This window comes from Pinus tabuliformis, chromosome 3_2 (genome assembly GCF_031772625.1).
Source record: "Pinus tabuliformis cultivar Carrire ecotype Pingquan chromosome 3_2, CPIR1, whole genome shotgun sequence".
Lineage (NCBI taxonomy): Eukaryota > Viridiplantae > Streptophyta > Pinopsida > Pinales > Pinaceae > Pinus > Pinus tabuliformis.
Window position 1 is genome coordinate 232,324,166 of NC_142302.1, and position 144,179 is coordinate 232,468,344.

At 38.4% G+C, this 144,179-nt stretch overlaps 2 pseudogenes; one reads left to right on the plus strand and one right to left on the minus strand.

Moving 5' to 3' along the window:
- Positions 1-21,598: 21,598 nt before the first annotated feature.
- On the plus strand, positions 21,599-113,434 carry LOC149180558 (protein CLMP1-like; annotated as a pseudogene).
- A 1,481-nt stretch (positions 113,435-114,915) lies between these two features.
- On the minus strand, positions 114,916-117,628 carry LOC149180559 (lysine histidine transporter-like 8; annotated as a pseudogene).
- Positions 117,629-144,179: the final 26,551 nt, after the last annotated feature.

Consider the following 144,179-nt stretch of genomic DNA (forward strand, 5'->3'; position numbering starts at 1 on the left):
TTCTCTGCCTTGTTGATATCTGTGTGAAAATGTCAGAAGAAGGAAGACCATCCACTTGATCTGTAGATTTAATGGGATTCAAAGCCCAGATGGAGTTTTCATGGGAAACGCCTTAGGAGAACATCAATGATTAGATGGATGAAGGGCAAGGTCATTGGGCCTGGAGATTTTTTCCATTTGTACATGGGCATGAATTTGGACTTTGGAGAGTTCTTCCTTTTAACTAAAGATGATTTTTGTTCTTATCAGTAAATAATTTTGAGGGTCTTCGTTTTTACTAAAGATGATTTTTTTTCTCATGGGTAAATAATTTCGAGGGTTTATATGATCAAATCATAAATTTCCATCTAGAGTTGAGGGTTTAATGATCAAGATAATGCATATCTTGATTCCCTTTTACTAAAGTTGATTTTTGTTCTTATGGGTAAATAATTTTGAGGGTTTATATGATCAAATCATAAATTTCATCTAGAGTTGAGGGTTTAATGATCAGAATAATGCAGATCTTATTGCATCCAATCATTCATCAAAAGACAATGCACAAGTAAGCATTTTGCATGTTTTTATTGTACAAAGGGTTTATGATCTTCATTGCAGCCAAAAATTCATCAAAAGACAATGGACAAGTAAGAATTTTTCATGTCCTTATTGTAGAAATAAGTTCGCTCCTCCCTAACTTTTCTAGGGTTGGAATGCATGAAATTTTATTTCTTCTTTTCATGTTTTTTTTAGTGGTTGATTGTTTGTGTAATGGAATCTTCCATGCCCAAATTATTCAAAGGGCTCGAGTGATGCAAGAAAATTTAAGGATGCAAATACTAGACCTTCCTCAAACTTTGTTACATGAAATTAAAATTTCTTGTAATCATTAACGTAAAATCTTTTATGTATCTTCCTTATATTCTGATCTCAATGCCTATAGTTTTAAACCATGTTACTACATTTTAAGTAGAATATACTTAGATCCATTAAACCTTAAAAATCTCCAAATCTTAGGTTAATTTCACCTAGAAAGAAGGAACTTGAAATTATTTTACAATGTAGACTCAATGCTTATAGAAAATGATTAAAACTGGAAGAACCCAAATGGTTTGAAAACTTTTACCCACCCATCAATTTCCAAGACCTTTGCTATTATTCTGAACCTAAACAGAGAGAGTAGAAGAAGAAGAGAAGCTTGGATGAGGTGGACCTTGACCTGCTTGATACTTTTCAGAAGTTGGGCATGCCCTTGACTAGAAGAAGAGATTGACCAACGTTGTTGTAGATGTTGTTTTTACAATGTTTTCATTGCTACCATGCATAACTAGACTCTATAGGAAGTTGAGTTTATCTTTTGTTCGTTATAAGAGGTAATTTGGGAGCATCTTGATCTAGTTAGGAAGTAGCTTGGTAGGTTTTTTGCTCCCACTGCTAACTATTATGCTACATTGTAATTTTTTTTAGTGATAGATCCTTCAATTAAATCCCCAAGCACAGTTTGTAACCCATGGAAATATCCACTTATTTCAAGATGAATGAGATGGAGACCAAGCAGTTTGAGAGGACTCTTATTGTTGTATATGAGAGGAGTTATTTGAGGTGAGAGGAGTTATGTGAAATATATTGAAGGATGCACTACACCATTTTATGACACTAATCATCTCCATGCCACAATAGTGGATCTCTATTGCACCGAGGGAGCAATGATAAAGTATTACACTGTAAAGAATTGGTGTGTCGGGGATGAGGAATGCAGACGTGGGATTTATAATTTTATTACGAAAAGTGGTTTGTGCGATGCAGACAAATAAAGGATTTCGTGGACCTGAGTAGAGACAGATTTAACAATCACCTAGAAATACTCAAGCATTGTTTTGAAAGGTGGTGATGCAGTTGGAGAGTTCTATTCTGTTGCCTTGAAAAATAACTATCAATAGGGGGGTAAAGGTGATCCATATAGGGAAGAATTGTAGGAGTAGGATTATTTCTAAAATTATATCTATAGGCGAGTCAAGGAGATACTACATAGTATTAGTACATGTGAAACCAAATTCTCATAATGCAAGGAATTTGTCACAATGTGATTCAATGCTTATCGATGACCAGGTAGCTACAAATACTTATCGTTACATTCAGGTACAATTTGAGTTGCATTCTAAAGTCTCTAATTTCATTTATTGATAGTCATTCGTGTGTCCTTGTCTCTCTAAATTTCATTGTGGTAGGATTGGAATGGGTTAAAAAATCAAGCATATCATTGAGTAAAATAGATGCCCACATGTCACTACATGTAATTGTGCATACTGTTCCTTTTTTATACAATTAGAAGTGAGAAATATGTTGTGTGCACAACTAAAAATCCTAACAGGCATAATGAATCTAGTATTAGCATGGAAATCAAAACCAAGAATCATAAAATATCAATAAATTTGTGACCCGAAGTAATAAAGACAATAAAAGATTCTATGCCAACATTGTTTATTTAGGGAAAGATACTACTAATATTTCATAATTTTCAGAGATGGTGGATGTCATGAAGATTCCCTCAAGCAAAGTTACTGACATGAAGATAAGATGGTAAATGCAACTATTTACTTTAAATAAGATAAATTCAGGCAATCAAAACAAGTTTGAAAATCACTAGAAACACCACCCTTATTTTAAATAGGCTAAATTTAAGATATTAAAACAAGTTTGAAAACCACTAGAAACACCACCCCAACATCATTTTATTTCCAGTTGTACAAGATAATATTAAATAAAATTATGAGAAATTCCATTTAAATTCACCGTACATAAAATAAAAAACAAGATCGATGCTTTTAAAAGGTATATCCATAATTAAATATAAGATATGACAATGATGGCTCATAATTTTAAAGGCTATATCCATCACCAACTATAAGATAAGAGTTAATGAGATGAGAAAAAGTTTTTCTTGATATAACATTTAAACGTCATATTACTTATAACTCATGCACCCACTAAATTGCTTCATTTTCCTCCTAGTTAATTCCATTTCTACTATCCCAACACTTCTAGAAGTCCTTCAACAAAGTGATCTCTTAACTATATAAGAGGGAAATGATTACTTGATTGGAACCCATGGATTATAATTTGATTAGGAGCAAGGGATGAGAAAGATTCATATTCCTCAAGTTAAAAGCACGTCGAATGATTTCCTTTCTGTTTAATTGATACGACAATCATTGAGCATTTGTTAGTGTTTGAGACCCTTTTCAATGATTTTTTTTTCTAAAAGTTATGTTCTCAATTAAAGAAATTAAAGAAAAGGTGAAAATGATGCAATGGAAGGATTTTTTGTTTTAGTGCCTAAGAATGCCTTGCTAATGTGAAGGGCTTGGTATTTTCTTGACTCAAGATTAGTCGCATTTGACTTCCTTGCATTTCTTTTAATTTCATTTTTGTTATGTTTATATTGCTATGCTTGAAGTTAGTGATCTATTGTGTGTGTAATAGGAAGTATTAACTACTAAGCACTCTCAAAAGTGATATTGATGGATGACTAAATTTAAATGTCCCCACTTGACACTTTAGTATTACATGATCATGCAAATAAATTATTAATCAATATTAAAGGGAAGATGATTAGCGTGCAGTGTTTCTTGGCTTGTCATACAATTACCACATTTTGACCCCCAATAATATATTTGAGGCTACTTTTTGGTTGTTACTTGTGGAGCTTCCCTTTGGCTCAGAAAAACATGGAGGATAAATGTCCATTGCATTGGCAGTGGACATCATCAAAGAGGAATTCACCAAAAACAGTAGAGGACGTGGGAGAAATTGATACAATGAACAGATTCAAGAGGATGTAGGTTGGGAATGAGAGGGAGAACTGGAGAAGCTAGGGTTGGAGTTGAAGACAGGATTTTAGATTCAAGGTATTATGGCGGGGAGCGCAGGGGGGAGTGCTGCTCCTTGCTACAGTCGAGCAGTCATAAAAGGAAGTAAGGAAGCAGGAAAGAAACATTTTTAAAAACCTCTGGAGAAGATTTCAGAAGCACGAAGTCAGGGGACATCTGGGAGAAGTGGAGATCAGGATCAGGAAGGGAATCAACAAGAAACTAGCAAGGAAAAGGAGAATGGAGGCAGCAGTGAAAGACCAACTTCCATAAATACAACTGGGGTCTGCAAGCCCAAGTCAAGCATTATTCCCCGAGCGTATTGAGTGACCCAGCGATACGGGCACATAGGGATCATATGATGGAGCATCCAATCATATGCAAGTTCATGGGGCTATGGCGAATGGAGAGAGCATTACATGTCTAGATAAGGAGACATTGGAAGCAAAAGGGAGAAATACATTTACATCTGGGTTCTAAGGGCTTTTTCACAGTATTGTTCACAAGCCTATAGGACAAAGATAGAGTGTTTGAAGGGGGGGCCTATTTCTATGCTATGGCAGGACTCTACATGTGGCCGTGGATGATGAAATTTGTCCCGGAACGTGAAACATTCACATCAGTACCAGTTTGGATCAGACTATATTCCCTTTCTCTGGATTATTGGCTACCAAAATCTTTAAAAGCCATAGGAAACAAGTTGGGGCATTTTCTAAAGATCTCAAAGGCAACTCTGAAAGGAAGGTATACCTCCTTTTCTCGAATATGCGTGGAAATGGATCTATCTGGATCCCTTCCAGAAGCGATAATTTTAGAAGTATACGATGAAGAATGGGTGCAGAATGTGGGCTATGAGCACATACCATTTAGATGCCACAAATGCCATGAACATGGGCATCTATATAGAGACTTCCCCACAATCAATAGGGAAGGCAACCAGAAAACAACTGTGGAGAGAGATCATGAGGGTTTCACCAAGGTCGGGAGCAAAGGGAAAGGGGGAAAGCATCCACACAAGAAGGAAAATGAGGACAAGACACAACAACTTCAAGATCCTAGAGGAAGAAGAGGAGAACAAGGAGACAAATCAGGACATGGAGAATGTAACAAAGGAGCAAGATAAGGTAGCTGACATGGAGGATATCACAGTAAACAACGTAAAAAAGTATGATCTACCAAGCTTGATGGAGATCAACAAGGACCAGGAGATGACTCCAAGTGAAGCAGGAACAGAGGACCATGAGCTACAAGAGATTCTAGAGAGGGAGAATCTAGATCTAGAGAAATTTCTGGAACAAGGAAAAAACATAGGAGTGGACTCCCTACCAAAAGAGGACTATGACAGACTACAACAACTCTTTCTTTGGAGGTCACAAGTGAAGGGAGATGGAATCAAAATAAATTATGAAATCTAGGAGCCAAGTGGGGTCAAGATGATGGATAATTCTCAAGCACAATCTCCAAAGAACTCAAGTAGGAAAAGAAGAAGAAAGAGATAGAATGAATTGTTGAACGAATGTGGAAAACTATTGATCAAATCAAGTAAGATGAAATATCTTACCAGCTATTCCTTTACTAACCTTTCTTAATGAAGCTCACAACATGGAACATTAGAGGCATAGGGAATAGGGGGGAACAAAGAAATCTTAGTAACATAATGAAAGAAGAAAAACCATGCATGGTTTTCATTCAGGAGACAAAATGTTCGATGGAAAAGATAAGAGATATTCATAATAAGTGGTTATTCAAATAGGAGTATTTAGAGGTTAAGGTAAACAACTCAGTGGGGGGGGATTCTCACCTTGTGGGACCCACAGAAATTTGGAATTTTGGACGCTGAAGCATCCAGAAACTATCTCTCCCTAATATATCAACCTGTAGGGGACAAGGAGATATACATGATTACAAATGTTTATGGACCTCAAAATCAAGTAGACAAACTAAAGTTTCTCACCTCCCTGGAGGATCTAAGAGCAAAACATCCCATTTTTCCTTGGATCATTGCAGGATATTTCAATATGATAAGATCTCTTTCAAAAAAAAAAAAAGGAGGCACTAGACAGCTAGGCAGAGACTCCATGGCCTTCTAGAACTTCATCATGAACATGGGTCTAGTGGATATTGAAACAATTAATGGAACCTTCACTTGGAGCAACAAAAGGGGAGGGGCTAATCAAGTTGCTTCCAAACTTGATAGATTCATCATTTTAGAGGAACTCCTTCTCACATGACCCTCCATAATAGCCTCCATTCTACCCTTTGGAGGATCAGATCATTGGCCTATAGAGTTGGAAGCCACCTTTATGGGCACACTGAGAAACATACCTTTCAGGTTTGAAAATGCCTAGCTCTCACACCCTAATTTCACTAATAACATTGATAAATGGTGGAGAGAGGAGTTGAATATTCAGGGCACAAAAATGTACATGCTCTAGCAGAAACTTAAACATATCAAATCCCATCTTAAAGCTTGGAACAAAAAGGAATTTGGAGATATATTCAAAGCCAAAAGAGAAGTTGAGAAGAAGCTCCAGGAGATCAATTAGATCAACATCACAGAGGGCTTCACTAGAGAGCGGCAAAAACTAACTGAATCTCTGTAGGAAGAATGGGAGGATTGATGCTTACAAGAAGAAATTTTCTAGAGGCAGAAATCAAGAATGCAATGGATTAGAGAGGGAGAAAGAAACACAAAATTCTTCCATAAATCCACTATGGCTCACAGGGCACACAACAGAATCACAAAGATCAAAAATTCTCAAGGTATTGAGCTTGTTTCTCATAATGATATGGAATTGGTCTTTGTACAACACTTCTGCAATATTGCAAAGGAACCACTGGAGGAAAGATCTTGGTTCATTGACCATTTCACTCAGTATATCCTTCAGCTAGTTACCAGAGAGGACAACCACAATCTCAACAGGCCAGTATTGGAAGAGGAGGTCAGTGAAGTGATTAATGAAATGTAGAATAGAAAAGCACCAGGCCCGAATGAATTCAATGTAGACTTCTTCAAAGCCTGTTGGGAAACTGTCAAACATGATATCCTCAAGGTTGTGGAAGACTCCAGAAGTTCCAAAAAGATACTAAAGGCTCTGAATTCATCCTTCATAGCTCTGATTCCAAAGCAGGAAAATGCCATGACTCCGGATGGCTTTCGGCCCATAGCCTTATGTAAGGTGGTGTATAAAATTATCTCCAAAGTAATAGCCAATCGACTCAAACCAATTCTACCCTCTCTCATCTCAGAGGAGAAAATAGGCTATGTGGAAGGAAGATAAATCCTCAACAATATCATCCAAGCTCATGAGGTGGTACACTCTCTCAAAAGCAACAAACAAGCTGGTATGATCATTCAATTGGACCTTGCGAAAGCCTATGAAAAATTGAGCTGGTATTACATAAGAGAAATTCTAAAAGCCTATGGTTTTGATCAGAATTGGATAAGGTGGGTCATGGCATCAGTTACCTCAACCAGTTTTTCCATACTGCTTAATGGAGCTCCATTAAGGACCTTCACACCCTCCAGAGGGCTCAGACAAGGAGATCCGCTCTCACTGTTCCTCTTCATCCTCATGATGGAAGGGCTAGGCAAAGTGATTAAGAGGGAAAATGCTGAAGGACAAATTCAAGGTATCAAACTTACTGAGGATGCAGAGGCAAACACTCATCAACAATTTGTGGATGATACAATGTTGCAGGGCATACCCACAGTCAGGGAAGCCAGAGCAATCAAAAACATCTTTAATGACTTTTCTATGGTAGCAGGCACAGAGGTAAGCCTTAACAAGTCTAAAGTTTTTTCTTTAACACTAATATTGCTATTCAAAGAAACATTACCAGAATTCTTGGATTTTAAAGGGAACAGCTACCTTCCAAATATCTTGGCATTCCTCTTACTGACAAACCTCTAAGCAAGAAAGTGTGGGAGACAATATTAAATAAACTTCAGGACAAGGTCAGAAAATGGACATGTAGGTCATTAAATTTGGTAGGATGCCTTGTACTCACACAGGCGGTCTTGCAAACCATTCCCATTTTTATGTTTTCAGCTCTTCCTCCTCAAGATATTAAGTAGCAGATAAGAAGCATACAAAGGGACTTTTTGTGGGGCAGAGGGGAAGATAAAAAGAAGTGGGCTTTAATAGCCTAGGACAAGCTTTGCAAACTCAAGATCCATGGTGGATTGGGGCTTCACAATCCTAAAACCCTCAGCAAAGTTTTAGGAGCCAAGCTTTGGTGGAGATGGATTAAGGAACCGAATGCCCCCTGGGCTAAACTTTGGAAACAGAAGTATGCCAAGTACTGGTAGGAGAAGGGTCATATTAGAATGTCAGGGCAACTCAGGGGCTCCCATATTTGGAACCTTGCCTAGGATAATAAAAATATTGTTCAGCAACATTGGTTTTGGGAAATTTGAGTAGGGGACCTTGCTTGATTTTGGGAGGATAACTAGCAACAGGAACCCAACCTTTATAGGGATGAACCTGCAACTCTCAAAAGTGACACAGACAACAAAGGTATGGTTTTGGTAAAAGACTTCTGGGATCAGGGAAGGAATAATGAAAAATGGAGGAAGTGGAAGGATCTAAGATACAATGATGAAAACCCGCTGAAGACCAAGGCAGAAGCTCTCACCCAGGAGCTAGAGCATAGAAGGATTCTAGTTTCTTCCTCAACAGATCAATTGAGATGGAGAAGGACACTGAAGGTAACTTTAACCTCAAAGAGGCTAAACATGAAGTCACGGGATTTAACTTTGTCAATCCTAATCAAGTCTAGAAGAAACTTTGGCAAAGTCCACATTGGATGAAAATAAAGTTATTCATCTAGCTAGTGCATCAAAGGAAGATCTTAACTTGGGAGAATCTCCTTAAGAAAGGCTTCATTGGTCTTTCCAAGTGTTACCTATGTGTCTCTCATGAGGAGACGATTGAACACCTTCTCAACCTCTTTCCTTTCATTTCAATGGTGTGGAACTGGGTGGCCTCTATTTTTAGATACACTGATAGGGATAGTCTTAGCATATCCAACACTCTAAAGAACTGGAGGAAAAACTTCTCAGGGAATGAGATAGTTAATATAGCCTAGATTTTGATTCCATGTTTTGTCATCTAGAATGTGTGGAAAGATCGTAACAGTCGGATCTTCAAAAAAAAAACAAACAATCCACGACACATAATTGAGCAAGTTCTAAGGTAGCTCAAAGACACAGTAAGAAGCTTGCTGAGGACCCTTCCTAAAGATCCTCCTCTGCCCCAAGAGGAGAGAATTATATTTCACTTGGGTCTCTAGTCTATCAGTCCTCTCGGAATAACAAAGGCAGTGAGCCTTATAAACAAGTGTGTTAACATTTGGAAGCCCCCTCCTTATGGTTTCTTAAAGGTTAATATTGATGGAGCAGCTAAGGGAAACGCAGGACTAGCAGGCTTTGGGGGTGCCATAAGAGATGATCAAGAAAAAATACAGGAAATATTCCATGGCCACTTGGGGAAGGCCACTAATAACATGGTTGAGATCATGGCATTAGAGCAATGTTTGGAAATCCTGGTGAATTCAAGTTCACACAATGTTATAATTGAAGCGGATTCAGAATTAATTATTAGAACGGCTAAGAAAATTAGCAATGGAATCTATCCAGATAAAGTGTCGAAACACTGGAAGCTTTTGCAGGTTTTTCACCACGTCTATTCTCACCTGTGAACCCTTAAAATTGTCAGATTTTCTCATGTGAAAAGGAAAGCTAATATGTTAGCGGATCGATTGGTGAATGAAGGAGTCACAATTAGGGACAAGGATTCTACGTATGCAAGGGATTCGCTACCCCCAGGCAAATTTCGACAGGAATTTCTCTGTCAGGAAACACAGGATATGGAACCATGGACTAACAGGATGGATCAAAGGGACCCAGAAGACCGGCGGGAGGTTGGAGAACCCCACATAGTCTAACCTGCCTTGGTTCGGTTACTTTCCAAAGTCTAGAATCGTTTTGATTGAGTGAAGAAAGGCTTGACTCAGATAGCTCCACAGGATGAGGTGTCCCTCTTCATATGGCTTAGGTGGTGTTTGACAGAGAATCCAGGTGGATGGGATTGGCTCAAGAACTAGTCGTTGGATGGAATTCAAGGACAATACGTGGCGAAAGGACATGTTTGTTTTTTCCACAAGTCAACCTTTCCAATACCACAAGCAGTATATCGGGCGGGGTCCGAATGGTTTCTGGTTTTTTTTAGTTTAGCTCTGATTCCACTCTCTGAGTGACACGTAGTATATCGAGGAGAGATAAAACCGCCCTCATCGGGCGGTTATCTCTCACGCTTCTCGTCCTTTCGATATTCACGAAGACCGTTGGATCTTAGTCAGTTGATCAGGGGTGGTGATTTGTTTGTGCTAGTTGGTCGGACCCGAAAAAAGATTAGAGTGTTATACTTTTAATTTCGGTCGAGTCTGTTTGATAGTTTTAAGCTTGGCTTGTGGTGGGACCTTTGGTGGACCCACATAAAGTCATTGGTGGCCTTTTATGACCCCCAGTTCGATGAACTAGGCCTCCAAGGAATTCTAGGCTCATTTGAAGCATGGAAGAACTACCAAATGACCTTGTGCCTTAATTGTTTGGCGATTCTCCCCAGCTTTACTATCTAAGTTTCTCTTGGTTTTGGATAATTGGTTTAGTTCGGCCTACCCGGATGACTGTTAAACTCTCGCAGAGTGGGTCCAACTTCTTGTAAATTATGTATATTTGGTTAAGTTTAATAGAATATCCTACACTTAGTTGATAAAAAAAAAATTGATACAATGAGCGGATAACCACTAGAGAAACACAAGGCACCATAATTTCTTGTTTATTTAGATTCACTCGAAATTAACTAGTCATAAAAAGTACCTTTTTTTCTCAATATTTTCATGTATACATAAATACTAAAAACGTAATTTCATACTAATTATTCAAACTAAAAATTATCTAGTAGTCATAATTCATAATTAAATAGTATAATATGATTAATATTATAGGACACAACTATAGGGTCTGACTGTGAGGGGCATTGTGACAATATATGTACACTTCTCATTGTATTAGACAATCATCTTTGAGAGTGTGATATCCATCCAACGAAATGTACTCCCAAAGGCCATTGTTGGATTGGAATCATTTCTTTCAGTTGACAGGTGGTGATATATTTCCTTATGCCTTAGTGTTCTGCTTCCCCAAGGTTTTGACACTACTCACAGCTAGCAGCTTCATTCAACCAAGTGAGGTACTCATCTTGGAAAGATGAATCATTTTGTCTCCACAATCCAATATGATGTTGGATCAATCTCATTATCCTAAAAACATAGGTCATAATAGCGAGGAACTCTTACTGTTTACAAAAGAATATCCAAATTTAAGGAACATGACTCTTTTAGAACAAGCAATAAGGATATTTTTTACACTGATATTTTTTTTTTCCATTTGTTTTCACAAGTTATCAATTGCATGATATTTTTAACATGTAACTTAGTTGGTATGATTGCGCCAAAGGTTTTTTTGAAGGTTGCATACTAAGTTTCTAAGGTGTTATTTTCTATGGTGACGTTTTATTTTCTTTGTTTAGAAAGGTCATCTAGTCGCATAGTGGCCACTATCGAATTTTGAGGTTTATGTCATATAAATATTTTATAGTCTACTTTATTTTATATTTAAGTATTCATCTTCTTTCATGTCTTATACTCTGCATTGTATCTTATTTCATTTTCAGGAGAGGAACTCAATATTGATGGTAATAAGCAACAATTGAAGAAACAAGAGAACAAGATCATTGGAGTGACAAATGAAAAATGAGAGAGAGAAGAGAATATTCCTAGTGATACACTTAGATCCAATATCTTGCATAAGACACACTCATAGAGACTTATGGTCAAGCCTTTAGAGTTGGTGAATTCACTTGCAATGCTTTGGAAACACAATGAGAATGTTTTGAAATGATGAAAAAGTATTTCGTGCGTAAATTGTAGTCCAACCGATATTAAGTTGGAAATTCATATTGTAATACTTGATAGTTCAAATTTTTTAATTTGCACTTTGTTAGGACTCCAAATTGACCATTTTTGACCTTGTATTTTTGCTATAATATTACCCTTTTTCAGTCCATAAGTTGAAAGCTTTGATTACATAATGACCTAATCATCCCAAGGTACGAAGTAACTCTCCGCATGACTATATGTTTAATTTTTCATTACATATTCATGTTATCTTTATAATTATCTTTGGAAAAGTTAACCAAGTTGCTAAGTAACCATTGAACTGTCTAAAGTCTGCAGAAACAGCAACTACGCAGTTGCTGCAACACCAGCAACAGCAACTATCTAAAGCAGGGAAAACGTTATTTTGCAACAACTGGAATGCCGGAAATGACAAACAACAACTATCAAAAGATCGGCAGAGTTCCATGCTGACACAACATGATCAACAACTGTCCAGAAAGGGTAAAACACGGTTACAGTTGCTAAAACACCAGGAACAACATGAGTTTACTAATTTAGCAACAATGAGGAAGCGGCAAAGGATAGTACGAGGATTCCAAGAAGACAGTTGAAGTTTGGTTACCAGCTGTGTAACAGTAAGAGAACCAAGAAAGAATACACCGTCACACTGTTGTAACAGCATCCTGTAACAAGGATGGATTTCTTATTTTTGACAAAAAGGTTTAACTAAATGAACGATGATAGTCTATTGTAATAGATGTCTCCTCTATAAAGAGGAGACATCTACATTAGAAGGGGGAGAGTGTAAGGAAAATTTTGAAAAACAAAAGCAAGTTTGAATCTTTATTGTAACTGGACATTTTGGCAGATGAATAAAAAGTTGTTCTGAGCATTTAATCCAGCATTTGCGTTCTGGGGAATCTTGTGAGAGGGACAGGGCCCACCTTCTTCACAAGATTCACCCATTTATTTTCTGTTAGTGTGTGAGTGTGTTTGGCAATTTCCTTTTTGCTGGTACTCTGTTTGGATTCTGTAGCATTACCTCTGATAATTTCCTTTTGCTGATACTCTGTTTTGTTAATTGCTTGATGTTGTAAAAGAATACTTCACCGGTGAATTAGAATTGGAGTGTGTATTAGCAATCTGGTTACAGGGGCAGGTGCTGAACATCCTTACCTTGAGGATAGGGTCTTGATCCTCTGCTAACAGAGCAACCATCACTTTTCTTTTCAGATTTTTATTCTTAGTTAACTGCTTTCATTTTATCTTTGTAATATATTGTAACTGTTATAACATAGAGTAAGGAGTTTGACAGAAACAGAATCGTGTATACTACAGCTTTTAATGCTTTTAGAATTAAGTACATACAGTACGAGGTCACCTTTGAAATAAAAGGACTTTCCCAGGTTGACAAATTAATGTGGTACTTGACTGTTTAATCAATAAACAATTCAAGTAGCCAACATTTTGGCGCCGTTGTCAGGGAAGGCGACTAGAGATTTTAAAAGCATTAATGATTTCTTTTTAAGAATAACAGGTGCATGAGAGGATGTAGGAAACCTAATTTCACAGGCGGCAAAGGCAGAGGAGGAAGAAAAACCTTTATTGACGAAATTATCTCAAAGGCTGAGACATCACAGAGGACAAGTTCCCTGAGACCTCAGATCCAGTATTCCTCACAAACAGATCGACAGACGGAGGAAGTACTAGGACCTGAAAGGAAGCTGGAAGTACAAGAATACACTGAGGAACCGGTAGAAGAACCTGAAGAGACAAAAGACACAGAAGATAAAGCAAGCGATTCAGGAAAAAGACCAATGGAGGATAACAGAGCAGAAGGAAGGGGGGAAACTCACTATCTACCTTGGAGTTCCTTATTGGGGAGCTCTCGAGAGGAGCGACCCCTATGAAGAACATTCCACTTTCAGCATTACCCAAATTTCATGGGTTATCCTCTGAAGACCCGGATGAATTCCTCTTTGAATTCGATATACTATGTAGGAGTTATGATTATGTGAGCCCTAATCAGAAACTAAAACTGTTTCCAGCAACACTGAAAGGGAATGCGTTAAGGTGGTTTATGAGCTTAGGAGCTCAGGCAATCACTACCTGGGATCAGATGAAAGAAAGCTTTCTGGCCAAATATCAGGATTACTGCCGAACAAGAGAAAGGAAGGAAGAGTTGTTTAAAATGGTTCAGAAGGAGGACGAGAGTCTGGAAGACTTTGTGGAAAGACTGCAGTATAATCTGCAGCGGTCTGACCACCCTAACATGAGTAAAGACATTCTGAAAACAATATTGCTGAAAGGGGTACAAGATGACTGCTTGGACATGTTGAATATGCTGGGAAAAGGGGACATTTCCAAGGAACCATTTGATGAAATTATCAACCTCTGCATGAGATGTTCAAGAGGAGCAGTAAGCAGATCAAAAAGCAGGGACAATGTATATTCAAGAGTCCAGAAGTCAGCAAGTGGAGGAGCAACAAGGGTTGAAATAGGTAATTTGTTGGAAGAATTTAAAACTAAGATGTTAAGCTCTTTTGCTTCACAAATTGATGCTCTACAGGTAAAGAAGAAACAGGCAGAAGCAGAAGCTACCCTAGCTATTTTTTGTTCCAAATGCAGAGAAAAACACCCACTCAGGGAATGCCCACTAGATAAGGTACCAATCTGCACGATCTGTGAAAAGGACCATGAGACCCAGCAATGCCCCTCTCTGCCTAGAATAAAAGCAGCATTGCAGTCAACTGAAGAAGAGGCTGAAGCAGTGTACCTGATGACACAGAGGAAGCAATGGCCACAAAGACAAGGTATGAATTCTAACACAGCATTTAGTCGTTGGAATAATCATTCTCCTTTTCAAAAAAATTACCCACCCATGAACCAAATGCAGTACCCACCCTTTAACACAATGAATTTTCTATCCATGCAGCAACCAAGTCTTCCTTTTCCTGTTCCTACCATATGGAATCCTTGGGCCCCCCAGCAACCGTATTTTAATCAATGGAATCCGAACTGGGCAGCCCAACAGATGCCATTTCCTCAGCATCAACAGTCTCTTTCCTTACCATCCAATACTCCTCCGAATAACCAAGCAATTAGACCACTGCTGCCTGTGCAACCCAACCCCAACCCAAATAACAATAAAGCCCTGCAAGTAATTGATATTCAAAATTAGCCTATCTCCCCCATGCAATGTAACGATATCCATCTTCGCTCAGGGAGAATTGTTGAACCCATCATTGATGACATTACTGACTCTGATAAAGAGGAAGTTAGAAAAGAAAAACCAGCTAACAATAATGCTGAAACAGTTGAATCAGCATCTAACAACAATGATCAAACCGCAGATCCGCCACTCCTTGAACGTCTGGCTCTCACTAAAACACTTGAGCAACCTGCTTTTAACCTTTTAGGCGAACTACAGAATTTATATGTTAAAATTCCATTGTTACAAGCGCTAAGAGATGTTCCCATTTATGCTAGGACTGTTAGAGATATCTGCATAAAAAAACCTGGAAGAAAAACTAAGGAGCCCCTCACAGTTCATGTGATGGGAGAGCTAACTGCTTTAATGACAGAAAAAGATCCTCCTGTGAAATATGGTGACCATGGTCACCCTACAGTAACAATTCAGGTTGGAAAAACCTTTGTCTCTAAAGTTCTAGTAGATTTAGGTGCTGCAATAAATATTATGACACTTGAAACAACACAATTTCTTCAGTTAAAAAATTTTATTAGGGAAACTCCAACCATCCTAGAGTTGGCTGATCGCTCTACAATTAAACCTGAAGGGGTCATTGAAGATCTAATAATTTCTGTAGAATCCTGGAATTACCCAGCTAACTTTGTGGTGTTACAAACTAAAACAAATTTGGGGGGTCATCCGCTGATTCTAGGAAGACCTTGGCTGGCTACAGCGGACGCTTTCATCAGCTGTAGATCAGGATCAATGACCATCTCTAATGGGCAAGAAACCAAACAGCTTACCCTTTATCCTCATGCTACAACCATGATTAATAATGACAATTCTGTATGGGTAGATTATGAGGATGAAGAAACCCAACCTATCTTGACTATCGGACAAGCTTTAACTTTCAAAGACTCTATTGAAGATGAATTAATCAGCACCTTCATTTTTGAACCTTCTTCGGTCAGACCAGAAATGTATAATCTCTTCACTACAATCTTGGAATCTGAATCTCAGCAGAACCTGAAAGATAAAAATTTATCTCAGACAACAGTAGGCAGCCCCTCCAAAAGTACAACAATAGCAATTGAGCCTGGCAAAACATTAAATATAAATCCTAACTTAAATGATAATAAAAAACAACAGTTAATAAAGTTACTCCGGGAAAATAAAGAAGCATTTGCATGGGATTATACGGACATGAAGGGGATCTCTCCTGAGCTATGCACTCACCGCATTTATATTAAAGAAGGATCCCGCCCAGTATGTCAACCACAGCGGCGGATGAATCCCAATCTAAGGGAAATTATGAAGGAGGAACTTCAAAAACTCTTGAATGCAGGATTTATATACCCTATATCTGATAGTGAGTGGGTTTCCCCACTTGTAATTGTACCCAAGAAAAATGGCAAATGGAGAGTATGTGTGGATTACAGAGCTCTGAATAAAGCCACCCAGAAAGACCATTTCCCTTTACCATTCATTGATCAGGTATTAGATAATTTGGCAGGTAAGAAATTCTTTTCATTTTTGGATGGATTTAGTGGATACAATCAGATAAAGATTGCACCCCAAGACTAGGACAAGACCACGTTTACTAGCCCATGGGGGACCTTTGCTTACAGGGTTCTTCCATTTAGGCTATGTAATGCTCCAGCAACATTTCAAAGAGCAGTGATAGGGATTTTTTCTGATATGCTAAATGATTCCTTAGAAATATTTATGGATGACTTTACTCCTTATGGAGTGACTTTTGAAGATGCACTGCAAAATCTTGAAAAAGTACTTAAGCGATGTGTAGAAGCACACCTTGCCTTAAGCACTGAAAAATGTCATATGATGATGAATCAAGGTATTTTATTGGGTCACTTCATCTCATTCCTAGGAATTCAAGTCGATCCAGCCAAAATATAGGTAATTCAGACCCTCCCTATCCCCAAAACACAAACTGATGTAAGAAGCTTTTTAGGACATGCTGGATACTATAGAAGATTTATCAAGAATTTTTCCAAAATAGCTTCTCCTCTATTTGTGTTATTAACAAAAAATGTTGAATTTAAGTGGACTGATGATTGTGAAAAAGCATTTAATGAACTTAAACATCAGTTTTCTACAACTCCCATTTTGAGAGGACCTGATTGGACACTACCCTTTCATATATCCTCTGACGCCTCAGATAATGCAATTGGAGCTGTCTTGGGTCAAGAAGAAAATAGTCTTCCCCATGCCATTTATTTTATCAGTAAGAATATGACACCAGCTGAACTGAATTACACAGTCACTGAGAAGGAATTCCTAGCAGTCATTTATGCCATCAATAAGTTTCGACATTATTTTACTGGCTACACTACTTTTGTGCATACTGATCACTCAGCCATTAAATATCTAATGAATAAATCAGTTACAAATTCCCGAGTTACCAGATGGTTATTATTATTACAAGAATTTGATATCACAATTGTAGATAGGCCAGGAAAAGAAAATGTAGTTGCTGATTTCCTTTCTCGATTAAAAACTGATGAAAATATTCCAGTAGATGATTCTTTTCCTGATGAATATTTATTTGCAGTATCTGCTGACTCACCTTGGTATGCAGACATTGCCAACTATTTAGTTGCAGGGAAATTGCCATCGCACCTATCACACAGGGAAAAAAGAAAGATCATCCAGCAAAGTGCTAGGTACAGCTGGATAAGCGGGTGTCTTTTCCACACAGGAATTGATCAGGAAATCCGGAGATGCATTGGTGAAGATGAAATTTATGATGTATTAAAATCTTGTCACGATGGCCCTTGTGGAGGGCATTTTGCAGACAAAAGAACAACACACAAGGTACTCAGAATGGGTTATTATTGGCCCTCACTCTTCAAAGATGCAAGGAAATATGTGAAGGTCTGTGATAGCTGTCAAAGAATGGGCCAGCCTAATCACAAGGATGAAATGCCACTCAATCCCTAGGTAATTCTTGAACCTTTTGAGAGATGGACATTAGATTTCATAGGTCCCATCAATCAAACAGTATACATATTAGTATGCACAATTTATATGACTAAATGGGTAGAAGCTAAGGCACTCCTTAAAGCTAATGAAGAAGCGGTACTAACATTTTTATTTGAAGAGATCTTTGTTAGATTTGGAGTGCCTAGAGAACTACTCACGGATGGAGGACCTCCTTTCAACTCTCATGGCTTCAAGGATACACTTCAGAAATATCATATTAAGCACAAAATGACTACACCTTATCACCCCCAAGCAAATGGGCAGGTAGAAAGCACCAATAAAGTCATAGAAGCCATTTTGACAAAAACAATAAAGGAGAATAGAAGGGACCGGTTTCAAAGGTTTCCTGAGGCATTATGGGCCTATAGAACTACTTGGAGGAATACTACGGGCTTTTCACCTTATGAATTAGTTTTTGGAAAAAACGTTGTTTTCCCTGTAGAGTTTGAAATCAAAACTTTAAGAACTGCTTTAGCTGTTAACCTTGACTTGACTGATGCACAGACAACCAGGTTGCAGTAGCTTCAGGAATTGGACGAGAAGAGACTGGATGCCATCCATCAAACAACCATGATACAGCAACAAAGAAGCAGGTGGCATGACAGAACCATCAAACAAAAGTAGTTCCAGAAAGGTAACTGGGCTCTACTCTATGACTCCCATTTCGAGAATTTCCAAGGTAAGTTAAGAACAAGGTGGTTAGGGCCTTATGAAGTGGATGTTGTTTTTCCAAATGGGACAGTCAGACTTTTAACAATTGATGGAAGCAGAACACCACTACTAGTGAATGGGTATCGACTCCGTTTATATCAGCGACCTATTTCTAAAGATGATTTTAAAGCTACTTGCATGGCAAATAAACACTATGCTTCCCTAGGGGAACTTGCTGTCCCTCAAGGCACTTAAATTTCTATTTATTTATGCATTTTTTTACATTAGATATTCTTTTTAACTAATAATCCCTGCCAAGGGTTGCCATATTACAATTCATTATTTTACAGATCTTAGCTTTGGAAAAGGGCTGAGAACAAAAGCTTCAAAGAGATCACTTTGCGGACTTGGGAACCTCATTGCTGCAACACCATTTCCCGTTGCTGCAACACCACTCTCGTTGCTGCAACACCATTTCCCGTTGCTGCAACACCACTCTCGTTGCTGCAACACCATTTTCCGTTGCTGCAACACCACTCTCGTTGCTGCAACACCATTTCCCATTGCTGCAACACCATTTCCCGTTGCTGCAACACCACTCTCGTTGCTGCAACACCATTTCCCGTTGCTACAACACCACTCTCGTTGCTGCAACACCATTTCCCGTTGCTGCAAAACCACTCCTGTTGCTGCAACACCAACTCCCGATCGCTGCAACATCACTCCCGTTGCTACAACACCAACCCCAGTTGCTGCAACACCAACTCCCGTTGTTGTAACACCACTTCCTGATGCCGTAATGCCTTTTTCAGTATTTCTCTCATTTATAAAAGCACCAGTTTCTCCACTTCAGCTTCCAAGAAATGAATTATTATTTGCATTTCCTACCAAAAGAACCAGCCATACACTATGATGATTACAATCCTCCCGTCAGTATTAAAAATCGCCGGTATTCTCATACTGTTAGATCCTCTTTAATCATTGTGAATCCAGCAAAAGACAAGAAAATACTTTTCGACGCAGCAACTAAAAAGGTAAAACATAAAGGTACGCATGATTATGTATGGACATTAAATAATAGTTAAATGTGGAGACGTTGATAGGACTACCGAATAATTGTACTTCCAATCATATCACTTACTCGTAGCTTTTTGGGGGGGATTACCAAAGCGCCATCATAATTGTATAGCATGCCAACTGTCGTCGCCCTTAACTCTCTCGGTAATATGTAAAAGTCATCTGATCATGGCATGTTACCATTTGCAACGATTTACTCTGGACTGAACTCGGAAGCTCGGCTCTGAACTGAGAATTTTCACTGAAACAGCAACTATGGGAGGAAATCTCATCACATACGAACCTGGCTCAACAACACTTCTTGAGCTCTACCCCGAGGCTTATCAAATCTTCCTGCAAGCGGGATGGCTAGAGTATTTTAGGAGACTTCCAGACTTCGACGCACAGCAAGTCCTCGAGTTTGCATTCAATTTAACAGAGGGGTTTTCCGTTGTTCAGGGGGTTCAAATTCCAGTCGCAGAGGAAGTCATAGCCCATGTTACCGGGCTACCAGCTAATGGCATGCGATCGTTCAGTAGGAAGCACCTGATCCTCAATGCGCAGCAGGATTTTCTTCAACCAGGCGAGCAGGTGGAACCCAAGGGCAGAGGCGTAGCACTTCAATCACTGCCTCAACCATGGCCGAAAGTCACTGAGTTTGTAAAGAAATACTTGACGTGCGAAGGCCGGTACCAGGTAATTTACCAGCACGATTTCGTCTTGTTGAATCATTTGAGGCATGATCAGTAGATAAATATGCCATATTATCTATTGGGATGTCTTAAAAATATGTCACGTTACATTGTCAACGCAAAGCATCCGCTCCATTCCTTGAAACACCATCGTCTAGCTCAATTGTTGATAAATAGAGGCCTTGCCTTAAATAACCCCCCTCCCCTCATAAATCCCCATCAAGAAGCAGAAATCCCTCAGCCAGAGCAGGAAATTCCTCATCAGGAAGAGGGAATTTTTCACCAAGCTGAGGACATACCTCAGCAGGATGAAGAAATCCCTCAGCAAACAGAGGACATTCCAGAACAAATACCCGAAGAAATCCCTCCAGCAAACGCCCCCACAGGTTGCTGAAAATGTACAATCAGCAGTAGAAATACCCACGGAAACAACCCCATCCCCTAATAAAACCGACCCATCTGTTCCTATATTTGGTATTTCTACCGATGACTCTGATGATAACATCCCTATTACCCTTCTCAAATGAAAGATACAGTAGAAAAATGAAACCTCACCGAAAAGAAGAAGAACTAGGGCTTCGGCTAAAGCAGCTGCTATTTCCGCCATTGCCCCTATTTTAAAGAAAGGTGGCCTGAAAAGAAAAATTTCTGAATTCCCTGCTTCTCTACCCAAGCAAAGGACTCGGTCATCTGTAATAGCTGAATCCCCTAGCCACACCCTCCCCAGCTCCCCACCCATCATGTTTCAAACCCGTACTCCCACCAGCCCTGGAAACTCCTCTCCCTCACCCTCGGGGGCTGAGATGCAGAGTGTTCACAGTGCCGTGACATTATCTTTTGAGGCAGCTGTCACACAAGAACTAACTGCCGACACCCAAGGTAATATTGGCCAAGTGGCTGCAACACAAGAAACAGCCACTACCCCACCAGGTGACACACAAGAACCACCTATTGGGGGTATAAGTGATCAAATGAATGCTGAAACACAACCTCTACCTCCACTAGAACCTGCCGCTCCACAAGCTCAGCCTACCATATCTGCCCTGCAGGAAGAAATTGAATTTCTGAAATCCCAAATTTAGGATTACCAGGAGGAAATAATAAGGGTCAAGGAAGCCTATCAAAATGAACGTAGCCTACACATTTTAGCACGGGTAGCATCTGCAACAGAGAAGAGTAAAGAGAGTGAATACATGTGCGCCAACTATGGTGAGATATACACTCAAGCAAGATACAAGATAGTTGCAGAACCAATGACTGAAGTCATTCCAGAATCTTTTGCTGTGGGGGTTGAAACGAAAGAACCTGCTGTTACACAAACTGCAGAAGCAAAAACAGAACCACCACAACCCTCCGCTGAAACAGAAGAACCTGATGTAAAACAAGAACCAGCAGGCTCTCCAGAAACTGTGCAGGAGCAAACAGAAGAACTTGTTGTAACACAAGAACCAGTAGGTTCTCCAGAAACTGTGCAGGAGCAAACAAAAGAACTTGTTGTAACACAAGAACCAGTAGGTTCTTCAGAAATTGTGCAGGAGCAAACAGAAGAACTTGTTGTAACACAAGAACCAGTAGGTTCTCCAGAAACTGTGCAGGAGCAAACAGAAGAACTTGCTGTAACACAAACTGTGCAGGAGCAAATAGAGCAACCTGCTGCAACACAAGAACCAGCAGGTTTGCCAAAAACTATACAAGTGGAAACAGAGCAACCTGCTATAACACAAGAACCAGCAGGATCTCCAAAAAGTGTAAAAGAATTAGAAGGGCTTGTTGTAACACAGGAATCAGCAGGGAATGAAGAAGAAGACATAAAGTCACCCTGGCCTACCCAAATTGCTATGGAACGAGAAGAAGAAGCAGTTACACAGGAATCAGCAGGGAATGAAGAAGAAGACATAAAGTCACCCTGGCCTACCCAAACTGTTATAGAACAAGAAGAAGAAACATTAGCTGGAAATGGAAAAGAAGACATCGAATCACCCCGGCCTACTCTAATTATCACAGAGCAAAAAATTCTTGTTGATGCTTTTACACAAATAGAATCTCCCTCTGTCAGTGATGCATGCATAGAGACCGCTAGTTTTCAAGAATTAAAAGGAAAATGGTGGAGAGAATATGAGTTGTCACAAGGCAAAGCATTCCAACAGCAAAAGGGAATCTGGTTCAACTATGCATATAAGAACTGGGAATCACTTGAGCAGTCTAGAGCTCAGTACAAAGAAATTAAGGAACTAAAAGCTAGACTGTCCCAGATGTTTGAGTTGGTTCAAAGAATACTTGCCACAAGGAAACCCTCTTTCAACTATGCAACATTTTTAAGGGAACGACTAACATTCTTACAGATAAAGGCAGTTAGAGATGGTAGACCTCATCGGGTGATTACATCAGAACAATTTATTGAAACCTTTGCAGAGGCACCCAAAAATGATCAGAATTTGTTGTGTGAGCTTTATCTCCACAACGAAGCCATGTCTGAAGACAAAAGAATGAATATACTCCCTCTTTGTGGTGACATACAACTCAGAGCTTTCATTTCCTTTCTAGCCAACCAACTCACTTGGCAAAACGCCTTCATCTCAGCACAACATAATGAACAGAACTGCCTCCTTTGGATTAGGGCTGAACCTCAAAATGCAGCCACTTTCATTGCACAACACCAAAGAATGTTAAGTGAACCTGGAATGACTGATCACATTAGGCAACTACAAGCAGTGGTCCTGCGAGATTGCCAACACTATGTGAGAACGAAGGCACCTTTGGCTATTAAAGCCAACAACCTATTCTGGGAAAACTGTCCCAAGGAAAGGCAAGAGTATCATCCCTACAATCCACCTAATTTACAAGCAGCAATTTCAATGGTACCTTACTATGTTAGATATACGGAACAATGTGCTGAAAATTGGATTGGCTACAGATTTAAATTTCCACTTTTATGGTTATCTAGTCAGCAATACAAGGGTCAGTTTGGATTATCCAAAAAGGAAGAGGCAGCAGCATGGAGGCAACTACAGACTGTCTGTGGGTTCAGAGACAAGTTTGATAACACTTTCTATAGCTACTGTCTCAGTAATTTACACTGTTCATCCCAGTACTCCGACTCAGATTCAGAGTAAGCATTGCATGAGGAAATGCAATCCCTTCTGTTGGGGGGGATGTTAGGACTCCAAATTGACCATTTTTGACCTTGTATTTTTGCTATAATATTACCCTTTTTTCAGTCCATAAGTTGAAAGCTTTGATTACATAATGACCTAATCATCCCAAGGTACGAAGTAACTCTCCGCATGACTATATGTTTAATTATTCATTACATATTCATGTTATCTTTATAATTATCTTTGGAAAAGTTAACCAAGTTACTAAGTAACCGTTGAACTGTCTAAAGTCTGCAGAAATTATAATTCATAGTTGCTGTAACACCAGAAACAGCAACTACGCAGTTGCTGCAACACCAGAAACAGCAACTACGCAGTTGCTGCAACACCAGCAACAACAACTATCTAAAGCAGGGAAAACGTTATTTTGCAACAACTGGAATGCCGGAAATGACAAACAGCAACTATCAGAAGATCGGCAGAGTTCCATGCTGACACAGCACGATCAGCAACTGTCCAGAAAGGGTAAAACACAGTTACAGTTGCTAAAACACCAGGAACAACATGAGTTTACTAATTCAGCAACAATGAGGAAGCGGCAAAGGATAGTACGAGGATTCCAAGAAGACGGTTGAAGTTCGGTTACCAGCTGTGTAACAGTAAGAGACCTAAGAAAGAATACACCGTCACACTGTTGTAATAGCATCCTGTAACAAGGATTGATTTCTTATTTTTGACAAAAAGGTTTAACTGAATGAATGATGATAGTCTATTGTAATAGATGTCTCCTCTATAAAGAGGAGACATCTACATTAGAAGGGGGAGAGTGTAAGGAAAATTTTGAAAAACAAAAGCAAGTCTGAATCTTTATTGTAACTGGACATTTTGGCAGATGAATAAAAAGTTGTTCTGAGCATTTAATCAGCATTTGCGTTCTGGGGAATCTTGTGAGAGGGACAGGGCCCACCTTCTTCACAAGATTCACCCATTTATTTTCTATTAGTGTGTGAGTGTGTTTGGAAATTTCCTTTCTGCTAGTACTCTGTTTGGATTCTGTAGCATTACCTCTGATAATTTCCTTTTGCTGATACTCTGTTTTGTTAATTGCTTGATGTTGTAAAAAAAAATACTTCACCAGTGAATTAGAATTGCAGTGTGTATTAGCAATCTGGTTACAGGGGCAGGTGCTGAACATCCTTACCTTGAGGATAGGGTCCTGATCCTCTGCTAACAGAGCAACCATCACTTTTCTTTTCAGATTTGTATTCTTAGTTAACTGCTTTCATTTTATCTTTGTAATATACTGTAACTATTATAACATAGAGTAAGGAGTTTGACAGAAACAGAATCGTGTATACTACAGCTTTTAATGCTTTTAGAATTAAGTACATACAGTACGAGGTCACCTTTGAAATAAAAGGACTTTCCCAGGTTGACAAATTAATGTGGTACTTAACTGTTTAATCAATAAACAATTCAAGTAGCCAACACACATGACATTATTTAGTCTTGTAATTAACATATGTAACTTTGTGTTATCATATTAGATAAACATGCACATTGTATGATATCTTTTTAAAATTTAGTCGCAAAATCATACTAATTAATATATGTTGCTTAATAATGAACACATAAAATCAATATAAAACTACTAAATTAGTAGTTTATATTAATTAATGATGAACACAAATAAAATGAATATATGACTAAATTATTCATTTATATAATGAATATGAAAATACCAAAAACAGATAAATGACTACTGCAAATGATAAAATTTTTATTAAAATGATGACTAAATTTTGCATATATATGACTATTAGTAGCTAATTTACAGTATCTTATAACATGACTAAAATATCCACCCTACCCACCCCCCCGACAAGTGTTAATGTTTCGAGCAGAATTAGGGATAACACTAGTACAAAATGGCTAATTAGTTACTAAAACAACGACTAAAATTTGCATATAAACGATCATTTTTCAGTCAGTGACCAATAGTAGCTAATTTACATTTTCTTATAATGCGACCAACTTTTAGTCGTTTTAGCTTAGTCATTAATTGGTTATCTCAATTTTATCGTCTAGTAGTATATTTATTCATTAATTTGGTTATTACTTTAGTCGTTAATTTGGTCATTAATTTAGTCATTAATTGCCACAATTAATGACCAAATATAGAACAAAATATATTACTATATGACTACCCGAGAAAACAAATTAATGATGAAATAAATATGACCAAAATGTTAGTCGTGTTATAAGATACTATAAAATATCTATTAACAGTCATATATATGCAAATTTTAGTCATCATTTGAAACCAATTAATGACCAAAGAAATATGACTAAATTTCGATCGTGTTATAAGATATTGTAAATTAACTACTAGTAGTCGTATATATGCAAAATTTAGTCGTTATTTGTAATCACAAATTTATCATTTGCAGTGCTCGTTTATCTTTTTTTGGTAGTTTCATATTCATTATATAAATGACTAATTTAATAGTTTCTATTCATTTCATTTAATTTCATTAATAATCATTATAAGCGACTAATTCAGTCATATATTCATTTTATTAGTGTTCATCATTAATCAATATAAACTACTAATTTATTAGTTTTATATTGATTTTATGTGTTCATTATTAATCAACATAAATTAATTAGTATGATTTTGTGACTAAATTAAAAAAAAATGTCATACAATGTGCATGTTCATCTAATATGAAAACGCAAAATTACATATGTTAATTACAATACTAAATAATATCAAGTGCAAATAGAAATAATTTCAACCACATAAAATTTATTATATAAAATGTCAAATATTACAATATGAATTTCCAACTTAATATTGGTTGGATTACAATTTACACATGAAATATTGTTTTATCACTTCAAAACCTTATCACTCTCTTTCCAATGCATCACAAGTGAATTGACCAACTATGAAGACTTGACCATTAGTCTCTATGTGTGTCTTATTCAGGATATCGGCTCTAAGGGTATCACTAGAGTGGTTCTCTTCTCTCCCTCTTTTTGCATTTGTCTCTCCAGTGCCATTGTTCTTCTCTTTCTTCAATTCAAGCTTCTTACCATCAATACTGCGTTGCTCTCCTGAAAACAAAAGAAGATACAATGCAAATTATCACTAGTAGAAAATGAGAAATTAGTGACTAGGTGACTAAAAAACTTAGTCACCATAGCTTTTTCAAGTGAAATACTACAAAAAATGACCAATCTTAAGTGACCGAACTAAAAAATACTAATATCAATCATTAATTTAGTTGCGGGTTAAAATATGTGACTAACTAATAAGTAATACAACTAAAAATGACCAACATGAATGACTAATTTAGTCTAAGAACAAAAATACAACTACCTAACAAGTACTACAATAATATGAATCAGTTTTTTATGTTAGCGATCTTAGTTGTGTCAAGCAATCTAAACTTACAAGTGATAGGGGATTGAAAGGTCGTTAAATATTGATTGACATTTTATCCTTCCTTAAACACTTCTTCATACTCATTGGTGTATAGGTGAGCCAACTTTGCATTATTTATCTCTAATAAATTGTAATTTTAAAAATATAGTTTTTAATAAAAAAAAAAAATTATGTATTTTTTAAAAAATCTATTCATTGAATCTAATTAGATCTAGTTCCAATTTGAAGAGAAATTTTAATTTTTAAGACTATAATATCAAATTAAAACTACTTTAATTTCATATTAACCGACCTAGATCCATCTAACCCCGGATCTATCAAGATCTAAGAAGGATCAAATCTCTCGAGGTGCAAACATTTTTTTCTAGTGCAAAACTTGAGGAAATGTTTGCACCTCGAGAGATTGGATCCCTCTCAACGCTTGATAGTTATAGGGTTAATAAGGATCTAGGTTGGTTATATAATACTATATAATATCTATATTTGTATTTTTGTCTCTTTGTTATTCCCTCTCTCTATCTCAACCCCCAAACATACACGCACTCTCTCTCCCTCTCTTCATCTTCCATGTTCATCTCTCTCTTCCTCTTCTCTCCTTCTCTATATATATCCTTCTCTCTATTCCCTCCCGCTCTCCTCTCTCCCTAACTCTCTCTTTACTTGACTCCCTTGTCTCCCCCTCTCTCTCTCCAACATTCTCCCTCTATGTTTTTCTTGTTCCCTCCCCCTCCTGCCCCCTCCAATTCCATCTCTCTCTCCTCATCTATCTTCCTTCCTCACTATCCCTTTCTCCCACCTCCCTCTAACTCTTCCCCCTCTCTCTCTCTCTCTTCCATCCAACTCTATCACTATCTCCCTCCCTTCCTGTCCTTCTCCATCTCTATGTCTCCATCTCTCTCCCTTCCCCTTCTCTCCCTATCTCTATCCTCTCCTCTTCTTTCTCTTCCCTCCTCTCCTCTCTCCCTCACTCTCTCTCCATCTCTCCCTTCTCACTCCTCTCTCTCTCCACCTATATCTCTCTATGTCTTTGTTCTTTCCTCCCTCTCTCTCCCACTCCAACTCCATATCTCTCTTTCTCTCTCTCTCTCTCTCTCTCTCTCTCTATCTCTGCCTCTTTTCCTTCCTCTTTCTCCCTCTCTCCCACCTCACTCTCTCTCCCCCCATAACTCTCTTTGCCCTCCAACCTTTTCACTATCTCCCTTTGTTTTTGGAATTTTTAGTGTCTACGGATAAATGCTTAAACCGATAGACTAGTAGCTAAGTCTAGAATAATAGTGCAAACCATTCTCTACTTTTCTATGACCAATAGATTAAATAAGAGGTAAAGAAGCCTACCTATAGATTTCACTTACTCCTTACCTCCCTTGACCAATTCTGTCACTTCTTTTTGTACTTAATCCGCTTGAAAAGTACCTGCACACAAACAGAACACAAAAACCGATCAAAGAATATGATAATGATCTATTGATTAAACATAGAATGGAATCAAGTTCATTGTACACATATGAAAGCATCAATGGAAATACAAACATATGGAAAAAGCTTTGAACACTTTATTAGTAAAAGGAAGAGTTACAACCTAATTTTCTTGAATCAGTATCACTCCTCCAATTCAATCCCATCCTCTCCTCATAACAAGCAAGACATTTTGACATCATTACAATACTTGAAATCAACTCAAGTATCATACTAATAGCATCTCCCTATAATTCACTGATTTCCAGCCAAGCCAGCCCCTAATCACTTAGATGAGTGGTCTTTGTATAGGTGAATGAAGGAAGTTATGCAATAAATGGTGATAATGAATCCCCTCCCAAACCTAAAATTTAGTTCCATGGAGGAAGGGATAAAGGGATTGATGTTCCTTAACTCCATTCCTCATCAAAATTCAAGCCCAAAGGAGTAGATAAACTTGGGAAACTTCTAGATGCATCTAATGGATAAGAATATTCCCAAACCCCAATGCAATTTCGCTCAAATTCGCCCAGCCCAGGCCAAAGAGGGCTTAAGTGCGTTGCATCGCACCCTAGTAGTGTACTAGACTACACTACAGGGCACCCTAATGAAGGCCTTCCTGCACAGATCTTCTTAGAGGCAGTTTTTGGATTATTTCAGTCATGGAACTTCTTGGAAAGCTAGGCATTCTGATGTTTGACTTCTTTAGGGCATGTAACAACTGAATTAGGGTTTGATGGGCCCTAATAGTATTGATCTGTAGGTTGGGGTTGATGTGCCAAAATGGATCTATAACACCCTCCCTCTCTCTGGCCCCTCCCTAACTCTCTCTTAAATTTGATCACATTTTATTGTGTTTAAGACATTATCTAAATTAAAAAAACATAATTGGTTGTAAAATACTAAACCTATATTTTAGATCAATCATGTCAAAGAAATAAAATAATGAAAAACTTTTAAAAAATCATGCACTATATTTAATCTATTATAATTAGTCAATTTTCTTGCTCTCATCCCTTGGATCCTTAACTAAGATGGATATATGCGAGTTCTACATATATATATATATATATATATATATATATATATAGAACCGACATAGATCCATTTTAACTTAATTTTATTAAAACCTTAATTTAATTTATATAGAAATATTTTTAGTAGTGGTGGGGATAGAGGGTTTAGATATATCTCAAATTGTAACATTTTCCCTTTTAGATTCAATTAAATTAAAATAAAATATTTTTGCTATGAAATAGGTTATGGTTTTTTGTCATGTGGTATTGATAAGCCATGGTATCAACCCATGGTATTGTAACAAAGACGATTTACAAGTTAATATCCATGATAAAGTGAGGGTGAATATCCATGGTTAACAATCTTTTCATATTGTTATAAAATATTTTGATTGTGAAATAATTTAGGTTTTTGGGCATGTGGTATTGATAATCCATGGTATCAACCCATGGTATTGTAACAAAGTCTATTTTTACAAGTTAATAATATCTACCATAATGTGGGGGTGAATATCCACAGTTAAGGATCTTGGCATATTGTTATAAAATATTTTGGTTGTGAAATGAGTTATGGTTTTTGGGCTTGTAGTATTGATAAGCCATGGTATGGGCCCATGGTATTGTAACAAAACCTATTCACAAGTTAATAACATAATCAAAATATAATAAATTGAATTTTAATATTTTTATTAATTTAACTTTTCATTATTAATTGAGGCCGTATTTAAATTTTTACACTCATCCAAATATCAATTTTAACTTCTTCTTTTTAATTTAGCGTCCTAGGCAAAAATAGCAAACTATTATTAAAAATAAATCATTTAACCCAATTGCAATTTATATATTTTATTTTATATTATAAATATCTATTTTCTTTTTCATTTCCAGTTTAGTGTTGAGTTCAAATAAAATATTCATAGATTACAACATCACATTGTAGCACAACATTTTTCTCTACCTTGTTGATATATGCGTGAAAATTTTAGAAGAAGGAAGACCATCAACTTGATATGTGGATTTCAAGGGATTCAAACCCTAGATGGAGTTTTCATGGGAGGCAAAAATACCAAATCCTTATTAAAAATAAATCATTTAACCCAATTGCAATTTATATATTTTATTTTATATTATAAATATTTCTTTCTTTTTCATTTCCAGTTTAGTGTTGGTTTCAAATAAAATATTCATAGATTACAACATCACATTGTAGCACTGCATTTTTCTCTACCTTGTTGATATATGTGTGAAAATGTTAGAAGAAGGAAGACCATCAATGTGATATGTGGATTTCATGGGATTCAAACCCCAGATGGAGTTTTCATGGGAAACGCCTTAGGAGAACATCAATGATTAGATGGAGGAAGGGCAAGGTCATTGGGCCTGGAGATTTTTTCCATTTATACATGGTTATGAATTTGGACTCTGGAGAATTCTTCCTTTTTACTAAAGATGATTTTTGTTCTTATCGGTAAATAATTTCGACGGTCTTACTTTTTACTAAAGATGATTTTTTTTCTTATGGGTAAATAATTTCAAGGGTTTATATGATCAAATCATAAATTTCATCTAGAGTTGAGGGTTTAATAATCATGATAATGCAGATCTTCATTCGTTTTTACTAAAGCCGATTTTTGTTCTTACGAATAAATAATTTTGAGGGTTTATATGATCAAATCATAAATTTCATCTAGAGTTGAGGGTTTAATGATCAGAATAATGCAGATCTTATTGCAACCAATAGTTCATCAAAAGACAATGCACAAGAATTTTGAATTTCATTATTGTACAAAGGGTTTAATGACCTTGATTGTGGCCAACAATTCATCAAAATGCAATGGACAAGTAAGAATTTTTCATGTCCTTATTGTAGAGATAAGTTTGCTCCTCCCTAACTTTTCTAGGGTCGCAATGCATGAAATTTTATTTTTTCTTTTCACCTTTTTCTTAGTGGTTGATTGTTTGTGTAATGGAATCTTCCATGCCCAAATTATTCAAAGGGCTCGAGTGATGCAAGAAAATTTAAAGATGCAAATACTAGACCTTCCTCAAACTTTGTTACATGAAATTAAAATTTCTTGTAATCATGAACATAGAATCTTTTATGTTTCATCCTTATATTCTGATCTCAATGCCTACAGTAAACCATGTTACTACATTTTAAGTAGAATAAACTTACATCCATTATGTTGGAAATAATACTGAGAGGGGAGGGGGGGGGTGGCAGTGAATCAGTATTATTAGGTCAATTATATTTCATTTCTAAATTAGATTTGTATACGCTACTTTAGTTAGTAAATACCACGTATGTACGCAACTTCAATTAAGGAAAAAAGCGTATATAAGAAGACTTGTAATTTAAATTATTCTTCAGATGTTGTTCATTAATCTATGCATCAAACCATATGAACAGTAACCAGGAACAGTAAAACAGAACATGCAATCACACATAAGAACACAAGATATAAGGTGGAAACCCAATGTGGGTGAAAACCACCTACTGCAATTCATATCTATCTTCTTTTAATTAGAAACTTCTTTTTACCATGTTTCTATACTGGTGCATTCTTATACCAGTACGCAGGCTGATACTTGCAGAAGGCTACAACCTTCTCTCATTCTCTAGCTTCTCCTAGAAGGGAGCTACAACCCCCTTAGCTCTTCTACTAGCTGAGGTACTAGTACATAGGTGCTGACCTACAGAAGGCTACAACCTTCTCTTTTCTTCCAGGGACCACGTTTCATAAATTTTCAGACTAGATCCATGAATGGCATCAATCAAACGTCATGTATATCTGCATCAACCAATCTCCTTTGCACCAAACAAACTGAATCAAATAATCACTTCTCTGAATGTTGTACCCAGAAAATAGTAACAGTAACGAGACACCAATTCTGAACCCAGAACACTATAGCAATAAATAGAAGTAGCTAAAACATATATTCAAGAGACGTACGCTACTTCAATGTGTACCACCTACATGCATATGCTTCTGAATCAAAGCCAACCTGCGTATACGCTATTTTCATTCACAGAACCAACGTGTATACACGCGTTTCCTTCACTTAACATACGTACAGATCTATAAAAGATAATTCATCCTTTTCACTTATTCAGACATTAGTTATATCCATATTATCAGATTTATAGATCAAGTCATGCACCAAAATAATAGATCAAAATCACACAAAGATACTACTATTCAAGCCTTAAGATCTTGACCCATCAATAGCACTTATCCATCTTCTTGTGCTCAGGTTCCTCCTCCTTGATTTAGATTCAGCTATGCACCATAAACCAATCACCAGTATTCCATATTTTGCTCTTCATAAGATATTCAATCCTTCCTTTCAAAAATTTTCCATGCCTAATGATCTCCTTCCCCTTTTATAGTCTTAGGCCTTACAATACCATGGTCCAAAACCATAAAGAATCTATACTAGGGACCCAAAACCTGGGTTCAATACTTCATACGCAATACCAAGGTCCAAAACCATAGGTCCAAATACCATGGTCCTACAAATAATCTTTCCCACATGTATGCGCTTTTCCGTGCATGAAAGTGTGTGCATACGCATACGCGACTTTTGATCGACAATACCGCGTGTATACGCGTCTTCGTCAAAGGAAACAAGTGTATACCTCTTTTCTTTCATTCTGAGAGCCTGAACAGTGATCTGCCATCTGAGTGAGTTGCCATCAAGGACAACACCTATGCCATAGTGCCAAACCTGAGTCATAATGCCAACAATCTCCCCCTTTGGACTTGATGGCAACCCCAAATCATTCAAAGTCATTCTCCCCCTTTGACATCAAGGGCAAAGGGTTATGCTCCCTCTAAGTACATGCTGAAATCTCTGCTCTGTTGTGTTTTCCATGCTCCCCCTGACTGTAGGCAAGGTGAATCAGTATTATCAGGTCAATTACTTTTCATTTCACAATTAGATTTGTATACGCCACTTCAGTTAGTAAATACCGCGTATGTACGCAACTTCAGTTAAGGAAACAAGTGTATATAAGCAGACTTGTAATTTAAATTATTCTTTAGATTTAAATCATTAATCTGTGCATCAAACCATATGAATAGTAACCAGGAACACTAAAATAGAATAGGCAATCACACATGAGAACACAACATATAAGGTGGAAACCCAATGTGGGTGAAAACCACCTGCTGCAATTCCTCTCTATCTTCTTTTAATTAGAAACTTGTTTTTACAATGTTTCTATACTGGTGCAATCTTATACCAGTACACAGGCTGCTACCTGCAGAAGGCTACAACCTTCTCTCATTCTCCAGCTTCTCCTAGAAGGGAGCTACAACCCCCTTAGCTCTTGTACTAGCTGAGGTACTAGTACGTACGTGCTGACCTACAGAAGGCTACAACCTTCTCTTTTCTTCCAGGGACCACGTTTCATAAATTTTCAGACTGGATCCATGAATAGCATCAATCAAACGTCATGTATATCTGCATCAACCAATCTCCTTTGCACCAAACAAACTGAATCAAATAATCATTTCTCTGAATGTTATACCCAGAAAATAGTAACAATAACCAGACACCATTCTGAACCCAGAACACTGCAGAAATAAACAGAAGTAGCTAAAACATATATTTAAGAGACATACGCTACTTCAATGTGTACCACCTACATGCATATGCTTCTGAATCAAATCCAACCTACGTATACGTTATTTTCATTCACAGAACCAACATGTATACGCGCCTTTGCTTCGCTTAACTTGCGTATAGATCTATAAAAGATAATTCATCCTTTTCACTTATTTAGACATTAGTTATATCCATATTATTAGATTTATAGATCAAGTCATTCGCCAAAATAATAGATCAAAAACACACAAAGATACTACTATTCAAGCCTTAAGATATTGACCCATCAATAGCACTTATCCATCTTCTTGCGCTCAGGTTCCTCCTCCTTGATTTAGATTCAGCTATGCACCATAAACCAATCACCAGTATTCCATATTTTTCTCTTCATAAGATATTCAATCCTTCCTTTCAAAAATTTTCCATGCCTAATGATCTCCTTCCCCTTTTATAGTCTTATGCCTTACAATACCATGGTCCAAAACCATAAAGAATCTATACTAGGGACCCAAAATCTGGGTTCAATACTTCATACGCAATACCAAGGTCCAAAACCATAGGTCCAAATACCATGGTCCTACAAATAAGCTTTCCCACATGTACGCACTTTTCCGTGCATGAAAGTGCGTGCATACGCATATGCGACTTTTGATCGGAAATACCGCGTTTATACGCATCTTCGTCAAAGGAAACAAGCGTATACCTCTTTTCTTTCATTTTGAGAGCCTGAACAGTGATCTGCCATCTGAGTGAGTTGTCATCAAGGACAACACCTCTTCCATAGTGCCAAACCTGACTCATAATGCCAATAATCTCCCCCTTTGGACTTGATGGCAACCCCAAATCATTCAAAGTCATTCTCCCCCTTTGACATCAAGGGAAAAGGGTTATGCTCCCCCTAAGTACATGCTGAAATCTCGGCTCTGCTGTGCTGTCCATGCTCCCCCTGACTGTAGGCAAGGTGAATCAGTATTATCAGGTCAATTATTTTTCATTTCACAATTAGATTTGCATACGCTACTTCAGTTAGTAAATACCGCGTATGTACGCAACTTCAGTTAAGGAAACAAGCGTATATAAGCAGACTTGTAATTTAAATTATTCTTCAGATGTTGATCATTAATTTGTGCATCAAACCATATGAACAGTATCTAGGAATAGTAAAACAGAACAGGCAATCACACATGAGAACACAAGATACAAGGTGGAAACCTAATGTGGGTGAAAACCACCTGCTGCAATTCGTCTCTATCTTCTTTTAATTAGAAACTTCTTTTTTACAATGTTTCTATACTGGTGCAGTCTTATACTAGTATGCAGGCTGCTACCTGCAGAAGGCTACAACCTTCTCTCATTCTCCAGCTTCTCCTGGAAGGGAGCTACAACCCCCTTAGCTCTTGTACTAGATGAGGTACTAGTACGTAGGTGCTCACTTACAGAAGGCTACAACCTTCTCTTTTCTTCTAGGGACCACATTTCATAAATTTTCAGACTGGATCCATGAATAGCATCAATCAAACATCATGTATATCTGCATCAACCAATCTCCTTTGCACCAAACAAACTGAATCAAATAATCATTTCTTTGAATCTTGTACCCAGAAAATAGTAACAGTTACCAGACACCAATTCTGAACCCAGAACACTGCAGCAATAAACAGAAGTAGCGAAAACATATATTCAAGAGATGTACGCTACTTCAATGTGTACCACCTACATGCATATGCTTCTGAATCAAAGCCAACCTACGTATACGCTATTTTCATTCAGAGAACCAACGTGTATACGCACCTTTGCTTCGCTTAACCTGCGTACAGATCTATAAAAGATAATTCATCCTTTTCACTTATTCAGACATTATTTATATCCAGATTATCAGATTTATAGATCAAGTCATGCGCCAAAATAATAGATCAAAATCACACAAAGATACTATTATTCAAGCCTAAAGATCTTGACCCATAAATAGTACTTATCCATCTTCTTGTGCTTAGGTTCCTCCTCCTTGATTCAGATTTGGCTATGCACCATAAACCAATCACCAGTATTCCATATTTTGCTCTTCATAAGATAATCAATTCTTCCTTTCAAAAATTGTCCATGCCTAATGATCTCCTTCCCCTTTTATAGTATTAGGCCTTACAATACCATGGTCCAAAACCATAAAGAATCTATACTAGGGACCCAAAACCTGGGTTTAATACTTCATACGCAATACCAAGGTCCAAAATCCATAGGTGCAAATACCATGGTCCTACAAATAAGATTTCGCACATGTATGCGCTTTTCCATGCATGAAAGTGCGTGCATACCCATATGTGACTTTTGATCGAAAATACCGCGTGTATATGCGTCTTCGTCAAAGTAAACAAGTGTATACCTCTTTTCTTTCATTCTGAGAGCCTGAACAGTGATCTGACATCTAAGTGAGTTGCCATCAAGGACAACACCTATGCCATAGTGCCAAACCTGAGTCATAATGCCAACAATCTCCCCCTTTGGACTTGATGGCAACACCAAATCATTCAAAGTCATTCTCCTCCTTTTACATCAAGGGAAAAGGGGTATGCTCCCCCTAAGTACATGCTGAAATCTCTGCTCTGTTATGTTGTGCATGCTCCCCCTAACTGTAGGCAAGGTCTGCAGAAAAATGATCTATAAGAAAGACCATGACTTTATACATCATAAGAAACCTTCCTATCACCAAAGACTCATACAAACATACATTTCCCAACCAAGTGGGGATATACCAATATTGACTCATCCACCCAACCAAGTGGGGATACACCAAAATTTTACACAAGATAAAATAAGAACATTACATCAACCATCCAAGGCATAGTGGGGAAATCAAAGAAGGTCGTTACATGACCTTGATAAGAAAAGAAATACATGACATAGAGACAAAATATCTATAACCAGACTATGATAGTTATCAACAACTATCATCAACAACATTTTTCAATCATCATTCAAACCAACAACCATGTTCTCCTTCTGCACTTGTTCCCCCTGAAACCAAAACACTGTGATATTGAACCAAAATCTTCTTGGATAATGCCAATAATGCATTATTAGAAGAATATATATACTCCCCCTAAACCTGTGCCAGATGGTCTCTGTCAGACCCATATCAGACTCCTTTCATCCTGAGCTTGGCCCTTAGTTTGTCTTCAAACCATCATATACACGACTGTACCCACATAAACTGATGTATGTACGCGGATCCTCCTCATGAAACTCGCGTACACCCACTTTTCTCTGAAACAAACAAATTTCAACAGCAAGATGATGCATCGACTACTCCCAGCTTCTGTCTGAGGTATTCAAATGTTTCCCTGGGCAGTGGTTTGCTGAGTATATCAGCAACTTGTTCCTTGGAGGGAACATACTCTAATTTGACCTTTTGTTCAAGCACTTGTTCCCAGAGAAAATGATATTTGATAAGTATCTGCTTGGTCTTTGAATGCATGACAGGATTCTTTGAAATACTGATTGCACTTGTATTATCACAAAAAATGGGGATAGGTGGATTACAAGTGATTTTCATGTCTGACAATGTTTGCATCATCCAAAGGAGTTGTGTGCAGCAAGATGCAGCAGCTACATATTCTGCTTCAGTGGTAGATAATGCAATTGAACTCTGTTTCTTGCTGAACCAAGATACTAATCTAGGACCCATGAAGAATGCACCACCACTAGTGCATTTTCTGTCATCCACACTTCCTGCCCAATCTGCATCTGTATATGCATGAAGTGTGATATTTGTACTTCTATGATACCATAAGCCATAGTTTTGAGTTCCTTGAAGATACTTGAAAATTCTCTTAACTGCCTGAAGATGAGTTTCCTTTGGATTTGCCTGAAACCTTCCAACTATTCCCACTGCATGCATAATGTCTGGTCAGGTACCTATTAGATAGAGCAGACTACCAATCATGGATCTATAGTTTGGTTGATGCACTGCTGCTGATTCGTCATTTGCGCTGAGGCTGCATCCTATTACCATAGGGGTACATACTTGTTTTGAGTCTTCCATGCCATATTTCTTCAAAATCTCCTTGAGGTACTTGGTTTGTGACAAAAAGATACCGTCTTTGTTTTGTTGGACTTGTAAACCAAGAAAATATGTCAACTCACCAAGCAATGACATTTCAAACTCTTTCTGCATCAGCAAAGCAAAATTTTGACTCATGACTTCTTCGTTGCTACCAAATATGATATCATCAACATATAGAACAAGTATTAGCAACTTATCATTGTCAATTTTTATATATAGATTGTTGTCTGTTGATCCTTTTGTAAAACCTTGTTCATGAATATACTTATCCAAATGATAATACCAAGCCCTTGGATCCTGTTTAAGGCCATAGAGAGCCTTTTTGAGTTTACATACAAGTTTTGGATCATTTCCAAGGATAAACCCATCTGGTTGCTCAATATACACTTCTTCATCCAAGTCTCCATTTAGAAAAGCAGACTTCACATCCATTTGAAATAATTTGAACCTCTGAAAGCTAGAAAGAGCAAGGAACATTCTTATGGCCTCAAGTCTGGAAACTGGTGCAAAAGTTTCTTCAAAGTCTATGCCTTCTTGTTGCATACCCTTTACAAACCAGTCTTGCCTTGTTTCTAATAACATCTCCATTTTCATTCAGTTTGTTTTTGAATGTCCATTTTGTGCCTATTACATTTTTATTGTTTGGTCTAAGAACCAACTTCCAAGTGTTATTCTTTTCAATCTGCTCCAGTTCTTCATTCATGGCCTTGACCCAGCATTCATCTTTGCATGCTTCACTTACATTTTGTGTTTCAGTGGAGGAGAGCAATGCTAGGTAGCTTGAAGCTTCTAAAATAGTTCTTCTTGTTTGTACACCTACCTCTTTCTGCCCCAAAATTTGAGTTTTTGGATGATTCTTCTGAACATACCTGGATGGAGTCTTTTCTTCTATCCTTATCTGTTCTTCTCGTGCCTCATGGATTTCTTCTTCATTATGTGTCTAATTTGTTGTTGAAGGATAGTCCTCATCTTCTTCGAAATCTTCAGATTTTACTTGCCTTGGAATGTTTCCTTCTTCATCAACCACTAAATCAATACTTTCAACAATTTTTCCAAGTCTTTTATTGTAACACTTATATGCTTTGTTGTGGGGAGAGTAACCAAGAAGAATGCCTTCATCAGTCTTTTTGATGTAGCATTTGCTTCCAAAAATTTTGAAGTATTTTACCGTGGGAGTCTTACCATACCAAAGTTCATGAGGAGTCTGAGTGTTGTTTACCTAGACACTTGTCTTGTTGAGAATAGTAACTACAACAAATGCAGCTTCACCCCAGAAGGTTGCGGGAGTTCCAGACTCATCAAGCATAGCACGAGCCATTTGTTGAACCGTTCTTTTCATCCTTTCCACTACTCCATTTTGCTGAGGAGTCCTTGCAGTAGAGAATTCCCTTCTTATTCCATGTTCTTCACAAAAATTGAAAAATTCATCCGAGGTAAATTCCTTACCTCTATCAAACCTAAGGAATTTGATTCTGCGATTTGATTCATTTTCAACCAAGGCTTTGAATGCTTTGAACTTTTCAAAAGCTTCGTCTTTATGCTTCATAAGTCATAAACAACACATCCTGGAAAATTCGTCAATGAACAATATAAAGTATTCTTCTCCTCGAGGTGACCTTTTCCTAGATGGACCACATACATCAGTATGGACAAGTTCAAGTGGCCTGCTAACTGATCCTTCCTTCTCAGGGAAATTATTTGTGGTTTTCTTACCAAACTGACATGATTTGCATATTGTATTGTCTGGAATTCTAATGTCAGGAACATCACAAACTGCCTGATATTTACATGCTTTCCTTATCTGAGAGAAGCTTAGATGCCCCAATCTTCTGTGCCATAGTCAGTGTTCATCAATCTTGTTAAGATAGCATTGTTGTTGTCCTCCCTTGAGTATGTATAAATTATTTGGAGTTCTTATGCCTTTGATCATTGTTTCTCCTGTATCAAGCTCACGAACAATACATCCATTTGATCGAAATATTACCTCATTTCCTTGATCACACATTTGACTGACACTTAATAGATTATGTGTTAAGCCATCAACATACATAACATTCCCAAATTTGACCTCTTCTTTCAAAAGAACATAACCTTTACCTTTTATGAATTCAGGGGTTTCATTTCCAAATGAGACCTTCTTTTCCTTTTCTAAGGAATTATATGATTGAAGTTTTTCTTTATCACCTGTCATACGTTTCGAGCATCCACTGTCGATGTACCACTGAGTTTCCTGCTCTTCCGCATATAAGGCTATGCCACATATTTCTGGTTGCAATTCTTTCTTCCTCCATGTTTTGTGGCTCAATGAAGCTTGCTCCTTCTGAGTTGTTTGCCGAAACCTACTCCTGCATTCAGAATCTTCATGACCAAAGTTGTTACAGATAGAACATTATATTTCATTTTCAAGAGCAGAAAAGTTATTGTAGGTTCTTTTCATGATTCCAGTCACACTCCTTTGATTTCGTGCTTCTCTGGTCATGATGGTCTTGTAGGCAACGCATTGAGATGCTTTATGTCCAAATTTATGACAGGAGAAACATTGGCCATTGAAGAAATTCCTGCAATCATCAAACCTTCCATTGTAATAGCCATTTATTCTTGAGGTAAATTGAGAATTATTTACATGTGGTTGGTTTTAGCTTTTGTTCATCCTTGAAGTAGATTGCCCTCGATTTACTTGGTGATTTCTGTTCATTCTTGAAGTAAATCGTCCCTAATTTACCTGGTGATCTTCATTGTGCCTTTTCTGTCGATTGTCAACCTGTTCACTTCTCCTTGCAGCTTCAAGATAACTTTTGGAGGTAGATGGCTTCTGTGCTTGAGATGTTTCTTTAGTATACCCAAGAATGTCTTGATTAGAGGAGAACGCTACACTTTGATAATCATCTAAAGTTTCAGATCCTTTAGCAAATCTAAGATTAAGAGCTTTCATTTTCTCAATGTCCTTTCTAAGCCCCACAATTTCACATTCTAACTTTTCATTGTGTTTCTCCATTTCAGCAAGTTGGAATGTCAAAGTATCTATGATCATATTTTTTTCTTCTAAGCAAATTTTGAGTTTAGAAATTTCTTCATAAAGACCTTCTTCATCTATAGCATCCAAGAAATCATCATCTTCAAAAGCCATCAAAAGTCTATAATCATTACCTTGTTCATCTTCATCACTAGTTGAAAGTTCATTACTGTCTTCATGTGTGTAATAGCTCTTCTTACTTACATTCTATTTTGTGTTCCATCTAATTGGTTCTTTACCTTTGTCAAGCTTATCTTTATGAGGACACTTGGCAGCATAGTGACCGACTCTTCCACAAGCAAAACATTTGAAATGTAGCTTACCTTTGAATCTTCCAAAACCCTGTTGAAGGTTCTTGACAAAATTTGATTCTTCCTCTTCTTCCGACATATGTCCTAATTCATTGTAATCTCCTTTTCCTGAGGCTTTGAATGCGGCTTCTCTCTTGTCTGATGGCCCCCCTTTTCTCATTTCGTAAGCGGTTAGGATTCCGTGTAGCTGTGACATGGTAAGGCTCTGTAGATTCTGTTTTTCTTCTATGGCAAAAACTTTTGATTCAAACTTAGAAGACAAAGATCTTAGAACCTTTTCAACCAAAACAACTTCTTTTATTTCTTCACCCAAATTTTTCATACAATTAACAATCTCATCTATATGTAGGAAATAGTTAGCCACACTTTCATCATTATACATTCTGAGATTTTCATATTGAATTCTGAGAGTTTGTAGTTTTGCTCATTTTACCTGATCATCTCCTTCATAGCTCAGAACGATCTTGTCCCATATTTCTTTTGCGGTTTTGAGCTGCATAACCTTGACGAATTTTGATTGAGATAGACTCCCTAATAGAGTATTGACAGCCTTTGCATTTGTTTCATACTGCTTCTTACCAGCCGTATCTATATGGGTTGCTGATGGAAATATGTATCCTGTTTCCACGATATCCCAGACTTCTGTACCAAGAGATTGAAGATATGCTGTGATTCTTACCTTCCAATAGACAAAATTTCTCCCATCAAAAATTGGTGGCCTGATCGATGCTTTTTTCTCATAATTGCTCATGATGATGGATCTTCCTTCAAGCGATCAAGCTTCTTCTAAACGACCTGCTCTGATACCAATTATTGGAAATAGTACTAAGAGGGGGGTGAATCATTATTATCAGGTCAATTATTTTTCATTTCACAATTAGATTTGTATACGCTACTTCAGTTAGTAAATACCGCGTATGTACGCAACTTCAATTAAGGAAACAAGCGTATATAAGCAGACTTGTAATTTAAATTATTCTTCAGATGTTGATCATTAATCTGTGCATCAAACCATATGAACAGTATCCAGGAACAGTAAAATAGAACAGGAAATCACACATAACAACACAAGATATAAGGTGGAAACCCAATGCGGGTGAAAACCACCTGCTGCAATTCCTCTCTATCTTCTTTTAATTAAAAACTTCTTTTTACAATGTTTCTGTATTAGTGCAGTCTTATACCAGTATGCAGGTTGCTTCCTGCAGAAGGCTACAACCTTCTCTCATTCTCCAGCTTCTCCTGGAAGGGAGCTACAACCCCCTTAGCTCTTGTACTAGCTGAGGTACTAGTATGTAGGTGCTGACCTACAGAAGGCTACAACCTTCTCTTTTCTTCCAGGGACCACATTTCATAAATTTTCAGATTGGATCCATGAATAGCATCAATCAAACTTCATGTATATGTGCATCAACCAATCTCCTTTGCACCAAATAAAATGAATAAAATAATCACTTCTCTGAATGCTATACCCAGAAAACAGTAATAGTAACCAGACACCAAGTCTGAACCTAGAACACTACAACAATAAACAGAAGTAGCTAAAACATATATTCAAGAGACGTACGCTACTACAATGTGTACCACCTGCGTTCATACGCTTCTGAATCAAAGCCAACCTGCGTATATGCTATTTTCATTCATAGAACCAGTGTGTATACGCACCTTTGCTTCGCTTAACCTGTGTATAGATCTATAAAAGATAATTAATCCTTTTCACTTATTCAGACATCAGTTATATCTAGATTATCAGATTTATAGATCAAGTCATGTGCCAAAATAACATATCAAAATCACACAAAGATACTACTATTCAAGCCTTAAGATCTTCACCCATCAATAGTACTTATCCATCTTCTTGCACTCAGGTTCCTCCTCCTTGATTCAGATTCAGCTATGCACCATAAACCAATCACCAGTATTCTAGATTTTTCTCTTCATAAGATATTCAATCCTTCCTTTCAAAAATTGTCCATGCCTAGTGATCTCCTTCCCCTTTTATAGTCTTAGGCCTTACAATACCATGGTCCAAAACCATAAAGAATCTATACTAGGGACCCAAAACCAGGGTTCAATACTTCGGACGCAATACCAAGGTCCAAAACCATAGGTCCAAATACCATGGTCCTACAAATAAGCTTTCCCACATGTACGCACTTTTCCGTGCATGAAAGTGCCTGCATATGCATACGCAACTTTTGATTGGCAATACCGCGTGTATACGCTTCTTCATCAAAGGAAACAAACGTATACCTCTTTCCTTTCATTCTGAGAGCCTGAACAGCGATCTGCCATCTGAGTGAGTTGCCATCAAGGACAACACCTATGCCATAGTGCCAAACCTGAGTCATAATTCCAACACATTAAACCTCACAACTATCCAAATCTTAGGTTAATTTCACCTAAAAATAAGGAACTTGAATGGATTTTGGAATTTAGAATAAATTCTTATAGACAATGATTAAAAATGGAAGAACCCAAATAGTCTGAAAACTTTTACCCACTCATCAATTTCCAAGACCTTTGTTATTATTCTGAACCTAAACAGAGAGAGTAGAAGAAGAAGAGAAGCTTGGATGAGGTGGACCTTGACCTGCTTGATACTTTTCAAAAGACGGGCATGCCCTTGACTAGAAGAAGAGATTGACCAACATTGTTGTAGATGTTGTTTTTGACAATGTTTTCATTGCTACCATGCATAGCTAGACTCTATAGGCAGTTGAGGTTATCTTTTGTTCATTATAAGAGGTAATTTGGGAGCATCTTGATCTAGTTAGGAAGTAGCTTAGCAGGTTTTTTCCTCCCACTGCTAGATATTATGCTGCATTGTATTTTTTTTTAGTGATAGATTCTTCTATTAAATCCCCAAGCATAGTTTGTAACCCATGGAAATATCCACTTATTTCAAGATGAATGAGATGGAAACCAAGCAGTTTGAGAGGACTCTTATTGTTGTATATGAGAGGAGTTCTTTGAGGTGAGAGGAGTTTTGTGACATATATTGAAGGATGCACTGCACCATTTTACAACACCAATCATATCCATGCCATAGTAGTGGATCTCTATTGCACCGAGGGAGCAAAAATAAAGTATTACACTGTAAAGAATTGGTATGTCGGGGAAGAGGAATGCAGACATGGGATTTATAATTTTATTACGAAAATACGTTTGTGAGATGCAGACAAATCAAGGATTTCATGGACCTGAGTAGAGACTGGTTTGACAATCACCTAGAAATACTCAAGCATTGTTTTGAAAGGTGATGATGGAACTGGGGAGTTTTATTCTGTTTCCTTGAAAAATAACTATCAATAGGGGGGGACAAAGGTGATCCATATAGGGAATAATTACAGGAGTAGGATTGTTTCTAAAATTATATCTATAGGCAAGTCAAGGAGATACTACATAGGATTAGTACAAGTGAAACCAAATTCTCATAATGCAAGGAATTTGTCACGGTGTGATTCAATGCTCATCGATGACTAGGTAGCTGCAAATACTTATCGTTACATTTAGGTACAATTTGAGTTGCATTCTAAAGTTTCTAATTTCATTGATTGATATTCCTTATGTCCTTACTTCTCTTAATTTCACTGTGGTAGGATTGGAATGGGTTAGAAAATCAAGCATATCATTGAGTAAAATAGATGCCCACATGTCACTACATGTAATTGTGCATACTCTTTGTTTTTGATACAATTAGAAGTGAGCAATATGTTGTGTGCACAACTAAAAATCCTAGCAGGCATGATGAATCCAATATTAGCATGGAAATAAAAACCAAGAATCATAAAATATCAATAAATTTGTGACCCAAAGTAAAAAACACAATAAAAGATTATATGCCAACATTGTTTATTTAGTGCAAGATACTACTAATATTTCATGACTTTCAGAGATGGTGGATGTCATGAAGATTCCCTTAAGCAAAGTTACTGACATGAAGATAAGATGGTCAATGCAACTATTTAATTTAAATAGGATAAATTTAGGCAATTAAAACAAGTTTGAAAATCACTAGAAACATCACCCCTGTTTATTTTAAATAGGCTAAATTTAGGTTATTAAAACAAGTTTGAAAACCACTAGAAACACCACCCCAACATCATTTTATTTCAAATGGTACAAGATAATATTCAATAAAATGATGAGAAATTCCATTTAAATTGACCGTATATAAAATAAAAAACAAGATCGATGCTTTTAAAAGGTTTATCCATAATTAAATATAAGATATGACAGGGATGGCACATCATTTTAAAGGATATATCCATCACCAACTATAAGATAAGAGTTTATGAGATGAGAAAAAGTTTTTCTTGATATAACATGTAAACGTAATACTACTTATAACTCATGCACACACTAAATTCTTCATTTTCCTCCTAGTTAATTCCAATTCTACTATCCCAACACTCTAGAAGTCCTTCAACAAAGTGATCTCTTAACTATCTAAGAGGGAGAATGATTACTTGATTGGAACCCATGGATTATAATTTTATTAGGAGCAAGGGATGAGAAAACTTCACATTCCTCAAGTTAAAAGCACATCGAACGATTTCCTTTATGTTTAATTGATGCGACAATCACTGAGCATTTGTCAGGATTTTGAGACCTTTTTTTTTCTGAAAGTTATGTTCTCAATTAAAAGGTGAAAATGATGCAATGGAAGGATTTTTGTTTCAGTGCCTAAGAATGCCTTTCTAATGTGAAGGGCTTGGTATTTCCTTGACTCAAGATTAGTCGCATTTCACTTCTTGCATTTATTTTAATTTCATTTTTGTTGTATTTATGTTTCTATGCTTGAAGTTGGTGTTCTACTATGTGTGTAATAGGAAGTATTAATTACTAAGCACTCTCAAAGGTGATATTGATGCATGACTAAATTTAAATGTCCCTACTTGACACTTTAGTATTACATGATCATGAAAATAAATTATTAATCAATATTAAAGGGAAGATGATTAACGTGTAGTGTTTCTTGGCTTATCATATAATTACTGCATTTTTTCCCCAATAATATATTTGAGGCTACTTTTTGGTTGTTACTTATGGAGCTCCCCTTTGGCTCAAAAAAACATGGAGGATAAATGTCCATTGCATTGGCAGTGGACATCATCAAAGAGGAATTCACCAAAACCAGCAGAGGACATAGGAGCAATTGGTACAATGAGTGGATAACCGCTAGAGAAATACAAGGCACCATAATTTCTTGTTTATTTCGATTCACTCAAAATTAACTAGTCACAAAAAGTACCTTTTTTTGTAAATATTTTCATGTATACAAAAATACTAAAAATGAAATTTCAGACTAATTATTCAAACTAAAAATTATCTAATAGTCATAATTTATAATTAAATAGTATAATATGATTAATATTATAGGACACAACTATAGGGTCTGACTGTGAGGGGAATTGCGACAATATATGTACACTTCTCATTATATTAGACAATTATCTCTCAGAGTGTGATATCCATCCAACGAAATATACTCCCAGAGGCCATTGTTGGATTGGAATCGTTTCTTTTAGTGGAAAAGTGGTGACATATTTTCTTAGGCCTTAGTGTTCTGCTTCCATAAGGTTTTGACACTACTCACAGCTAGCACCTTCATTCAACCAAGTGAGGTACTCATCTTGGAAAGATGAATCATTTTGTCTCCAAAATCCAATATGATGTTGGATCAATCTCATTATGCTAAAAACATAGGTCATAATAGTGAGGGAATTTTACTGTGGGCAAAAGAATATCCAAATTTAAGGAACATGACTCTTTTAGAACACGCAATAAGGCTATTTTTTACACTGATCTTTTTTTTTTCCATTTGTTTTCACAAGTTATCAATTGCATGATATTTTTAACATGTAACTTAGTTGGTATGATTGTGCCAAATGTTTTGTTGAAGGTTACATACTAAGTTCCTAAGGTGTTATTTTCTATGGTGACGTTTTATTTTCTCTGTTTATAACGGTCATCTAGTCGCATAGTGGCCACTATCGAATGTTGAGGTTTATGTTGTATAAATATTTGATAGTCTACTTTATTTTATATTTAAGTATTCATCTCCTTCCATGTCTTATACTCTGCACTGTATCTTTTTTCATTTTCAGGAGAGGAACTCAATATTGATGGTAAGAAGCAACAATTGAAGAAATAGGAGAATAATAACACTGCAAAGACAAATGAAAAATGAGAGAGAGAAGAGAATATGTTTAGTGATACACTTAGAGACAATATCTTGCATAAGACACACTCATAGAGACTTATGGTCAAGCCTTTAGAGCTAGTGAATGCACTTACAATGCTTTGGAAACACAATGATAATGTTTTGAAATGATGAAAAAATATTTCATGTGTAACTTGTAGTCCAACCGATATTAAGTTGGAAACCCTTATTGTAATACTTGATATTTTATATAAGAAAATTTATATGGTTCAAATTATTTTTATTTTCACTTGATATTATTTAGTCTTATAATTAACATATGTAACTTAGCGTTATCATATTAGATAAACATGCACATTATATGACATCTTTTTAAAATTTAGTCGCAAAATCATACTAATTAATATATGTTGATTAATAATGAACACATAAAATCAATCTAAAACTACTAAATTAGTAGTTAATATTAATCAATGATGAACACGAATACAATGAATATATGACTAAATTAGTCGTTTATAATGATTATGAATGAAATTAAATGAAATGCATAGAAGCTATTGAATTAGTCATTTATATAATGAATATAAAAATACCAAACAAAAAAAAATGACTATTGCAAATGATAGATTTTTTATTAAAACGATGACTAAATTTTACATATATACGACTATTAGTAGCTAATTTATAGTATCTTATAACATGACTAAAATATCCACCCTTCCCACCCCCCCGACAAGTGTTAATGTTTCGAGCAGAGTTATGGATAACACTATTACAAAACGACTAATTAGTTACTAAAGAAGTGACTAAAATTTGCATATAAACGACCATTTTTCATTCAGTGACCAACAGTAGCTAATTTACATTGTCTTATAACGCGACCAACTTTTAGTCATTTTATCTTAGTCACTAATTGGTTATCTCAATTTTATCGTCTAGTAGTATATTTATTCATTAATTTGGTCATTAATTTAGTCACTAATTTCCACAATTAATGACCAAATATACAACAAAATATATTACTATATGACTACCCGAGAAAACCAATGAATGACCCAAGAAATATGACCAAAATTCTAGTTGTGTTATAAGATACTATAAAATAGTTATTAATAGTCATCTATATGCAATTTTTAGTCATCGTTTGAAACCAATTAATGAACAAAGAAATATGACTAAATTCCGGTCCTGTTATAAGATATTGTAAATTAACTACTAATAGTCGTATATATGCAAAATTTAGTCGTCATTTGTAATCACAAATTTGTCATTTGCAGTGCTCGTTTATCTTTTTTTGGTAGTTTCATATTCATTATATAAATGACTAATTTAGTAGTTTCTATTCATTTCATTTAATTTCATTAATAATCATTATAAGCGAGTAATTTAGTCATATGTTCATTTTATTTTTGTCTATCAATGATCAATATAAACTACTAATCTAGTAGTTTTATATTGATTTTATGTGTTCATTATTAATCAACATAAATTACTTATTATGATTTTATGACTAAATTAAAAAAATGTCATACAATGTGCATGTTCATCTAATATGAAAACGCAAAATTACACATGTTAATTACAATACTAAATAATATTAAGTGCAAAGATAAATAATTTCAACCACATAAAGTTTATTATATAAAATGTCAAGTGATACAATATGAATTTCCAACTTAATATTGATTGGACTACAATTTACACATGAAATATTATTTTATCACTTCAAAAAATTATGACTCTCTTTCCAATGCATCACAAGTGAATTGGCCAACTCTGAAGACTTGACCTTTAGTCTCTATGTGTGTGTCTTATTCAGGATATTAGCTCTAAGGGTATCACTAGACTGGTTCTCTTCTCTCCCTCTTTTTGCATTTTTCTCTCTAGTGTATTGTTCTTCTCTTTCTTCAATTCCTGCTTCTTACCATCAATACTATGTTGCTCTCCTCAAAACAAAGGAAGATACAATGCAAATTATCACGAGTAGAAAACGAGAAATTAGTTACTAGGTGACTAAAAACGTTAGTCACCATAGTGTGGAGTACTAAAAAGGTATGTTTTTTATGATCATTTCAGTAGCTTTTCAGTGGAACTTGTGAACCTTTTTGCATCATGAACATGGAAAACAATAAACAATTATAACAAAACATGTGGGATTAGCATGCAAGACTTAACCGCTGATAGTTGTCATTATCCTGTGCAGGAAGGAGAGCAAACAAGGAGCTGATGTTCCAAAGAAAAAGACAAGAACAAGGTAACTATTGTCCCTCTGACAGAGGACCGAGTGCAAACAAGGCTAAGCAGATTGAAGCAAACCGGTTTGGAAAAGGAGGAGAAGACACCAGCTCGGTGAAGGAGAAAAGAAGTGATTAAGGATTAAAAGTTTGGCGAATCCCTTGGGATCTTTAATCCTGAGGGATCGCTGCTTTATTTATCTTGTTACTTAGACATCTCCACCATCACCCTTATATAAAGGGACGACACTGTTAGCTTTGGGGGATTATGCTTTTATGTAACTTTCTGTTAAATATTGAACTTTGATCATCGAGTCTCGTTGAAACTGGTTCATTGTACTTTGTTTTATGCATTAATATAAACTTGGTGATTATCTTATCTCTGCGTCTGGATTAACTTAAAGCAGTGTACCCTTGGAGGCTAAGGGCCTGACCCCAGAGGACACTTGCTTCTGTATCACTACGATTTGATTTCTGCGTGGTTTGCTTATCATCGTTATTTGGTAATCTGATATGCTTTATAAGTTTACATCACATGCTCTGTTAAGATTCATTCATTAAGGTTTTTATAGATAGAATTGTTGTATTGAATCTGCATTATATTAATGATCCTTTCAGAGTTGATTGAATATTATTAGTCTTGACCGAATATTGTTACTATTTTGTTACAAAGCTCTTATGCTGTACATTCATGTTATAGAATTTATCTGAAAGTTGTGTTCTTTACAATTCAGGGGTAAAACTGTTCCATTTTGAAACGCAGTTGTATTCCTGTTAATGAAGATTGATGCTAGATCAGATTACTCTTCAAGCGTGTTGTGCGTGTATATGATTTCCAAACGCTGTTCCATAACTTATTAGTAATTAATGTTGTTCCATTAGTGTGCGCTGCTTGATTTGCCTTGAGAATGAAAGATTGTTGTTTGATTACAATGAGTGCATTTGAGTTAGTAGATTAAGTTTTATTACTGCTCGCGAGACTTAGTTGTTTGATTGCTGTTCCATTTCAGAATTGTTGTTCCATTTTAGCATTTTTGTTCCATTCCAGATTTGCTGTTCGATTTCTTATTTGTTGTTCCATTTTTCTACCCGTCGTTTCATTTACTCGCATTTATTGTTTTTGTGTGAGAGACGATCTGTGGCTATAGTGAGCCTCGGAATTTACTGTCTATCTCCCAGACCCGTGGTCCATGCTCTAATTTCCTTTCCATCAGTTTCCAAAGGGATGGGTTATCGCTGTCGAACCCTTGACTGATAAGTTGCCTAGTTTTCTGAGTGTGTGATGTATTCCTTTGAAGTAACTTAGACATAGACAAGCATCCGTTTACCCTTGTATTTTTGAACGATGTAATAGTAGCATTACTCTGACAAATGATAGCCTCAGAATGAGTCACTCTTTGAAATAACAAAACGCTCCCAGATTAACATATTAATGTGAGGTAATTAGAGGTGAAAGAGACCCTTTTTATAGCTCTACATTTTGGCGCCGTTGCCGGGGAAAGAGTGTAGCCATTTGTATTTTTCAAAGTAGTGTACGAACCTGCTAGGGAAGAGTTGGATCTTAAAAACGGAAGGTAAGAACCTGCATGCGGAGCATGTAAAAGCCCTGCTCCACTGTCCTCTTTCTTAACAGATTTGTTGTTGCTTTGTTTGAATAGAATTTAGTAGTTCATTTGAGTGCGTGAATAAGCAGAAAAACCAGAAAAGAATATTAAACCTCCATCCAAACTTGAAAAAGCTAAGAGGCCGGTGACCCTTGGCCAAACAACCTTCATAGACGAAATCTATAAGAAAACAGAATCTCAACCATCAGTAGGCCCCAGGAAAATCATTTCTAAATAGCCTACTAGTTCCCTTCAGGCCACAGGATCACCATCTGTAGCCTTTGCTGAGGTGCATAATCAAACTGAAGAGCAGGACTTTCAAGAAATTGAAAATTCTACTCCATAACCATTGCAAGAAGGGAATTTCAGAAACTTTTGTGAAGGAGAAGGAGAAACAGGGGAAACCGAGGAACCAAAATCTCCTATTGGAACAAATCAGCCATTAAATAGCCCAGATAAGGGGAGCGCTGCAAAAATCATTGTTGAAGGAATCTAATCTCCTCAGACATCAGGTATTCCCATTATCCCAGATAAAGGAAGTGCTATTAAAACTATCCCTGTCAAAATTGTTCCCTCTCAACCTAGGAATACCCTCCTAGATATCCCAGAAGGTTATTGGCATATATTCAATCCTATGGCTCAGAACCAGCCAAATACTCAAACCTCTACATTGCAATATCCTATAGTGGATTCTGCAGAAAATGCACCCATGAAAGCTATCCCTCTTCAGCATATCCCTACATTTCACGGTCTCACATCAAAAGATCTAGATGCATTTTTATTCGAATTTGATGTGTTGTGCAGGGGATATGATTACACCACTAATCCCCAGAAATTAAAATTATTCCCCTCTACATTAAAAGGGGCTGCTTTGAGATGGTTTATGGGACTAGGTGGTGGGGTCATCAACAATTGGGATCAAATGAAAGAACCTTTCTTAAAAAAATATCAGGACTACTGTAGGTCTAGAGAATTAAAGGACAAAATATTCCAAATGATATCCAAACCGAATGAAACATTAGAGGAGTATGTGGAGCGTTTTCAGTACAATATACAAGGATCTCCTTATGCATCACTACCTTTACCTGATAATGTGTTAAAAACTGCATTGATAAGGGGCATGAAGGAACAATGGATTGAAACATTAAACATCATGGGAAAATGGGATATTTATCAAGAGAATTTTGCTGACATCATTGATTTATGTATCAGGAGTTCGAGAGGCAGCACAAGAGTAAAACCGGCAGAATATGATCGGTTTACAAGAGACAACAAAATATCAACAGAAGGAGTAACACGTGTAGAGATTGGAAATTTATTAGAAAATTTTAAAACTGATATTCTGGGGACACTAACTACACAACTTGATATTATGCAGGCTAAACAGAAGCAGATGGAGGCAGAATAGAATTTGGCGATCTTCTGTCCCCGATGCAGGAAAAAGCATAGTCACAAGGAGTGTCCACTGGATACAGTCCAAACATGTGCCATCTGTACAAAATATCACCTTACGGAAAGCTGCCCCTCACTTCCTGGATTAAAGGCAGTATATAAGGAAGCGGAAGAAGAACCAGAATCGGTGTACTTGATCAACCACCGCCACCAGTGGCAGCCGAGACAATCTGGTATGTTTCCAGACCCAACTTCTTCTTTTCAGCCTCCACAGTATAATGCTCAACAATATAGTATGTGGCAAAGTCAGTCCTAACCCCCATTTTCAAACTGGTCACCACTATCGTTTCCTTCTTCAAACCCGTGGTTGAATCAAGCAAGCCAATCTGGTTGGCCGAATTTCCCCTACACTCCACCATATTGGAAAAATAGCCCATATTCTCCACAATGGACTCCCCCGACTTCACAAAGTCCACCCTGGCAGACAAACTGGCAAAGACCGATGCACCAGCCAGTAGGAACTATTCCGCTCCCTCAACCTACTCTGCCAGCCTTACAACAAAATCCCTAGTCTAATCTGAGACCGCAACTCCCAGCCCAACCCAACCCCAATCCAAGTAACAAACCGGTCCAATCTCTCCAAATTATAGAATCACCAGAAATAGGACCCGACCTGAGGGAGTGTAATGATCTTCAGTTACGATATGGACGTATTATTGAAACTGAGGGAGGTAAAACAATTCATATTGAAGATCAGTTACCAAGAGAACATCAGTTGCAACAAGAGGATGTAAATACGCAGCAGACTCATAACCAAGCAACCACATCCTCTCCTCCGTTCCCAGAACGATTAGTCATACCTCGACCTTTACAGTATCCTGACTTCGACATTCTGGGAGAATTACAAAATCTGTACATAAAAATCCCATTCCTCCAAGCCATTCAAGACATTCCTATATACGCAAAAACTATCAAAGAATTGTGCATAAAGAAACCAAGGAGGAATATAACAACTAATCCAAGAGTCCAAGTAGTCGGCACTTTATCTGATTTACTATCCGGGAAAGAAACACCCATTAAATATGAAGACCCAGGAAATCCCATTGTAACTGTTCAAATTTATGGTCAGACCCTGTCTAATGCCTTAGTTGATCTAGGAGCTGCAATTAATATTTTAACAACCACTACTTGCCAAAAGCTCGGCATTACATCTATAGAACCCACCTCTACTTTGTTAGAATTGGTTGACCGATCTTTGGTTAGACCAGAGGGTACTCTACATGATGTCATGGTCTCTGTAGATTCCTGGGAATATCCAACCGATTTCTTGATAATTAATCCAAAAACCCGACTTGATGGACACCCGCTAATCCTAGGTAGACCTTGGCTTGCCACTGCCGATGCTTACATTGGTTTCCGTCAAGGAAATATGACCATAACCAAAGGACCAGATATCAAGAATGTAGTTCTATACCCTCCAGCGCAGCCAAGTGTCATAATAATTAAAACTAACAAGCACCCTGTATCATACCTTACTGATAACATTAGATCTCCATTGACTATACAAGAGGCACTTGATTTTAAAGATCAAACAAAAGATGATGCCATTAACAACTTCATTAGTCAAACTGAATCCGGATCCTAAACACACTGCCACATGATAGAAGCAGCATTTGATAATGAATTAGAAGAAGATCCTCTAAAAGATACACATGATCAAACAATACCTGTTACTTTTGTTGCAAATAATAAAATTGTGGAAATTCAACCGGGAAAAACTTTAAATATCAATTCCAACCTCACACCTGAACAAGAAACGAAGCTCATCCATATGTTAAGGAAATATCAAGAAGCATTTGCATGGGATTACCCTGATATGAAAGGAATCAATCCCCAAGTGTGTACACACCACATTTATATAGAAAAAGATGCTAGACCTGTTCGTCAACCGCAAAGAAGACTTAATCCTCATCTAAAGGATGTGGTAAAAGCTGAACTTCAGAAACTTTTAGATGTCAATTTTATCTATCCTATTTCTGATAGTAAATGGGTCTCTCTACTTGTGGTGGTACCAAAAAAGAATGGGAAATGGAGAATTTGTGTGGAATACAGGGAACTCAATAAAGCAACACAAAAAGACCACTTTCCCCTCCCATTCATAGACCAAGTACTAGATACTTTAGCAGGAAAGAAATTCTTTTCTTTCCTGGATGGCTTCAGTGGATACAATCAGATTCAGATTGCCCTGAAGACCAGGACAAAACTACTTTTACTTGTCCTTGGGGAACATTTGCCTATCGAGTTCTACCTTTTGGCCTATGTAATGCTCCTACCACATTCCAAAGGGCTATTGTTGGGTCCCTATAATACTAGTGATTACCCCATTACTATTGTAGCTATACCCCTTATTTATATTGTTGTGCCCCTATTACCCCCATATTTTTATTTATGTGCCCCATAGAATCCCTCTATTGTTATTTTTGTGGCTTTATATTATTATTGTTAAGTCGGCTGGATTATATTGTGACTCCATATACTCCTATATATATAAAGGAGGTTTTGTCATTTGAATCATCCAAGAATTGTTCATTTATGTAATGTAAAGGAGGTTGCCCCCTCGAAGAGGCTGAATTCTAAGGCATTGATCTATCTTTTCTATCTTTTCTTGAGCTGGTTTCATAACATTTGGTATCAGAGCTTTGGATTCTAGGGTTTCGCTGCTCCAAACAGGTCATCGTGGCATTTGCGCTATAACTTTTTTTCTGTGACATTTCAGAAGTCTAAAAAAAAACCCATTTGAGAAGAAATCGCTGAACCTTGGGTCCGAATTTCAGAGCTTTTCACGCGATATTTGCGGAGATATGATCTGAGGAAATTGGTATTTTTGCAGACTCCTGAATTACATTCAAAACAGGTGACCTGGGGAAAATCGTCATAACTTTCTTTCTGGGGATCGGATTGAAATTTCAGAAAGAGGACAGACTGTAGTTTCTTGTATGCGAGTTTCAGATCCAAAGGTTGAAATAGTGACTCGTGGCACGTCATACAAGTTCGCTCTACTGAACTAGTCTAAAAGCAAGTCATTGTGGGAGATTTCACATAACTCTTCCTTAGAGAATCCAATTTGGGTCAGACTTGTGGCATTGGAAAGAGGACACAGAGGGCTACTACAGATCACAAATTTAGAACTAGATGATTGGAAAGTACAAAGATACATCAGAGACAATATCGAGCTCCTACAAAGTGAAAAAAGGTGTGTAGATTTTCTTAAATTTTTGCTTAAGCTTGGTTTGAAAATTTATTTTGAAGGAATTCAAAGGGCATAGTAGAGCATTATTATCGGTAACTGATGCCCCAAGGAAAGAAAATGCAAACACCTAGTAACTAACCTGAAAGCTCTAGCATGACTCATGAAGAAGAGGAAGAAATGCAACATGATATATCAAAATTACAAGACCAAGTGCAACAACTGTCCCTTGCACAAAAAGAAACAGAATCTAAGATGGATGGTTTAAAGAAAGATGTAGAAGCTAAGATGGATGGTTTAAAGAAAGGTGTAGAAGCTAAGATGGATTGTTTAAAGAAAGGCGTAGAAGCTAAGATGATTGACGTGGAAGCTAAGATGGATGATTTGAAGATAGATTTGAAGACAGACATGGACAAATTGAAGATAAATATGAATAAGTTGCTACAAGAAATGGTCCCTAAGGGTGAAAGGGTACTAAAGGAAACTCATGATGAGAACAAAAGAAATGTTAATCATGATTCCATAGACGCTAATGTTGGATTGAAGAATCATCAGATATGAGGAAGTTTGATGGCAAGGATCCCGCCACATGGATATTACAGATGGAGCAATTCTTCGATCTCAATAATGTGCAAAATGCACAAAAGGTACGTATGGCATCTGTATATTTGGAACCAAATCAGTTTGTATGGTATCAATGGCTTTGTTCTCGTAAACAATTTATCACTTGGGCAATTTTTATGGAAGAATTGATAGCACATTATGAGGATACAAAAAGCAACACTTTTTTTAGCTAATTGATAAGTCTCAAACAAAAGGGTTCAATAATGGAGCACATAGAGGAGTTCCAAAAATTGAACATAAGGGTAAAAGATATTCCAGAGGAGCATAGGATTGATGTGTTCATAGGGTATTTAAAGGATAATATCCAACATGATGTCCGCCTTTGGGAACCTGATTCATTAGAGAAGGCATTCAGGTTAGCAAGAAAAATGGAAAGCAAAATTATGGCAACTAGGAAGCATACCACTCACAACTATAAAGACGGAAGTGTTGTTGCCCCTAGTCTTCCGCAACCTACAAGGTTGACACCACAACAATTGGAAGAAAAAAGAGCAAAAGGGCTTTGTTACAATTGTGATAACCAATACACAAAAGGTCATAAGTGTGTTGAGAAGAAATTATTCTACATAGATTGTGAAGAGGAAGAAGAAAAGGAGCAAGAATGGTCAAAAGAAGAGAATATACTCCAAGAACAAACCCTAGATGAAGAACAAATAAATCCGACCATATCTTGTAATGCATTGGTGGGAATTACCACTCCTCAAACCATCAAGATAGAAGGACAAATCAGGAAGAAAAAGGTAATAGTGTTGATTGATTCAGGAAGCACCCACAATTTTATTCATTGTAGGGTAGCAAAAGAATTGAATTGCTTCCTATATCCAGCACCAGAGTGTCAAGTGATGATTGCAAATGGAGGAACAATAAATTGCTCTGGAAGGTGCCATAATATCAAGCTATCCATGGGAGAATATGTATTGAATAGCCCAATGCTTTCCATTCCAATGGGAGGTGCTGATGTTGTACTAGGAGTCCAATGGCTACAATCCTTGGGTACAATAGCTTTTAATTTTCAAGAACTTTTCATCAAATTTTCTACGAAAGGAAAGGAAGTTGAATTAAGGGGTATTGCGGGGAAACCAGGAAAGATAATCAGCTCTAATGGCATGACTAAGCTTCTTAAAAAGGAGCAAAGAGGTGTAATTGCACAATTATGTTCGCTAGATGTTTCCACATTGGAATCATCTATTTCTCCAGATCTCCAAAAAGTCCTGGACAATCATTCCAAGGTATTTGAGACTCCCAAAGGTCTCCCACCTATGTGTGATCATGATCATGCTATTCATCTAATTCCAGGAAGTGTTCCTCCAAACATAAGGCCGTACAGATATCCCTATGCCCAAAAAAGTGAAATTGAACATATGGTTACAGAAATGCTAGAGGCTGGTATAATTCAACCGAATCAAAGTTCTTTCTCAGCTCCAGTAGTATTGGTGCACAAGAAGGATGGATCATGGCGCATGTGTCTGGATTATAGGGAGCTCAACAAGCTCACTATTAAAGATAAGTTCCCCATTCCTGTCATTGATGAATTACTGGATGAATTGCATGGATCAATTTACTTCACCAAGTTGGATCTTCATTCGGGATATCATCAAATCAGAATGAAGATTGAAGACATTCTAAAAACAACATTTAGAACTCATGAGGGTCATTATGAATTTTTGGTCATGCCTTTTGGCCTTACCAATGCACCTTCAACATTTCAAGGTTTGATGAATTCAATTTTCAAACCATTCCTTAGAAAATTTGTGTTAGTATTTTTCGATGATATACTAATCTACAACAAGTCTTGGAAGGATCATGTTGAACATGTTGACAGGGTGCTACAACTATTACAGGAGAAACAATTACATGCAAAAATATCCAAATGTTTCTTTGGAGTCCAGGAGGTGGAATATTTGGGTCATATTGTTTCTCATGAAGGAGTTAAGGTAGACCCTAGCAAAATTAAAGCCATTAAGGAATGGAAAATCCCCACATCCATAAAGCATCTGCGAGGATTTCTTGGGTTGACAGGGTATTATCGCAAGTTTGTTAAGAATTATGGGAGAATAGCAGCACCTCTAACAACATTATTGAAGAAAGATTCATTTTCATGGACTCCGGAAGCAACAAAGGCCTTTGAACATCTTAAAGAGGCAATGTGCCAAGCACTGGTCTTAGCTACACCGGACTTCACAAAAACCTTTATTGTGGAATGTGATGCTTCAGGAAATGGAATTGGTGCTGTTCTAATGCAAGTTGAAAGACCCATTGCTTTTGAAAGTCGTCCAATCAAGGGAAAGTTTTTAAGCAAAGCTATTTATGAAAAGGAAATGTTGGCAATACTCCATGCACTTAAGAAATGGCGACCCTACCTAATGGGAAGACACTTCAAGGTAAAAACGGGTCATGATAGCCTTAAATACTTTTTAGAACAAAGATTATCCTCTGAAGAGCAACAAAAGTGGGTCACAAAGATGTTGGGTTATGACTTTGAAATCATCTACAGAAAAGGGAAGCAAAATGTGGTGGCAGATGCACTCTCAAGAAAGAATGAGGATGTGGAAGCATTGTTGTGTGCCATTTCTATTATCCAACCAGATTGGATAAACGAAGCAAGGAAGGAATGGAAGAATGACGAAGAAGTGTGGGCACTTATTCGAAAGCTACAACAAGATTCCAGTACTTTTTATACATTTAGCTGGCAAAATGATTCGTTATGGTACAACGATCGCTTATACCTCTGTAAGAATTCCCAGCTAAAACAAAAGATTCTTATGGAATTGCACACTTCTCCCTTAGGAGGGCACTCAGGATTTTTAAAAACTTACCACAGGGTTAAGAAGGAATTTTTTTGGGATGGCCTTAAATCAGATATTCAAAAGTTTGTGGCGGAATGTTTGGTTTGCCAACAAAATAAAGTTGAAACAGTTAAGACACCGGGTCTATTACAACCTTTATCCATTCCAAGCCAACGTTGGGAGGAGGTTTCAATGGATTTTATCACAGGTTTACCCAAGTCTGAGGGAAAGAGTGTCATCATGGTGGTAGTTGACAGACTTACCAAGTACGCACACTTTTGTGCATTATCACATCCATTTAAAGCCAGTACAGTTTCTACTGCATTTATGGAAATAGTTCAAAAGCTACATGGAAACCCAAAGATTATTGTAAGTGACAGAGATCCCATTTTCACTAGAAATTTTTGGACATAATTATTTGCTTGTCTTGGTACTCAGTTAGATCATAGCTCATCTTATCATCCTCAATCTGATGGGCAAACTGAGATAGTAAACAAATGTTTGGAAGGATATCTTCGTTGCTTTGTATCTGATAAACAGACACAATGGGTCAAATGGTTGCCTCTCGCTGAATGGTGGTATAACACTTCCTTCCATACAGCAACAAAAATGACCCCATTTATGGCACTTTACGGGTATCAACCACCATCCATCACATCATATTTAAGAGGAAATTCTAAGGTTCAGGCAGTGGAACATCACATCGAACATCAACAACAAGTCCTCCAACTCTTAAAGGATAACCTCGTGTTGGCACAAAATAGAATGAAACAACAAGCAGATCAACATCGCAGTGAAAGAAGTTTTGATGTAAGTGATTGGGTATTCCTACGGCTACAACCATATAAGAAAATGTCCCTAAAGCAAGCTAAGAAGGATAATAAATTATCACCAAAGTATTATGGTCCGTACAAGGTGTTGCAAAAGATTGGTACTATGGCATACAAATTGGAGCTTCCTGCAGCTTCTCGATTGCACCCAGTTTTCCATGTTTCATGTTTAAAGAAGGTTATAGGCGACAAGCTCCCAATTCAAACAATATTGCCAGAACTTGACGAGGAAGGAAAAATTATATTGGAACCGGAAGCAGTCACAGAAACAAGAACTCGACAGCTACGAAATCAATCAATTTCAGAGTATCTTATCAAGTGGAAAAACTTATCCGCTGAAGATTCCACATGGGAGGATGAGAATTTTATGCAGAAGTATCCAGAACTACTCAAGCATTGAGGACAACACTTTTTTGAAGGAGAGGGGCATGTTGGGTCCCTATAATACTAGTGATTACCCCATTACTATTGTAGTTATACCCCTTATTTATATTGTTGTGCCCCTATTACCCCCATATTGTTATTTATGTGCCCCATAGAATCCCTCTATTGTTATTTTTGTGGATTTATATTATTATTGTTAGGTCGACTGGATTATATTGTGACTCCATAGACTCCTATATATAGAAAGGAGGTTTTGTCATTTGAATCATCCAAGAATTGTTCATTTATGTAATGTAAAGGAGGTTGCCCCCTCGAAGAGGCTGAATTCTAAGGCGTTGATCTATCTTTTCTATCTTTTCTTGAGCTGGTTTCATAACAGCTATCCTTAGCATTTTTGCAGATTTAATAAATGATGGAATTGAAGTATATATGGATGACTTTACACCATATGGAGATGATTTTGATCCAGTACTAGACACCCTAGAGAAAGTCCTACAACGCTGCATAGCTACCAGGCTTTGCTTAAGTCACGAAAAATGTTACATGATGATGACTGAAGGACTTATCCTAGGGCACTATGTTTCAACAACCACATTCAGGTAGACCCGGCCAAAATCCAAATACTTTTGCTTATTCCCACTCCTACTACCCAAACAGAGGTATGCAGCTTTCTTGGATTTTCTGGTTATTATAGACGATTTATAGAACATTATTCGCACATTGCTGCACCTTTATATGCACTAACTGGTAATGTTGATTTTCTTTGGACAGAAAAATGTGAGCGTGCTTTCAAGGATTTAAAGAAGCTCGTATCCACAGCTCCAGTCCTTCGAGGACCAAACTGGGATTTTCCATTTCAGATATCATCTGATGCCTCAGATACAACCATTGGCGCAGTCCTTGGGCAGGAAGAAGATCAAAAACCATATGCTATCTATTACATCAGCAAAAATTTATCCCCTGCTGAATTAAATTACACTGTTACTGAAAAATAATTCCTAGCTGTAATAAATTCTGTCAATAAGTTTAGACATTATATTACAGGCTATCCTGTTATCTTATATAAAAATCATTCTGCTATAAAATATTTAGCAAATAAGCCTGTCACAAATGCCAGAATAACTAGATGGTTGATTTTACTGCAGGAATTCGATATCACAATCAAGGATCGACCTGGCAAAGAAAACCCTATAGCCGATTTTCTCTCAAGAATGCCAAAGCCAATCGATGCAGCAGCAGTTGAAGATCAATTTCCCGACGAACATCTGTTTACTGTTGCCGTTCAAACACCCTGGTATGCTGATGTTGCCAACTACCTTGCAGTAGGTAAACTACCAAAACACCTAACCCCTAATGAGCACAAACAGATTGTTCAGAAGAGTACTCGATTCTCCTGGATTGGGGGCTACTTGTTTCACACAGGGGCAGACATGCATATCAGGAGATGTGTTCGAGAAGATGAAATCTTTGACATCCTAAAAGCCTGTCATGATGGACCATGTGGTGGAAACTTCACTGAGCGTAGAACTGGACATAAAGTATTACAGACAGGATATTATTAGCCCACGATTTTCAGAGATGCAAAGAAATTTGTCCAAGCCTGTGATAGTTGCCAGCGAGCAGGACGTCTAGTTCAAGCTGACGAGATGCCTCTGAAACCACAGTTAGTCATTGAACCATTCGAGCGATGGACTCTTGATTTCGTTGGACCCATCAACCCATCATCAAATCAGAAAACATACATCTTGGTGGCAACAGAATATGTCACCAAATGGGTTGAAGTAGAAGCATTTCCAAGAGCCACAGAGGACTCTGTCATGCAGTTCCTATTCCATTTATTTGTACGTTATGGTCTTCCAAGGGAAATAATTACATACGGAGGACCACAATTTGTTGGGAATAGATTAGCTGCAACACTCAACAATTATCACATCTAGCATAAAATCACTACTCCATACCACCCACAAGCGAATGGACAAGTAGAAAGCAGCAATAAGGTAATAGAATCAATCCTAACGAAAACCATTGCATCACATAGGCGTGATTGGGCTGCCAAACTACCTGAAGCAATCTGGGCCTATAGAACAACATGGAGAAGCACCACTGGTTACTCACCTTATCAATTAGTGTTTGGAAAACAACCCATTTTTCCTATAGAATTTGAAATCCAAACATTACGAACAACACAGGAAGTTGGCTTAGATCTAAGCGAGGCACAGATTAATCGACTACAGTAGATCAATGAATTGGATGAAATTAGCCTATCTGCATTACAAAATACAGCACTGATTCAACAGCAGCGAGCCAAATGGCATGATGCGCTCATCAAAACAAAGTCTTCCACGAGGGATACTGGGCTCTGTTGTACGACTCTCGGTTTCTGGACTTCCCTGGGAAACTCCAGACTCATTGGTTGGGACCATATGAAATCTAGAAGGTACATGACAATGGGACCCTTACTTTAATCACCATTGACGGTTCTGGATATGCCTTCAAAGTAAATGACCACCAAGTTTGTCTCTATCGTAAACCACTCACTCGGGAATCCTTCTGCCAGCAGCTACGCCGAGACACTGATATGGAGATTTTAGGAGAGGAAGAGAAGTCTTCCTCACCTGTAATTCATTAAGAAATTCATTTCTTTTTACAATTTGTACATAAGTTCTTTTCTTTAAGTCCTTCTTGTACATATGCTTGGACTAATGTTTTCCTATCATTTTCTGCTGTTCCTTTTTCAAAGGAACAACATTCTTGATTTTCTGCTGTTCCTTTTCAAAAGGAACAACATTCTTGATTTTCTGCTGTTCCTTTTCAAAAGGAATAGCATTCTTGATTTTCTGTTGTTCCTTTTCAAAAGGAACATCATTCTTGATTTTCTGCTGTTCCTTTTCAAAAGGAACGACATTCTTGATTTTCTGTTGTTCCTTTTTCAAAGGAACAACATTTGCTTGTTTGTTGTTCCTTTTCTAAAAGGAACAACATTTTGATTTTTGTTGTTCCTTTTTCAAAAGGAACGGCACTTGTTTGCTGTCTTTTTTTTGTTGTTCCTTTTTCAAAAGGAACGACATTTTTGCGTCTTTTTGCTATTGCTTTTCAAAGGAACAACATTTTTCATGGTTGTTGTTCCATTTTCAAAAGGAACGTCATTTCGAGTGTTTTGCTATCTTTTTCTAAGGAAATAGCATTTTTTTTAATTTCTGTTGTTCCTTTTCCAAAGGAACATCATTGGTGTGTCCTGTTGTTCCTTTTTCAAAAGGAACAGCATTTGCACTTTTGAGATCTATGCTCCTTTGTTGTTCCTCTTTCCAAAAGGAACGCTTCTAGCATACTTTTTCTCTCCTTGTGAAACAGCTTATCCCTTTTGCTAATCTAAATTGAGGATGCTTCTTGCTCCTGTTCTCTCAAATTCTTTAAGAGACAGATATGCACTTATGCAATGAACAAAAAATCACAACATACTGAAATCTGCAATTTATAAATCGCTATCTTTATAAAGCTTTGTATTGGTAAGAGGACAAAAGGAAGGACACACTTATTCATCATCTTTTGTTGTCATTGTCTTACTAATTTTTCTTTGATTGGTTATCTTTATCATGACATTCCCTTTAATCCTCTTTGATTATTACTTAGGAATAAGAGCAAAGGGTTTATATCTTCCTATTGAGATGATAAGACTTCTTCCACCATTCCCACTCTTAAGGAGTGTTGAACCACCCTTTGTGTATAAATAAGGAAAAGTGCTTTATGAAAAAAGAAAAAATAAAAAGATGAATTATAAATTGTCAAATGCAGGATAAGGGGTCTCATCAAGAGCCAGCCTACCATGATCATGAGGATGGAAGTGAAGTGGCATTCCCACTATGGCCACCACACCAGGGATATGGTCCAAAAGGTATATCAAATAAACAAACCTTGGAACAAGAGGTCTCATCACGAGCCGGCCTGCCCACTTTTCGCTCCTTCCTCGTGAATGGCATTATGGCTAACTGGTTACCAAGCCAGCATAATGGCCTACACTTTGACATTACATTCATTAAAATGCACATAAAGGATCATGGTTCCAAGGGTGAAATAAACAACTCTGCCAAGGTTATGGACACCTTTCGGCAGCAGAGCACTGTTAATGGTATTGAAGTCACATTGGTTACACCAATAGGTAAGATACTAATACTCTTTTGTTTCTTATATCCTAGGAACTAATCATACATTATCTCCCGACTCATATATCGCATGAACATTTATTACCACCAATCATGGCAAAGGAGGTGACAATGACCACTTAAGATTTGGTAAGTACGACAGACGTCCTATCCCCCAGCCTCGCATCATATCACAACAACCTCTTACGTAATACGCGATCCAACTTTATGCCTCGATTTCGGTAATTCGTTGTTTTTCTAAACATGGCATATTTTCATACGTTGTTCCTTTATGACTCTGTTGCAGATCGAGTGCTGCTCCTTTCTTTGACGGCTGGGACAGCCTATCACATTGTGGGGGGGAGGTTAACCTCATTATTCCCCGGATTATGTGTCAGCTCACTATTCGGGAAAGATAGTGTACTAGGGTATGGCACGGCTTAACGGCATGATATTTCTATTTTTTACACAAGTTTCTATTCATAAGCCATTTTTGTTGCATACTCTGTGTTTTTTCGAAATCTTGCGATTATTACCCTCTCTGTGTTTCAAACAGCACAAGCAGTTGTTGTTCCATTGAGAATCCACAGTGAAACCATGGGAGGAAGGGAAATTCGAAGAGAACCTCAGGAGTTGACAGTCTCCGCTGTTGCCCAGGAGATCCTGGAAAGAGCAGGGTGGCTGACTTATCTCAGTCGCTTGCAGGATTCTAATGAAACAGTGGCGATTGAATTCCTGCAGAATCTGCAGGAAGATTACTCCATAGTAAGGGGGAAGCAGATAGCGGTCACCGATGATATAATCGCAGAAGTCTCGGGACTACCAGCCACCGGACCTGTATGGACACTAAAGAAGCAAAGATTACAGAAGATCATGGAAATCTTCCAGGATGAAGGCCAGAGCTTGACGATTAAAATGAAGGGAGTTCCGCCAGCAACGCTAGGAGAGCCCTGGGCAGAATTAGCAAGAACCATGCAAAGCTACATCACCTGCGAGGGGAGAAAAGACATGGTAAGACCACAACATCTTAAACTCTTAGCTGTTCTAAAGCAGAAATGCTCTGTAAATCTGCCTGCACTTTTGAATTCATTACTTCATGACGTTGCATGAAGCTTAAAAAAGGCACAACATGTAGAGTCAGTTGTCAGTCACCACGGATTAATTTGATTAATTGTTAGTCATAGCCTCACCCACAGCAAAGCAGCTGGGAAGAGCTAATTGCAATAATTGAGGGAAGAGCGACAACACCATCCCCAAAACGTAAACATACTACCAGCACACCAGAACGTCCGGAAAAATACAGAGAATTCGTAAAACAAAAATGTGTTGCTAGTACATCTGAACGTCCAGAAACACGCCAGGAATCGGCAAAGCGTAAGCATGCCACTGGTACACCCGAACAACCAGAGAAACGCAGAAAATCAGTCTGGTTAGCTCGAATACGAGGAAGGTTGGAAAAGCTCCAGGAAAGCACCAGCCAGCTAGTGGAAATTGAGGACGAGCAATCCTCATGGCCAGAAGTAGAAGTAGAGAAAGCTGAAGGAGAAAAGAAAGGAGAGGCCGAGGAGGCGGAGCAATTTGAAGAGGAAAATGAGGAAGAAGCTGAGCATTCTGAAATAGAAGCTGAGCATTCTGGAACAGAAGCTGAGAATTCTGAGGCAGAAGCTAAACAATCCAAGTAGGAGGAGGAAATGGGACAGTAGGAAGGTAGCCCACCACAGGACCCAGTGGGAGAAGATGAATTGGCCGCAGTTTTGGCCAATATGGGTGATTATGGCCAACCTTCCAGTCCAACAGACCTCCACGACAAACCCCAAGAAGAAACTGCATCTGAAAAACCACATGCAGAGGAGGCAGAAGAAGGAAATCTGCCTGTTCATGATGAAGAGGAGATAAGAGATACTGAACGGGAACAATCCGTTCCCAAGACACCAGAGGGAATTCCGGAGGAAGTAGGAGTAGAAAAAGAAGTTGGCCAGGAAGTGAAGGAACTAGTTAAGGTTCCTACCCCATAACAGCCAGAACAGAACAGCGAAAGAAGCACCCCAGGAGAAAGATTCAGGGACTAGTCACAGCCCAAAACGCAGTAGACAGCCTGTTGTTCCTTCTAATAAAACGTTGGAAATTAGGGAATTGCGAAAGGAACAACAGAGATTATTGAGCATAATAGCCCAGCTCCACCAGCAGATCAAGATTCTGAAAGCAAGGCAAAGGGTAAGGAAGACCGCAGGGAAGAAAAAGGTGACCACTGCAGTAAAATTCCGCAAGACAAAAAGGCGGAGGACCAAAAATCACCCTGATGTTCAAAACCCTACTGAAAATCCAGCTGTTGTTCCAAATGATGCTGAGGAACAGACTGTTGTTCCATTTGAAAAGGAACAGTAGCAAGCTGATATTCGTGTTAAAAAAGAAACAGATAACAAGAAAATTCAGACAGAGGCACCACCCTCAGGGGTGATAAGGGTTCTGAACTCAAAACAACGCAATAAGAAAGTTCAGGTAAAACTCCCGACCTCCACTGCTGCATGGAGAAGAGATCCAAAGACAGTGACCTTGCGCAAAGGATTGAAACAGGCTCAGCAAGAAGCAGAAAAGCTTAGAGAGCAAACAGTCCCTCGCGAGAAGTATGAAGAACTACAACAGCAACTAAGGAACGTCAATCAATCCAAAAACCAGGCCTTTGAAGGTTGGCAGAAGGAACAAGAAAAAGTTGCAAAGGTAACTCGTAGGCTAGATACTGTTATCAAGCAGATGGATACCTTGTGTTCTTTATACAATGACGTTTTAGCATGTAGGGCCCCTACGAAAAACTATGCTTTGTTTTTATTGGAACGGTACTTACAATTAAAAATAAAAGTTGTTAAAGCAGGCGCCCCTATACAAATTAACATTGTCAATGACTTTATAGACGGTTGTAAACATTATGGGGTGAAGGTCCAGAGATTGTTGTGTGAATTCTATTTACATAACCTCGTGCTAGATCAAGAGACTGCGTTGAACCCTGGCCCTTTTGTTGGAGACATCCAATTGCAAGCATTCATCTCATTCGGGGTTAATCAGATTAAATGGCTCAAATCCTATAATACTTTCCAGAGGCAGGAAAATGGCCTAGAATTGTGGGTAAGGGCTAAGCCTAGGGACCCAGTGCAGTTGTGGAAAGCACATAGAAACCTCATGAGAACTCCGGGTGTCATTGAAACGTTAGGACCCATGCACGAGGCACTCATTCGACAAAGTTTAGAATATTTTCTTTCTATCAAAGACCTCGCCATTGATGCAGCGAAATTCGGTACCGAATCTCTAATCCAAACATCCAGCTCAGGGAGCCATTTAAGTATGAGAATTTTGAATTAGCTGTCAATCGTTTGAACCTCTATGGCGAAAGTATTTTGAGGGCAGGGCCATCCTGGTTAGGATATAGATTCCGCAGTCCAATTATCTGGCACCCTGCACCCGGATATCAAGCCCCATATGAGATGCCTGAGGGTCAAACATGCCAGTTCTTTGACTACCTAGTCACTCACAACGGCTGTAGGCCTCCGCATGAGATTCCTTCTCCAGCCTATTCTCTCACTGCCTTGCATGTCAACTACAACGTTTTCATGAGGGCATGAAACAGGGTAAGCAGGGGGGTGTGTGGAGTACTAAAAAGGTATGTTTTTTATGATCATTTCAGTAGCTTTTCAGTGGAACTTGTGAACCTTTTTGAATCATGAACGTGGAAAACAATAAAGAATTATAACAAAACATGTGGGATTAGCATGCAAGACTTAACCGCTGATAGTTTTCATTCTCCTGTGCAGGAAGGGGTGCAAACGAGGAGCTCTTGTTCCAAAGAAAAAGACAAGAACAGGGTAACTGTTGTCCCTCTGACGGAGGACCGAGTGCAAACAAGGCTAAGTAGATTGAAGCAAACCGGTCTGGAAAAGGAGGAGAAGACACCAGCTCGGTGGAGGAGAAAAGAAGTGATTAAGGATTAACAGTTTGGCGAATCCCTCAGGATCTTTGATCTTGAGGGATCGCTGCTTTATTTATCTTGTTACTTAGACATCTCCGCTGTCACCCTTATATAAAGGGATGACACTGTTAGCTTTGGGGGATTATGCTTTTATGTAACTTTCAGTTAAAGATTGAACTTTGATCATCGAGTCTCGTTGAAACTGGTTCATTGTACTTTGTTTTATGCATTAATATAAACTTGGTGATTATCTTATCTCTGCGTCTGGATTAACTTAAAGCGGTGTACCCTTGGAGGCTAAGGGCCCGGCCCCGGAGGACACTTGCTTCTGTATCACTACGATTTGATTTCTGCGTGGTTTGCTTATCATCATTATTTGGTAATCTGATATGCTTTATAAGTTTACATCACATGCTCTGTTAAGATTCATTCATTAGGGTTTTTACAGACAGAATTATTGTATTGACTCTGCATTATATTACCGATCCTTTCAGAGTTGATTGAATATTATTAGTCTTGACCGAACATTGTTACTATTTTGTTACAGAGCTCTTATGTTGTACATTCATGTTATAGAATTTATCTGAAAGTTTTGTTCTTTACGATTCAGGGGTAATGTTGTTCCATTTTGAAACGCAGTTGTATTCCTGTTAATGAAGATTGATGCTAGATCAGATTACTCTTCAAGCGTGTTGTGTGTGTATATGATTTCCAAATGTTGTTCCATAACTTATTAGTAATTAATGTTGTTCCATTAGTGTGTGCTGCTTGATTTGCCTTGAGAATGAAAGATTGTTGTTTGATTACAATGAGTGCATTTGAGTTAGTAGATTAAGTTTGATTACTGCTCGCGAGACTTAGTTGTTTGATTGTTGTTCCATTTCAGAATTGTTGTTCCATTTTAGCATTGCTGTTCCATTCCAGATTCGTTGTTCGATTTCTTATTTGTTGTTCCATTTTTCTACCCGTCGTTTCATTTACTCTCATTTGTTGTTTTGGTGTGAGAGACGATCTGTGGCTGTAGTGAGCCTCTACATTTACTGTCTAGCTCCTAGACCCATGGTCCATGCTCTAATTTCCTTTCCATCAGTTTCCAAAGGGATGGGTTATCGCTGCCGAACCCTTGACTGATAAGTTGCCTAGTTTTCTGAGTGTGTGATTTATTCCTTTGAAGTAACTTAGACATAGACAAGCATCCGTTTACCCTTGTATTTTTGAACGCTGTACTACTAGCATTACTCTGACAAATAATAGCCTCAGACTGAGTCACTCTTTGAAATAACAGAACGCTCCCGGATTGACATATTAATGTGAGGTAATTAGAGGTGAAAGAGACCCTTTTTATAGCTCTACACATAGCTTTTCCAAGTGAAATACTACCGAAAATGAGCAATCTTAAGTGACCGAACTAAAAACGACTAATATAAACCACTATTTTAGTCGCGGGTTAAAATATGTGACTAACTAATAAGTAATACAACTAAAAATGACTAACATGAATGACTAATTTAGTCTAAGAACAAAAATACAACTACCTAACAAGTACTACAATAATATGAATCATCTTTTTATGTTAGTCATCTTAGTTGTGTCAAGCAATCTAAACTTACAAGTGATGGGGGATTGAAAGGTCGTTAAAGATTGATTGAAATTTTATCCTTTCTTAAACACTTCTTTGTACTCATTGGTGTATAGGTGAGCCAAATTTGCATTATTTATCTTTAATAAATTGTAATTTTAAAAATATGGTTTTTAATAGAAAAATATTTTATGTATTTTTAAAAAATCTATTCATTGAATCTAATTGGATCTAGTTCCAATTTGATATTAATTTGAAGATAAATTTTAGTTTTTAAGAATATAATAGAAAATTAAAACTACTTTAATTTCGTATTAACTGACCTAGATCCATCTTAACCCCGGATCTATCAAGATCTGAAAGGGATCAAATCTCTCGAGCTGCAAACATTCTTTTTTCTAGTGCAAAACTTGAGGAAATGTTTTCACCCTGAGAGATTGAATCCCTCTCAGCGGTTGATAGTTATAGGGTTAATAGGATCTAGGTTGGTTATATAATACTATATAATATCTATAATTTTATTTATGTCTCTTTGTTATTCCCTCTCTATATCTCAACCCCCAAACATACACGCAATCTCTCTCCAACTTTCTCCCTCTATGTTTTTCTTGTTCCCTCCCTCTCTTGCCCTCTCCAATTCCATCTCTCTCTCCTCATCTATCTTCCTTCCTCTCTATCCCTTTCTCCCACCTCCCTCTATCTCTCCCCCCAAATCACTCTCCCTGTCCCTCTCTCTCTTCCGCCCAACTCTATCACTATCTCCCTCCCTTCCTGTCATTATCCATCTCTCTCCCTTCCCCTTCTCTCCCTATCTCTATCCTCTCCTCTTCTTTCTCTTCCTTCCTCTCCTCTCTCCCTCACTCTCTCTTCCCATCTCTCCCTTCTCACTCCTCTCTCTCTCCACATATATCTCTCTATGTCTTTGTTCTTTCCTCCCTCTCTCTCCCACTCCAACTCCATATCTCTCTCTCTCTCTCTCTCTCTCTCTCTCTCTCTCTCTCTCTTCCTCTCTCCCTCTCTCCCACCTCACTCTCTCTCCCCCCATCAATCTCTACCCTCCAACCTTTTCACTATCTCCCTCCCTCTCTCCGGCCCCTCCCTAACTCTCTCTTAAATTTGATCACATTTTATTGTGTCTAAGAAATTATCTAAATTGAAAAAACTTAATTGGCTATAAAATATTAAACCTATATTTTAGATCAATCATGTCAAAGAAATAAAATAATGAAAAACTTTAAAAAATCATGCACTATATTTAATCTATTATAATTATTCAATTTTCTTGCTCTCATTCCTTGATCTTTAGCTAAGATGGATCTATGTCGGTTCTTTATATATATATATATATATATAAAGAACCGGCATATATCCATCTTAGCTTAATTTTATTAAAACTTTAATTTAATTTCTATAGAAATATTTTTAGTAGTGGTGGGATAGAGGGTTTAGATATATCTCAAATTGTAACATTTCCCTTTTAGATTCAATTAAATTAAAATAAAATATTTTTACTATGAAATAGGTTATGGTTTTTTGTCATGTGGTATTGATAAGCCATGGTATCAGCCCATGGTATTGTAACAAAGACGATTTACAAGTTAATATCCATGATAAAGTGAGGGTGAATATCCATGGTTAACAATCTTGTCATATTGTTATAAAATATTTTGATTGTGAAATAATTTTTTTTGTGCATGTGGTATTGATAATCCATGGTATTAACCCATGGTATTGTAACAAAGGATATTTTTTGCAAGTTAATAATATCTACTGTAATGTGGGGGTGAATATCCAGGTTAAGAATATTGTCATATTGTAATAAAATATTTTGGTTGTGAAATACGTTATGGTTTTTGGACTTGTAGTATTGATAAGCCATGGTATTGTAACAAAACCTATTCATAAGTTAATAACATAATCAAAATATAACAAATTGAATTTTAATATTTTTATTAATTTAACTTTTTATTATTAATTGAGGCCATATTTAAATTTTTACACTCATCCCAATATCAATTTTAACTTATTCTTCTTATTTTTAATTTAGCGTCTTAGGAAAAATAACAAATTATTATTAAAAATAAATCATTTAACCCAATGCAATTTATATATTTTATTTTATATTATAAATATTTCTTTTCTTTTTCATTTCCAATTTAGTGTTGTGTTCAAATAATATTCATAGATTACAACATCATATTGTAGCACTACATTTTTCTCTATCTTGTTGATATCTACGTGAAAATGTCAAAAGAAGGAATACCATCAACGTGATCTATGGATTTCATGGGATTCAAACCCTAGATGGAGTTTTCATCCGAAACGCCTTAGGAGAACATCAACGATTGGATGGAGGAAGGACAAGGTCATTTGGCATGGAGATTTTTTCAATTTGTACATGGGTATGATTTTGGACTCTGGAGAGTTCTTCCTTTCTGCTAGAGATGATTTTTGTTCTTATCGGTAAATAATTTCGAGGGTCTTCCTTTTTCCTAAAGATGATTTTTTTCTTATAGGTAAATAATTTGGAGGGTTTATATGATCAAATCATAAATTTCATCTAGAGTTGAGGGTTTAATGATCAGGATAATGCAAATCTTTCTTCCTTTTTACTAAAGATGATTTTTTTTCTTATGGGTAAATAATTTTGAGGGTTTATATGATCAAATCATAAATTTCATCTAGAGTTGAGGGTTTAATGATCATAATAATGCAGATCTTATTGCAGCCAACAATTCATCAAAAGACAATGCACAAGTAAGAATTTTGCTTGTCGTTATTGTACAAAGGGTTTAATGATCTTGATTGCGGCCAACAATTCATCAAAAGACAATGGACAAGTAAGAATTTTTCATGTCCTTATTGTAGAGATAAGTTCGCTCCTCCCTAACTTTTCTGAGGTCACAATGCATAAAATTTTATTTTTTCTTTTCACCTTTTTTTTAGTGATTGACTGTTTGTGTAATGAAATCTTCCATGCCCAAATTATTCAAAGGGCTCAAGTTATGCAAGAAAATTTAAGGATGCAAATGCTAGACCTTCCTCAAACTTTGTTACATGAAATTAAAATTTCTTGTAATCATGAACATAAAATCTTTTATGTTTCATCCTTATATTCTGATCTCAATGCCTACAGTTTTAAACCATGTTACGTTTTAAGTAGAATATACTTAGATCCATTAAATCTTACAACTATCCAAATATTAGGTTAATTTGATGTAAAAAGAAGGAACTTGAATGGATTTTACAATTTAGACTCAATGCTTATAAACAATGATTAAAAATGAAAGAACCCAAACGGTTTGAGAACTTTTACCCACCAATCAATTTCCAAGACCTTTGCTATTATTATGAACCTAAATAGAGAGAGTAGAAGAAGAAGAGAAGCTTGGATGAGGTGGACCTTGGCCTGCTTGATACTTTTCAAAAGTTGGGCATGCCCTTGACTAGAAGAAGAGATTGACCAACGTTGTTGTAGATGTTGTTTTTGACAATGTTTTCATTGCTACCATGCATAGCTAGACTCTATAGGTAGTTGAGGTTATCTTTTGTTCATTATAAGAGGTAATTTGGGAGCATCTTGATCTAGTTAGGAAGTAGCCTAACAGGTTTTTTCCTCCCGCTGCTAACTATTATGATGCATTGTATTTTTTTTTAGTGGTAGCTCCTTCTATTAAATCCCCAAGCATAGTTTGTAACCCATGGAAATATCCACTTATTTCAAGATGAATGAGATGGAGACCATGCAGTTTGAGAGGACTCTTATAGTTGTATATGGGAGGAGTTCGTTGAGGTGAGAGGAGTTATGTGACATATATTGAAGGATGCTTTGCACCATTTTATGACACCAATCATCTCCATGCCACAGTAGTGGATGTCTATTGCAACGAGGGAGCAACGACAAATTATTACACTGTAAAGAATTGGTATGTCGGGGACGAGGAATGCAGACGTGGGATTTATAATTTTATTATGAAAAGAGGTTTGTGTGATGCAGACAAATCAAGCATTTCGTGGACCTGAGTAGAGACTAGTTTAACAATCACCTGGAAATACTCAAGCATTGTTTTGAAAGGTGATGATGCGATTGGAGAGTTCTATTCTGTTGCCTTGAAAAATAACTATCAATAGGGGGGGGACAAAGGTGATCCATATAGGGAATAATTATAGGAGTAGGATTGTTTCTAAAATTATATCTATAGGCAAGTCAAGGAGATACTACATAGGATTAGTACATGTGAAACCAAATTCTCATAATGCAAAGAATTTGTCACAGTGTGATTCAATGCTTATCGATGACTAGGTAGCTACAAATACTTATCGTTACATTCAGGTACAATTTGAGTTGCATTATAAAGTCTCTAATTTCATTTATTGATTGTCCTTATTGTGTCCTTGTCTCTCTTAATTTCATTTTGGTAGGATTGGAATGGTTTAAAACATCAAGCATATCATTGAGTAAAATAGATGCCCACATGTCACTACATTTAATTGTGCATGTTTTTGATACAATTAGAAGTGAGAAATATGTTGTGTGCACAACTAAAAATCCTAGCAGTCATGATGAATCCAGTATTAGCATGGAAATCAAAACCAAGAATCATAGAATATCAAAAAATTTGTGACCTGAAGTAAAAAAACACAATAAAAGATTCTATGCCAACATTGTTTATTTAGTGCAAGATACTACTAATATTTCATAATTTTCAGAGATGGTGGATGTCATGAAGATTCCGTCAAGCAAAGTTACTAACATGAAAATAAGATGGTCAATGCAACTATTAAATTTAAATAGGCTAAATTTAGGCAATTAAAACAAGTTTGAAAATCACTAGAAACACCACCCCTATTTATTTCAAATAGGCTAAATTTAGGTTATTAAAACAAGTTTGAAAACCACTAGAAACACCACCCCAACATCATTTTATTTCTAGTTGTACAAGATAATATTCAATAAAATTATAAGAAATTCCATTTAAATTGACCGTACATAAAATAAAAAAACAAGGTCGATGCTTTTAAAAGGTATATTCATAATTAAATATAAGATATGACAAGGATGGCTCATAATTTTAAAGGCTATATCCATCACCAACTATAAGATAAGAGTTAATGAGATGAAAGAAAGATTTTCTTGATATAACATGTAAACATCGTATTACTTATAACTCATGCACCCACTAAATTGTTTCATTTTCCTCCTAGTTAATTCCATTTCTACTATCCCAACACTTCTAGAAGTCCTTCAACAAAGTGATCTCTTACCTATCTAAGAGGGAAAATGATTACTTGATTGGAACCCACGGATTATAATTTGATTAGGAGCAAGGGATGAGAAAGCTTCACATTCCTCAATATATTCCTCAAGTTAAAAGCACATCGAACAATTTCCTTTCTGTTTAATTGATACGATAATCACTGAGCATTTGTTAGGATATATATATATATATATATATATATATATATATATATATATATATATATATATATATATATATATATATATATATATATATATATATATATATATATATATATGAAAGTATATGAAAGTTATGTTCTCAATTAAAGAAATTAAAGAAAAGGTGAAAATGATGCAATGGAAGGATTTTTTGTTTTAGTGCCTAAGAATGCCTTGCTAATGTGAAGGGCTTGGTATTTTCTTGACTCAAGATTAGTCGCATTTGACTTCCTCGCATTTCTTTTCATTTCATTTTTGTTATGTTTATATTGCTATGCTTGAATTTGGTGATCTGTTGTGTGTGTAATAGGAAGTATTAACTACTAAGCACTCTCAAAGGTGATATTGATGGATGACTAAATTTAAATGTTCCTACTTGACACTTTAGTATTACATGATCATGCAAAGAAATTATTAATCAATATTAATTGGAAGATGATTAACATGCAGTGTTTCTTGGCTTGTCATATAATTACTACATTTTGGCCCCCAATAATATATTTGAGGCTTCTTTTTTTTGTTACTTGTGGAGCTTCCCTTTGGCTCAGAAAAACATGGAGGATAAATGTCAATTGCATTGGCAGTGGACATCATCAAAGAGGAATTCACCAAAAGCAGCAGAGAACATGGGAGAAATTGGTACAATGAATGGATAACCACGAGAGAAACACAAGGCACCATAATTTCTTATTTATTTAGATTCACTCGAAATTAACTTGTCACAAAAGTACCTTTTTTTCCGAATATTTTCATGTATACAGATTTACTAAAAACGCAATTTCAGACTAATTATTCAAACTAAAAATTATCTAATAGTCATAATTTATAATTACATAGTATAATATGATTAATATTATAGGACACAACTATAGGGTCTGACTGTGAGGGGCATTGTGACAATATATGTACACTTCTCATTGTATTAGACAATCATTTCTCAGAGTGTAATATCCATCCAACGAAATGTACTCCCAGAGGCCATTGTTGGATTGGAATCGTTTCTTTTGGTGGACAAATGGTGATATATTTTCTTAGGCCTTAGTGTTCAACTTCCCTAAGGTTTTGACACTACTCATAACTAGTACCTTCATTCAACCAAGTGAGGTACTCATCTTGGAAATATGAATCATTTTGTCTCCCCAATCCAATATGATGTTGGATCAATCTCATGATCCTAAAAACATAGGTCATAATAGCAAGGAACTTTTACTGTGGGCAAAAGAATATCCAAATTTAAGGAACATGACTCTTTTAGAACAAGCAATAAGGATATTTTTTACACTGATATTTTTTTTTTCCATTTGTTTTCACAAGTTACCAATTGCATGATATTTTTAACATGTAACTTAGTTCGTATGATTGTGACAAAGGGTTTTTTGAAGGTTTCATACTAATCTCCTAAGGTGTTATTTTCTATGGTGACATTTTATTTTCTTTGTTTATAACGGTCATCTAGTTGCATAGTGGCCACTATTGAATGTTGAAGTTTATGTCGTATAAATGTTTTATAGTCTACTTTATTTTATATTTAGGTATTCATCTTCTTTCATGTCTTATACTCTGCATTGTATCTTCTTTCATTTTCAGGAGAGGAACTCAATATTGATGGTAAGAAGCAACAATTGAATAAATAGGAGAACAATAAAACTGAAGCGACAAATGAAAAATGAGAGAGAGAAGAAAATATATCTAGTGATACACTTAGAGCCAATATCTTGCATAAGACACACTCATAGAGACTTATGGTCAAGCCTTCAGAGTTGATGAATTCACTTGCAATGCTTTGAAAACACAATGATAATGTTTTGAAATGATGAAAAAATATTTCATGTGTAAATTGTAGTCCAACCGATATTAAGTTGGAAACTCATATTATAATACTTGATATTTTATATAAGAAAATTTATATGGTTCAAATTATTTTTATTTGCACTTGATATTATTTAGTCTTGTAATTAACATATGTAACTTTGTGTTATCATATTAGATAAACATGCACATTGTATGACATCTTTTTAAAATTTAGTCGCAAAATCATACTAATTAATATATGTTGATTAATAATGAATACATAAAATCAATCTAAAACTACTAAATTAGTAGTTTATATTAATTAATGATGAATATGAATAAAATGAATATATGACTAAATTAGTCATTTATAATGATTATGAATGAAGTTAAATGAAATGCATAGAAACTACTAAATTAGTAATTTATATAATTAATATGAAAATACCAAAAAAAGATAAATGACTATTGCAAATGATAAATTTTTAATTAAAATTATGACAAAATTTTGCATATATACAACTATTAGTAGCTAATTTACAGTATCTTATAACACGACTAAAATTTGGTCATATTTCTTTGGTCATTAGTTGATTTCAAATGATGACTAAAATTTGCATATATATGACTAGTAGTATCTAATTTACAGTATCTTATAACACGACCAACATTTTGGTCATATTTCTTTGGTCATTAATTGGTTTCCTCGAGGATTCATATAGTAATATATTTTGTTGTATATTTGGTAATTAATTGTGACAATTAATAACTAAACCAATGAAAAATTAATGACCAAATTTATGACTAAATATACTACTAGATGGTAAAATTGAAGAAACCAACTAATGATTAAAAGTTGGTCTTGTTATAAGATACTGTAAATTAGCTACTATTGGTCACCGACTGAAAAATAGTCATTTATATGAGAATTTTAGTTGTTTTTTTAGTAATTAATTAGTCATTTTGTACTAGTGTATAAGACATGAAAGACGATGAATACTTGAATATAAACTAAAATAGACTATAGAATATTTATATGACATATATCTCAACATTAGCAATGGCAATGCAATTTCCCCCATAAAGCAAGAAACTTGAACAAGTTTTCTTCAGTTGGGCAATGGTGGCCACTATGTGGTCGGATGACCTGTATAAAAAAAACAAATAAAACATCGCCATAGATAAGGACACCTTAGTAATTTAGTATTCAACCTTCTGAAAGATTAGGCACAATCATGCCATCTAAGTTACATGCTAAAAAGCTCAAGCTGTAGATAACTTCTTAAAACAAATAATCTTAAGTGTGATGTTTAATCCTTTTGTTTTATTCGTAACAACATTTCACTCTCTAACGCGTGAACTTGGTCAAGTATATAGACAACTTGTGCTCAAATAACAACATGAAAGTAAATGTTTTTAATAGTCATGAAAATATTTTAACACAAAACAACTAAAATGATTTCAATTAATATCATGTAATACTTAACTCATCTTCAAGCTTTGGATGTTTTTTAAATGGAAATAATACCAAGTATTTTCAATTTCATAGTTAAAAGACAAACCAAAATCAAAAGAAATGTTCAAAATACAATCAAACAATAAAGAGAGGATATTATGGAATGAATATTACAATTACAAAAAAATTGTTTACCTATCCATAAGTGTCTTGCTTGCATTCCTAAAACATTTGCTTGCCCAAAATAAACATGAGATGAAAGAATCACAACATTAAAAATCATAGGAATCCCTACTAGAAATATTTCTTAAGTTGACGACTCAAGTACCTAAAGGATCTTGAACAAAAAATGAATCATGTCCAAAACATGCTCTGCATTGTCTCCCCATCCTTTTTCTAATCCCATTTACTATAACCTGCCCGCACCAGATTAAAGTAACAATCAAACGAAGGCATTGACATTTTTTTATCTTTTATATCTATAAATTTTTAATATGTTTTGTTTTACGAACATATTAATTCATATATAAATCCTTCATGTCATGATAATGTATCAATCAAGTAGGACATCAAAAAAATTGACCTTAATGTGATCCTCAAACAATTCCTACAATATCAATAATTTTTTGTTGTGATACATTGGGTAGAAAAAATAACATATCTACAAAATAAAAATCATTTATTACTTGTGTTCAAACTCTGTATATGGTGTATTTAGGCATCTTCTTAAAATGTTACTCTATCTTTACCAAAGCAGAATGTAGCTTGGCTAAACTCTATATCATTTCATTCAACATCAATTTATGCAAGATAAATGTCATACATTATTCTTTCCCATTTCTCAACATGCTACAAATGATAAATTTAAAGTCACATAAAACCAAGATCAAACCCTTTTTTCTAGCCAAAACAAACAAACGAATAGTTCCTCTAATAAAACTCCACACCTCATAAATTACTCTACCACATGTTTAGGCTAAAGCTAAGATTATTTTAACCATATTTAGGTCATATTTAATGGGATATTCATATGTTTACCATGATGTCAATTTGGTGTTAAAAGAAATATATAAATCTAGGTTATTATCAGTGAAATTCAAGTATAATTCAAAAAGAAATAACGTCATTGCAAGGTAGTGGAGAGAAACCATCACATGTCCTTGTTAAAAGAAATAAGAAACAACAGAGAAAGGATCATATGGATGCTTCCCTCATGCCAATACTAGTCCAAGGATGCTAGAATAAGATCAGCTGAGAAATAGAAGCAGAGGGAAGAAATCAAGATGGATAGATGACACACACCCAAATGTCACATCAACTTCTGAAAAAAGAGGGAAAAGAAGGTCACAAGATCAGAGGGATCACTAACAGAAAGGGCCTAGAAAGCATGCCCAAAAAAAAAAATTAATGTATCAGGTAAGCACAATACTAATTAGTTGGTCACATTAAACTTCAGCTAGCCACACAAATTAAATTTCAATGACAAAACCCACGTTGAGCCACATTCTAATAGCATCCTTACCATGTCATTATGATAAACTAATTTTTTGTATTATAATATTAGTAAGTTGCGTAAAACCAAATAATACATAACTAGTATGTCAAACACAATATCTTCGATAGTGCCCAAAATCCCCTATATCAACTTCACTCCAGCACTAGAGCAATATGCAATTATCATCATGACCCTCTCCAGTAATGTAATAATGTCCTAAATGTCCATTAGAGTTAAGTTTATAGATGTATTGTGGTTAATTAATGTAAAGTAGAATAGTCATTAATAAAAGCCTACTATGATGGTTAATAAATAAAAATCATTATGTTCATTACGTAAGTTCCACTAATGGTGAATTAGTGCAGCGATAGCTAGAGTGGTTGTAACTAGGGATGCAGTATTGCTCATGTAATCAAGGAATTTTTATGTATCATGCTTTGGCACTCGTATTGGAGGTCATCCCCTTTGAAGTGGTTGGGAGAGCTTACCCTCACTTGATTAGTGTGGATAATAGAAATCCTTTGATGTCCAATTGTGTGTTACTTCTATTGTTATTATTATGCACTATCGATCTTAACAAGTAGTATCAAAGCAACAATTTGGGTCATGTGAAATCATTTTGTTTTGTTTTTTGCAAATTATCTTGCGGTGGCATTTCTCCTTGCTTGGAAGCCATATTGCAGCCACACCAAATGCCATCAGAAGTGCAGTTGTGTCACCATTTTTGAAATGGGTTATAATTGCAATTTTGAGCCATATTGAGGAAGTTACAACCATTTTAAGTTGCAGCCTCAAAACCATAGCCAAAAAAATGAGATCAATTGATTATTATATTGTGGCATGACTTTAGTCTTTCTTTTTGTTTAAGAGCCTGATTGCAATCACACCAGTGTCATCCAAAGCAAAGTTTTGATGTCATTTTCAGATTGGGGTCATAATAGAAATTTTAAGTAATATTGAGGAAGATATACCCTTAAAAAGTCAACTTTCTAGCTCTACAAGTTATGGTTGTCAAAACTAGAAACTTTTCTCATGGCTTGATTTTCTCTCTAGTTGTGAACCAAATTGAGGTTACGCCAATGCCACTTGAAGCAAAGCATTAATTCCATTTCTAATTTGGGTTCATCGCAATTATTCTAAGCAATATTAAAAGAGTTGTAACCATTTTATGTTGTTCCATTCAACTACAAAAGCCTAGTGGAAAAAGGAGATCCATTGAATATCAATATGTTATTGCCCCTCATTGATGATGTTTTGGATTTAAGGGAAACCTAGATAGAAGGATCCCTTGAAGAAATCTTCTACAGCCTATGAATAGCATAATCAAAAGTGTTTAATATAACTTGAAGAAACAGTGAAGGAGAACCATGATTACTCAAGCACTGAAGTCATTGAAAGTGAAAAACTACTTGTCATTCACCCCATTACACAAAGTACATAAACCGTGTATTCTGAATTTTAGTTATTGTGATACAACAAATTTGAACTTTTGAAGTTATATTCAATAAAATAATTCCATGAGAAAATACAACAATAAAGGAACTTTATCATTTGAATATTTTGGAAAACAGAATTGGAGAACATCCTTGTTGACATGAGACGAAAAAACACTTGACATTGTCGAAACCCTCTTCATTGGAATTATGGTTACAATGGAAGAAATAAATGACCTTTATTGAGGAGTGCCCAAGTTAGAAGGAGGCTAAATTTACTTTGAAAAATAAAGTTGTGTGTTTTACTTAGTGACTAAGTAATAGGACACCTCCAAACAGGCCTCATGTCCTGTATCCTAGTGTCAGACACCAATACGTGAGGATACATGTCTGACATGTTTGGCACATGTCCTATTCATAGGACACCTACCAAACACATGTCCGACACATGCCCTAAACAACAAGGAACAAACTAAAAAAGATAAGATAGACAGTCATGGGAAAGAAGGAAATCACTTCATATCCTTTGGTGAGATTCCTGAGATTCCCAAGAAAAAAAATCACAGAGGTAGCAAGGTCAATAGAAAAATCCTCAAATATTATCAGCCTCAAGACTATCTTGGAGTCTCCCAAGTACCCTAGAATGAGCAAAAACTGCCCCAATTTCTCATCTATAGAGAGAGAAGTTTGGTGGGTGCAATCTGACATCTCACAATGCAAATAGAAGACTGTAAATTGGAGGAAGCTAATACAATGTTATCCAGGACAATGGGGCACCTGACGTAGAAGGGGACGAAAGTAGAAATCGTGCAGAACATCAACCTTCATTCACAAGGTGAGTAGCAAAAAAATAGGATCGCTACAACAAAGAATAAATTAAGCTTTTGAGGAGTTAAACCAATCCTTGATAGACCAGTTTAGTGAGATCAAAGAGGGCCATGATAAGTCCCCACATAATAGAGAGAGCAGAGTAAGTAGCATATGGAAAATCCACCAACCAAGAAATCATGATTACTAATCATCAGACAAAGCAATAAGCCAATCATTTCTAACATCTAAGTTGTTTTCTATCTTAGCAAATGTTGGGATTTTGTATAAGGCTCTGCCTTCAGTTTGTCTATATCTTCATCTACATGAATGATATTCAAGTAGAAATGGGTTATGATTCTCATCTTGTAGTTCACAGTAAGAACTACAGTAAGAACCACATTAAGTTGCAGGCATGAGGAATCTCTATTACAAACAAAGATAACAGACATATTCATTTGGGAATTCAAGAAGGGGGTTTTCTGTATAGAATTACCCTGTTATAGTGAGAGTATAACTCATAAATTGATGGTGTTGGCATTGCATAAAAAATGTAATGAAAGGGATTAGGTGAATCTCATAACCATTGTGAATCAGTTGAAATATTCGTGTACATGAAATGGGCACAAGAGCCTGAAGTGAAGACTTAATGAGGAGAAGGGCATGATTTCATAGCTAGGAATTATGAGATAAAATACTAGCATACAGAAAGAGAAACCTCTATATTAGAAGGCCGAGAGGAAAACCTTCAAAGGATTCCTAGTGTTCCAATTACACATATTAGTCCTGGAAATGTGAGGTGGACTCAGAGAGGATAATCAATTTTTGATCTCTGCAATAAAGTTTTAAATATATAACTTGAATGTCATGAAGTATAATGTCCCTATGAGTTGTGTTGGAGAAGTTGTGGTTCGATCATTGAAGAGTTTTTTCTTCTGATGCTTGTTGATCATAGAAATGGATATGAAAAATGATCATCCAATAGATGTGCGTTGGAGGGAAAATCACCTTGTATATAATTCTAATGGAAGGAATGAGATTTATGTTGAAAAAGCATTGAATTGATTGAGATCCATTGCAAAATATTTATAGGAATTCATTGGCATTTTGCAATTCCAGTATTAAACTGATTTTCTAAAAAGTGTGGTGTCTTGTTCTCTCGTTGGACATTTCGGTTGATGATTTTGATAACTCTAATTGTTGTTGGAATTTTGAAATAAAATGTGTGTAAAGACATAGAACCTCATTTTTTGTGAATTATGCGATGGTTGCATTGAGTTCCGAAGGAGAGGGCATAACTCCTTTTTGCTAATGGGTATGGTATGGGAATTACCTCTCAATATAATGATTTCTGAGGTGAGATGAATTAAGATTTTATTTTCTTAGTTCAAACTGGAATATGTTGGTTTATATGAAGACATGGACTTCACGATGTGCCCATAAGGTGGTCTTCTAGATAAAGACACCACAGAAAAGGAATAAAACTATGGCAACATGGTTGCATTGGGAATGCATGAAAGAGCATATCTATGTGAGATGTAAAAACACCCATTTTGAGTGTATTGGAGGTCAAGAAAGGTAAATATGTATAAATGATTGAATGTTAGCATTATGAAAATCTTTCCAGCATTTTGGGTTGCATCATGATGGCATCACTTCCTCTTGTATTTGATTTGCAAGCTCTCACATTGGTCCCAAAACAAGTATTGTAGCCCATTTTAATTTTGTTACAATGGCGTCAAAGATGAATAAATGCAGGTAAAAGATAACTTAATGTTTTCCCAGAACCTGTTTTGGAAATTGTTACTATGTCTTGATTTTTCATAGAAATAGGCCATGATTGTTCCTGTATTGGAGTGGGGGAGGAGAATCCTTCATTTTGTAGCTCAAAAATACAACATTTGAAACAATATCAAAAAATTTGTATCACAAATTATCCTACATACTCTAAATGCAATCTGTTATAGACATTTTTGTGCCTTGCATCACTGAGCATGAAATGTCAATAATTAAGGGATCCAAATTCCCTAAACATGTTGTTCCTACCCCTAGAGGAACAAGGCCAGCAAACCACAACAATTCACTGAAGTTCTCCACCTGAAAACACTCAAAAACAGGCCAATTCTGGATCATGTCAACTGCTCCACTGAGCATCTGCGCTGAATGTCAACTGCTCCACTATCTACCTGCGTTGAATGTCAACTGCAACAAAGGCTACCTGCGCTGAGCGTAACTGGACAAGTGGCAGGCTCATTTCTCAAGGTGTCAATGCCCAGGAAGCTTCCAAAATGACACTTGGATCAGGGAATTCGACTGGTGATGAGTAAGAGGTTCCAAATCTTCAAGTGGAAGCAAGAACCTCCAAGTGGACTCAAGAACTGAAGTGGGAGAGGACACTAGTCAGTTTCATACCAGCCTCAAGCTGACTCATCCTCTCTCCAAAACTCCTATATATAGATCTCTCTCCATGAGGTCAAGGAGGCTGGAATGTTGTGATTGCAAAGAATTGTTGTTGGTTTGTGGTTGGATCATTGGGTGTTTATGCTTTGAAAGGGGCTGAAGAAGGAATTCCATTCTTCTGGGAAGGAGATGCTAGGCTGGAGCCCTATGGGTTGTATCTCTTCCTGAACCTTGTTTATCAATCAATAAAGCTTCTTGGTTCTTTCCTATATGCTGGTGTATTTTGTATGATTTGCATTAGTATATTTGATTTACTTCTAATCCTGAATCATTTATGAATATGTATATTTTCCTTTGTATTGTGTCCTTCTCTTGTCGCAAGTAGTTGTTCTCTTGTCACAGGTAGCTGTTCTCTTGTGATCTCGTGGGAATCAAGTAGCTGCTCTCTTGAGCAAAGCGAGGAGGCAAGTAGCTGTGGACACGCAAAGGGGAGAGGATTTATATCGAGGGACAACCGGAAGATAACGGTAAGTCTACCAATCTCCTCTCTTTCACATTTCATAAAGGAAGAAACCGAAGTAGCTGTATTCGTTTGTTTCTAAGGTACTGTCACACCTTAGGTGGATAGGATTGTCCTGCATAGGCATTTTTCCCCACAAAAAATTGGCGACTCCACTGGGGACATTTGTTTTAGTAATTTTGTTTGTGTTTACATCATTGTTTACTTCATAGACTCAACGGCAACAATCGAACTGCTTTGCAAATTAGAATGTTGCTGCTTTGATCCTTCACTGGGTTTTTGTCTATGATCTCAACAATGGACTCACAAATGACTTGATGATACTTCGTGATAGTATTTAGTACCCTCTCAAAGCATCCCTCTATTTATACCTTGCTTGTGTTTCTGATTTGGCCTTAAACAGTTGATTTTTGAGCATTTTATGACCCGGAAACCAAGAGAAACGAGAGTTTCTCCTTTCAGCGCAGACACTGTGAAGGCAGTCTGCATTTCAACGCAGGTCCCATGAAGGCTACCTGCGCTGAATGTCAAACTGACAGTGTTACACTTGCGTTGAACCAGTGTGGCCTTGTGCAGCTGGGGTTCCTTGCTGTCTTTTTCCCTGTTTGATCTCTGTTTTTGCAGCCTTTAACCAGCATAGGTACCACCTCTGATAACCCCTTTTCTTTGCTTGAATTCCGCCTCATTTTTGTACAAAAAGACTGTAAGTGTTTTTATGTGTTTGTGGCGTCATTTACAGTTTTCCTTTGCATGAGCGAAATAGTCATCCTGTAGCCTTGATTCAGATCTGATTGATTGATTGATTGTGATCTTAGGAGAGAGTTCATTGGCTGTTTGCAGTTTGATTATCATTTGCTTTTGCTTATCGGTTTGAATTTTTCACTTTTAAGTGTCGAAACAAGTATTTCTTTCGAAAAATCGCAAAGTGATTGTAATCTCTTCTACCCTTGCTGATTTTGGAAAAAGTAAACTTGTTTATTTCAGTCATTTAAAAGCAAATTCGAAATTGTACAAAAAGCTTTCTTTGTAAGCATTTATACTAAGAAAGTGAAAACAAACACCTGCATTGTGCATTTGCATTTTGATGAGTTTGCATGTTTGATTTAGGAAGAGTGCATTAGAGTGTGCTGATTGCTCTTTGAGAAAAGATAGTCGCTCTCTTTTCCCTTAGTAGCTAGGATTTTCAAAGTTGAAAGATTATAAAGCTTGCTTATCATCTTAGACTGCATTTAGGAATTGTACCAATACATCTCGTGGTGATCCTGAAAGACAAACTTTAAAAAAGATCAACTTAAAATAAACTGAATGAACCTAACAACGCTTTGCAACATAACGCACAACATAGAGGTCTAGGTAGAGACGTGTTCCGGCGTCGTTAAACCTAGTGACTGTCGATCTCAAAGAAGGTGGGTGATTCCTCCTGAGAGACGATAGCACTAATACGGACTTGTGCTCCCACGTACCGTCGCGTATATATTGGGAGACCCCTATAGGCATATATCCTTTATCCTTAGGAAGCCGTGTCGGCCGCCCTACTGATCGCAATGCAGTGAACACAACATTCACGAAGATCGACCACCCGTACCGTAAAACGTATTCTGTGGTTTTGCGAAAGGTTTGGCACACCCTCTACCTAGATCTCCAGAGCAGTTTCTTTTGGCCTTTTTTAGACTCTATAACAGAAAAAGTCCATCCGAGCATTTGTCACTTCGGGCTCGTTAAAACATTGAAGGAGACTAGAGTCATCTTTAGCTTTTTCTCGACTCTTTAAAACTGAAAAAGCAAGTTGTGTCTAAAAGCGTCTAATAAAATTCATTCATTTCAGAAACATAATTTCCCCTTTTGTATTTTATTTGATCGAGTAATCCGCAACCGTGGAAGAAATTCAATTGAAACCCCGTCGTTCGCGGAGGCTTGCAAGTCAACCGTCTTTGTCTCCGGAATCGAAAACAGTACGGACAAAGCGAACTCGCTTAACCGGTTCAAAATCTCCCATCAAAGTTAGAACAACTGTTCCAACAACATCTGAGATTCCGGTTACTCCAAGCATTTCTGGAAACCCTGCCTCTATTGAAGAAGTTCAACAGCCACAGAGGGACAGTAACACTGATCCTAGTCTGAGAACAAGTACTTGCGTTACTGAACCAGTTCCATCTGTAACCGGTCCAGAGAGTATTGTTCCTCAAACAACTGTCGCTGTCGAAACAACCCCTTCTTCGGCACTGGAAATCTTTTACGGACCTGACGGTCTTCCTCTTCCACCTGGTTTGATTGCAATAGAGGAAATTGTAGAGGACCCCCAAGCAAGTACTCCAACTCATTTTGGAGTAGGGGTCACTCTTTTTCCCGCAACATCAGAAGTTTGTCCATCACCAGTGGAAGTTCCTGTAGAATCGCTAGGCAATTTGTTGGATAGACTTAAAATGTCTGAGCAACCGTCGACATCTAGGATCGTGTCGAACGACACGGCGACGGCAGAACTCCCTGCCGCCACTCCGACAATGTTTTCCGGTGTACCATCTGTCCCAACTAGCTCTCAACAGCTAGAACGAGTCCACCCAGGGACTATTTCGACAGTGTGGTCTGTTCCAGTTTGTTCCTCCGGAATAATATCCGGTAATTCTTATGTTGAAACTAGAAAAATTGATCCCTATGGAGGTCAATTTGGGCCATCCAGTCCCCAAGGGCAAACCATACCATTGAGTTCCGGATTGCTACCGTATGGGGGGCAGTATGCCCTTTCATTACCCCCTCCAGGAGGATACCCATACGGCAGTTCTCAACCGTATTCAGGTTATACTGGAGTTACGACAAGTGGTTGGGTACCTATGCTACCCCAACAGCCAAGAGTTGTGTATTCTATGCAACAATGTGTACCTATGTCGAACATCCCGACGACGCCAGCTATTGTAACAGTGTCGCAAGTTCAAACGATGCCTGTTGTGTGTCAACCTCAGATTTCTCAGGTTGTAATGCAACAGCCCCTTGACCCTGTGACACAACCACAATCGCCAACTGCCGGGACGACACAGGTCCAAACGGGTACAATTACCCCACATCTTGGTCCGTCGGTTAGTATAGCATAGCAGAACATGGCTTCACAACCATGGCTGGTGCAATACCAACAACCACAATTCCAGCAGGTTTACCAAGGATCTGAGCAACAGATCTTTGCGAATAGTGGACAACCGTATATTCAAAACGGGTTAAACCAACCGCTTTACAGTGGTCAAGTCCACCAGCCGTATCAGTCATACCAACATCAATTACATTATGCTGGTATGCAAAGGCCTACTGCTCAGGCGATTCCATCGTATCCTGGGTACGCCTCGCCAAACTTGAATCAACAGTTACCATTCGTGGCAACTTTAGAATTACCAAATTTACACTGATTAACGAACGATCCAATTTCTTATGCCCATTGGTGGCCAGCGATTCCTCACAAGCTTCCATCGGACATTCCTAAATTCAATGGAAATCCAGGCGAAGACCCGTCGAATCATGTGATGACTTTTCATCTGTGGTGTTCGTCGAACACCTTGAATGATGATTCGATAAGGCTTCGCCTTTTTCAGAGGACATTGACAGGTCTAGCGGCTAAATGGTATATTGAATTACCTAGAGCCTCTTTCGACAATTTCAGTTCCTTAGCCACGACTTTTTTGACCCATTTTCAGTTACCGATAAGGTATGAAACTGGAACAGAAATCTTAACCAATTTCAAGCAGACAACAGCCACACATATATCCGATCATATACATGAGTGGCGTCGTCGTCGCAGAATGGTGAAGACTTATGTTCCAGATCAGCTATTAGCTGAGTGGTTTATAAAGTCGCTACTTCCTGCTAAAACAGAAGATGTGGCCAAGGGGGGAGTCGTAACAGAGGAGCAGGTTATTGCTCGTGCACAGTATTTAGACTTAGTGTATACTCAGTCTGGCACGCTCTACGACAAGATACCTGACGCCCCTAGACCGGAATTTTCAATTCCTCCTCCGCCTAAATCAAATAGTGACTCTCATGCCGGCGATGGTGTGATTGGCACAGCAAACGCGAAGTCGACAAAGGATTCGTCTAAGAAAGCCCGTAAGACTTCGAATCAAAATGTAAATCAAGAAATTCTTGCTTCGGAAATAAATGCCATATCAGCAGATAAAGGCAAAAATTCCAATCAACCAGGAAGCAAGAAGAAGCAAAACAAAGGGAAGAAGAAGAAACAGGGTGAGTCATCCCCTCAAAAAACTTCTTCAAACTCTCCTGGAAGAGGGAAACTGACCAGTCCATGCATGATATGTGACGATGATCATTGGACATCCGATTGTCCATATAAAGCTGAACTCAAGAAGTTCTTCAAAAGTTCACATACCTCAGCTGTGTTGACTGATCCATTTCCAAATCCAGGTCAAAATATGGTTGATAGAGGAAATGCTTCCCCGTCGCAAGTGCTTATGTTATCGATCTCTAAGCAACAAAATGATGCTTTGATTTCGACAAGGAACAAAGATTACGGGAATCCACAGGTGTCAAACGACAAAGGTAAAGATCAACCTAGAGATTCGACAACAACTTCGGCAGAAGTTGTACCCCCCATCATTCCTGAATTAACAATAAAACCGCCAAAGGGAGTAGTACACAAGTCGACATTTAATCCCCGCGCCAGGGCGGCGCAGAATTATAACATAGTGGAAGATTTGGCCCAATCGCCATCCGCTATGTCGACTCTTGAGGTACTACAAAATTGCCCATCCCAAAGGCAGGCGTTGTTATCAGCTATTGGTGGAGTGGATCCTAAGGATTCCAATCTTGTATCCTTTGACCACAAAGGATATGATCCTCAGTTACCAGCTCAACTAGCTTTCCTTATTCAAGTGAAAGCCCTCAACAAAACTATTCATCGAACAATTATTGATGAGGGGGCATCTACATGTATCATGTCGATGAGTTGTTGGAAAACTCTCAGATCTCAAACCTTGTCGCGACCTTCGACGACACTAAAATCATTCGACGGAAGGACATACACCCCGTACGGCATCCTAAATAACTTGAAGGTTGAACTAGGAGGAAAAACAGTGGAAATTGATGTTGAAGTCATCGATGGAAACCTTGACTATAACATCCTACTGGGAAGACCATGGATATATGCCATGGCGGCTGTAGTGTCGACTTATTTTAGGAAGATCGCATTCCCTTTTCAAGGAGGGATTACGGTCGTCGACCAACAGAACTTCCTCCCTAATGGTTCACAAGTTACAGGAAGCATTCCCATGATCCATGGGAGCGGCCATTCAATTCAAGATATCGGAGTAGGCCTATTGAAAGACCCCACAATGATGGGAACTTTCGCGCTGCCACCTCCTATCTACATAGGAAATATACCATTTGTAGCAAACTGCAACATGATATCTTCCACGAAGGTCGCAGAAGACAAAGTCGACATGGATCATTTAATGGTTTTGCCCCCAAGCCCTATAGAAATATTGTAGCAATCAATGTTTCGGGCATGGGAGGCGAACCCAAATCAACGCTCGTCAAGCGTTTGGGTAGATAGGTCTAGAGAATATGGCACCCCATTAGATCCTTGGTCAAAAGTACATGGGACTGACGAAGGAATCTTACAATCATGGAATGATCACCACCATCGTTCCCTTCTTCCAGAGTGTGAAGAAGATACTCAACACGACCTTTACCACCCTTTAGTTTTTGAATTCCTATCAAATACTGTAAATACGGTGGATTCTAAGCGAAACTTATCCAATATTGAAGAGACTATAGCCATAAATATCTCGACTAAACCTAATGTTGTAGAGAATATTTATGTCGACAAAGGTTGTTCCCCTTCAGAACTGTAAATATATAACGCTCTTTTGCACGAGTTCAGAGATGTCTTTGCTTGGTCATATGATGAAATTCCAGGCATTGACTCGAGTATTGTTGAACATGAAATTAAAATGTATCCTGATGTCAAACCAGTAAGACAACGGCTTCGACAGGTACACCCCAAGAAAGCCGCTGCCATTAAGGCGGAAGTTGAGAAACTTCTCCATGCTGGTTTCATCTACCCGGTTCCTCTAACCGATTGGGTATCGAATATTGTCCCTGTTATGAAGAAACAAGGGACGATTAGAGTGTGTGTCGACTATAGGGATGTAAACCAAGCTTGTCCAAAGGACAACTACCCTACACCCTTCATCGACCAGATAATTGATGAATGCGCCGGATGTGAAATCTTTTCATTTATGGATGGATTTTTGGGGTATAATCAAATAAATATCCGCCCACAGGACCAGTCAAAGACTGCATTTATTTGTCCGTGGGGCACATTCGCTTATCGAAAATTAACCTTTGGTTTAAAGAACGCAGGGGCGACGTTTCAGAGGGCAATGAATTATGCCTTCCATGACATCAAGAACATTGTTCAACCACATCTCGATGACCTTCCGGCTCATTCACGAAAGCGGACTGATCATCCGCAGCATTTAAGAGCGATATTTCTACATTGCCGACACTACAAGATAAGACTCAATCTGCACAAATGTGTGTTTTGCATCGGTTCTGGTCGTTTACTTGGCTTTGTAGTCTCTAAGGATGGGATTCGTCTCGACCCTTGCAAGGTTCAGGCAATCATTAATTTGCCTCCACCTTCAAATTTGCTTCAGATTCAGAAACTCCAAGGGAAAGCAAACTTTCTGAGGAGGTTCATTCCAAAGTATGCAGAACTTGCTAAAGGTTACACTCGTCTTTTGAAAAGGGATGTACCTTTTGTCTGGGATCAGGTCGCGCAAGCTTCCTTTGATGCTCTGAAAGATTCTCTAGTAAGAGCATCATTAATGTATGCCCCAGACTATCAAAGAGATTTTAACCTGTATCTGGCTGCAGCGGATACGACCATTGCGATGGTTTTAGTACAAGAAGTCGATGGAATTGAAAATCCTATATATTATTTAAGTAAAAACTTAAATGATACAGAGAGTAAATATTCTTATGTTGAAAAACTAGTGCTTGCAGCTGTTCAAGCGATTCAAAGGTTTCGACATTATGTCCTCTTTCGGAAAACTACCATTCTATCAGATTGCAACCCCATGACTTATATACTGTCGCGACAGTTGCTGGGGGGCAAATATTCAAAATGGATAGCGATCCTTCAAGAGTTTGATCTGGAATTTGTAAAATCCAAATCAAAGAAAGCTCTAGTTTTCGCGGAATTATTGTGTGATCTCCCATCGTCGTCCAACGATGAAACATCGGAAGAGTCAATCGTGGATGAAAATTTTTTTCTGATATCTACAAGCGATGAGTGGTATGGAGATATCATAGTTTATCTCCAAACCCAAAAGTTCAGGCCTAACACCTCTCACTCTGAACGGAAACGTATACGATACCAAGCTAAAGACTACATGATCGTCGGTGATACGCTTTACCGTCGTGGTATCAATACAGTTCTGAGGAGGTACCTTACCCATGAGGAGGCCGAGAAAGCCCTGAATGATTGTCATTCAGGCGCGTGTGGGGGGCATTAGTCTAGATATGCAACAGCACAAAAAATCTTACGAGCAGGATACTTCTGGCCAACCATGTTCAAGGATTGCATAATCGCAGTCAGAACTTGCCATGCATGTCAGATTTTTGATAGCAAAACCAGAAGACCACCTGCACCTTTACAGCCAATAGTTGCTGTTGGGCCTTTCGTCAAATGGGGCATCGATTTCATGCAATGTAACCCCACCTCGACCGGGGGGCATGGGTATATTATAGTCGCCGTTGACTATTTTACCAAATGGGCCGAGGCGATGCCTACATTGGATAACACTGGTGAAACAGCTGCCCTTTTCTTTTTCAATCATGTAGTCGCCAGGTTCGGCATACCGCAGGCTATAGTCACAGATCATGGATCGCATTTTCGCAATCACATGATGGTTGAATTAGCTGCCAAGCTAGGGCTATCTCACGACAGCTCTACCCCGTATTATCCGCAAGCCAACGGACAAGTTGAAGCAATCAACAAGGTCCTGAAGCGTATGTTGCAAAGGATGATCGGGGTTCACAAAAGAAGGTGGCACCTAATCCTGTACTCAGCCTTGTGGGCTTACCGAACAATGGTAAAAAATGCCACTGGGTTCACACCGTTCCAACTGGTGTATGGCCTGGAGGCAGTCTTACCAATCCAGTGTGACAATTCGTCTCTTAAACTCGCAATTGACCTCCTCCCCGGAACTTCAGAAGAAGAGGCCCGTTTCTTGGAATTAATCCAGTTGGATGAAACCCATCGTGACGCCACTTTGGCTAATGAAGCCCATAAGAAATGAGTCAAGGCGCAGTTCGACAAAAATGTCAAACCCCGTGTCTTCTCCGAAGGTGACCTGGTCTTGCTTTACGACCAAGAATCTGACAAATTGGGAGCAGGAAAATTTAATTCTTTATGGATGGGTCCCTATATTGTTAAACGAGTGTTAGCAAAAGGAGCCTACGAGTTGATGGACTATGACGGAATCCCACTGGCGCAGCCCCGCAACGGGTTGTACCTCAAGCGTTACTATGCCTAAATAGTAACCTGAGTGCTTTTGTTGTATTTTGTTTTCGCTAAAGCGTTTGTTTCGGTCGAGTAATCCACCTTTTTTCATTTGTTGCAGATGTCGAAGTTTTCTGAGACATGTGTGGGATATGCTGACGGAGCGAGTCGTAGTTCGCGAAATCTATCCTCCACAGCCTGGGCCATTTTTGATCCAAGCGACGAGTTAGTGAGTTTCAGAGGTGTGTGTATTGGGCAATCAACGAATAACATCGTTGAGTATAGCGCGTTGATAGAACTCCTCTCTGATGCCATCGCCCATGGTATACGCCGACTAATCGTCAGGCTAGACTCACAACTTGTGATACTACAACTCAATGGTATATATTCTGTCCGCAATCCAGCTATTTATCGAATGTTTCTAAGGGTTAAGATTTTGGAAAGACAGTTTGATTCAATTCAATACCAGCATATTTCCAGGAACTTAAACACATTAACCGATTCATTAGCAAACTATGTATTAGATAGACATTTGCGACATTTATAAAAAGAAATGCATCAATGTTATGCAAGTGGATCACGTAAATCAACCAGAATAAACCTTGAAAATCAAAATATATAAAAGTTGTTTATCGTTTATACATAATGTTCTATAACCAAGACAAAAATTGGTCGCATGACCCAAAAACTCAAAAGTGCTAGGGGGCACCCTAGCCTAGTGGTGCTCATGATAGCACGTCACGACCTGTGCAATCATGCGCAAGAGACGAGTCCATCATCTAGGCACACCAGTAGTATGCCCCTGCAACTGTAAAGGTAACTCATCGATCCTTACATCCAGAATATCGAGAGTAAGGCTCTCAACCTGCTCCTGCATAGCTGTAAGGGTCTCGGCCACGTCAAGGTCGCGAAGAATAACTCTCCTAGCAGGCTCCACTGCTGGGGCAGCAACTGGCGGTCTCGGACGGACTGCTGGACGAATAGGACCAACATTTGCATGCACCCAAGAGTATGATTAAAAGTCTTGACAGAATAAAGCACAGCAACATTATGAATAAAAACAGTAAACAGTGATATGGTCAAAGATTTTACCAATAGCACCCCACTGTTCGCCATCTGGTAACACCAAATCCGGATCACCTCGGAAATCCATACCCACATATGGATACTCGGAAAAGACCATCTCCTGGCGCTCGAACCACCTGAAGAAGGTATTAGTGAAATTAATCTGAGGTTGACCAGCATGCCTAGACATGTGATCGACCCATCTCTGCATGCGTGGCTCGGTCGGAGAAGGCAAGTCGAGTGCAATATACTGAGGCTGCATCAGTGGGATTTTCTCCAAGGCGAAGGCAGTCAGAATAGAACCAAATCCAAAGTTCTTCAGCTTCCCGTCCTTTACCTTGGTCAATTGACTTTTCATCTGAACAAGTACTGCATCACACCAGTTGAATACTTTCGGTTGGAGACACTCCAAGGCGTGCTACACATAAGACCTGTTGGCAACATGAAGAGATGCGCTAACGGCCATCCTACCAATGGTATACAGAATGGACATGAGAGACCTATCATTAATCTCACAGATAACAACCTTGCCGTCTCTGCTCGGCTGGGAACCTTCCCTGCAATACTGGCGAACATAGTCTCTCACGGAGTCATTCCCCCGGGCCGAACCTAACAAAGAAATGGGGGCACCCCGCCTTGACAACCCAGTCAAGAAGTAAATGTCTACGATGGTGAAGGGGATAGATTTTCCCCTAATCTGGAATACTTGGTTGATGGGATCCCAAGCATCAAGCATGTACTGCAGTAAAGAAATCTGTGCTCTCATGCTAGAGATACGGAAGAACTTCAGCAGGCCACAGTTCCGCAGTGCTTTCACCGTGATAGGGTCATGGAGAGCAATCATATCTTCTTCTTCATGTTCTCGTTCTCGCCATGTAAGGGACATTTTTCTCAAAGGTTCCTGCAAAACAAACAAGAGAATGAGTAAGATCCTGGATTTGATGAGAAACTGGCGAAATTTCATCAAAAAATGTGCTAAAAACTCAGTTTTTTGAGCCCAACGCAGGCAGACAGTGTCCTACCTGTGTTGAAGGTCAGGCTGCCTTAAGGCAGCTTGACATTCAACGCAGGTTTCGAATGGACAACCTGCGCTGATGGCAGGGCGCCCTAGCAAAACCCCTAAGGCTCAGAAAGACTAGAAAACAGGCACAGAATGGAAAAAGGAAACCATGAAAAGAAAGAGCTAGGGTTTAGCTCCTACCTGGTCCAGACGGCGCCGAGAATCGTCCACAGAATCTCCCGAAATCAGCCGGTGAAAATCGAGGGGGAGGAGGCACCTCCAAAGCTCCAACAAACCAAGTTCAAATGAAATGGTAAAATGAGAGGTAAAAACTCTTTTTAATGGCTTTTTACGTAGTTCAAAGCAAAATATTAGGGTTTTTATCTCATTTTATGTATTTCTAACTAAGTTTGATGCAGCAATTGAAAAATGCAGTACTCCCCTTGAAAAGAGAAAAGCTAGTAATGGTAAAAAATCCAAATTTGACCATATAATCGAGCAGTTTTACCGCAGAATTTATGCTCGTTAAAAAATAGAAAAGTGAGATCCGAGCAGTTTTAGCACATAGTTCATGCTCGTTAAAAAATAAACATAAGATTGAGCAGTGTTTTGGCGCATTCAAGCTCGTTAAAAAATGAACCCATCCCGGTAAATAACCATTAAGAATGTAACCTGATCAACCATAAAAGCCTTGGTCGTGTTTGTGTACCGTCACCTCCACTTTTCATTTGGCCGATCGTTTACCTCCATATGATTGTTTACCCATTTTGAGGAACAGCTGCGAAGAGTGATTTCACCTAGCCATCCTTGTGACACTGCCGTGATTGGAAAATTCCAACCTGTACCTGGAATCAGCTGTTAACCCTGTTCATCACTCGTTCCTCAAAAGACGAGTCTTCTTTAAGCTCTTTTCAATTGACTCGTAAAATATGAAAAGATTGCCGAGTTTTGGCCTCCCAGCTCGTTAAACGATCGGAAGAGCTATCCCTCCTCTAGATTTTAATCTTTTTGGACCTGAGGGATTATTGCACAAAAAGATCGAGCGCTTGTTTTGTTCGGCTCGTTAAAAATACCGAAAACTCATCCCTTTTGTATTGTTTTATACTTTTTCGGACTTAAGGGATTAGATGACGAAAAAGGAATTTTGGAGTTAACTTTATGTACCTTTTCAGACTCTCTAAAAATGAAAAGGGCCGAGTTTTCCTTGTCGTTAGACTCGTTAAAATCACTAAATAGCGACAAACTTGTCTTTAGACGAGAATGAGTTTCACTATCGCTAGGCTCGTTAAAACATAGCGATGGGCTTGCCCGAAGGGCAGGTTATAGAACAAGCATATGTTATCCTCCTCAAGCTTGACAAAAATAAAGAGGTACTGGTCAGAAATGACTGGGGAAAAATTGGGAAAAATCAAGAAGTCTTTGATGGTAGCAGGTCGCTCTTGAACATGACACTTTTCCTCCGTACCACATCGGGTTGGGTTGTTTCATTCACCGGTCATATCACCATGGTCTCGCCATACCATCCATACTTGGGGTAATGCTACCAATCCATCGCATCAGTGTCGCCATATGTTCAAGAGAATTCGTTCAGAAAGAGTCAACCGGGTCCCATCCACTGCCATACATTATCCTTCATCCATTCATGACCGCCACCCTAAATCATATGTCACAGATCGTTTTCACCTCCATTAAAATCATTAGCTCCGTTCCGTGTCACTGATGTGGGATTCATTAAGGCCCTCCTTTGACGGATCGCTTCTTGTCGACATCAGCTCATTATCCAAGAAGTTGATCTAGGAACAACCCCTTCAGTACTTTGAAGCTTGCATGCCTCAATGGCAAGTTTCTCACTTCCGGCGACAGGTATACATCAATGACCTTCGACCAGAAGACTTTGCGTGGTGTTCGATGCCAAGTCCTTTATTCACACCACGTGAATTGTACTGCAGTACCTTGAGGGTCATTATCATTATCGGTGATTCGTCTCGCGCTTGTTAACGGTTTACATCATTGACCGGTAATCAAGCGATGTTTTTCCATGTTCGACTTCAGCGCAATTCTCACATGGATCGACTTGTACTTAGAGTGAAGATCGAACGAGTTTGAAGACCCCGGATCTAGTTTCATCCATCCGGGCTGTGATATATATTTAGGAAAGATAAAGACATTTGACATGTACATCATTGCAGCAGATGATCATCCTACTCAAAGGATGATAGTTTCGCCAGAATTATCAGTCTACCATCAGACGATCGTCTGTTCTATGTACCAAAATGTATTTATAAAGCTAAGCATGGGAATGCCCGCCTCAGCTAGATCATGAAAGCAGAATGAATCATAATGTATTGTATTGTATCTTATTACAGGTCTCCTCCCAGCAAATGGATGAACTTCGAACTCCCCTGGATAAAGCATTTCACTCGATAAACGGCCTCATACTTTAGGGGGCAACTGTTATAGACATTTTTGTGCCTTGCATCACTGAGCATGAAATGTCAATAATCAAGGGATCCAAAGTCCCTAAACATGTTGTTCCTACCCCTAAAGGAACAAGGCCAGCAAACCACAGCAATTCACTGAAGTTCTCCACCTGAAAACACTCAAAAACAAGCCAATTCTGGATCATGTCAACTGCTCCACTGAGCATCTGCGCTGAATGTCAATTGCTCCACTGTCTACCTGCGTTGAATGTCAACTGCAACAAAGGCTACCTGCGCTGAGCGTAACTGGACAAGTGGCAGGCTCATTTCTCAAGGTGTCAATGCCCAGGAAGCTTCCAAAATGACACTTGGATTAGGGAATTCGACTGGTGATGAGTAAGAGGTTCCAAATCTCCAAGTGGAAGCAAGAACCTCCAAGTGGACTCAAGAACTGAAGTGGGAGAGGACACTAGTCAGTTTCATACCAGCCTCAAGCTGACTCATCCTCTCTCCAAAACTCCTATATATAGATCTCTCTCCATGAGGTCAAGGAGGCTGGAATGTTGTGATTGCAAAGAATTGTTGTTGGTTTGTGGTTAGATCATTGGGTTTTTATGCTTTGAAAGGGGCTGAAGAAGGAATTACATTCTGCTGGGAAGGAGATGTTGGTTTGGAGCCCTATGGGTTGTATCTCTTCCTGAACCTTGTTTATCAATCAATAAAGCTTCTTGGTTCTTTCCTATATGCTGGTGTATTTTGTATGATTTGCATTAGTATATTTCATTTACTTCTAATCCTAAATCATTTATGAATATGTATATTTGCCTTCGTATTGTGTCCTTCTCTTGTCGCAAGTAGCTGTTCTTGTTATAGACATTTTTGTGCCTCGCAGCATGGAGCATGAAATGTCGATAATTACAGGGATCCAAAGTCCCTAAACATGTTGTTCTTACCCCTAGAGGAACAAGGTCAGCAAACCACAGCACTTCCTATCAGTTCTCCACCTGAAAACACTCAAAAACAGGCTATTTTTGGATCATGTCAGCTGCTCCACTGAGCATCTGCGCTGAATGTCAACTGCTCCTCCTTGTACCTGTGCTGAAAGTCAAATCCAATGAAGGCTACCTGCACTGGGCGAGATTGGCCAAGTGGCACAGTCATTCTGCAAGGTGTCAACTGCCCAGGAAGCTTCCAAACTGACACTTGGTTCAAGGGATTCGCCCTGTGATGAGTAAGAGGTACTTGATCTCCATGTGTAAGCAAGGATCTCCAAGTGGACTCAAGAACTGAAGTTTAACTGAAGAAGGAGAGGACACAAGGCAGCTTTATGTCAGTCTCAAGCTGACTCATCCTCTCTTCTTCTCTCCTATATATAGAGCTCTTCTATGAGGTCTAAAAGAGGCTGGAATTTTGTGCAAAGCAAGGAAGTGCTGTTGGTTTACAGTTAGAGCTATTGGGTGATTTCTTTTATAGAGGTGAAGAGGAGATTTCTTGCTGCTGGGGAGGTGCTGCTGGATTGGAGCCATTGATGGTTGTAACCTTCTCAGAACCTTTTACTTCTATCAATAAAGCTTTGAATGTTCTCCTATATACTTGTATTGCATTGATGTATTGTATTTACTTGTATATCTGATTCACTCTAATCCATGCATCAGTTATGAGTACATGTTTCTTGTAGTTTCCCTCTCTTGTTTGTGCAGGATCTTTGTGTAGCTGGGCCGGCAAGGGAACAAGGAGCTGGGAGCAAGGGACGAAGAGAGAAGACAAGATCGACAAAAGCGAAGGATATCGGTTGGTCAATCTTTTCTTCCTTCTCTGTACTTTCATAAAGGAAAATATCAAAGCTTTACTTTCAGTTGTTGCTAAGGAACTATCGCCTTTAGAGTAGGGATAGGGTCATTCCGAGTCAGATACTTTTCCCCACAACAAACTGGCGACTCCGCTGGGGAGCCTAGTATCTTGTTGGTGTTTGTAGTATCTTTGCTATTCATTTCCTGAACAAAAGAGTACCAAATCGAAAAGCTTTTGACTATATCAAAAGCGAAGTAGAGGGGCTGCTACTCTTGCTCTTTTTCTGAGCAGATTCATGATTTGAAGAGCTGATCTACAAAAGACTCTTGTACTCTTTGTGATAGCTTTTCATCCTCTTGATCATCCCTTAGCTTGTACTTGACCTATAGCTTTTTATTTCAGAAAAAACAGTGAATTTTTGAGCTTTTTATGACCCGGAAATCCTTGTAAACGCAACTCTCGTGTCTCAGTGCAGGCTGTCCAAAGGCAGTCTGCATTTCAGCGCAGGTACTCCCTTCGGGAACTGCGCTGAAAGTCAGTTTGACAGACCAGAGCCTGCGCTGGACCAGTTAGCCAGTGTCTTGCTGAGGTTTCCTACTGTGTCTTAGCCCTGTTTTCACTGTTATTTTGCTGCTGATTGCTTGTCATTGTACTTGCTGTAAACCAACTTTCCTTGACATTATTCCACCTCAGTTGTGTGATGAAACTGTGATTGTTCTTTCAGTATTTCTTGCTTCAGTTACAGTTTCCCATTGTGGAAAGCGAACCAGTATAGCTGTGGCCTCTTAGATCCTGAACTGTAAAAGTGTCTTTGTGATCTTAAGAGTTAGTTTTATTACTATTCATGGCTGTTTGAGTTTGTTTGTTTTTCATTTTATGGTTTGAATCTATACATTTCCAGTGTCTAAACAAGTCAATCTTAAGGTGTCTTTTGATTTTGGACAAGCTTGTTTATTTTCGCTTGAAATTAGATTCAAAGTTATACAACAGTTTCCTTTTTGTCTTACATCAACATTAAGGATAAAGAAAAGAAATATCTGCATTGTGCATGTGCATTATTGACAGTTTGCATGTGATTTAGAAAAAAAAAAAAAAGTGCATTTAGTGTGTGTTCTATGATCTGTGAGAAAAGTTGATGTCTTTCTTTTCCCCTCAGTAGATTAAGGTTTTCAAAGTTGAAAGATTGAAAAGTTTTGCTTCTCATCTTAGACTGCATTTAGGAAGTTGTATATATACATCTCGTGGTGATCCTGAAAGACAAACTGCTAAACAAGATCAACTTAAAATATATTGAATGAATCTAAAAACGCTTTGTAACATAACGCTCACAATAGAGGTCTAGGTAGAGACGTGTTCCGGCGTCGTTAAACATAGTGACTGTCGATCTCTACGAAGGTGGGTGATTCCTCCTGAGAGTCGGTGGCACTAATACGGACTTGTGCTCCCACGTACCGTCGCGTATATATTGGGAGACCCCTATAGGCAATTATCCTTTATCCATAGGAAGCCGTGTCGACCGCCCTACTGATCGCGATGCAGTGAACACAACATTCACGAAGATCGACCACCCGTACCGTAAAACGTATTCTGTGGTTTCGCGAAAGGTTTGGCACACCCTCTGCCTAGATCTCCAGAGCAGTTTCTTTTGGCCTTTTTCAAACTCTATAACTGAAAAAGTCCAACCGAGCATTTGTCACTTCGGGCTCGTTAAAACATCGAAGGTGACTAGAGTCATCTTTAGCTTTTTCTCGACTCTTAAAACATGAAAAAGCAAGTTTGTGTCTGAAAGCGTCGTTAATAAAATTTATTTTAAGCGGAACAAAATCACCTGTTATTCCCACGTTGATCTTTCAGTTGAAAAGTATGGAGCCCACCAACCAAAGAGGCAACCTTGGCGGAAGTCCAAATCCCTTCTCCTCTTGGGGAGATGTTGGTGCGCCTCATATGGCAACATTGTCACTTCCAGGATTGACAATCGGCCTCCCTGTATGGCTCTTTTCAACTAATGTAGTCCAGATCGCCACTAATCCTGAACAGTCGAATCAACAGTCAGAACAGTCTAGAACTACCCACCAGCCTTCCACTTCTTACAATACTTCCTCTGATCCTTCATCTTCGCAAGGTAGAGTTGGCGAAAGTCAGCCTCCCAAGGAGAAGAAGGAAAAGAAGAAGAGAGAAAAGAAGAAGAAGGAGCCTAAGGCGACGGGGGGCAAGCAAAAGACATCTGACAAAAACCCACCCACTGCACAGACCGGGCCTAAATCGCCATGTGTCATATGTAGAGGAGACCATTTCCACAGAGATTGTCCCTGTATTCCCCGGATACTAAGGGACTGGTCCCCTCGTCTGCACAATTCGGGGGCATCAACCTCTGACCATCAGGTTGATTGCTTTCCGTCAACCAGTGAAAGTGAAGGATCAAGACAAAAAGGGGGAGTAAGATTCCCCTGTAAGTTGTGTGAAGGCAGTCATGCCATCCACCGTTGTCCCTTCTTAGACGAAGCGAAGAGAGTTTTGGAAGATCGTCCGGTTTCACCGGTAAAACTTCCTCCTGGATACAAAAAACTCGTGCCAAGTCCTTCGTTGGTTGAAAATACAGCTGGCCCGCTCAAGTGGTCGGCTGAAGCGTCAGTCACTGAAAATGAACCTACTGAATCCAGACCGGACGAAAGTCCAAAGGTCGATACGGCAGTTGACCCGGTTCTACCTTCAGAAGTTTCATCTTCAAATGACACCGTCGCCGAAGAGTCATCTTCATGCGACACCCTCACTGAAGAGAATAAGGATGACACCATCCAGGTTCTTTTCATTAGCACCGACTCTGATGAACGTCAGGGCAATGTGCTCATTCCTTTATCGCAGGAAGGAACATCATCAGGGTCATATCCGGCCGTATATTCGGTCCCACCACCAAGCAACCTGGTTGTATCCTTTGATTGGAATCAACTAGGCAGACCCCGGTTACCAGCCAGTGTACCATTCAGAATCATTGTCCAGATCTATAGAATGATCATGGCTGGTACTATCATTGATGAAGGGGCGTCTGTGAGTATCCTTTCCTCTGTTGCTTGGAAAGCACTGGGTTCCCCGGCGCTTTTACCTGAGTTAAGAAATCTCTCGGGTTTTGATAAAGGAACCAGTCGACCATTAGGAATCCTCCCCAATGTGCCTGTTACATTGAAAGGGAAGACCGTTAATTTGAACGTGATGGTCGTCCAAGGACCCTTGGATTATAACCTACTCCTTGGACGTGACTATATTTATTGCATGGGAGCGATAGTCTCCTCACTCTTTAGAGTAATGTGTTTTCCACACGAAGGAAGGATGGTCAAACTCGTAGACCAACTTTCATTTCCCGGATCTCGCATCGCAAATAGTCAAATACCATTCCTAAATGGTCTGTTCACACAAGATTCGCCTCCGCCCCCAGTCCTCCTTCCCGATGAGTGCGAGTGATTCGGAAAGAAAGACTGGAACCCAGGGGGCATGCACCCTGGTCTGCTTCGGGCAGAAGAAACCCTGGGTATAAGGTAGAATTTCCGCAGAAGAATATGACTAGTCCGTACCCCGTCCGTGGATGGAAGAGGGTTTGTTCTGGAATAGTATTCTTTTGTTAAAGTTATGTGTTTGGCAAAAGAGTCATTCACCTTTGTCTAAAGAGGTGGGCACTGCCCAAGTAGGAATTCCCTTATTGCGACAAGCAGTAACCATCTTTGGGGAAAAGCAAGCCTCACCCATCAAAACAAATGTTTTGAAGGATAAGTAGGGGCAGCCTCCAAAGAAGGAGATTCTGTTGTTGTGACAGAGGGTAACCATCTTTGAGTAACCCAATGATAGACATCGCCGAAGAAAGAGATTGATTTGCGGCAGCAAATAGAACCCTCTTCGGATAATAAGAAAGAGACAAGCCTCCCTCAATAATACCAATGTTTTGTCTTTGAGTAGTGTTCTTCTCTTGTCACAAATAGCTTTTCGTTAAAATTTGGGCCGACGGGAAGACTGAGTACCGCGTAAGACCCCTTAAAATAACGAGAAGACTAGTATCGTTAACATTAGATTGGCACGATGACAAGTAGTTGTGAACACCCAAAGAAAAGCAGAGGTAGGGGAGAGGAGGGGCAGCCTCGAAATTCTATCCTATGTCTGGGGGCATGCAAACTTTTGGAATGTGAGCGAGGGACGACTATTTATTTTTTTTAATTTTTAGGTCCTCCCTTTAAACCTGTAGGTCTAACCCTTTAAACTCGTAGGATTAGCCGATTCCGACCTTGCATGAAGAAAGTCTGTGGGGCAAAAGTAAAAACTTGCTAAAATTGGAGCATAGCTTCGTGAGATAAAGCTCCTTAAAAAATAGCTATCTCACAGGAGGCGTTCTTTTTCTATGACTGGTATTTCGAGCAGTTTTAGCACATAGTTCATGCTCGTTAAAAAATAAACGCAAGATCCGAGCAGTTTTAGCGCATAGTTCATGCTCGTTAAAAAATAAACATAAGTTTATGAGCAGGCTTTCCTTTAGAGTTCAAGCTCATTTAGAAAAAATGAACCGGTAAATACCCTTTTGAGATCGTAAATTCATCAGCCATAAAAGCCTTGGTCGTGTTTGTGCACCGTCACCTCCACCGTCATTTGGCCGATCATTCACTTCCATTTGTGTGTTTACCCATTTTGAGGAACATCTGCGAAGAGTGATTTCACCTAGCCATCCTTGTGACACTGCCGTGATTGGAAAATTCCAATTTGTACCTGGAATCAGTTGCTATCCCTGTCTATCACTCGTTCCTCAAAAGACGAGTCATCTTTGAGCTCTTTTCTGACTCGTAAAATATGAAAAGTTTGCCGAGTTCTGGCCTTCCAGCTCATTAAAGGGACGGGAAGAGCTATCCCTCTTTTAGACTTTAATCTTTTTGGACCTGAGGGATTATTACACAAAAAGATCGAGCGCTTGTCTTGTTCGGCTCGTTAAAAGTACCGAACACCCATCCCTTCTGTATTGTTTTATACTTTTTCGGACTTAAGGGATTAGATGACGAAAAAGGAATTATGGAGTTAACTTTCTGTATCTTTTCAGACTCTCTAAAAATGAAAAGGACCGAGTTTTCCTTGTCGTTAGACTCGTTAAAATGATTAAATAGCGACAAACTTGTCTTTAGACGAGAACGAGTTTCCCTATCGCTAAGCTCGTTAAATCATAGCGATGGGCTTGCCCGAAGGGCAGGTTATAGAACAAGCATATGTTATCCTCCTCAAGCTTGACAAAAATAAAGAGGTACTGGTCAGAAATGACTGGGGAAAAATTGGGAGAACATCGAAGCTTAATGGTAGCAAGTCGCTCTTGAACATGACACTTTTCTTCCGTACCACATCGGGTTGGGTTGTTTCATTCACCGGTCTCATCACCATGGTCTTCGCCAAACCATCCACATTTTGGGGTAATGCTACCGATCCATCGCATCAGTGTCGTTATATGTTCAAGAGAGGTCATTCTGAAAGTGTCAACCGTGTCCCATCCACTGCCATACATTATCCTTCATCCATTCATGATCGCCACCCTGAATCATGTGTCACAGTTTGTTTTCACCTCCACTAAAATCATTAGCTCCGTTCCGTGTCATTGATGTGGGATTCATTAAGGCCCTCCTTTGACGGATCGCTTCTTGTCGACTTCAGCTCATTATCCAAGAAGTTGATCTAGGAACAACCCCATCAGTACTTTGAATCTTGCATGCCTCAATGGCAAGTTTCTCACTTCCGGCGACAGGTATACATCAATGACCTTCGACCAGAAGATTTTGCGTGGCGTTCGACGCCAAGTCCTTTTATTCACGCCACGTGAATTGTACTGCAGTACCTTGAGGGTCATTATCATTATCGGTGATTCCTCTCGCGCTTGTTAACGGTTTTCATCATTGACCGGTAATCAAGCGATGTCTTTCCATGTTCGACTTCAGCGAAATTCTCACATGGATCGACTTGTACTTAGAGTGAAGATCGAACGAGTTTGAAGACCCCGGATCTAGTTTCATCCATCCGGGCTGCGATACATATTCAGGAAATATAAAAGCATTTGTCATGTACATCATTGCAGCAGATGATCATCCTACTCAAAGGATGATAATTTCAGCAGAGAATTATCAGTCTACCATCAGACGATCGTCTGTTCTATGTACCAAAATGTATTTATAAAGCTGAGCATGGGAATGCCCGCCTCAGCTAGATCATGAAAACAGAATGAAAAATAATGTATTGTATTGTATTGTATTACAGGGCACCTCTCAGCACTTGAATGAACTTCGGACCCTCTGGATAAAGCATTTCACCCGATAAACGGCCTCATACTTTAGGGGGCAACTGTTATAGACATTTTTGTGCCTCGCAGCATGGAGCATGAAATGTCGATAATTACAGGGATCCAAAGTCCCTAAACATGTTGTTCTTACCCCTAGAGGAACAAGGTCAGCAAACCACAGCACTTCCTATCAGTTCTCCACCTGAAAACACTCAAAAACAGGCTATTTTTGGATCATGTCAGCTGCTCCACTGAGCATCTGCGCTGAATGTCAACTGCTCCTCCTTGTACCTGCGCTGAAAGTCAAATCCAATGAAGGCTACCTGCGCTGGGCGAGATTGGCCAAGTGGCACAGTCATTCTGCAAGGTGTCAACTGCCCAGGAAGCTTCCAAACTGACACTTGGTTCAAGGGATTCGCCCTGTGATGAGTAAGAGGTACTTGATCTCCATGTGTAAGCAAGGATCTCCAAGTGGACTCAAGAACTGAAGTTTAACTGAAGAAGGAGAGGACACAAGGCAGCTTTATGTCAGTCTCAAGCTGACTCATCCTCTCTTCTTCTCTCCTATATATAGAGCTCTTCTATGAGGTCTAAAAGAGGCTGGAATTTTGTGCAAAGCAAGGAAGTGCTGTTGGTTTACAGTTAGAGCTATTGGGTGATTGCTTTTATAGAGGTGAAGAGGAGATTTCTTGCTGCTGGGGAGGTGCTGCTGGATTGGAGCCATTGATGGTTGTAACCTTCTCAGAACCTTTTACTTCTATCAATAAAGCTTTGAATGTTCTCCTATATACTTGTATTGCATTGATGTATTGTATTTACTTGTATATCTGATTCACTCTAATCCATGCATCAGTTATGAGTACATGTTTCTTGTAGTTTCCCTCTCTTGTTTGTGCAGGATCTTTGTGTAGCTGGGCCGGCAAGGGAACAAGGAGCTGGGAGCAAGGGACGAAGAGAGAAGACAAGATCGACAAAAGCGAAGGATATCGGTTGGTCAATCTTTTCTTCCTTCTCTGTACTTTCATAAAGGAAAATATCAAAGCTTTACTTTCAGTTGTTGCTAAGGAACTATCGCCCTTAGAGTAGGGATAGGGTCATTCCGAGTCGGATACTTTTCCCCACAACAGTTCTCTTGTCACAGGTAGTTGTTCTCTTGTGATCTCGTGGGAATCAAGTAGCTGCTCTCTTGAGCAAAGCGAGGAGGCAAGTAGCTGTGGACACGCAAAGGGGAGAGGATTTAGATCGAGGGACAACCGGAAGATAACGGTAAGTCTACCAATCTCCTCTCTTTCACATTTCATAAAGGAAGAAACCGAAGTAGCTGTATTCGTTTGTTGCTAAGGTACTGTCACACCTTAGGTGGATAGGATCGTCCTGCATAGGCATTTTTCCCCACAACACAATCCCATTAATCAGTGTATCCAAAAACATCACAAAACTGAACATATCAATAACAAAGAAGAAGCATTTCCAATGCACATGGTTTCTTGTTGAAGCAACTTGTGACAAACACATTGGGATTCTTCACAAGATATATTGCTAGCCCAAAAACATTGGCAGTCATGCACCCATCCTGTGACTTGAAATCCACCCTGAGACAATGATCCCCAGCAAACAGGCCCCAGCTACATGAAGGCCAAGCAAGGGAGAAGTGTTTCTGTTGTATAGAAATACAATCTAAAACATATGCTCCTCTCTAGAGAAAATGTCGTACCTGCAACAAGTACAATGGATAAAAAACAAGTGATTTTGGCACTAAACAGATTCTGGATCGTAACTTGTCATCCTAGTTAACAAGTAACTGTGATGTTTCTCACATAAAAACAAAGCTGCTAATAATAATTGCAGAAAGCAAGATAAATAATAATGTAACTCAGGTATAGGAGAGAAGAGACACAATTAACCTACAAATTTCTCAAATGCAATAGAAAGCATGAGAAAGTAGACAATCTTACCTCTTGAAGAATCTCTGATGGAAATCCAGTTTGGTTAAATGTCATAAAAGGAGTAGGAATATTATTGCCCTGAGCACAACCTACCCATTTATAAAAATTCAAATGATAAATGTTTCAATAAAAATCCATATAGCAATGTCACAATACCATACATAGTGACAAACCCTCGTCTAACAATCTAGTCTACATTCCCACTATTAGTATAACCACAACAATTTTAGAAAATCTAGAAGAGAATTTGAAAATTGAATGTGAAAACAAACTCAAGTAGTGAGAAATGCTTTGAGAAAATATCCAAATCATCACCCAAACCATTGGAAATTCTTACAAGAACAAAATCATGTATTCTATTTGATAAAATTAGTCAAAGCTACCTCCCCAAACAAATGTACAAAAGTAGATATCTTGAAACACGAACGACTTTCAGAGTTGTGAAAGCATCTTATAAATTAAAAGGATACCTGGGCTAAAACCTCATGTTGCCTTTGATAGGCCTCAACTGCTGTGTAATTAGGAAGTTCAACATTTCCTTGCATCCTTGGAGTCGGTTTGACATTTCATTTAAATCCCTAAATCTTCAAAATATTAGACTTTCACTTTTCTTTTATTTTTCAAGTGAAATTACAAGATGGAATTAATGACCACTTTTCCAAGGTGGGCACCAGTGAAGTGTCTTGAACCATTTCCCACATGTTCACACTGAAACCTATGCAAGATGTTCTTGCTCAGGCTGCATTTCTCAACACTGAAGACATGCATCATTTACACACATCCACAATATACCTCTCCTCTACTGTAATTAATTTTCTTCACAATAACTACCTCATTGAGAGCAGATAGCTCCAAATATCTATTGCTAAATATTCAATAATTGACTCAGTTTATAGTGTATGAATTTGACCTTTGGCTGATTCTACGCTTGTGTCAATCAACATTATATACAAAAAAAAACAAAGAAACTGAAATGACAAATTAGTATAGGATATATATATAAGGTATAGAGCTTCAGCTCTCTTAGCAGCAATTCTAGGCCTCTTCAGAACAATCAAATTAACAATGGAAGGAATTATGTTTCCAAATATCACCTCTCTCATTTCTAAGCTCCTATTTGTATTTTTCCTATCTCTAGTTCTGAATTGGAACATATTTTTATTGAGAGCTCAATAATATGTATCGAAATGAACATTCTACTATGAATGAAAATATCAAATTTTGGCATGTTATCCAATTTTTTGAAAGATCTAAGTTGAGAGACCTTTCACATATAACAAATGTCTTGAAGGCATTTTGTATATTGTTGGGATTCAACTAACTAGATGTTTTGAATCCAAACACCTCACCATATCTTGAAAGTCTGCAACTCCAATTATGTGCACTAACTAAGAAAAATATACAAAGTGATGTAGCACTCAACCACAACCCACACGAGATAATTTTAGAATATTGGTTGTGTGAACTATTTTTGTAAGTTTAATGAGGCTCATCTCCACATGTTTAAATTTTGGGTGCCAACGGACATTGAATGGGATTGGATTTTGTTCAAACCTTTGTTTGGCATAATTGTACAAGCCTTCCTATCCCGCTTCATATTGAGATGACCTTCATATGGTTATGTTTAGCATTTATCATGGTAAATTTTGCAAGAGATGATCTTACCTATTTCAATATAATATTATACTTGCAAATAAGTTGAAAATTCCTAATAACATTTTCATCGTTAGAATGAAATGTAGAGGCTTTTTAACAAAAATGAATGGTACTCTTCTCTGCAAAAATTGTATTTCAGTATGCATTATCCAGTGGAATTACATCTTAGTTCAAGATGACTTACAACTCCAACAGATTTGGATTCATTTGCATTCTATGATGGGTCGTGATCAAAATTCAAACTTGATTAGTTGCATCTTTTATGTATAGTTTGTATCTGTAATTTAGAATGGCATGCACATTAGCATTAAGATTTGTAAGTTCGCCAAGATTGGCTTTCACTCAATAGTGGATAGGTTAGAGAGGAAATTAATGGTTGAAACTAGTTAGAAGTCTGGACAGGGTCTCCATTGTCGGGATTGTACACCCTGATCTATGCCCAGTTGAAACCAGTCTGTGGAGGAAATAGTAGTTCATAAAAGTATCTAGTGATGGAATGAAAGTATAGATCCATATCTTCAGAAATTGTGAAGTTTCGGGGAATTTAGCTCAATTGGGTTCGACTAAAAAAACATTATTGGGCATAGAAAGAAAGACCTATGAGGCATTATCCAGTATAGAGAGAAAATATAATCTAAGACTGGTTCACATTATTGGTTGGGATATCTTTCTCTTTGCTAGGAAGTTGTCATGGGAAAGTCTAGGGGGAGGAAAAATAAAGGCACAGGGGAAATTTCTACTGCTGAGAAATCTGGAGTAGTCACTGGAAGTAAAGTGGATCTTGATCCATCGCTCTTCCTCAAAAGGGAACACAAGCTCAAAGAGGAAGGAAACAAGAGATTCCAAAATAGAGACTATGTGGACGCTTTGGAACAGTATGAAAAGGCTCTCAATCTTATCGTAGGAATCACCTGGACCGTGCCATCTTCCACAGAAACCAAGCAACATGCCTGATGCAGATGAAGCCTGTTCAGTATGAAAGTGTTGTTAATGAATGTACACTTGCTCTTGAAGTGCACCCTCGTTTCAGCAAGGCTCTTTTTAGAAGGGCACAGGCATATGAGGCTATGGGCAGGCTAGAATTAGCCATGCAAGATGTGCAGGCCCTTCTATAGGTTGATGTGAATCACCAGGATGGCTTGGAACTTGTCAAAAGGTTACGTCTTTCTCTTGGGAACAAGAAAGATGCTCAACAAGACCTGAAAAATAGGCCCACGGTGCCTGCCTATTCAGGGACTTCTCCTGTAGTCGTGGGGGCATCAATAGTTCGAGGAACTCCTGTTGGCGGTATGGGGCCTTGTTTACCTGCTAGACCTATGCCAAAGAAGAAAAATAAACAGGAGAGGCTTCCTGGTGATAACTTGAGTAATCAATCCAATGGGCCCCCTTTGTAGGAACCTCCTTTGCCAATGTATTCCAAAGGGTCTTCTTCACCACAAAAGACCTTGGTCTTGGAATCTTCCAGGGCATCTTCCAGAGTAATATCCACAGAATATAATGGTTCTCAAGGTCACGAGGTTAAACATGCCCATCAAACTATGAATAAAGCATAGGAAGAAATTCAATGGAGGCCATTGAAACTTATTTTTGACCATGATATAAGGCTTAGTCGAATGCCAGACAAATGCAAATTTAAGGAGTTGAGAGAAATAGTGAGGAAATAGTTCTCCTTGTCCAAGGTAGTTTTAATAAAATACAAGGATTTGGATGGGGATCTTGTGACTATTACAACTACAGAAGAGCTTAGATTGGCAGAAGTTGTTGCAGCTCAGCTTGCTGAGAAAAAAAGGACAGGGACTCAAACACAGACTCCTCTGCAAACAGGGGCTTGAATGACAAAGAAATCATTTCTAATCAAAGTTTTTCAAATGATCCTTTGAGGTTGTATGTGGTCGAGGTGAATCCTGAGTAGGAGCCATTGATTGAAGAAGAGGAGGAACCTCTAGTATATGGAGTTCAAGAAGAGGATGTTAAAGTAGAGGAGAATGCTTCTGGTTCATCAGGAGAAAGCAATGGTAGCATAGTAGAAGACTTGAGAAAAGAACCTAATAAGTAGGTATCCTTGGAGGAAACTTGTAAAGACAAAAATGGGGATGAGATTGAAGGAAAAGAAGTTGAAATTGATGATTGGCTATTTGAATTTGCTCAGTTGTTTCACACACATGTAGGCATTGATCCAAATGCTCACTTGGATCTGCATGAGCTAGGAATGGAGTTATGCTCTGAGGCATTGGAGGAAATTGTGACCAGTGAAGAAGCCCAACACCTCTTTGAGATGGAAGCATGCAAGTTCCAGGAGGTGGTATAGATTTTTCATTCTTCAATTTGGGAAATGTCCATATGTGTGCAGCTAGGAAGCAGATTCCTTTGGATGAAAATCCTTCAAAGGAACTGGTTACGACACAACTTCAAACTACATATGACTGGGTCTAAGATCAATACTCCCAAGCTAGAAAAAAGTATGAGGAATATTTGAGGATAAAACCTAACTTCTATGAGGGATTGCTTGCACTGGGTCAACAATATTTTGAAAGTGAAAAACTTCGATGATCTATTGCTTTGGCTAGCAAGGTTGATCTTGGTACATGGGATTCTTCATAAACTATCCAAATTTTCAATAGTGCAAAGGAGAAGATGTAGACTGCAACTGAAATGTGGGAGAAGCTAGAAGAGCAGTGCCAAAATGAGTTAAAAGATCCATCTGCAACCAAGAAGGATGAGATCCTGAAAAAGAAAAAAGAAACTGGCTAGGGTTGATGGAGATTCTACTGAGGAGATAGAAGCATCCACTGCTAAAGCAGCAGAACAAGATACTGTAATGAGATCTCATATCCATCTATTTTGGGAACATGCTTTTTGAATGCTCACAAGTGGAGTTCAGATTGGAAGATCCAACATGGAAAGAGCACCTGGATGTTGTTGTTGAGAGGTTTAAGCTTGTTGGAGCTTCTTCTACTGATATTGAAACTGTGTTGAAGAATCATTCATCTAATGCAACAAATCAAGAAGGAATTGATGTCAAAACAGAAATTTGAAATCCATATGTTGCGAGAGAAGAGACTGAAGGATGGAAATAGAGAAGAGACTATTCGATAAAGTTTAAAAAATTCTAAGGAACATCTCCTTTGACTTACCATTTTGACATGTATAAAAAAAATGAAAAAGATAAATTCTTTAGTATTTATATAGGCAAAAAATGTCAAATCGTTCTGAATGAAACATATTACAGGGTTTTACAATAACATTGGTCATAATCATAAAATCCTGCAGGCCTGAGACAGAGTATCAAAGTCTGGAAGGCAGTCTAATAAGACATCACAAGTTGGAATAATTGTTCCAAGGAATATTCTAACACTTGGAAAATGTCCTATCAGTGTGGTTTTTTCACAATGCATAGGGTCAGGGGTTAAATTTGATGGCCCCCCTGCCCATCAGTGAATTTTTTTATGATGGTTTTATATTTAAACTTCCCTTCACATGATTTGTAATATTTAATTTTACCCTACATAGCATCATCAAGAACCCCAAGACACCAATATTTTAAAATTTTGTTAGCTCTTTTAAAAATTTCTTAATACAAACCCGAATAAAAACTTAGGTATGCAAAAGTCACTAGTAGATTCAAACCTCCTAAGAGACCCACAAGGCTAAACATAAAGGGAAGTGCAACCACAATGAAGAGAGAAATCAAGCCATAAAAGACACAAAATCTAGCAAGAACCCAATGAAGGCATGACTTATTTATTTGGTTGGTGTAACATGCTTCAAAGCTATTCTAAGTTAAATAAAAAACTCATAAATATTAGAACAACCTACATTTGCTTGTCTAAGTTAAATGGAAAACTCATAAAGATTAGAACAACCTAACCACTGATAAAAGTGAAGAAGACTGTGTTACAACTAAAATAAAATAAGGGAGGCATTGGGATACAATTCTTTAGGACACTCTTACAGTTAAAAAAAAAAAAAATCACATGACAGAGAGACCTATGACTGTAATATGCCCAACAAAACTAGAGAAGTAACATTGTCAGGCAGAGGATCTGCACATAGAATGGAGTCAGATCATAGGAATCTTATGTGTCTAGTTTGATAAAGAAGGTGTATTCATCAACTATTGACCACAATATCAATGCAAGAAGCCTCAACCTAAATTACACCTAGGTTAAGTGAACCAAATTCCTCAATTACCAAGGAAACAACTTCAAACATGGTTTTCTTGAACATGGTTGTATTTTTGTTGTTCATCTCACAAGAAGTGCAAACTACATACAAGTTAAATATGGTTATAGAAGAGGATCCATTAAGTAACAAATGTATAATTCCAAAATGATACTAGTTAAAGTAAGTTCATGATACTTCATAATGGTGAAAGATTGTGTTGTTTATGAACAATGATATGAACGAGAATATTATGAGACCAACCAAAATATGAAGAAACAAATTAGCATCATGAGAGTTACTGCCATAAAACAGATCAATAAGATATAAAAAGTTAGAGAATTTATGATTTTACTCAAATACAAGTTTGAGAAGGCAAGTGATCGATACTTACAAAATATCCATAAGCCCAATAACCTCCAATTGCAATGGTGAACATGCACATGACCACAAGTAAATAAGAAACCTTTGCTCCTCTCCACATTGGTATAGAGGCAAGATGCTTGAGACTAGATGGCATAGTAGCCTGCATTCTCAGATACAACTTCCTATTCAATCTCATAGGAAAGAAAGATCATTGATAAGGTAAGCTATCAACATGTAACCTTCTCTAGACAATATAGACAAAGATAAGAAATCATAAGGAAACACAAGTCTATGTTGCTACAAAAGCACAATACCTATATTTCTAGAGAAATATTGTGACCCTTGAAGTCAAAGTAATAATTTTGTTGTTGTAGTATCCATCTTGGACTTTAGGTTTTCATAAGATATGCCCAAGTGTCTAGGTTTTCTTGTGGACAAACCTTAGACCATAGTGTATTAGGTAATTTTTGTTATAACACCTATAAGGTAGAGTCTTGCAATGGAGTTATGATTAGGCAGCTAGGAAAAAATAATGCAAAGGGATAAAAAAAGAAAATATCATTCCACTATAGTAAATGGACACAAAAAACAAATATCATTCCACTGTAGTAAGTGGATTGGATCCACAAGTTGGGCCAAAAAATATTTGAAAAACCAAATTCATTATTTCTCCACCAATCGGTATCAGGGCAGTTTCCATCTCAACTGATAGATAAACAGTTGGAAACAAAGTCAACCCGACACCAAGCCTCCCCCCTACAATGTTTAAAGACTTGACATCCATACAATCCTTCCATATAGGATTATTATATCTAACATTAATACATACTTGAATTTACTAGGTCTACAACAAATATATCTAAACTCATATGTTTATACCTAAAACTAAAGATTGTATGGACTTTTCATTAGAGATAGCAATCCACATTTTGATATCCAACTGAAATAGACATGTAGCTTAAGCTTAGTAATAAAGAAAACTAGATATCAATATTACAATTGCAAAACGTATACGTTATTGCTACCAAATACAACGTGTGCAATCTCCACATATTTGTTGTAGCATTTCCTAGGAACATCTTCATGAAGCATGATAAGAACCCACAAAGTGTAGAGTTTCCACATGTATACTATGGTCAGACATATTATTCCCCAACTCCTGTTTATATTCATGGACAAGAAAGTACAAATCACAACAAAGTTGTAGAAGGAATAAACCCACAACAACACACTTCTGTATTCATAGCTCTAAGAGGCACATTCTAAAACCAAGGTAGAGGTAGTAATATCAGTGATTTTGAATCCCAACAGGTTAAAGGACTATTTAACCCCATCAAGTGGGTGAAAAAACATAAAAATTGTTACCTTTAAGAATTAAAAACATAAAAATTGTAACTTTTAGGAGTTTAATATTTATTTGAACAAATTTGGAATTTGGGAAACAAAGTACAAAACACAACAATGTTGCAGAAGGAATAAACCCACACCAACACACTTCTATATTCATATCTCTTAAACAAGCATTCTGAAGCCAAGGAATAGGTAATAATATCAATGATTTTGAATCCCAATAGCTTAAATGACTATTTAACTCCATCAAGTGGGTGCAAAAACATAAAAATTGTTATTTTTAAAAATACAATATTTATTTGAACAGATCTAGAATTATGGAGTTTAGATAGATCTATTTAAATGTAAAAATAATAGAAATTAGTTCTAAGTCATAGTACAATTATCAACAAATGTCACAGTACAAATATCAAAGAAAAAATAAAATGAAAATGAAAACAATGGTTGTAGAAGAAACAAACTCACAACAACCCACATTTTTATCCATTGCACTCCATTGGACTGAGACACATTCTACAGAGGAAACCCATGTATTTATCCATTACATTCCTTTGAACTAACACATTCTACATAGGCACATTCTACAACCTAGTTAGATATAGCAGTATCAATATGATTTAATCACACCAAGTGGGTGTGAAAACTTTGAGATTGCTAACCTGAGGAATTTGATCATTTTTGAAGTATAACATATTAGGGTCAATATGAATCTAAAATCACTTCAAATTATTTTACAAAATACATCCATGTGATCTAACATTAGATCATATTTTGATGGACCTAAAAATCAATTTTGTCAAAAAAAAAACATTGAAACATGAAAGAAAAAAATAGAGAAATCAAGAACATCCTACATACCATCCCAAGAAGGTAAAATCCATTGGTAGAATCAAGGCCTGAAACCCAATCCCTGCATTGAGATTATGAAACACTACATAGTAAGCGTTCCCATTCCTAGAGTCTATGATGGGGAGCCACACATCTTGAGGATTGAGCTTGGTGAGGTGCCCAACCTCCTCTATATAGGTCTTCATATTGGTCAAAACCCTTCTCTTGGGAGTCCCAATGTGGCTCAAAAACCTGGGAGAGATAAGGGAAGGAGTCCATGGTGTCCTTGGAGTCCTAGGAGCCTTGAGCTGAGGGGACCTAAGCATAGAAGGAGACACCAAGGATGAAGGAGGGAAAGTGTTGGCAGGTGTCTAAGAATATTTGGGGGATATCTTCCTAGGGGTAACAACACGAGAAGGAGAATTGCTAGAAACATGGTGTTGGCGAGATTGAGCAATAGGGGTGAAATGGGGAGTGGCACCCATGGGCGTGGGTGTATTGAAACCAGTTCTCGTTCTCCCCATGATTCCTCAATAGTCTCAAAAGGCACTTGCAACCTGAAGCTCCTCATGGAATCCTCAGATGAATTTTCTTCTTCCTTAAATTTTATGTGCTCTGTTCCCATTCTCATAACAATAAAACAACCCCCAAGTAAACGTCATATCCAACGTAGAAAACTAATTGAGTATACAAACACATGTTACCCACATTCTTCACCTCACTATACATCTTTTTTCATGAGATTCTCCTCTTCCTACTTCGTACGTGCAACTCCACTATCATCGAGTACTAAAACACAATACATTTCCATCAATATAAATGTGCTCAAAACAATGAAAAAGATATACAAATGATGAAAAAGATGCATGAACCCATGAGCCCCAAAATGCTATCCCATCTACCATATCTTATACTGGGAAGTTGGAACCCCATGGTTGTTGTAAGTAATTTTTTATGGTATATCTTATAGATATTTGTGTGCAATCAAATAGTAATGATAGTATGAGCTCCTGCTACGCCTTCCAGGTGCGACAAACGTGCAAGTCCAGAGGCCCAGATTATTACTAATTCTATATGGTTGTATTTTCTTGTTATGGAGATCATGTGAGCCTGGACACCTATGGTCTCCATGGAGAGAAATCAATGGCATCCTTGTTCTTGGAGGCGAGGCCATATCATGACTACATGTTTTTAAATTAATTTGTCAGGACTTCTGAAATGGCGGGTACCAAACAAAAAAGGGAGTGACCAACCTTGAATACATTTAATGATTTCAGAAGTAAAATAATGGTGGTCGCTACTCGTGAACAATATATATATATATATGTGTGTGTGTGTGTGTGTGTGTGTGTGTGTGTGTGTGTATGTATATATGTATGTATATATGTATGTATATGTATATATATATGTATATGTATAATTTCAAACTTTTGATTTTCCTAAAATTATTTGAAAGTTACCAATGACGGGTTTATTTTAAAACAAACTATATTTGATGGCTAAAAAAATAAAAAACGTGTAAACAGGCATCAAATTTAACCCCTGCACGGGGTTCTCCAGTTTGCTTATGTTTTAAGCCTTATCCATGTTCTAGTTGTACTCATACAAACAGACATGATAAGCAACCAATTTCACTTGATTTTCACATGATTCATTTGGTTTTTCATGATCAATACTTGTCTTATGATATCTTTGTTTATGCAAGCATGAGTGTCTGTGTTTGTGCTTGTGGGGTGTGTAAGAGAAAGAGGGAGGAAGGGATACCCTTTGCAATCTGTGACCAAATTTGAGAAAAAAAAGGTTAGAGAGGAAATTTAAAACATAGATTTGGAGAATATGTACATATATACATAAATTGAGTTTACAGAATGAGGCAATCCTAGGTCATGGCTAAAATAAACCAAGTGTTATGACTAGGGCCAAAATTCAGGCCTGCTAGGGTTAGAGTTCAAAAACTAGCCCAATTTGGTGTTTGTTTAACATTGAGGCTGGTGTGAACAAGATAGGTTATTAGGTTAGTCTATAGCCATATTTGTTTGATTTTGGAAATTGTGATGTTGCGTGCTAAAGCATCTGTTAAGCTTGGCGTTACCATAATGTAGGATGTGTTTTTTTGTGTGTTGAGTGGTGTGTGCTATCCAACATATGATTTGATAATTGCCAAAAAAAATTGACCCGAATATCCATCCTCATTTTGGAGACTTGGTCTGCCTTAAGGTGGATAGTTTTTTCATGTGGTTTGCCTCTGAGGTTGTCTCCAAGTCAAAAATAGTCACCATCTACTCGTCATAACCTCATTCGAAACAATTGTTGCAAACCCTTGTTTGACACTTGTTTACTCGAAAACAAAAAATAAAAACAAATAGTTATCATTATCGTGCGATTAGGTGGACCATCAACCATTCCCAAGCGTTCCATGGGATGAAACGAGGTGCATGAAGTGGAAGAAAGAGGAAAAGGAAAGTAGCAAGAACTTTTCATGGCCAGATTAGTTGCTGCAAAATTTAGGCAGAGTAGGAGGAGAAATAGTAGTACAGAGAAAACATCCTTCCACTTCCAAAGAGAAGATATGGACTCTGTTGAATATTTGTTCTTTCGAAACTGGAAAGGTCATAGCCAGCTACTCTCCTCCATCCAAATTGGGTCTCTCTGCCTACCTGCTTGGATTATACTCAACAAGTTGTAATCCCATTTGTTGGTCATAAATTAACCCTAATTACTCTGTAAGCAGTGGATGCATTTTCCATGTGACATGAAAACAAGTAATTCAAGCAAAGTATATAAATAGTATTCCAACAATAGCTACTTTTTCGATAGAAATTTCTACCAACAAACTTCATTTTTCTCAAATTGATAAAAACTCAAAAATAAGAATGGTGAATATTTGTGCAAGACACTAAAGGTTGGAGTGCATTACCTTAGAGACCCCTCAAACTCCTCTCTAGCCTCAATAGCAGTACTAGTAGTAGCATGAGAAACAACACTATGCCTAGCAAAACTAAAATCACAAGTTCATCAAATTGAAAGACTATTACTTCCCTCACGAGTTACCATGTCCCATGTTTTTCCTTTTTGGTTCACTTCCTTCAACTCTTCATTCAACTACGAGATATGCATTGGGATCAACACCCCCATCTCCACTAGAAAACTCCAAACTAGCTCCAAGATGACAAAGAACCTAAAAAATTGTTGTTGTTGCTCCAAAACTCAATATTGGTGCAAAACTATCCAAGTTCTCATATGCACACAGAAACTAGAAATCAAATGTGTGAGGAAAATAGGAGCTTAGGCATTATTTTATAAGAAGGGAACCTACCATGGTTTTCTAAAACGCACCTAGGAGTCCCATCAACATGATAAACCATGTGGCTTTCTAACCGACTGATTTTTTACAAAATCAGTCGGTCAAGTACCAAGTTGGCTGAACTGGTCGATTTAGTACCCTATAGGTCCTGACCAACCAACTAATCTGATTTGTTAGGTTGGTTTGATATCTCATGGAGCTAACTGGCTGGTTTGACCAATTTTCAGTTCAACTAGATTGATTTTTAAAACTAGGCATCAGACACATGAAACAAACAAAATAATCCATAATGTGATGGTGAAGATTTCATCCTCCACTCTTATTGAGAGGAGAAAATATATTTTTCTCTCATAGAGATAATTTTTTAGCATAGACATGAAATTATGACATGTCAAAGGATTTTTACCCTAAATAAAAAAAACTAAGTCCTGATAATAACCAGTGTTATCCAAATTGGTGATTCAAAAAAACATAATTTCTTAGTTTTTGCAAATTTTTCCATTTTTGCCCCTTTTTTCCTGACTTATTTTTCAAATCCTTGTTGAGTTATTGTTATACACTATTTTTGAAACATCGAAAATAAGTTAATAACCCACTCAACATCTGTGTCTTCCATAATGGGAAGAAAGGCATAAAGTGTGAACAAATCATATATGTACAAGGTTAGCAACTTACCACAATCCTGACTAATGGTCAAAATGACTCAACAAACAATCACTCTTTACATATCCTAAGATTGTGAGAAGTTAAACTCAATTTTAACACGACGACAATGCTTGGAGTCACATGAGCTAGAATGAGTAAAGAAAATGGTATACTCCCAACATTTCAAATAGAATTTTTTCACATCAGTAAGATATTGTCCTAAATTAGTGTGAGTTTTGTTCAATTTCAATATCAGGGAGGCTTGTAACATTGAAAAGGGCCAAATTTCAATATGGCTTAACTTTTGGGTTTGTGAAGAAAGGTTGGATATCCAATATTTCCTAGGTGTTGGTCCATTCACCGAAAATATTTCCTAAGGGCCACTAATATCCAATATAAAGGGCATAAGTCATTTCATATAAAAGCTTATTTTATTTTTGTAGGTGAACTTATGATAGCCACAACACCAAAGCAAGATAGAATGTTTGTCAAATAAATTATTTTGCCAAGATACTTCCCATTATCACTATGCAACAAACACGCCCTTTCCCAATATGAGAATATCACAATGCAATGTAATTAGATTACATCACTCAAAAGATATCCCTTCAGCTAAGAGGACATGGCTGAGGATTACTTTTTGTTCCAAAGTCAACTAAGACTTGAACAAAGCACCAACGACTTAAGACAACCCAAATGCACAGGTAAGATGACCATGGAGGAGAAAAATGTGTCCCTAGGGGATTTGAACCTTGTTCAGGATTGCGAAACACCCCTTATTTACCATCTATCCAAGACCCCACAGTGACACAGTTTATTATATTCACCATGAGGTAAATACAAATCCAATCTTGTTATTGGTCCCACAATTTATCATTACATTTGTAATAACTTAGCCTCATTTTAGTAAATGGTAAATGGAGACAGTTGAGAAAAAACCTGATTATCCCAAGAAGTGGCCACCAAATAGTTATATTTTGGACTGAAAGAGAGGCTTGAGATACTATCATTTAGGGGCTGCATGATTTGAAAAACAAATAATTTGTGAAGATAATCATCTTATTGTGTTACTTGATTCATGAAGATGATGTAACACTATTCTGCAATAGAATACCAATAAAATAGTATAATATGACCCATGCATAAAATACCCATATATAACAACAAAAATAAATACAATGTCTAGACTTTAGGAGATCAAAGACATTTTATCATGCTTACCTATAATAAATCTACATGAACATAATGAAATTGGTTGCTATATAAAATATGAATGCCAAGAAACTCAATGGGATTGAGGTTGATGGCCCTTGCCAGGCATCCTAAAATAGCCATGGCACACATGGAGGTAGGGGTTGGACTTGTGGCTCCCAAAGATGAATATTTAGTGCTCATTTTACAAACCAAACCAAACCCATGTTCTCCTTAAGGCACATGAAGCAATGATTTTAAACCATTAGCCAAGGCTCCATTCCCAAGGGCATTACCAAGAATATGTAGGGGATCTTGGAGGTAGTTGTTGAACTTCTGGCACATGGAGATGAATACCAAGTGCAGTTTTACAAGCCCAAGACCACTCCTTAATTCTAACTTTTCCTTGAAGCTTGGGAAGCAAAGAGCTCAACACCATTGACCAAAGTTTCATTCCAAAATTCTTTACCAGAAAATAATGAAGGAACATGGAGGTAGGAGTTAAAATTAGGGCACATATTTCATATTACATACCCTAGCCCACCCCAATGTTTCCCTTAAGGCCTGTGAAGTGGGACCTTGACAAGGACTACCTAGGTTCCATTCCCAAGGGCTTTACCCAACACCGTAGGGTAGCCTTAGGGAACCTTGAGGTAAGGATCAAAATCATGGCAACTCAATATCAAGGGCTATGTATGTATATTAAAAATTCAATCCCACCTTCGTGTTGTGGTTTTTCATGAAATGGTAACTCAAGTGCACTTGATTCTACCTGAGTTCAATTGTTTTAGAAAACATGTTAAGGCAACCAATTATTGTGATATATTGTCATATGTATTGAGTAGAGACGATGTTTTTTGCAGGTAAAAAACAAATCCCCCTCCCTTGATAAAGTTCAATTTGTATAATTATATATCAACCAAATTTGGGCATAAAGACAACTTTTTTCCAAATACCTACCAAGAGATAATTGAGAAATTATATATTACTTCAAATGTGAGTAAATTATCTCTTAAGAAACATCTTTGAAGGAATTACAACCTGTAGGTTTTAACCCCATACAGAAATTACCCGCATACGAATTCTAAAACACACAAAATAAAAAAATGTGAGAGCATAACACATAAAACACATATACACAGAGATTTTCCCCTGGATCACAAAACTGGGACTACCATCTTGATTTTTCATTATGTTCCTTTCAATGTTATAATACATATTTATACATGCTGAAGCATCCAATACCATGGACCGAAAACCATTGCGTCCAAAACCATGGACCAAAAACCATCGTGTCCAAAAACATGTGCAAAAATCATGCACAAAACCATAGGTTGTGTTAGCGCCTAAATCTACCTCAGGCTGAAAAGGCAGGATCCAGGACCAACATCAAACCATGCTCAGCCTCATAGCTAGCCCTACGAGGATAGGACAGGGCTCTCTCCGAGTCAATCTCAGCTAATGATGATCTATGGGGCTTGAGATGACTAAAATATCTTCTAATGTTAGGCTAGGTATGAAGTGCAAGGATTTAATTTGATTTTTTGAGGGTTTTGTTGGAATCAAGGGAAAGGCAATTTTGGGTCTGGCCATGAACTCCAGTTTTGCAGAGTTCTGATTGGGGCAAGAACGGAAATCGTTTTGATGCTTTAATTTGTAAAGGTGGAGGTTTCAGACCGGTGAGAAGCTGAAGAGGGCGAGAGGGTATCAAGAATCCTCTTCAAACTGAAGAAAACATTTAAAATTAAACAAAACTAAAAGGTAGAGCACAACAAGCTAATTAATTCTACCTTTGTCACTCATTTGTTTAATTTCAAAAGCAAAAGAGAAAGGAAACGATACAAATAAATATCAATGAACTCACAAATTACATAGAGAAGAACACCATCAAAACATAGAGCCATAAAGATCCCAAAAAGTGCTGCAAACCCTGGTCTTTCCTTTGCCAAAAATGCAGAAATCAGATGTACAATGGAGTGCCAAGCAATCCCAAGTATCCCACCTTGAAAATGACTAAGAAATTACATGATATAGGCAAGCTTAACTCATTCCCATGCCTCTAGGGGTCGAGCTCATCATTCTAGGAGCTATTTCAACCATATCTAAACAAGGAACTGAAAAATAGGCAATGAAACAACTTGCTTCTATATGTTAGGAAACTGATTCATTTAGTTGTTTTTCACATTTTAGTGAATGAATCTACTAAAACAAGTAAATATGTGCCAAAATTACATCATGTTCATGAAATTACATCAAGGTAGATCAAGAGTTACATGAAAAAGTGAAACTAGTCAAAACGGGGCGAAATTCTGAGCTCCTGAGTGAAAAATAGGCCAAAATTCTCTATGCGCCGCGCCCAAAACCTGTATGTGTAGCACAAATTTGGAGCTGATTTTGAGGCACTTCCCAAAGTCCAAATTGAGCTCAAGATAGCTCAATGGAAAACCCTGTCTGTCTAATTTCCAACCCAAGTGGCATTTCAATATTGGGATGTCATTTTCCTCTCCAAAACTTCAATGTCCCAAGACTGCTACCTGTGGGTGCAAAAGGTGGCAGAGAGGTCATTTTTTGTGAGTTTTTGACCCTTTAGGCAACCCATAACTTGATGAAATCCTTAGGTAATCCATGATCATGCATAACTTTGGATGAAAAATCTAAAAATGTAAATTTTTCCTACAGAGGATCTCCCAATTATAAGCGCGCGCCAAGTGGCGCTACGCGTTGGGCAGGAAAATCTGTTTTGAAGCCAAAAAATTCAAAATTGACAAAATATTCTCCAAATTTGCTGAAATTTGGACTGAAGCTCCATCATTGAGTATCATGCTCAACCAAAGAAGCTTTGTCCAATATTTGGAGCCTATCATGCCTTTTGCGTCGTTTTAGTGCCCTCCTTAGTCTTGCCTTCAGGATTCTGATCCTTGCATTGCAAACATGAGTTCGTGCCCAATAATGATTTTTCATGTGCCTGAGCATGTCCTTGTCTTTGTTTGCCGTCGCCACCAGCTTATCAAGATGAGTATTGACCCTCTCAAGCCAAGTTTCTCGATCAACCTCTATCTCCTGCTCCAATGAAGTGAACTCTATCCTCCTCCTTTGGGCAGCTTGGCGGTTTTGCCGAATGTTTTGTAACTCCATGACTGTATGATGATCCTCCAATTGTTTGTTTCGCTGCTCCAAATATTTTATGACCCATTGAGCTCTCTGCAACTTGTCGGTCAATGCATCTATCTTAGCTTTTTGCTCCTGAATGACCTCCCTCAGCTTTGAGCTAGGAGAGCTCACATCATCATCGATGAGTATGAAATCAGTGTCTAGGCCTCCTGAAGGGCCCTCATGCTGCATAGGCCTTTTGCCTCTATCCTGTACATATACCTATGCTGTTGATGACGGCAACGAGACCCCTTCCACCCTAGGTGGAGATAGTACTCTTCGGGCTGCTGCAAACAATCCTCTCATGCCTCTCTGATAGGTGACATATGTCGGCACACTAGTAGTCTTTGCCTCCCGACCTCCATGCTGATATGAAGGTTCACTTGTATGATGGACAACCTCCTGATGAGCTGCTGAAGCTGTGAAGAACTCACGGGAAATGAAGTCTTCCCATGTGATACCTTGCAAGCCAAGCTGATGTACAAAAATGATCTTGATGAGCGCATAATGGTAAATGTTATTGTACTGTTGTTTAGGAGTCTTCTTTTGCACAAGAGTAGTCATCCTCTCGATGTTTCGGCACATGAAATATGGAATGTTCATCATCTCCACTCTTGTGAAATTCATCAATAACCTGATACAATATGCATAGAGGCGTGAGAAGCGGCCTTCACAACTGAAATATCTGATAATGAGTCTCATTAACGGCGCATAGGATTCTTTCAAAAACCGGAATGGGAACACCCTGCTAACCTATCTCACATAGTTAGGCCTAATATATGGTTCATAATGTACTTTTTCTACCTGCATTCTTTTGTTCCACTCTTCACCTACATTCGATATTCCTGTTGCTTGAGAAATGGTCTCTGGTGTCAAAGTGAAATTTACACCAACAAGAGTTACCTGACCATCATGAAAATGCAAAACAAATAACTGAGCCAACTCCTGATGATGGTTAATCTGAGCAATCATTTCACAATACAAAGCATGACTATTTTTGGAAACATGCCATGGCAAGTGGGCAGGCTTGCAGCTCAGTCAAAGAGGTGGGCTCTTCTCTAAAATGTCTGCCACCCTTACGAGAACTCCTCGGTGCATGAAGCTTTGGTAGAATCACTGTCTTGTTCATATGATGAATCAGTGTCTATCATGGTGCTGCAAAGGTGTATGTCAAGTATGTGTTTGTTTTGGTTTGAAAATGACTAATTGGTGCCCTTGTTTTCAATGCCAAATGTGCCAAAGGGAAATGAGGGACTGTGATAAATAGGGACGGTGGGTATAGTGGACTGTGGAAAAATATGGTTCAATCAAGCGAAGGTGAGGACAGTCACTTGACTGTGTTTGAAAATTGGGATTTAGGGATTTTTTGCAAATGACATGGAAATTGATAGGGATGGGATATTGTAGGGTTTAGGGATAGGAATAGGAATAAATGAGGGAATAGGGGATTAGTGAATTTAGGGGGTAGGTGAACTAGGGGATAAGGGAGTCAAATGGAAACAAAGGGACAAGGGAATAAACTTGGTGGTAGAAAATCATCAAAACCCTGGGTAGAAATTTTGTTTGACAATTTTGAAGAGATAGGGTTTGTTCTTCATGTAATAAAAACCATCACACAATCATCACATTTGAATGCATAGCAGTATTGGAGACTCTACCTGCTTGAAGCAAGGCAAATCTCTGTGTTGTTGAGCGATTTGAGCAAATTTTAACCGTTTTCAAACCTCTGGCTGTATGCGTCGTGCGACATACCCAGTGCGTCACGCTGTCTATGTGCGCCACGCACGTTCAAAATGACACTGTGAACGGTGGCTCTATGCGCTGCGACCTCCCAGTGCACTGCGACTACCTCCCAATGCACTGCGCAACATTCCAATACACAGTCTCAGTTTCAACACATGCTTTCACTCTTCCAAACTTGACTCGGCTTCACTGATATTTCTTGCAGGCAATTGAATTATTTGGACACCAAAATATCTTATATGACCAATGGATTTGAATTTTTTATTTCAAATAACCCACTTTGTAAAGTTGTAGAATTTTGGCACTTTGACATTTTAATACAAACTCTGTTTTGGTTCCCATTTTGACTTTTTGACTTGAATGATGAAACTTTTGGCAATTTTTTGCAGGGATGATGGCCTTGGATTTTGGAAAAGGATGACCAGAGCTGCACTAAAGAACTGTAGAACTTGAAAAACCTTAAAAATTACATATTTATTACAAAAAATACATTTGATGATTTCTTCTTCAAAACAGAGTTTTGAAGAAGAATCATTCTCAAGCATTATTGATAATGAAAATTTTGGAATGAAAACTTATTGGAGACATCCTCATGTGTCTGCTGGCATTATTGGACACTTTGAAGACAAAATTTGCGAAACCCTAGACCTAATGACTGAAATGACTCTTGGCTGACCAAAAGACCATCCATAATGACTGTAAAATTGATTTGATGATCTTTGATGATTAGACATGAACCAGTAGGTACATGACATGAGGGAAGTATGGTGACAATACCCTTCTGTCAGAAGATCGATGCTCCTAATGGAATGTAGATGATCGAGTTGAATGAGACTCCTAAAATGAAATGCAACAAAAGTGGTTTTGATCTCTGACGGAGGGCTGAACAAACCGACTCTAACAGTGGCTCCAATGCGGATGGTAGCTCCTTGGAGGTGCCAAGAACTATAGATCTCTGGGAAAGTAGGCAGTGCCTTTCGTCCATTGGGCTATGGATTCAATAACTTCAAAACACCCAAAAACCAATTACTACGAAACTTTGACTCAAGACTCATAGTTGAACTGACTAATCAAAAACTGAAACAAGACTCTCAAAAGCTGAAACTGGATACTCAGCTGAAACTATCTTTAAACTGACTGAAACAAAAAATGACTCGAGACTGACTTAACTGAAACAAGTACTTACAAAGCTTTTAAATGGCAGCAGACCATCGAGATTTTAGAACTTAAAATCATGATGACAACCACCTGCCTATTGATGAAATATGTACAATCATGTGTATTGAGCCTTCCAATGTAACCAATCCAACAAATGGCTACTCAATGAAATTTTGCTCTCACATTCCCCGAGCAGGCAGAACGATGTACATGTGTGAAACTCACAATAACCACTAAAACCAAGGCTTATGATAACGAACAAGGCAACATTTATCTTCTCTAATGCTTGCAAAAGAATGTCAAAGGGATCTTGATAATCCTGAAGCACTATTTTGTCTTGAGATCCAGCGGCAAAAATACAAGTACTCCCTTCATTCTGATCTGAAAGAACCATTGGTTTATAAGTGATAGTAAGGCACAGAGAGGTATAAGCTTCTGCCATCTGAGTGTTAGCTGTAAATTCCTTGACCATGAGAAATTTTGGCATATTGTCTTTCTCAAGCTCATATTCCTCAACTTCATGGTCTAGGTCATTCTTAAACAGAAAAAAAAATCTTCAAGATCATCAAACATGATAGCCTTATCATCTTCATGAAAGAAAATATTATCTGTTTGCTTATCTATAAAGATAATTACAAGACTGTCATCATTTTTAAAAGAGGAAGAAGTTTCACCAGCACCTTCTTGACCATGTGCACACTGTAGATCTGCATTAGCTTTGGCTATAACCTAACCTTTCAAGAGTCGATCTATCTCAGCTTCAGACAGAGGAGATAATACTTTCTGTTTTGTTTTGCTCAAGTGATTTTTGCCTTCTTGAAATAACATGAAAAACATGAAAAATCTGAATGACAGTCCTGATCTTCTGAAATTTGAAAACATTGTTGATCGTCTTCATATGACATGGCAATCAAATTATCATTTATCACTGAGTTACTGAAAGAAGATTTTTCACTTACTTGAACAAAGATCTCATCTTGTTTTTCATGAACTGACTGGATTACCTCCTCATGAAGGCTTGGTTCTAATGAAATGAGAACACTTAGGTCAATAACTCTATCTTCTTCATTCCATATGATCTCAACAATAAAACTCTCCTTCATGGAATTCAGACCAAGGTACTCTTGATCATCACGATCTGAAATAACCGACTTGACTTTATCACATTCTGAAATTGAAACTTGACTTTCCTGCATACTATCTTCTTCTATGGATAGATCTGAAATAAAACCTTCTCTTTCATCATTTTCCATTGTGTGAAGATCTTGATCCTGCTGCAAAGTTTCTTGAGCATCTTGATTAGTATCTTCTAAGCTCTCTTTATGCTTCTGAAATGGATTTTCATACAGGGCTTCCATGATCTCATCATCCATGAAGTTATCATCGTCATAAACTTTCTCAAGATGTTCAATAAAACTATAAGCATGTTTGCAACAATTCTGAACTAGATTTAATGATGGATAAGATTCTTTATACCTTTCAAAGAACATGGTATGAAAATCCTTTAAACAATAAATACAAGCAGGCGAAAAACTTTCATGCCAATATCGGGCTTCACCTTCCAGAGTGGCCATGAATATCTTCATCAAGCAATCTTCAAGAAAATCAACCTTCAACTTACGAATATGCATGTGAAATCTAACCAGATGTAAAGCAGCATCATTCCTATTATCATCTTTAAACATAGCCAAATTCCTTTGCCAATTTACCTTTGGAATTTTATTTGGAAAACCTGGAATGTGATCTCGGCTCATGGGAGCATACCGTCGAGCAAGAAAATCCATTTTGATAACAATGAATTGACCAAGAAATTCTTCAGGCTACTGATTCTTGAAGAGTAGAGTCGCCATAAAAATTCTGAACCTTGGGATTCTTCGACACTGGAGTCACCAGGTGAATGATTTCATCCTTCCTATGTATAATCGTTTTTCACCATCAACAATCAGATCTAACTTGATACATGTACTAGGGTGATCGTTTAGATCAGATGTTCAGTTTATAACGGAGATTGACTGAAGCAGCTTTCATCTACTTTTGCTAATGCAAAGCAAGAGCGTTTCCAAGGCTACCTGGCTAATCTTCAGGCTCTGTATGTAGTTTATAAAATGAAGAATACCAACAAACAAATAATTTAGTTCCCCAGTGGAGTCGCCACTATGTTAGCGCCTAAATCTACCTCAGGCTGAAAAGGCAGGATCCAGGACCAACATCAAACCACACTCAGCCTCGTAGCTAGCCCTACGAGGACATGAGAGGGCTCTATCTGAGTCAATCTCAGCAAATGATGATCTATGGGGCTTGAGATGACTGAAATATCTTCTAATGTTAGGCTAGGTATGAAGTGCAAGGATTTAATTTGATTTTTTGAGGGTTTTGTTGGAATCAAGGGAAAGGCAATTTTGGGTTTGGGGATGAAGGCCAGTTTTGCAGAGTTTTGATTGGGGCAAGAAAGGCAATCATTTTGATGATTTAATTTGTAAATGTGGAGGCTTCAAACCAGTGAGAAGCTGAAGAGGGCGAGATGGTATCAATAATCCTCTTCAAACTGAAGAAAACATTTAAAATTAAACAAAACTAAAAGGCAGAGCACAGCAAGCTAATGAATTCTACCTTTGTCACTCATTTGTTTAATTTCAGAAGCAAAAGAGAAAGGAAACAATACACATAAATATCAGTGAACTCACAAATTACATAGAGAATAACACCATCAAAACACAGAGCCACAAGGATCCCAAAAAGTGCTGCAAACCCTGGTCTTTCCTTTGCCAAAAATGTAGAAATCAGATGTACAATGGAGTGCCAAGCAATCCCAAGTGTCCCACCCTAAAAATGACTGAGAAATTACATGATATAGGCAATCTTAACTCATTTCCATGCCTCTATGGGTCGATCTCATCATTCTAGGAGTTGTTTCAACCATATCTAAACAAGGAACTGAAAAATAGGCAATGAAACAACTTGCCTCTATATGTTAGGAAACTGATTCATTTAGATTTTTTTCACTTTTTAGTGAATGAATATGCTAAAACAAGTAAATATGTGCCAAAATTCCATCATGTTAATGAAATTACATCAAGGTAGATCAAGAGTTACATGAAAAAGTGAAACTAATCAAAACTGGGCGAAATTCTGAGCTCCTGAGTGAAAAATAGGCCAAAATTCTCTATGCGACGCGCCCAAAACCTATATGCGTAGCACAAATTTGGAGCTGATTTTGAGGCACTTCCCGAAGTCAAAATTAAGCTCAAGATAGCTCGTTGGAAAGCCCTTCCTGTCTAATTTCCAACCCAAGTGGAATTTCTAGATTTGGATGTCATTTTCCCTCCAAAACTTCAATCTCCCAAGAATAATTCTTATGGGTGCAAAAGGTGGCAGAGAGGTCATTTTTTGTGTGTTTTTGACCCTTTAGGCAACCCAAGACTTGATGAAATCCTTAGGTAATCCATAAGCATGCATAAATTTGGATGACAAATCCAAAAATGTAAATTTTTCCTCCAGAGGATCTCCCAATTATAAGCGCACGCCAAGTGGCGCTACGCTTTGGGCAGGAAAATCTGTTTTGAAGCCAAAAAATTCAAAATTGGCAAAATTTTCTCCAAATTTGTTGAAATTTGGACTAAAGGTCCATCATTGAGTATCATGATCAGCCAAAGAATCTTTGCCCAAGATTTGGATCCTATCATGCCTTTTGCATCGTTTTAGTGCCATCCTTAGTCTTGCCTTCAGGATTTTGATCCTCGCATTGCAAACATGAGTTCGTGCCCAATAATGATTTTTCATGTGCCTGAGCATGTCCTTGTCTTTTTTTGCCTTCACCAACAGCTTCTCAAGATGAGTATTGGCCCTCTCAAACCATGTTTCTCAATCAGCCTCTATCTCCTGCTCCAATGAAGTGAACTCTATCCTCCTCCTTTGGGCAGCTTGGCGGTTTTGCCGAATGTTTTGTAACTCCATGACTGTATGTTGATCCTCCAATTGTTTGTTTCACTGCTCCAAATAGTTTATGACCCATTGAGCTCTCTGCAACTTGCCGGTCCATGCATCTATCTCGGCTTTTTGCTCCTGAATGACCTCCCTCAACTTTGAGCTAGGAGAACTCACATCATCATCGATGAGTATGAAATCAGTGTCTAGGCCTCCTGAAGGGCCCTCATGCTGCATAGGCCTCTTGCCTCTGTCCTATACCTGTACCTATGCTGCTGATGATGGCAACGAGACCCCTTCCACCCCAGGTGGAGATAGTACTCGTTGAGCTGCTGCAAACAATCCTCTCATGCCTCTCTGATAGGTGACATATGTCGGCACACTAGTAGTCTCTACCTCCCGACCTCCATGCTGATATGAAGGTTCACCTATATGATGGACAACCTCCTGATGAGCTGCTGAAGCTGTGAAGAACTCACGGGAAATGAAGTCTTCCCATGTGATACCCTGCAAGCCAAGCTGATGTACAACAATGATCTTGATGAGCGCATAATGGTAAATGCTATTGTACTGTTGTTCAGGAGTCTTCTTTTGCACAAGAGTAGTCATCCTCTCGATGTTTCGGCACATGAAATATGGAATGTTCATCATCTTCACTCTCGTGAAATGCATCAATAATCTGATATGGTATGCATAGAGGCGTGAGAAGTGGTCTTCACAACTGAAATATCTGATAATGAGTCTCATCAACGGCGCATAGGATTCTTTCAAAAACCAGAACGGGAACACCCTACTCAGCTGTCTCACATAGTTGGGCCTGATATATGGTTCATAATCTACTTTTTCTACCTGTATTATTTTGTTCCACTCCTCACCTACATTCAATATTCCTGTTGCTTGAGAAATGGTCTCAGGTGTCAAAGTGAAATTTACACCAGCAAGAGTTACCTGACCATCATGCAAATGCAAAACAAATAACCGAGCCAACTCCTGTTGATGCTGAATCTGAGCAATCATTTCACAATACTAAAAGCATGATTGTTGCTGGAAACATGCCATGGCAAGTGGGTAGGCTTGCATCTCAGTCAAAGAGGTGGGCTCTTCTCTAACATGTTTGCCACCCTTACGAGGCCTCCTTGGTGCATGAAGCTCTGTGGTAGAATCCCTGTCTTGTTCATATGATGAATCAGTGTCTGTCATGGTGCTGCAAAGGTGTATGTCAAGTATGTGTTTGGTTTGGTTTGAAAATGATGAATCGGTGCCTTTGTTTTCAAAACAAAATGTGCCAAAGGGAAATGAGGGACTGTGATAAATAGGGACAGTGGGTATAGTGGACTGTGGAAAAATATGGTTCAATCAAGTGAAGGTGAGGACAATCACTTGATTGTGTTTGAAAATTGGGATTTAGGGATTTTTTGCAAATGACATGGAAAGTGATAGGGATGTGATATTGTAGGGTTTAGGGATAGGAATAGTAATAAATGAGGGAATAGGGGATTAGTGAATTTAGGGGGTAGGGGAACTAGGGGATAAGGGAGTCAAAGGGAAACAAAGGGACAAGGGAATAAACTTGGTGGCAGACAATCATCAAAACCCTAGGTAGCAATTTTGTTTGACAGTTTTGAAGAGATAGGGTTTGTTCTTCATGTAATAAACACCATCACACAATCATCACATTTGAATGCACAGCAGTATTGGAGACTCTACCTACTTGAAACGAGGCAAATCTGTGTGTTGTTGAGCGATTTGAGCGAATTTTGACCGTTTTTAGACCTCTGGCTGTATGCGCCGCGCGGCATACCCAGTGCGCCACGCTGCCTATGTGCGTCGAGTTGTCTATGTGTGCCGTGCATGTTCAAAATGACATTATGAATGTCAGCTCTATGTGCCACGACCTCCCAGTGCACCGCGACTACCTCCCAATGCGTCGCGCAACATTCCAACACACAGTGTCGGTTTCAACACACGCTTTCGCTCCTCCAAACTTGACTCGGCTTCACTGATATTTCTTGCAGGCAAATGAATTGTTTGGACACCAAAATATCTTATATGACCAATGGATTTGAATTTTTTATTTCAAATAACCCACTTTGTAAAGTTGTAGAATTTTGGCACTTTGACATTTTAATACAAACTCTGTTTTGCTTCCCATTTTGACTCTTTGACTTGAATTATGAAACTTTTGGAAATTGTTTACAGGGATGATGGCCTTGGATTTCGTCAAAGGATGACCAAGGCTGCACTGAAGAACTGTAGAACTTGAAAAACCTTAAAAAGTACATATTTATTACAAAAAATACATTTGACGATTTTGATGAGCCCCAATTTTTGGTATAATTTGGGCTCATTTGGCCTACTTGTTTTGCTCAAACCATTCACTTTTTACTGCTTATGCATGCATTTCTTAGATTATTCGTGTTGTTTGTAGGAAGAAGGGTAGACACTTTATCTACGTGACTAATGCATTATGATTTCAGGTTTTTGCATTAAAAGGGAGAAAAGACCACGTGAAAAAGGAGACAAGGAGACAATGAGGTGGCACTGCTGGTTTTTAGGAGAGGATGTCCACAGTCTTGGGACCCTCCTCGTGATTCCCACCATAGCTCGGAGCTCCAATCCATCTCCCCACTGAGCTTAGAAGCAGCCAACTGTTCTACAGGAACAACAGTTACAACTGTTCTACAGGAACAGCAATTATGACTGTCCTACAGGATCAGCAAGTTAAACTTCAGTTCGACAGCCAAGCTCCTAAAATCGAGGACACCTATTGGATGATCGTTTTGCATAAGTATGGAGGTCGTAGCCTTTGTTAGGTTGTTGAAACTCTCGCATTACTATTGTAATTTTTGAGCACAGCTCGGTCTTTGTTCCTTTTTGTAAGCCAATTTGGCATGACATCAGATTATGAATAAAGAAGGCAGATTTTGATCTAGTTCTGAGTTTTCTCAAGGAGCTATAGGTCTCAGGTTAGGGCCCAACCTGAGAGCAATAGATCTCCTTAATGTTATAATGTGTTTGCATTTCGTTCCAGCACTTTGAGTTTGGTTATTTTCACATGCAATTCGAATTCACAGTTTGGTAATTTAGTTGTTTTCATGAGCATAGATAGGACTAGTTTATGGTTGAATTGCTTTCGGTTGTTTAGTTAGATTAGCAGGTTGATAATACATTGGAGCTCCAGCAAAAAAGGTTGAGAAAGTCTCCACTGCCATCTCTATTTGGAGATTGGAGTGTAGCCTATACCAGCCACAAAAATACACAGTCCTTCACTTTATACATGCTGCAACATAGTCTCGTTGATGATAGATCTTTCCATGCACTTCACTCTTGCACCATACACCTTCATCACTGCTTCATGCACATTCCTCTACACGCTTTATCTTGCTGTTCATTGAGTTCAGGTAGTTTAGGTTAATGAATTTTCATCTTGGTGACAGTCATAAGCATTTGTTTCATTTACACTGCTTTTCATCATTCTATTACCTCCCTCTTCGTCTTGATCACGCATACAACCACATCCTCGACCTCTGCTCCGCTCTGTTATCTCCTAAACTCCTCCACTCCTCACGTAACTCCATCCTTTAGACATTTCGTTGTTATAACCTTTCATCCATCAACCCACTTCATACACTCGTTCTCCATCCTACTTCTCCACTCCTGAGCCATCACCAGCCTTATTCCTACCTTACACATCTTCCCCTACCATTCCATCACTCCTCCATCACTTCAAACACCCACGATAGGTCATCCTGTAGCAATTTGTAGACTTCCTGTAGAAACCCCTGCGTTTCCTGTAGAATCCCCTGCAGACATCCTGTAGGAGGCCACTCACTCGGTTGCTGAGCCTCTGAACGTGAGGAACCTCTGTGGACTGATGCTAAGGATCTCTGGGAACCTCTCCTAGCCTCCCCAACCTTTCCCAAGCTTTCCTTCCTTCCGCACCACATCTGCACAACCAAACCCTAATAAGCACAAAATCACAATCACTCCACCCACTTAAAGAAAAAAATACAAAAACATGTCTTTTAAGCTGCAAGTAGATTAGATTCATGCATTTTCACTTATTAGAGGTAATGGCATCATTGGTAGAAGTTTCCTTCACATTCTTTGCATCATAGAGGTTAGACTAGTTAAATTAGGGTTTCCTAGGGTTTCCATGTTTTGATTTGCTTTCAGTTCATTTTTGCCAAGTAGAGTAGTCTTCTTTGAGCTAGCTTTCGTCCATCATTGATAAAGCTTCTTCTGTGAGCCTATAGAAGTTGGCTTGAGCCCTAGCGGACTTGTGCCAGCTGACCAAGTGACAGCTGCGACAAGAGCTAGTACTTGTGCATACAGCACCGTCGCTTCCAAGTTTGTACGAACTACCGGGTTGATATAATTAAGAGACAGGAAGCCCCAGGAGTTGTAGCATTCTTGCTACAATACTGGAGCTCACCATCTTTTTGGCGCCGTTGCCGGGGAAGCGTCAGAGTATTAGTAATTTTTGCTTTTCTTCTACTTTCTTACTCTTGCCTTCTGCTAGTAGTTTACTTCATTTCCATTCTACAAAAGTAGCATAGTATTTCCTGCTTTCATAGATTAGCATTTCCTGCTTTCCTAGACTAGCATTTCTTGCTTTCATAGACTAGCATTTCCTTTCTGCAATTTCATTTGAGCAAAGTAGATTAGTTCTTTCCTGCTTTCAGTTAATTTTGCATCTTTCATAGTTAGATGTAGATCAATCTGTCTCAGTTTTGCAGGTACCAAAAGAAAAGCAAAGCAAAAGCAAGCAAAAAGAAAAATAAAGTCTTTTCCATTTCATGCCTCGTAGGAACCGAGATAGATCAGGCAAATTCCTACCAAACACCCCCACCACATCACTGAGTCACCCTTCTCTCTTCTTTGGTGACAGTGACCCAGAGGAACCTATAGGTGAACAACCTGAGATATCCAAAGACCCTATAGTAGAAGAAGAGTTAGAGACCAATCCATCTGAAGCTATGGCTGACAATAGAAGAGAAGATGAGAGAATAGAAGGTGCCTTCTCCATCCGAGAGACCAATGGAGAGATGAAAATGAAAAACATTAGCCCCTCTGCCTTACCTCACTTCGATGGGTTGACCACTGAAGATCCAGATACCTTCCTGTTTAAGTTTGTTGTCCTTTGTAGAACCTATGACTATACTGAAAACGAGCAAAAGTTGAAACTTTTCCCTTCCACTCTCAAGGATGCAGCACTACGCTGGTTCATGGGTTTACCTGGGAATAGTATCACTACTTGGGCTCAGATGCAGCAAGCTTTCAACACCAAGTACCAGGATTACTGTAGGTCCAAGGAGACAAAGGGGGAAATCTTTCGAATTTCCATGGGAAATGATGAGTCCTTAGAGGATTATGAGGAGAGGTTCCAACTAAGCTATAAGCAGGCCAGGTGCACACTTGACCCTGAATCCCTCAAGTTGGTCCTACTCCGAGGAGTCCCTGAAGACCTCTTAGATACCCTTCACATGTTAGTTGGGGGGGACATTTACCAACTGCCTTATGAGGACATTAAGACTGTATTTAGAAACCACTCCAGGGTAGCTCGGAAACGAGGTAGAGGAAACCACCTCTCCACTAGTGTCCCTTTCTCCAAACATGAGCTTGCGAACCAATTAGAAGATCTTAAGAGTGAGGTGAGACAAACCATTGCCATGCAGCTTGATACATTCAGGATTCAGATAAAAAAAGAAGAGGCTGAGAGAGCCTTGGCTGTCTTCTGTCCTAGGTGCACAAGGAGGCACCCTAAGAACGAATGTCCATTGCATTCGGTTGAAGTGTGTTTCGTTTGTGAGGAGGGCCATCCCACAAATCAGTGTCCAACCTTACCAGGGTTTAAAGCCATGTACCAAGGGACCGAAGCTCCCACAGAGCCTCTCTATTACCTCAACCAAAGGAGGCCACAAGGATCTAGACCTTATCAGCAGGGGATGCAAGGGGCATCTCAAGCTTATTACAACCCCAACCAGTCAACTCCTATGCCTTCCTGGGGTCCCCCTGCTCATCCTTCATGGTCCATGCCTCCTCCATGGTCTTATCCACCTCAGTACCCCACTCAACCTACTTCTCATCCATATCACTCACATACCCAGCCACAGCCTCAGTGGAATGCACCACAGTCGGGGTGGAGGCCCCAATACAACACTCCTCCTGCCATTTTGCCTCCACCACCAGTGCAACCTCAACCATTACCTCCTGCTCCTCCAAGGCAACCTCAAATGCCTGCTCAACCGAACCCGAACCCCAACAATAGACAGGCCCAGCAGGTATACAATGGGGAAACCTCATGCCCTACCTATGCTGTGGAGATCCAGGAGATCAACCTTAGATCTGGAAAGACTCTTCCAGATCACCAGCCTCCTCCCCCAGAGGATGAGGAAGACCATCAGGAGAGTGAACCAAAGCCTATTCCACCCTTTCCTGAGAGACTAACAGCCACCACACAACCTAACCTAGAAGAAGATGAGATTTTGGGTGAGCTCAAGCAGTTGTGTGTAAAAATCCCACTTCTCCAAGCCATCAAGGATGTGCCCACATATAATAAGCTGGTTAAGGAGAAGTGTTTCAAACACCCAGGCAGACGGAAGAAAGATGCCTCAACTATCAATGTCATAGGACAACTGTCTGACCTTATGCTAGGACAAGTCATCTGCCCAAAGTACCTAGATCTTGGAAGTCCTGTAGTAGATGTTCACATCAATGGCACCATTATCCCCCACACCTTGATTGATCTGGGGGCGGCCATCAATGTGATGACCAGGGATACCATGCTTAAACTCAATCTTCAGGGTTCCTTGAGGAAGACCTCGACAGTACTGCAATTAGCAGATCGCTCCACCGTGACTCCCGAAGGGATTGTGGAGGATGTCATGGTCTCCATTGATTCTTGGGAATACCCTACAGACTTCCTGGTTCTGCAACCAAAGGCCAAGCTTATTGGATATCCTCTCATTTTTGGAAGGCCTTGGTTAGCTACTGCAGATGCTTACATCAGTTGTCGGGTAGGAAACATGACCATCAAAAATGGTCCCATGTCCAAGCAACTAGTCCTATACCCTCCTTCCCAACCCTCTTTAGAGCATGACTTACCACTCTGGTTGGAGGAAGGAGAAGAAGACGAGGTGTATTCAGCACCTCTGTGTACCATAGATACCACTAGAAGAAACCCCCCAACCGAGGATGACTTGATCGAGAACTTGATCCAAAACCCACCTACCAGTGCACTACCCTTAGAGGAATTGGTGGAGGATGCCCAAGCTATTACCTTAGTGGATTTCTGTACAACCAACCCTGTTACTCCCAGAGTCAAGAATGTGGAGTTCGGCCCTGAGAGAGCATTGAAAATCAGCTCCTCCTTATCTCCTTCCCAGGAAAAGGAGCTGTGTAGTCTGTTGGCCAACCACCTAGATGCTTTTGCTTGGAGCTATAAGGAGATGAAAGGAGTCCATCCTTCGGTCTGTACTCATCACATATATATCAAAGAGGACTGTAAACCGGTTAGGCAACCTCAGAGGAGAATGAATCCAGCCCTTAAAGACATTGTCAAGGAAGAATTGCAGAAACTGTTGGATGCCGGATTCATCTACCCCATCTCAGATAGTGAATGGGTGTCCCCTCTAGTGTTGGTTCCCAAGAAGAATGGGAAGTGGAGAATCTGTGTGGATTACCGTGAGCTGAACAAAGCTACCAAGAAAGACCATTTCCCTCTACCTTTCATAGATCAAGTGTTGGATGGACTGGCAGGAAAGAAGTTCTTCTCTTTCCTGGATGGGTTTAGCGGGTACAATCAAATCCAAATCAGCCCGGAAGACCAAGATAAGACTACCTTCACTTGTCCTTGGGGTACCTTTGCCTATCGAGTCCTTCCCTTTGGGCTATGCAATGCTCCTGCTACCTTTCAGAGAGCTGTCTTGAGCATATTCTCGGAGCTGGTCCATGATGCAGTGGAAATCTATATGGATGACTTTACTCCTTATGGGGCCAACTTCCAGGAAGCATTGTCCAACCTGGGGAAAGTCCTAACCAAATGCACCGAGATGAACCTGTCCCTCAGTCCTGAAAAATGTGAATTCCTGATGACTGAAGGGACCGTGCTAGGCCATACCATTTCTTCTCAAGGATTGCAGGTGGATCCTAACAAAATTGCTCTCATCAAGAGGGTTCCAGCTCCTCAAAAGGTAAGGGATGTCCGGAGTTTCTTGGGATTAGCAGGATACTACCGGAGATTCATTAAAGATTTCAGCAAGCTAGCCTCGCCATTGTTTGGTTTGTTGGCAAAAGATGTGGAGTTTAAATGGACTGACGATTGTCAGAGGGCTTTAAATGAGTTGAAGGACAAGTTGGTGTCAGCACCAATCTTGAGAGGTCCAAACTGGGCCCTACCTTTCCACATCCACACTGATGCCTCGAACAAAGCCATAGGTGCAGCTTTAGGACAAGTTGAGCAAAAACTTCCATATGCCATTTACTTTGTTAGCAAAAACTTGTCCAAAGCTGAGCTGAATTACACTGTAACTGAGAAGGAATTCTTAGCTGTGGTCCATGCATTGAACAAGTTCCGACATTATATTACTGGTTACCAGACCTTTGTACATACTGACCATGCTGCTATTAGATATTTAATGAATAAACCAGATGTGAATGCTCGTATCGTTAGATGGTTACTTTTATTGCAGCAGTTTGATCTAACCATTGTTGATAAACTAGGTAGAGAAAATGTTGTTGCTGACTTCTTGTCTAGATTGGATTTGTCTACAGATGAAGATGGGACGATGGATGACCAGATGCCTGATGAGCATCTGTTTGTTATCTCAGTACTCTCTCCATGGTTTGCTGATATAGCAAACTATCTTGTTTCAGCACAGTTCCCTCCGCACCTCTCTTCAAAAGAGAAGAGAAGAATCATCAGAAAAAGCGCCTCATTTACTTGGATCGGGGGCAACCTGTTCAAGCTTGGCCCCGATCAGATCCTAAGGCGTTGTGTAAGGGAGGAGGAAGTCTTTGATATCCTCCTCACTTGTCATGATGAGCCTTGTGGAGGGCATTTTGCAGCAAAGAGAACTGCCTTCAAGATCCTGCAGGCAGGCTACTATTGGCCCACACTTCATCAAGATGTCAGAAGATATGTCAGTCAGTGTGACCAATGCCAAAGAATGGGGAAACCGACCCAAAGGGATGAGATGCCTCTCCAACCTCAAGTGACTCTTGAGCCATTTGAGAAGTGGGGCATGGACTTTGTGGGTCCAATCAATCCCTCTTCGAGGCAAAGATCCTACATCATTGTGTGTACTGACTACTTGACAAAGTGGGCAGAGACTAAAGCAATCAAAGCAGCAACAGAAGAGAAGGTGGTCGAGTTCTTAAGAGAGAACATCTTCTACAAGTTTGGCTACCCAAGAGAGCTGGTGACCGATCAAGGGAGCCAGTTCACATCCAACTTGGTTGAAGATCTCCTAGCTCATCACAAGATCAAGCATAGGACTTCCACTCCCTATCATCCTCAAGAAAATGGGCAGGTGGAAGTCACCAATAGAGCATTAGAAGGGATCTTGACCAAAGTGATGAGCAGCAGCAGAAAAGATTGGGCAGATCGCCTGGTTGAGGCCACATGGGCCTACAACACCACTTGGAAGACCACCACCGGTTTCACACCATATCAGCTAGTCTATGGGAAGAAAGCTTTGCTGTCCATTGAGTTTGAATACAACACCTTGAGGATGGCAGCTCAGCTGGACCTAGATCTCAGCCATGCACAACAAGAGAGGCTGCTACAGCTGAATGGCCTGGACGAGCACCGCATGCAGGCCCTCCTTCACTCAGAAGTGGTTCAACTTCAGAGGAAGGTGTGGCATGACCAACATCTCCATGACAAGCAATTTCAGCCGGGAGATTGGGCCTTGTTGTATGACTCCAGGTTCAAAGACTTCAAGGGGAAGTTGAGAACCAGATGGCTGGGACCGTATGTAGTGGAACAATGCCATGACAATGGATCTGTCCTCATTCGAACCATTGATGAGGAAGCCATTCCCATGCTTGTCAATGGGCATCGATTGAAGATCTACAGGAGACCTCTCTCAAGACAAGAGTTTATCAAAACTTTGGAGAAATCTGTATTGGTCATAGAGAAGGGTTCTGCCTCTGCCTCTGGCACACCCTGAAAGAAGATCTGAAAAAAAAAAAAAAAAAAAAAAGAGAGAGAAAAAAATAAAGATCCTTGGGTGAAAACCTCTCTGAGGCGCCCAAGGCAGGTAGTAGGGGTGAAAACCTCCCTGAGGCGCTCCTATTGCTTTTTCAAAAAAAAAGAAGAGAAAAGGTTGAGAAAGATCCTTGAGTGAAAACCTCTATGAGGCGCTCAGGGCAGGTAGCAAGGGTGAAAACCTCTTTGGGGGTGCCCCTATTATCTTTCAAAAAAAAAAAAAAAAAATAATAAGCACAATATGAAAATTGCATGCAGGTTGCAGATGTTCTATGGAGGAGAAGAAGCCTCTCTAATCACAGCTAAGGGTCCTTATCATGTTGTCGAGGAACCTCATCAGTACCTCCTCCAAGAGCACCCATGTTTTTCAAGGTATGTGCAATTTTATCATGGTTTGAATCTTCTACAGGAAGCTGCTGTCTTTCTACAGGAAGGCACAGTCTTTCTACAGGAAGACGCGGATTTTCTACAGGAAAGTGCAGACTTTCTACAGGAAGGCCGAACTTTCTACAGGAAGCTCTGTGTCTACAGAAACTTCCTGTAGAATTTTGGGACGGCCAAAAATTTGTTTCAAACGGAGATCTAGCGGCTGAGGAATGGGTAGGATGCATGCATGCCACTGTTGGCACCCCTGAACATTGCTGTTACCTCGCTCCACCATCCTCGTCGCCATGCAACCAAGATCCCTGCACCAGCAAACCAGATCAATGAGTTCTCATGGTAAAGCCATGTGTCAAAGAAAAACAAGCACCGAGAGCTCATACCACATCCATGTCGAGCATCAGAAGCTCCGGGAGCGTGATCAGAAGATTCTATCCATCGTCGTGCAGCATGCACCCAAGGAGGCGAGACTGTTACAAGGCACCCCGCGGGAATCCTGTAACAGTCAAACCTGCATGAGTGGATACCATTCACAGCACCGCCCTCTACAAGCAAAACACGGGCGCAGGCAACCAGAGCATCCACTCCATCGCCAGCATCCTGTAACCATGAGCCTCCGGGACTGTGTAAGCCGCATGCAGCAGGTAGATCCGCTCCCCGTCATCCAAAAACCGAGAAATCGTGTGCAGCCGCGCGCAGGTAAGTGTCTCAACCCTTCCTTCCACCAAATCGCATGAGTATTACTTTGATTTGTTTGCATGGCATAGAAATGAATGGTTGAGCGGCCGTATGGCCAGTTGACTGGCCACATCAGCCAGTTATGGTATAGTCAGATGCTTGGGTGGCAGCCACGACAAAGCAAATACGCAGCACGCACGTGAGGATAGTCCCGTCAACCGAGAAACGAGTTTAACCGAAAAGGGCGGCGGTAGATCTGTGGGAATGAATGCGGCAGTGAGTGAATATGCAGGCGAATGATGGGTGACGTCGCCCAACGGTCCGGCGGGGACAGCTCACCCCCCGCGCCACGAGCTGCGCCAATTCAAAATCTAATCGGCTAGATTATGCGCATGTATTCATCAACCTCCACTTCAAAACTCGAGTGGCTCTTCTGATTTCCTCTGCATGTTGATACGCCGAGCTTTCGGCTACCAGAACGTCGGTGAAGCACATCTCGACCGCTGGCCAACTACAATCCTCCCCGAAGTTTGCACACTGCTCCTACAGGAACAGTTTCTACAGGAACGCAGTCCTACAGGAAGCAGTCTCTACAGGAACGCAGTTCTACAGGAAGGTGAATTCCTCACGTAAGAAAAGGTGGCAGAAAAAAAGGTAACCCTGAAACTCCTTCCGCAATTGGCTTTCA